Below are 144,179 nucleotides of genomic sequence, written 5' to 3'. Positions count from 1 at the left end.
TGATATGTCTTCCTCTATTATTGATTTCTGTTTGTACCCAATCCTGTTATCTAAACACTTCTAAGCAACAGAACACGTATTCGTCAACTATTTTTTGGTCTTGCAATATTTCAAAATTGTGCAACCTAGACCTTTCACAAACGCTTTTCTTTTTTTCTAGGATGTGTAAAAATCGATAGAAAACGTACAGTGTGCCACAATATTCTACACGTATACACTATAAACATAAAGATACACTACAGTGCACTATGTGCATATACTACAAAATTGCTCAATGCATGACTTTGTATAATGAGATTTTAAAAAATGACATGGCAAAACATGATTTATAAATGAAACCACACTGTGCTATGCACATGTACTACAAAACTGCTGAATGCATCACCTCACACGATGAGATTAAAAAGAAATGACATCGCAGGACACGATTTACCATTGATCTACACTTTACTATGTACAATGAAACAGCACATCAGTGCTTCTGATATGCAGAAAAAGAAAATTAACTGAAAGAAAATTGCAGGGCACCATTGAAGCAAACCAGCGTATCATAGCTCGTGATGTGAACAAAAATAAATCTACATATATGTACAACTAGTCTTTACAAATCACTGTGCAGGTGCCTTCCGCTGCAATGAGGGCCCGGGCGAGGGTACCAACGCCTTGCAATTTGTGGACCGCGTCACCGAGAAGTTGAACCTGGCGCAGCTTTCCAATGATGCCTGGCCCTGCCGCCTGGTGTTTGCGGCTAGTAACTCCAGCGCCTCGGCCTGCCGGTTGCCCCCATCTCGCAGCTGCGGCATGAGCTGGAAACCAAGAAATGTGTTGCCATTATCATCTATAAATTTCCTGCTACCGACTCTTCGCTGGAAGCTTCTGTTCGTGAAGAGTTTCAGTGTGTGCAACAATTTCCTCTGTGTTGAAAATCCACTGACCCAATGGCATCCATGAATGGTGCTTGGTTCACCGCACAACCAACGCACTTCGTTTGGACAGACCAAAGCGGTGCCGGAATTCATTTTCGCTCATCTCATCAAACGCATCTCACACCTCTAACCACCTCTGCATGAGAAGCAACCAAACAGCCCTTTTCAGGGCTACACAATCGTTTGCCCGGCTTTACGCGATGACTGACACAATCTCCTTCCGAAACCCTAGCTGCTGCAGTATGCAAAACATACAGCAAGCAGGTGTAACACAGGTGCAAACATGTGCATTTGTGTATGATGGCTATGTGAAGAAGTTATATAACGAGCTTGCTTTTTGAACAGTATATTTAGCAATAGCACATTTTCAGTTTCACTTTTGAAGCAACTGACAAAATAGGGAAACATTTCAAGATGTTGAACATTTTTGCAATGCTACGTTTTTGCTACATTTCACCATAACTGCAAGGCAGGACACCTGTTTATTCCATCTGACAGTTATGCATACAACTAACTAGCTCCTGCAACCGTTTGCCAAATTTTTTTCGTGCAGCTTTTTGTCTTTATGCCCACAGATGTCATCTCTTCACAAACATATGCCTGCACGCATGAGCATCACCTGTGAGCATGTAACACCATCTACAGTTAATCAAAAACATCAGCGAAACTTACGAGTTGGGGCACGGGGAAGATCCTGGGCCACATCCTCTTCAGCCACACCAGCAGCAGCTGGAGCAGGGCTCACCTGTTATAGTAAGAAGTTTCTTGATTGACACGCTGAGTGCAATAAGAAGTATGGAGTGGAAGTGGACAATAGCAATGTTTTAAGTGCGAATGCACTTTATAAGCGACCCTGTGTCCGCCGTCCCATAGCAACGGCGCGAGCAGCGGAGAGGAGCGTCTGTAGCAACGGCGCAGCGACGTCACGCCCCACGTGACTGCGCGCGCTCCGCCCTCCGCTCCGTGGCTGCGCGCGCCCCGCGCATTGCCTGTGGTGATGAAGGCCGGCGGGGAGACGCCGAACGAAAGCGTGCGAAGCGGGCCGAGCACAGCCGAGCACCCCGAAGCCGATCTGGCGCGGGGACGCGCGATGCCTGAGCGAGCGCGGGCCCTCGAATTCGATCGGCCGGGCGCGCGCTTCAAGCGAGACTTCCTGGACCGCAGCTTCGGATATAGCTGCGCGGTGTGCGATCGACTGTGGTTCGACAACAACCTGAGCCCCATGTCGGGCGTGCGCAACGCCGCCAACAAGTTGAACGCGTTGCGGCAGTTGCGGGTTCTTTGGAACGAGTTCGGAAGACAGATCATCATCATCAGTAAAATTGCTTTGCACTTAAAAACGGCCAGACCTCCGTGGGTCGGCTGGCGCGTGCTCTCTCGCTGCCGTCTCCTTCGCTCGGCTCTGCAGTTTAGTCGCGCGCGCCCCCTCATAGCATCACCCCGTGCTTCGCACTTCCTCATACTCCCCTTCGGGGAAATGCGGGTTTTTTTTTTAGAATGTTTCAACAGCGGCATGCTATGACACACAGACTTCGGAGAGAGGGGTGGAGGGGGGGGGCAAGCCTACTGGCTACGCACCTTACTCGACTCGAGGGTCTGAGAAATGGGTTGTAACACGTAGGGTGCTCTAATGAGCTTCGAAATATAGTTCGCGGCTGTTCTTTCGTCATCACCGCAAATGTGGCTGTGTCGCATTCTGTTCTGGGCGGTGCAACGTGTTCGCACCTCAGCTAACGCGGCGGTCGGGTGATCCACTCGATATTGTTTGAAAAAGTAAAACTAACAGCGCGTAATGGCTCGAAGCAAATGAGCCCACTTGTTCGCAGCATACAAGTAACAATGATATTCTAAGCCAGTGCTTACCGATTCAGACCACCCGAACTCTGGGCCTTGCACACTCGTCTCTGTCGAGCACGACACGGCCGCGGTAATCCGAAATCTGGCCGCCTCGGGTGCCGCTGTAAAGCACAAGCGGGACGTGTAAGATGACCGACCACAAAACAATTGTGCTCGCACTCACCTCTGCTGCCCTCGGAGTTTGGCAAGACCCTGCTGCGAATAGTAGCGCTCATTCCTCCATCGGGCCTGCCACTGCGCTCTGGTGTTACGCGCAGGGAATTCTTCGTTCAAAAGCGCTACTAGCTCCTGCCACATGTCGTCCCGGTCCTCCCTTGTGAACGACGGCTCCAGCGGGCACGACAGCGTCGCGATCTTTCACAAAAGCCAGCAGAAGCTCCTTTTGACGATCCGACACCCGAGAACCAACGCAGACGTTGCGATCGGACGACATTTTGAAACTACGTCAGCCGCTACTTTTCTCTTTTTTTTTTTTTCGCGTGCGCGACACCATCTAGCGACGACGTCAAAAAAAAACTAGCATTATTAAATATCATCACTCAAAGCTATTGATGTTTGAAAGAGTGTTTGAGCTTGAGAAGCAAAAACAATAATTTTCTGTGCGGCTGCACGCTACAGCTGAACTCTCCGAGCACGCCGTGTTAAACTCTCAACGAAAATACGTTTCACGCAAAGTTGCATTCTTTAACTATTATACTGTGCATTAAATAATCGAACAAAAAAACGTTGAAAGCACTTTCAACACGTCTTACACTTCAAGTAGCCACAGCCAAGCCGGCCAAGCCTGGCCACTGCGTAGAAGCAGCAGCACACGCTCGAAAACGCCGTACTAGGGTTGCTCTGCGCTCGTACAGTGCGCTCACTCCCGTGTTGTGAGACATTCGTACTACCAACGGCCAGTTGCAACAATGACGTCACAGGCAAGTCTTTTTTTTACTTATTGAACGCATCAAATTCTACGTCACCAAACGCGATACTATCGCCTTTTGCGATCGTTTGAGAATACGGGCCCTGGGAAACTCGTTGATTGTTCCGTTCTGTTTCTCATGACACGTTAGCGAATTTTTTAAAGTGCGAATGCACTTTATAAGCGACCCTGAATCCGCCGTCCCATAGCAACGGCGCGAGGAGCGGAGAGGAGCGTCTGTAGCAACGGCGCAGCGACGTCACGCCCCACGTGACTGCGCGCGCTCCGCCCTCCGCTCCGTGGCTGCGCGCGCCCCGCGCATTGCCTGTGGTGATGAAGGCCGGCGGCGAGACGCCGAACGAAAGCGTGCGAAGCGAGCCGAGCACCCCGAAGCCGATCTGGCGCGGGGACGCGCGATGCGTGAGCGAGCGCGGGTCCTCGAATTCGATCGGCCGGACGCGCGCTTCAAGCGAGACTTCCTGGACCGCAGCTTCGGATATAGCTGCGCGGTGTGCGATCGACTGTGGTTCGACAACAACCTGAGCCCCATCTCGGGCGTGCGCAACGCCGCCAACAAGTTGAACGCGTTGCGGGTTCTTTGGAACGAGTTCGGAAGACAGATCATCATCATCAGTAAAAGTGCTTTGCACTTAAAAACGGCCAGACTATAGTGCATAGAGTTTCCTACAATACTTACTAGAGGGAACTCTGGCGCTAGTGTCTATGGGAGCTGCAACGCATGACGCTTCAGCCAGCATGGGAATGATGGGTAGTACTACGGTTAGGGTGGCTAGAAGGGGAGGTGTGCTGAGCGCGGCGGCCAGCCATAGGAGAGGGTGGTCCTCTTTCGCGTGATCGCCGCTAGGGCACAACATAGCGCTGCCGTCTGGGGCGCCGTCAGCGTTTCCGCGGAGAGAGGCTAATCCGGCTGTCAGCGCCTGGCCGGCGGTTTGTAGTTGTCTAGTTTGCTGCGAACTGTTGGCGTGTGCTGTTGATTCATGAGTGCTGTGTGCTGGCAAAGATGCCGTCTACCTCAAAGAAAAAAACTGAGCGTTGGTGCTTCGTGCCAGGGTGTGATTCCGGCTACAGGTCTTGTTCGGAAAAAGTGCCCTTTTCCGTGCACCGACTTGCCAAGAACTGTTCTTGAAGTGGGCATGCGCCATTCCGAGGGCTGACAAACCGCTTCTAGAGAATTCCGCTGCTTGCGCAAAGCATTTGCGCAAACAGCGGAATGAACTCAAAGAAATGAATGACAAAAAAAGTCAAAAGAAGAAAGCCTTGTGTGATGTGAGGCAAGCCGCGGAAACTATCAAGTGCATTCTGTTCTACATAATAAACTTTCTTTACCTAGTAACATGTTGCATTTATTTATTTGGCCTGAAAAGCCTGAAGAGGCAATTGAGCCTGAAAAGACTACCGAACGCTGTATTACCATGTATGCCATGGTTTAATCCTGATTTGGTTGGCGTAAATCAAGTTATCTGCTTTCGCACGTAATGAGGCGCACGAATAAAATGATCAGAGCGCATTGGAGCATAACTAAGGGGGGGGGGGGGTTGAGGGGGTTCTGACACCCCCAAATTTTTTTTCATGCTTTATTTATTTATTCATTTATTTATCATAGTACCCACAGCGCCCAAGGGCATATTACAGGGGGGGGGGGGAGGAAGAATACAATATTTCCATACAGAATACAGATTCCAACATTTCAACATCGCAATAAATGCAATTCACTGTCAACTTACGTAGTGATACATGGGATATACACAATATTAGTCGGATTCATAGTACAGTTTTGTCATTACAGAACCGCGCGACTACACTACTGGAGACCCAGCAGTGAACTTACTTCATGAAGTGATTTCTGCTACTTAAGGAGGCAACCTATTCCACTGGCTTATCGTCCTGGGAAAAAATGACATTCTAAATGCGTCAGTCCGGCAGCTTATTTCCTTGATCTTATTGGCATGATGTAATCGCTGCGAAACGTAATCCCGTTTGTGAAAGTATCGTGAGGGGTCCAGACCTGTTCGGTTATGAAATACGTTGCGAAAAAGTTTCAACTTCAGATATTCCCTTCGTTTGTATAGAAGTTCCCAACCAAGCCTTTCTTTTGCTTTTGATACACTGAAATTCCTGGTATAGTCAGAGCAGACAAACCGAACAGCCATGTTCTGAATTCTTTTTAAATTGGACACGTCACTTGCCTTCCACGGATCAGCAAAATCTCAGATCGAACGTTAGACATGTAGAGTTGAGTCTTGGCCTCAAATGGTAACTTTCTTGCATTTCTGCACAGGAAACCTAGCACACGCCCGTCTTTAATTGTGATGTGACAGCTCCAGGAAAGGTCTGGTGTGAAATATACACGACGATGCCTTGCCGAAAATGGAGAACGGCCACGTTCGCTGACGGATGGATGGATGGATGGATGCTATGAGCGTCCCCTTTGTAACGGGGCGGTGACATGTCTGCCACCAGGCTCGGAGGGAAAAAAAAAAAAAAAAAAAAAAAAAACCTTCCTTGTTTTATGTTGGCCTAATACCTTATTTACATTGATTAAATCTATGTTATTATACCAAAAAAATTATAAATTCACGGTCCATCTCTCTGCCTCTTAAGGCAGAATGACCTTATTTTTCCCCCCATTATTTATTTTTGTTCTTTATCTCTACTTTTCTGCCACCAATACTCTAACCGTCTCTTACTTATTTCTATCGCGGACGTGTTCAGCTTTCCATTGTTGTCCCTAAAACCCAAGGCTTCATGTAGACTCGTGCCCACACGTATACCTGGGTGAATATCGCCACATTCAATCAGTACATGTTCCATCGTTTCCTTAGTTCCCCCGCAGCATGTACATTGTTCTTCTTCGTTACTAAATCTCGCTTTATAACTACGCGTTCTAAGGCAGCCCGACCTTGCTTCAAACAGTAAAGCGCTTCCCCTTGAATTATCATAAAACCTTTCCCTCCTTATTTCGTTTTTTCCTTTTCGGTAGTTACTCAGAGCCGGCTTCTTTTCCATCGCTGTCATCCAATAAGTCCTCTCCGCCTCTCTGACCTTCCGCTTAATGCTCCTTGTTGCCATATCGCCCGCACTGCCAGCCGTATATTTACTGGTGAGCCTCCTAGTTCTTTTTCTCCACTGCGTGTCAACGCTTTTTCTATACAAATACCTGAATACCTTCTCTGCCCATCTACTCTCCTTCATTTTCCTCAGCCTCTCTTCGAATCTCATTTTGCTCTGCGCTTCCCTCACTTCAAAGCCTGTCCATCCCATATCACCCTTTACCGCCTCATTTGTCGTCTTCCCGTGAGCGCCCAACGCGAGGCGGCCCACCGTCCTTTGATTTACATCCATTCCTGATTGCACCTCTGACTTCATGCACACCACTGAGTTCCCAAATGTAAGCCCCGGAACCATCACACCCTTCCACAGCCCTCGAAGCACCTCGTACCTATTGTATCCCCATAAAGCTCTGTGCTTCATAATTGCAGCATTCCTCTTTCCCTTTGCTACCGATGCTTTCTCTTGTACCTCCATATATCTATCCCCCTCATTTACCCATACTCCGAGGTACTTGTACTCGCTTACCCTCGGTATTTTTTGGCCCTGTATTAATACCGTATGGTCTCCGTGATCATTGAATACCATCAATCCACATTTTGTTGCACTGAATCCTAGTCCTAGAGCCTCACACTCCCTTCCGCATATATCTGCCAGTCGCTGTATATCATCTTGACTGTCCGCAAATAAGACAATATCATCAGCATAAAATAGACCTGGAAGCTTCTGCTCAACCATCGCTCCGACCTGTTTGTGTGACAAATTAAATCCAATGTTGCTACCTTCTAGCGCTTTTTCCATCCTCGCCATGTACAGCATGAATAACAGCGGGGACAAAGGGCATCCCTGTCTCAGCCCCTTGCTAATTTCAACGCTGTCCTTGCTACTTATTCCTTCCCATTCTATACAAACTGTATTTCCTCGGTATATTTCCCTCAAAAGCTGTACACAGTCGTCACCTATGCCCACTTCCTTCAATATATCCCACAAAATTTCCTGATTAACGTTGTCATACGCCCCGGTGATATCTAGATAAGCTACGTATAAGGGCCTGTTTTCTATTTTAGATATTTCTATACACTTGGTAAGAACAAACAGATTATCGTCTAACCGCCTGTCGATTCGAAATCCATTCTGAAGTTCTCCCAAAATATCATTTTGTTCTACCCACGCTTCTATTTTTAATTTTACTGCCTGCATCGCCAACCTGTATAGCACCGATGTAATTGTTAGCGGTCTATACGAGCGAATGTTATCCTTTTCTCCCTTGCCTTTATAGATTAAGTTCATTCTACTTTTTCTCCAACTGTCTGGTATTTCCCTCTCCTGTAAGCACTTTTCTACGGCTTTCAGCAGTGCTTCTTTAGTGTTATGTCCGAGTTCGTTAATGAGGCTGACGGGAACCCCATCTAAGCCCGGAGTAGTGCGCTTAGGAATTTTTCCTTCGGCCTTCTTCCAATTGAAATTCTCTAGTACTACATCTTCTTCGGTTGCACTCCTTTGCGTACTTTTACTCACCGGGGGAATCCCCTGGGGGACCTTTTTAAACGAATCGGCTGTTATCTTCCGGATGTAACCTAGCGCTTCATATCCTTCCAATTTATTTCCTCCTTCATCTACCATATGTTGTTGCATTGTGACAGACTTCCTACCCAGCGCTTTTAGGTGGCTCCAAAAAATCCTAGGCGCGGCCTTCTTCTTTTCGCGAATCTCTGTCATCCAGCGTTCACTTTCACCTTTAATTTTTGCCTCGACTAATTTCTGCACAATGGATTTTTGCTCTAAATATATTTCCCATATTTGGTTGACTTCGTCCTGTGGCCGCTTCTCCTTTTTTGCCTGTCTGTGCTCCCGTGATGCCTGACGTCGCATCTCGATCGCTTCCCGGATTTCTTTGTTCCACCAACTTTTTGGCTTTTTCTTTCCTTTCCAACAAATGGTTTTCTTCTCTATTTCCATTTCTTTCGTGATTACATGTAGCAGCTCACTATACTTCCAGTCTTTGCCTGGTAGTTCGTCTACTTTTTCCTCGACTCTTGCGGCTATATTTGTTATTTGTTTGTCATTTAGATACGAGCTGCCAAACTTTGATTCTATGTTCTTATTTTCAGTTTTATATCCCATTTGTAATATTATGCGTTTATGATCACTACCCAAGCTGTTAATGCCTTCTTCGTCTATTCTCATCTCTCTAAGTTTGTCATATATTCCTTCTGTCATGAGACAGTAATCAATGCTCGATTGCCTGTTTCTGACTTCCCACGTGATCTGCCCCTCACACTTAGGCCCCACGTTAACTATCTCAAGACTATGTTGCTCGCAGAGATCTAGCAATAACTTGCCGTTGGTGTCTGAATATCCGTCAAGGTCATGAATGTGAGCGTTCATGTCCCCTAGAAGGATTATCTCGGCATCATGACCAAATTCTTTAATATCGGTGCTTATGCATTTCACTGTCTCCAGATTCTTTTCTCTGCAGTTATTGCCTGTCCACAAGTAAGCTACACCTAGCCACGTTTTCTTTCCACCTACTGTGCCCGAAACCCACATATGCTCTGAACACGTTTGTTTCACTCTCTCCCATTTTGTTCTGCTATGAATTAGCATTCCAACCCCCCCACCTCTCCTTTCTGATGTGATCCTGTTACATCCTTCCCAAACATAATTTTCAATATGTGGTGGCTCTTCCAAGTCTCTAAGGTGTGTTTCTGTAACCGCATAAACACCTATCTGTTCCTTGTTTACCTGTCCCTCAATCTCTAACCATTTTGCCTTTTTTCTGCCACCCTGCATGTTAATGTAACTAATTGCAACACGCGCCTTCTCCCTTCTTTTACCTTTTCTCTGTTTTTTCGCTATACTACCTGTCAAAGAGTCCCCCTGGTTGTTTTCCTCATTACAAGCTACCATGGGCACCGAAGGGCCCGCGTGCCCCCCAAAAAAGCTACTGCGCGTCCTGCAAGACGCCAACCCACCTCATGGCCAAGCCTCCTATCGAAGTGTATTCCGTCTCTTCGAAAACCACCCCACCTGTGCACCTCTCTGTTTATTTCCACTACCTCAATGCCTTTCTCTCTACTCATCTGCCATATCTCTCTGTTTGCGTCGACAACCGCTCTTTGCAGGTTGCCGTCACGCACCGGTACCTCCGGTATTGTGCATACCACTATCTGCACCTGAGGGGAAATGGCGCGCATGTCATCGACCCCTTTCGCCAATGTGGTCCCTAGTTCGGCTGATTCGTTACTCAAGACGTCGTTAAGACCTCCCGCGATTATCACGAGGTTACGTCCATTAGACTTAGCTGCGAGTTTTGCGTTAGCTTGTCTCATCACTGATCCCAGCCTATGGCCCGGGAACTTTCCTATTAAAACTCGTTTGTCGCCTCTCACCCTTTCCTTGACTGCTTCTGCGCATGTAGCTAAATTCGAGTCCCCGGCGATTATCACGTGATCCGACTTTTCTGGTGGACTCTCCCGCACCTGGCCACTGCACCTGTTACTAGCGCGTGCTACTGCTTTTGTTTTGTCCCCTCCCGTTCCCAAGACTACTTCGCGGAAGGTGGGTCCTGTGTCCCTTGCACCTGTCTTTTCCAAACCTGTTTCCCCCTTCGCGCCTACCACTGTGGGGGTCGATGCCCCATTTTTCCCGCTGTCGCCTGCTTCCCTGTTCCCCGTGGCTACATTTGCTGGCATGGCTACCTTTGCTGGCATGGCTACCTTTGCCAATCCCTCCTCGGCTGTCTTAAGCCTTTCCGCCATAGCCATCGTTTTTTCCCGCTCTGTCGCTACCGCTTTCTCCAGCTCGGAGATTCTCGCCTTGAGCTCATTCTGGGCGGCCATCATTATTTCCATCTTCGCCTCTAACTCGCATTGCTTACACTTGGCGTCAGCTCTCTCTGTCGTCTCATCCTCACAAACCTCTATTTTCCGCCCCATTCCGCATCCTGAACACTTTACGGTCTTTTTGACCATGGCTATAGAGCATTCACGCGGCAGATTAGATACACTTAAAGCTAAATGATGCCGTGGGGCGCCCCCGACGACAGCGCCGCCCCACGGCATTCACGCGAATGGCGGCCAACTTTTGCCGCCCGGTCAACACACCTTAGCTATGGTGGCTACACCATACCTTAGCCACGGCCGCTGGATAAAAAGCGCACGGTACGGCCTGCCGCGTCGGGCGGTTTTCTATGGGAGAGCGCGTGTTGGCCCTAGTTGCAGTTGCGGCCGCTGCGGCGCGACGGGGCGGGGAAGGGGAAACGGGTGCCGGCGGCTCCGTTGGGGCAGCAGCCGCAGCAAAATAGTTGGTGGTGGTCACAACAGCGATCTCACTCAGCTGTTCTAAGCGGTTTTTTTTTTCTATCTCATCTATCGCAGTCATGACATATCATGCATTCAGTTGAGTCCGTTCGCGTAATCTGGTTAAATAGCCACTTAAGTTTCCGTGTATGTGCCGAGCTCCTGGCATTTTTTTCCAGGACTAACTTTTTGCTTTGTGTCTGAAAGAATATTCCACAATGCGCGTAGTAACATTATATGGCGCTGAATGTGTGAAAAAGTGGTTGTTATATTTGTGTGCGTGTAATGAATGCATCGTTTGTGATTTTAACATATTAATTTCCGTGACATTTCTTCAGCACCTTTCTGAAAATGCTTGACAAGTATTTATTTGAAACATCTGACAATACGCGTTCATGTTCTTTATACACAGGAAGTGCATGTAAAAACTTACGTTGAATCTTTTTCGTGATGTCTGATACATGATACTGTGCCGAAAACTAGTTCAGCTTCGGATGCTTGATACTAGCGGATTCTACAAATATAGTGACGCACTCGTCGTAACTTTGTTGAAAAGGCTGCGGAATTATATATTCATTAGAAGTGGCTTGCAAATATTCTTGACAGTTCTTAGCAGGGCAATGTCATCAAATTGATGTATATATAGGGCCGATCACTGGAGTGACTAATATCTCGAAGAATCAAGCTACAACCCCTGGTGGTTTAACCCGCCGAGAGGAGGTTACGTTGCGGAGGCTTCGTGTTGGGGTTGCACTTACCCCATCCGTGACCACCCTTTGGGCGCAAAAGTACCGCGGCCCGTATGGTACATCGTGCCCATTTTGCGACGCTCCAATCAGCGATGTAACTGTCACACACCTATTGTGGACATGCACGGGTCTACAATTAAGCCGTCGTCGTCACCTACGTGCAACAGGCCTCAGGCCTGGCCGACCACCCGACCTTGACCGCTGGATTAGTGGACCTCACCACCGCTCGTTACTGGACTTCATACACGAAGCAAATTTATATGTGTATTTCTGAATAAATATTATGCCTAAGGGCAGACTTTCGAAAAAAAAAACTGAAATTTTCTTTAACTCAAGATACAAAACCACGATATGGTTTTGTATCTTGAGTTATGTCTTGGTCTGGAACATCCCCCCCCACCCCACACACACACTTTTTTGTTGTTGTTTACCGTATAGCTGTCAAAAGCGACCCACCTTAACTTTGTCCCTGTGAGTCGCTCGCAATGTGTGTGTTGGCTGCCACGTATATTTGTTTCAAATGAAGTCTTGTCGTCGACCAGCCGCTTTTCTGCACTTTTTTTGACTCCGCATGTTTTGCTGAGGTAAGTTTGAGTCTGTGCCCCGTACCGCTAATGACCACAGACAACCCAACTCTCTGAATAAAAGGGATACACGTGCTTTTCACGGCAACTAACATCAGTACCACATGGCATTGCGGGGCAACGCACGCTACCGCAACGCGACAGCGTTCATAAACAACCGGAACCGATCACAAAGGTGCCGCGGGCTGAAAGGTGGGAACTAAAAAAAACGAGAGATAAGAGAAAACGGGAAGGTGGTACGTGTCACGGCTGCTGGATTTCAACAACGTTTGCAACAAGCCGCCGTTTGCAGCTAGCAGGGATGAGCCCTGAATTCATAATAAATAAAATAACTTCTCACATTTTGTCCAGATTTTATGTTCACTGTTGAATTCGTTGCACGATCATGAAAACGGCGTAACGGAAAGAGACAGAAATACTGAAAAGCGTAGGAATGCAAGCAGTTGTGTTCGTGTGTTTTTCAGGCTCTTAACCACTCTTTCCGTCTGACCGTTTCCATATTAATAATCCGTAACAGCTCCCCCAATTGTCAGTATTGAAGATGTAGTCACTGAAATTTCAAAGTGACTCGAATCTCCTTCTATGAGATGGTCGCACATATGATAAACATTATTTCATGGCAGTTGCATGCGATACCGTACCGTATGTGTACTATAAACATGCTTGGAGGAAGGAAGAAGTTTTTCTTATTTCGTGTCAAATAAACAGTGGCCGCTGCAGTTTCTGAGATCACGTTTTTGAAATGAAATGATTAAATCTGAAGCAACATACTCAGAGCCAAAATAAAGAATTTCGATGCATCAGGAAAGGTGCAGCGCCTCCAGGTTGGTTAGTTGTGGTCTTCTAGGATATCAGAAAAATATATGCCCACGTGATTACTTCCGCAAAAAGCGATCGGTGCGCGAAGTTGCATCTTTTGCAAGGCAAGAACAAAAATTCCCAAGCGCTGCAAGAATGTACAATAAATATCGGTAATTAACTGATGTGTACACGCTAGATAAATTTTAGAGGAAGATTTCGGGCGTCACATGAAGACGCACGCGCTCAAGCATAACCGCCGCAAGCGCGCCGCGCATGTGATCCCGCGGACGCTCGCGAAACCCGTCCCCGCCCGGTGGCGCCGCGGCGGTGGTCCGGGAAACTAGGCCCGTCACGCTGGTTTCGGAGCACGCGGCAGGCCGCACCCGTGCGCTTTTAATCCAGCGGCCGTGCCTTAGGTAAAGTGAGCTAGAATAGGGTAGTGGGCTCACTCGCCGGCCGGCGCTATGCATTGCGGTGACGCCGCCAATGTCACAAAAACGTGCTTCGGCGCGCCTCCGCGGCGCGGCGCCACCGTCGCATCAAATGTAGTGACCGTTGGCGCTGGGGCAGTTGCTGGCTGTTTGGAGTGGCGGTCGGTGTGTGCGCGTTTTGTTTTTTTGAGAACTCTTCGCGCTTTGCATCCACAATCTGCTAGGTTCTTCTGCAAACAGTGATGTGGCCTGACAAGCAGTGACCGTCTCACGAGGTTAAAATGCTTCCGCGGCGGCAAAACCACTGTTTTGCGCCAGGCTGTCGGACAGGTTACGTCCACGTGAAGGGCAGCACGAAGCCGTCTTTGTTAGGCGTTCCGAAGGATACAGCCCTGAGGAAGCAATGAGGAAGCCCTGGGAAAGGAATTTGCATCGAGCGGACAAAGCACTGGACGACACATCTGCCGTGTGTCAACTTCATTTTGAGCCGAAGTATGTGCTACGGTACTACGTACATATATAATCGAAGGGAACGAAGTACGCGCACCACGTGGGAAACCTTGCCTACGAGAGGACGCTGTGCGTACAATCCTGCCTAACTTGGCGTCGTATTTGACAAAGAAGACACCACGAGAAAGACCGACCCGAAAGAGAAAGTGATCGGGAAGCGTTCAAGGTGAGAAGAAGGTACGTTCTCGTACCATTGGTGATACTGTTGAAGCAACTGTGCCCAATATATGATGAATAAATGTTCATGTACTTGTGCCCAGTACTTGAGGAGAGTGGCTTCCTGTTTTTATTATCTGTGTATTTTTACAATCTTTGCATAGGAATATTCAGTGCAGAAATAGCCAAATTACAGAGCCAGGGTACTGGAGATCTGCAGAAAGAATGAGCAGCTCCATGTTTTTAAATGCTGTGGAATGTATAACATTAAGAGCTCGTGGTAAACTCCCGAGTGTGTGTCAAGGTCAGCATCGACAATAATTTAACACGCTCGTAAAAGGCGTGCTTGACGAAAGTAGTGCCCGAGAAATGCAAAGAATCCAGTTTACAATTGATAGCCGCAAAACGCGTAAGCTTTGAAAAGTTCGCCGTCGCCGTTTATCACTCGTAAGAGAAATTTATATGCATCTCAAATTTGCGCAGCATCCCTTGCATGCATCGAGTTCTGCATGCGCGTTCGCGTGAGTTACGGCGACAGAGTTTCAGAAAAGAATGTTTTCTGCAGCTTTACTGGCACGAGTACTGACGGTCTTCGGTGTGTTTCATTTAACATCAGATAAATAGCTTACAGCAGAGGTGCATACACCATGCTACAGTGTTCTATGGTTACCATGCCTTACGCGCGCATGTAGGCCAACGCACCTAGCTCGCGCTAGTTTTCTTTATTTTTTATTGTCTCAGCGACATCAGCATCACCGTTTACACTGCCGAAATTCGCGTACATTTCCGTCCAGTGCATATGATAACAGCGCACGAAAAAGCATGACATCAGTTGCGCACAAACGCCTCCGTCAGGCAGTCCCCTACATTTAAGTCGCTGCTGGCGCCACCACACATGTGACATACCCGGCGTCAAGCAGGAGACCCCAGCAAGCCCACTACCCTCTTCTAGCTCACTTTACCTACAGTGTTCTAGAAGTTTATAGTGCGCTCACTGAGCGGCGGAGCGTGACGCACTTCATGTCGCCGCCGACAGGCGGCGCGGCTCACAGCGTCACCTGAAACTTTCCGGCGGGTTGCAGGGCGCGGCTAGCGCGCGTTGCTGTTTTGCGCGCAAGAAAAGCCAATCTTACGGTGCGCAACTCACGGAAGTTCTTTTGATGCAAGTTTTCTGTGTATTGTGAAATAAGTTACTGTCGCTGTGACTGAATTACGGAGGGCGAGCGATGTTTTAAGCGGCTATTGCATAAACGAATGCTCCTCCACGCAGCCGCTGCAATAACAGGGTGTCCCAGGGGCGTAGCCAAGGGGGGGGGTTGGGGGGGTTCAAACCCCCCCCCCCCGAAATTTTTCAGTTTTGCTTGCGTATACATACATGCGCACATACAAACGCACGCACGAACATACATAAAGTAATGTTGAACCCCCCACCCCCCCCAAAAAAAATTTCTGGCTACGCCCCTGGGGTGTCCAGTTGGCGGCGTTCGTTTTTTTTTTTTTGTCCTGCTGATTGATACGATTTTCAATGCACTTTAGCCACTGTAGCAATCATAGCGACTTCGCTCCCGCCTTTCGAGCCCCACTATGCCGAATATAAACAACGCCTCATTTTTAAATTGTTTTAGAATATATATGAGCTGGTCTGTGTAACTAACCCACTTATAATGTTCTTTTTTTTTTTTCGGGAATCAATAATCGGCGGAATCACTCGGCTTCGTAATAAATGTATCCGCACCGTACGCTTAAAAATTTTTTATTTGCAGACGTAGATCGTACAAGGTCACCAAAACTGCAGTTGGACTCGTATGCCCAATTAAAAAAAAATATTTATACATAGTTAATATGAGTACATAACAAGTAACATGTATCACGTGCGTACACATTTTTATTGCACCTTGGAATTGCACCAGTTCTTCAGCAGCGCGGATAAAACAGGACACGAAGAAACACTCGACAGCGTCACGCACTGACATACTGATTTTATTTACACAAAACCCTGCCTATGTATGCGCATATGTTTGCCATATCACAATATGAATTATCAATGCAGAAAATGTCACTCGTGGTCGAACAATAAACGGATGCAACAAACGTGTATGAACATCTGCTAATCGACTACGAAAATGAAAAATAAAGGACAGCAAGAAGCGCCGGCGATGTTTGCAGTCGACAGCCGACGACAACGTCGATCTATCAGGCACTGGGGCATCCCAAAGAGAGCCCAATCCCTTTGGACCTCCCCCGCTTCCTAATGAGAGCTACTTCAGCCCCCCTCTAAATCTCCTTTTTCTGTACGTCTCTATCCAGCCCGTTTCATCCGTCAGTATAGTTCTGTGCTTAGGACTTCGATAGCGAAACAAGCAGCCGTACCAGCGTTCTTTATTATTTTTTTAGAAGTACCCCTAGCCCCCCCCCCCCTTTTTTTAAACCAAAGCACGAGTATGGTTTTGTTGTCACCACCCTCACGCGTTTTCTTGCTTTTATTGCTGTCACACTTGACTCTGCGGTCACTCCTAGCTTCGTTGGGTCCAACTGTTTTTTGTTGTCAAACGCAGCCCCAGAAATTTCTCTGCACGTACGCTGCATGCTCTATGTGCACGACCGCCTGAGGCTGTAAAAAAGCGCGTCCCTCCCGTCCAGATGCAGCGGCGGGCCGTCTTTGAGACAGTTGCGATTTGCGGATAGACACAGATGCCGATCCTTCAGAAAAACAAGCATATATAAGTGCAGTAAAGCGGCACGCGGGGTGCCTACAAAGGTCCTTCAAACGAATGAACGGCGTGAACATGCGCTGCAGGGCACACACAAATGGAAACAGCTTCAACTACTTGGGTCAGATTAAAAAAAAAAAGAAAATGCTCGACCCCCTTCCCTCCTCTTTTTTGTGATCTCTTCTTGTGTCATTGTGGTGGCCCTCTCCCCACCACCAACCCCGCGTTTGTTGATACCCCCGCAACTACAGCGTAACCAGCCTAACCCACACCGACCAAGGGGACGCGCTCCACACCCCGCAAGAGTTTTCAGGAGAAACTGGCGGCAGCGCCCCTGGCGGGCGCTCAAGCTGTCGACGCGGAGAGGGCCGCGGCGGCGCGGCGCAGGGATACGGCAGTGAGCCCACTGCCCCATTCTAGTACACTGTACTTTACCTTAGGACCGTAGTAGTACAGTGTACTAGAAAGGGCAGTGAAGCGGGCGGAGGCACCGACACATAGGGGCAGCTGACGCCGCCGCTGGCGAACGGAGCGGCGGCGCTGCAGTCGCTCAATCTTGAAGGCGGGTGCCTCCTGTTGCCGGTTCCTTGGCTGGAACGCGCTTGTCTGGAAGTGATTCTCCCGCTTTTCTCTCAATGTGTGATGCTATAACGTGCGAATGGCTCCTAAAAAACAACGCTTGAGCCATTGCTTCGCTCCTGGATGCAGCACAGGGTACTCTCGAAGCAAACAAACGGCGAAGCTTTCGTTATTTAAAGCGCCCGTAGACCCAGAGCGAAGAAGCGTTTGGGAACGTTATTTGCTATTGAACGTTATTCAGCGGACGCAAACTTCATAGCGAGAGTGTTATGGATGTGTTGCACATGATTCATCATGCTTCCCCATTGCAGGTCGGCTGCGAAATTCACGCGAAGAGCACGCAGTTTTGGGTTTTACGTTACTATATGCGACTGCACTTTTTTGTGAAAGGAGAGAGTAAGTCCAATCTGCTGAGGAAACGTAATTCTGCCAAGTACCTCAAGCTAAGCAGGCAAACTAGGTGCATGGCAACTCTCTCAACATGCATTATGTCTTTGCCTTCCTCACCTGCTGTTATTTATTTTCGCTTTACCTTGCCAGCTGTGAGGATTTGCTGAATCAAAGCAAGCGGCTTCCCTTTTGTACAGTAATTCAGTTGTTTTTCTACCCATTACTAGGGTAATGCTCTCATTGCATTAGTTTGAAAAACAATGTCATATATCAATGTTCTGTGCCCTACTGCCTCATGTGTGTGTTCTCATATTCTGTGACGCATTGTCACATATTAATTCACAGATTACAGAGACCGTGACATTGTGTCCTTTTTTTTGTGAAATGCTGTAGCTCGTTTAATTGCTCGCCGAAGCCTGCACGGTCACTATAAATAAAATCGGCTGCTTTGCCAGTTCCCACTTGGCTTTCTGCATCTGTGCTGTGCTATCCTCTTTTTCAGCTTGCTTGCCTTGCGTTTGGGGCATGATTTCTATAGGTGAATTTCAGTGTCCTTTTTAAAATAAATTGTTGCTGTGGGCGTATATGACTGTTCAAATTCGTGCACGAATGTTTTATTATAGCTGTTTCAGCAACGAGTCCAACTGATTCTGCGTGACGTTGTTCATTTGCGCGATCTTTAAAATTTTTTTTTTCTGGCCTTGCATGTTATGCTGTTGACAGGGATTTCAAAGAGAACGAGCGCACCATGTAAATGTTTAGTTTAATTTTACTTTCATAGTTGTGGCGACTAGCTACGTTTAATTAACCTCTCACACGGCTTCCCTATTGCGGTTACCCAAGATCCGAATGTACTCGCTCTCTATCAGAGATTCGTCGGCGCTTTCAAGTTCTGTAAGCTAAACAAACTCGATCCTGATTGCTGAAACGGTTGAAAATGTTCTAATGGGACTCAACTGCGATGGAAAGTGTCCGTGTTTTCAAGAGCGTGGCTCTATTGAAGCGGCGAGTACTTTCCCAAAATGCGTTTGCATCTGTGGGAAAACCAATCTGCCTTGCAGTTTCTTGTCATTAGCAGATGATACAGACTAAATAAGCGAAGTGCTTACGCGCAAACATCGGAACCACAGACACACCGCGCGCCAAGCACATGCGAGCGTCGCAGTGGATGCTACGTTTCGCGTGCTCCTCTTCAAGATTGGTCGATCGCAGCGCCGCCGCTGCTGGCAACGCTGCCGGAGTCACGCGGAGGCTGCCGCCCGCTTCACTGCCCCGTCTAGTACACTGTAGTAGTAGTACACAAATTTGTCTAAACTTCGTTCTTTCGGCTCCGTTTGGCTCCGCGTCGGCTGCATACGCTATGTCGCAAAACGAAGTTGAGCAAAAGTCAGCAGTTCCACTTCACCACTTTAACTTTTTTAGGCTCACCAAATCAAACCTGGTCACGAAGTTCACAACGGTCTATTCTTTTATCCGAAACAAACGCCAAAACACAGCAATAAACAAAGCCACAAGTACGTTTGAAGCCGCAAGCACGAAGACTAGGCAAATTTGTGTACTACCCATCATTCCCATGGTAGCTGAACTATGGTGGCTAGAGCTGAACGATCGCAGCGCCAGAGTCCCCTCTAGTTAATTTTAGGAAACTCTATGCGCTCTATGCTATAGTGTACTATAATAATTTCCTAGTGACGCGTCTGAGAAGGAACGCGCGTGCCCGTTTGTGTAGACGCCACCAGGCGCCGCCACTGCGCCTTTTTCTAGTAGAGCGGTCGCTCTCTCCCCCGCTGCGTTTAACGCTCTCCTTCTCCGCGTTTATAGGCGTTCCTTAAGCACCGGACTCTTTGATTGCTGCGCAAAAAGACTGCATTTACTATAGTATAGTGTAAAGAAATTTTGTGAAAAACCACAGCAACATACTGGTATCGACAACGTCGTCTGCTAGCGTAAATGCCGCAGACCGGCGGATTCATTGCAGTTCGGGACATCGCCTGCAGCAGTATCTATTCGCATTTTTTTATCATCCATTTGCATTTGCACAAACCCATCATATGAGTAACTCTGCATTTTTTGCTTCTATTGCGCAATGTCTAGCGCAACATTTAAATCGCATGCTCATCGCAAACTACACAAAAGTGCTCAGCAACGTCTACGCTGCGTTGCTATGCCAGAAGGCGTACGATGAAATAACGGCCTCGACGGACGCATATTGATGGTGGTAGACTTTTCGTGATTTATTCTCGGTTACAGAAACGCAGCTAAACAAGATTATTCCGGCGTTTCCTTACCTCATTTTACGGCAAGCAATGAGACGTACTACATGGAAGCATCCCACATGTAAGCGTCCGGAGAAAAAAAAAGTCATCCACCATTTTTTTTTTTTTCACAAGAACTACGACGTTGAACGTAGCGTCGCAGGGGACGCGCACGAGGCAAGCAGCTGCAAAGCGCGTCTGAACCGGCCCAAACCGGCGCGAACTGGCTCCGCGACTAGAAAAAAAGCGCAGCAACGCCACCAGTGGCGTCTACTGGCGTTTGCTTCAATCAGCCTATGCATACGTCAAGGCTTTCTTAGAAGGACGAACGGCCACAATACATATAGGTGATCTATCTTCACAACCTATCACCATGGGTAACCGCGGCACCCCCCAAGGCGCAGTGATATCCCCACTCTTATTTAATATTGCCCTTCTTAAACTGCCGCATGCCTTACAACAAATTCCGGGAATCCACCACGCACTGTACGCAGATGATGTCACCATATGGTCTAAGGGCCCACTACAACTCATAGAGACCAACCTCCAAAAAGCAGCCTCGACAGTCCAGTTAATCGGTAACGCAGCGGGCCTTGAATGCTCCCCGTCTAAGTCAGAACTGCTTGTCTTCCGGCACAGATATTCGAAAACCACACATCTCAAAATCAAGATAGAGGACACCTACGTTCAGGAAGTCAGAAACATCAGAATCCTAGGAGCATACTTTAGCAACAAGGGAAACAACGGGATCCCAATACAGAAACTTAGGAACAGGTGCCTCCAAATTTCCCGCATGATTAGCCGGATTGCCAATAAGCACAGAGGGCTGAAGGAACACGACCTCCTACGCCTCTTTCAAGCTTTTGTAGTCAGCCTTGTAACATACAGCTATCCCTACCTACAAATATCCAGGACATATGAACAAAAGATCGACACCATATTGCGCGATACCCTCAAAAAGGCACTGAACCTCCCTAGATGGACGTCTACAGAACGACTCCAACAACTGGGAATTCACAACACCGCAGCAGAGCTATTCAAAGCCCATCTCGACAATCAAATAATCAGACTAGCCCTCTCCAGAACTGGCATGGCGGTGCTTTCTAAACTGAACATCACACCACCAACGCATGTTAGAAACAAACATAGGCTGCCGGAGGCATGGCGGACAGGCATCATCATCAAGCCTCTTCCTCGGAATATGCACCCCACATTCCATGCAGATAGGCGCAAAGCCAGAGCCAAAGCCCATGATAAATACTCAGATGACGAGAGCGCCTTTTTCGTGGACGCCGCCCGGTCACACACAGGACAGTGCACGGTGGCAGTAGTCAACCAGGGGCAATGTGTCGACTGCGTATCTACCATACAGGATGATGTTACAAGCATGGAGGAGGTCGCTATCGCCCTCGCGCTCAGAAACCCAGCGTCCACCTTCGTCCTTACGGACTCAATGACGGCTTATCGCAACTACCTTAAAGGCAAAATCAGTCCTCTAGCACGCAGAATACTTTCACAAGCAGCAGAAGGCCGTACTGAGGGAGACTGGAAACAAGTCATATGGATACCTGGCCACTGTGGAGTCAGAGGCAACGAGCTAGCTCATGCCTCCGCCCGAGCTCTCTTACCCCGGGACTCTAACTTCAGTGTAGGGACTCCAGCCCTTCCAGATCAGACGGCCCACCTGACCACATACGCTGAAATATTACAAAACCAAAGGCTTGCGCGGAGGAAATATCTTCCACCACATCCTCAACTCAGTAAAGCCGCACAGGTAGCCTGGCGCCGCTTACAAACGTTATCGTATCCCAACCCACACATACTTTCCAAAATCGACCCTGACAAGTACCCCTCACCAACATGCAAGCTATGCAACACTAATCTAGCTACACTTTATCACATGGCATGGGAGTGCCAGTGCAACACATCCAAAACAGATTTCTTTAAGGATTTCAGTAGAGATGGATGGGAGGCGGCACTGTCCAGCCCGGACCGGGGGGTCCAAGAGGCCCTGGTGGCCCGCGCAAGGACCGGGGCGCAAGCCAATGGGATCCCGGACTAGGGACTCCACCCATTCAGCAATATGTATAATAAAGTTTTTCATCATCATCATTGTCCCTGCCTCCTGGACGCGTCACTAGGAAATTATTCTAGTACACTATAGGCCAGACCTCCGTGGGTCGGCTGGCGCGTGCTCTCTCGCTGCCGTCTCCTTCGCTCGGCTCTGCAGTTTAGTCGCGCGCGCCCCCTCATAGCATCACCCCGTGCTTCGCACTTCCTCATACTCCCCTTCAGGGAAATGCGGGTTTTTTCGTGTGCATGGCAGACTCATGCGTTCTAGTTTTTGCAGACTGATTGGAATTCAGGGCTTTTTTTTTTTTTTTTCACAGAATGAATCCAACACCCCGAATACATCGCGGTTCATTTTGCTGCATTCCTGCGCTTTGGCGCCTATTTGAGGTGTAAGATATCTAAAGAAATGAAGCAGCATTCGTCATTGAGCGTTATAATTTTCCTATCGAAAACCTTGCGACTACTCTGTTGGCTCATGTAAGTGAGGGGTGGTCGTGGAACTCATACCCGATGACATTCTTCCTGACATCCTCGTTTGTTTCGTCGCGTAACTTCAAGTTAGTGTGATGACTAGGCAGGCGTATATATGCATGGAATGAACAGCGATGTGCTTTTTTTACGCCTTCTACAATCAAAACAGTAAGCATGCAGACGATCCGGGTCGCTGTTCTGCGATATTAATTGTGCAAGCTCAGGCAACGCAGAAGCAGCTTTATTTATTGCAATAATGCATCCAGTTATGTTGAAGTGTTTAAATATTGCCAATATCTTTTGTCTCAATCTTGTTATGTCACCATTTTACTCAAAAACTGCAGTAAGTATCGCACTGCAGATTTAAATTTTGCGCGCCGGGCACACCGTTCGATTGTGGCGCCTACTGGTGGCGTCATCGCAAAAGTGACCACCATAGAGCTTCATACAATAATTGTAAGAAACTCTGTGGTGACCCAACGTTTATAAACGTTGTGGTGGTGACCACCGTTCTCCCATTGGATTGCCGCGAAGACGGCACACTACCACACTACCCAATTCTAGTACACCATAATAAGGATAATAAGGCTGTACTTCTAGAACGCTGTACGCAGTGACTATTCTGTGGTCCAGACCACAGAATAGAGTGCAGCTTTATTCTGTGGACCAGACCACAGAATAGAGTGCAGCTTTATTCTGTGGTCCACACAATAAACTTGCGCGCTGTGGGCTGTGCGGAAATGTTCTGTAGCCCAAGCAGCCCACCTCTCTTGACGACGGTTTTCTGTCACAAATTGCAAGGGTTCATTCTGTGGTCTGGTCCACAGAACAGGCGCTGTTAATGCCCTCAGAAGGAACTGAGCCCACCCCATGAAGACTTCGATTTGCCAACGCTCGAGCTCCCTTGACGACAGCTTCTCTCGCGAATCTCAATATGTGCTCGCCGTTTTGTGAATCGCTATTGAAGACGCGTATGCGTGAAAGATTCCAATGTTTTGACATATGCCAGTATTGATATCAGCCGCAGATAAACTTGTTATTGTGAACGGAAGCAGCAAAACGAATGCCTATAATGATAACAAATGACAACGGTTCTAAAATTTCGTGAACCTGATCTATCGCGTGCGGAACACTAAAGTCACTTTCACCACAGTACATTTGTGTCATGTGAAAAAGTGCACAAACATTTGCACGGGATACTCGAACTTTGAGCAATCCTTCTGAATGGGCGCGGCCATAAATCACCCGTAAAAGAACGCTAATGCCACCGCGACAAGAAAACAATAATAACAAATGACAGCGTGTATAAAATTTTCTGGCCTTGATCCATCGAGTACGCAACGCTTAAGCCACTTTCGCCGCAGTACACCTGTGTCAAGCAAAAAAAAAAGCGCAGTAAGATTGGCGAGAATTAACCTACTAGTTGTCACGGGACACAGCACACTTTGTCACTTAATTAGATACACTTGCATGCGCCGTATAATTACGAGTACTTGTATGATCGTCAACGTCTGAAAACTTTACAGAAACAGCTAAAATAGCCCCTTGCCAATCTCAGTGCACTTTTTTTGCACGACATTAGTGCACTGCGGTGAAAGTGACTAAAGTGTGTCCTGACGCGAGAGATCAGGGCCAGACTATTTTAGTAGTGTCGCCCTCTGTCGTTATGATTCCCTTCTCGCGGTGGCGTTGACGCTGTTCTTAAGGAGATCTGTGGCTGTGTTCGCACAATCGGGGGGATCGCTCAAAATTTGAGACTCCCGTGCAGATCTTAGTGCACATTTTCTTTTTGCATGACACAGATGTACTGTGGTGAAAGTGACTTAAGTGTTCCGCTTTCGATAGATCAGGTCCAGAAATTTTTAGAACCGCTGTCATTTGTTATTATACGCCTTCTTTTTGCTGCTTCAATTCACGACAAGTTTACCTGCTTTGGCATGTCAGACCAGCAAGCATGCCAAAGGTGGGCTTCGCCTTCGTATTTCGAACCTTTCACGCATAAGCGTCTTCCATCTCGCGTACTATGCCCGGAAATGGCCTCCTTGGTCCGGACTTATTCACAAAGCTGTGAGCGAATATTGCGATTCGCGAGGGAAGCTGTCGTCAAGAGAGGAGGGCGCAGTGCTTATTCTGTGAATTAGACCACAGAATAAACCCTACCAATTTGTGAAAGAAACCCGTCATCAAGAGAGGTGGGCTGTTTGGGCTACAGCGATGTCTGGTGCGCACGGTCCACAGCACAAGTCTAGGGTGGCTCTAACAAGTCTCTTTGGTGTGGTCCACAAAATAAAGCTGCACTTTATTTTGTGGTCTAGTTCACAGAACAAAGCTGCAGTTTACCCTGTGGTCTGGTCCACAGAATAGATTGGGACTCTATTCTGTGGTCTGGTGCGCAGAAACCGTCGTCAAGAGAGGTGGGCTGCTTGGGCTACAGAACATTTCAGCACAGCCCACAGCGCGCAAGTTTATTGTGTGGTCCACAGAATAAAGCTGCACTCTATTCTGTGGTCTGGACCACAGAATAGTCACTGCGAACACCGCAGGCTGTACCGTTAGAGAGGCTAGAAGGGTTTGACTAGTGTTGTGAACGAGTCGGCGCAGTTGAAATCATTTGCTATGACGGCGCACAGGTGGCGCTCCGGCCCGCTGGCGCGGGGCGCGCGCTCTTTGGCCCGCTTACAAGCGGCACCCAGCAGTTTTCTGTGCGCATTTTTGAATAATTTATCTGCGTGCTCGCAATCGTTCGTTGGCTCATGCAGACAGGACAATACGAGCGTCGTGATGTTCTGTGTAGCATTCTTGGGCAGCTGTATTTTCGGTCGGTCACCCCTGAAACTTGACTTAGAAGCAGATGCTGGCAGTTCTTGCAACCTACCGTTGGAGTTGTATAGGCCCGCTTTTATTATATATTAAACGGCGTATTACTGATTTTTGTTATTTCTATCATTATCATTACTCTGTTTTAATGGAAGCTACTTCAGGCTTCCAGAAAAAAAAAGGTCTTGTAAGTGGGAAACAGCATAGCTGAATAAGTACCAAAGTTCGGCCCTCAGGTTAGAAACGTATGATCGTTCCGCTCCGGAGACACAATGACGAAACGGTATAATGAAGGGTGCAGAGCACAAAAGTGACACGTTTTTTGAATTCAATATTTCGCTGTTGCAGTTCGGAGATCACTGACAGCTAGCGCCTCAGTTTGAGCAGCTTTTGCTTCTCGCGTTGTGTAGACTTACTTCTCTTTGTTGATGGCTTTAGTGAAGAAGTGCAGCCTAGTTAAACTATAAAACTTAACCATTTCTATAGTGAGTGCTTGACCATGCTCGCTGCAGCCAACGTTTTGGTGGTCATGCCCGTGCAAAAACTCTAAAAATGATAGCATATACTTTCAGCATGCAGCTCATTTCTGCTTAAAAACACAGCAAACGCGTTCTCTAGCTTTGCAATCAAGTCTTCAAGGTGTTTTGAGGGGTACAGTAAGCCCCCATGGTCAAATTTCCTCGTCAATGAGGCATTCTCATTTGTCTCTGCCTGCAGAGGCAAAATGGCTAAGGCAGACGCACATGTGGGGCGTGGGAACCTTTTAAGTGCTTTCCTGACGACATAGCCAACAGCATAGAAAATTAAATGGCTGTCACTTTTCTTTTCAACACAGCCTTTGTGGTCAAAAATACTGCTGTCTTCAAGCACAGCTGAAGCATTTGCGAGGTTTCTCTCATCCAAGAGTTCATCAATTAAGCGGGCTGCCTTTTGTTTTCCAATGTCTGATGGCCCCAAGAGTGCACTTATGATCTCTGCTGGCGAGTTACCACTTCTAGGTGGTTTCGCTAAGTTGTAGAGCGCTAGATTGTTTACTATGAGCAAAAACTGCTCTGGGATCGGGGTGATCATTACACAAAAACGATTGTCTAACAATTCCAAAAAATATTCTCTAATTTGTCTTGGCTCAAATTCGCTGTCAGCAAGTATCTGTAATTTATTTATTTATTTATTTATGTATTTATTTATTTATTTATTTATTTATTTATTCAAAATGCCTTACAGGCCCATTGAAAGGCATTGAGTAAGGGGGGCATCAGTAATTACATTTGAGCGATGACGTTAGATACCTCTACAAGCTCTCCATTAAAGATGTGCTTGAAGATCCTCACAATAAACCGATCGTCAAAATGACGAGAACACACAACGCATGATCGTCCAGCACTCTGTCTTCTCGTTTTATGTTCCTTTCCCATTCTTCTCGACGAAGAGCGTCCGCCGGAGCACGGACCAGGGAACTTTTTCGGCAGACGTTTTGTACCCGCCTTTGCACAGAGGCACGAAGCATGTCCTGCCTTTCTTAGCAGGCATACTCCAAAATACGAAGAAATGACGGTAATGTCACAGTTGATGTTCGGCGGAAACATATCAGGTAAGCCACAATAAAGCAGCACAGGGGCGTACGTTGACTCACCACGTGCAGAGACGAACAAAACTCGCGCTTCCACACAACCAAGCACAAACACAAGCAAACAAACAATGATCGGCAGCGGCAGCGGGGCCAGCTCGTCAGCTCGCCTCTAACCCGTCTCCGGAGCGCAGCGCCCCTAGCGGCGTCATAAAAACACGTTTCACCGCGGCGGCCGACAGAAGCGTCTGCTCACGACACTAGCCAAACCCTTCTAGCCTCTCTAGTACCGTTCAGATCGGGCGGCGGCTCACGCCACCTAGCCGTAATATTTAATTTTCACTCCTGCCTTGATTGTAGCCACCAATCAGATAACCTCCTCCTGGTTATTACTACCCGTTTAAAGTCTAATTTGCCTTCACTGTCCCTAAACCCCAATGCTTTGAAAATTTCTGCGCCCTTTGCAGAACAGCTGTTTTATCCTCCTCTCCACACGCACTACATAACATGTCTATCCCTGGGATAGGTACGTCTTGGTCCGCAGTACTCCCGTCCTCGCCTCAAACGGCAGAGAACTACCCCAATAATTATCGTAGATCATTTCCTTGGCAATTTCCTGAATCCAAGTGCCGCACTCCATGCAGCTAGCGCCATCTGCACAGCTAAGCTATATATGTATACCTTACGAGCCGATCGAGGCGTTCGGTTCGGGCACGTTCGGGTGTGAAAGCGTTGTCGCGGTGGTTTCAGCCGGTTTCAGCGGTTTCACTGGGTTTCAGCGACTTGGCGACATTCAACGCATACAGCGTTGTGTGTACAGAAAGGTGTGCGGAAGCCGTCATCGTTACCAAGGCACGTATATTCTGTGTCGCCGCTCTACAAGCGACGCGTTCATCAGCACCTAGGGAAATTTCGGCACAACGCCAGGGAAATACGTTTGCTCTCCGACACTGTGCTGCTGCTGTGCCGCCATTCTGACCTCCAACGTTGTCCCGACGTCTCTCTTGCAGGTTTGGCGCAATTAAGCCTAACCAGCAGTCGGCCAGATTGTTAGATCGCCGCTTCAGGAATACGGTTTGGGGCGTACGAACCGAAGGCTGCATTCCATCGTGTGCGTCCAGGTTTCGCATCCGGCAGATCGACCATCAGGAAGCACAGCAGTGGTAGTGTGTATCGTGCTGTTTTGTTTCTACTTTGTTAAGTGAGCTGCTTTTTACACTTGTTCCGAGTGCGTTCAGTGGGCACTGCAGTTTGTTCTCGTTAGAATGTTTTTGTGTGTGTGTGTGTGTGTGTGCGCGCGTGTATTCTCGGAAAAACGTGCCTTGGGAAAAATTTCAGGCCGCTTCCGGCATTGTGTGCGCGCGCCTCAAGTGCTTGCGCGACAGATGACGCACTGCGTGGCAGCAGCAGCATTTAATCGTTGCACAGATGTCGTAATTGGTGATCGCATCGCGCATCCGACAGCCCACGTTCGTTCAATGCAGCGGTGGTCGTCGCGTTTCAACTGTACTGCTAGGCCTACGCCCTTAAGGTCGCTTCTTCCTGGCATGTGCACGTTACTTGGAATGTGCTGCAGTACTAACAGTGCTTCGTGTCCTAGGGCCCGGTGTACTCGGTCAGTGGTCATTGAAGTTTGGGTGCCGCCGCCATTGTTGAGTCGGTCAACCAAGATGGCGGTGTCTTGTTGTGTGTTGATTTTGTGCAGTGTCCTGCTGAGACACGGGGTGAAGTGATCGCAGCGGCCGTGGTGTGTGCGCGTGAGGGATGAAAACGCAGGAGAGCTCACCCAGCAGAAGCAGCAAGCGGTCCATGGCGCGCTACGACGACAGCCCTCGTGGCAACCAAGACCGACGCGACCGGCGCAACAAGTCGCCCGCCGAGCACCGGCGCCGAGTGCGCGACACATCGGCCGACCGGGTGCCGCCGTACGACGAGTACCGCCGTACGATGCAGTACAAGGTGCTGCTAGCCACCAACTTCAGCAACAAATACAGCGACACCGAGGTCCGCGACGAACTGGCCGTCGCGTTCCGGCGCTACGGCAACGTCACAATCAAGGTGTCCCAAGAGGGCGGCGAGCGCGTCGCCTACCTGCACTTCGCCACGTACGAGGATGCCAAGTCTGCGCTGCACACCAAGCATCGCATGCCGGTCTGCGACCGGCCCCTCCAACTGGAACCAATGCCTCGGCACCGGCAGCGCAGCCAGAGCCCGCAGCCCGACTACCACCACCTGTCGCCCCCGGTGCCTCGGCGCATGCGACTCGAGCACCACCGGTTGCAGCCGCCACCGCCACCGCCACCGCCACTGCCGCCGCCGCCGCCCGTGCAGCCGCCGCTGGACATGCGGCCCATCGACCGGCCCTTCCCGCCCCGCTTCCGCCGGGACGAGACGAAGAAGGAAAAGTTCCCGAACTACCTGCACCACGTGCCCCCCGAAGACGACGACAAAGCGACGCGCACCCTGTTTGTGGGCAACCTCGAGGTGCCCATCACGGAGCCCGACCTGCGCCGCATATTCGCGCGCTACGGGGTGGTCGAGGACATCGACATCAAGCGGCCGCCGCCCGGGCAGGGCAATGCGTACGCCTTCATCAAGTTCGTCAACCTAGACATGGCTCACCGTGCCAAGGTGGAGATGTCGGGCCAATACATCGGCAAGTTCCAGTGCAAGATTGGCTATGGTAAAGCCACACCGTCGACGCGCATTTGGGTGGGCGGTCTGGGCTCCTGGACCTCCATGTCGGTGCTCGAGCGTGAGTTTGACCGATTTGGCCTTATCCGCAAGATTGAGTACGTAAAGGGCGACTCGCACGCCTACATCCAGTTCGACAGCATAGACGCTGCAACGTCCGCCTGTCAGCAGATGCGTGGTGCGCCCCTGGGAGGAGCCGACAAAAGGCTGCGGGTGGACTTTGCCCACCCGGACCCCACGGCATATGCGGCCTACCCCGGTGCTGCGGAGCCATTCCGGGCACCGGCGGACTATGCAGACCCCAGTTGGCCAGGTAGGTACGATGACCGGCGCTGGGAGGCATCGTACGTGTCTGTGCCCCCACCTCCAGGCAGCTGGCGGCCCCGAAGCCCTCCGAGCCCCTCCTCAGCGTCAGTGAAGCAGCGCGAGAATGGCACGGCCCAGAGTGCCACCACCTTGCAGGAACTGGCATGTGGGCGCACAGTGTGGCAGGGGCTGCTGGTACTCAAGAGCAATGCCTTTCCCGCACGCATGGTGCTCTGCACTGCGGAGCCAGCCATAACCATGCTGGGCAGTGACCAGACACTGCGAATCACTCAGCGGCTGCGACTGGATGCCGGCAAGCTGGCCGAGGTAGACCGGCGGTTATCGCAAGGCCTGTGCTCCATCCTGGTAGCTCTGGGTCGCGAAAGCCAAGAGGCCAGTCACCCAGTGCTCCAGAATCTGGTCAGCTACCTCAAGCAGAAGAATGCGGCAGGTGTCATTACCGTACCTAAGGGCATCGTGTACGCCTTTCCACCGTGTGACTTTGCCCTCAAGGTGCTGCACAGGGCCTGCCCAAACATAAAGGGCTTGGATGAGGACCACATCTTGGTGGTTGCAGCACCGAACCCTGACAAATAGCCCCCCTCCCCCCATCCCATTTTTCTCTCCTAAGCATATAAAATAAACTCCGCCATTTGTGGTGAAAGTGTTGTGTTCTCTGTGCCACTGCACTTGGCCCCGCAGAGTGTGGTGCCATGCAACAGTGGTGAAGCATGTAAGTAGTGACACGGTGGTGGTCTTTATTTATTTACAAGAACCGCATCACCGACTCGACGCAAGCACTTGCTGCAAGTCTTCAGGAAGTCCAGAGACAATGGCTTGTACGTGCCGCCGAAGCTTGGCCATGGTTTGTGGCGTCACGGGCAGACTTCCCTTCTCACCAGACACCTGTTGCATAAAGGACAATTTAAGATTTTTATGAAAAAAAGCAGCATGCCAGGTTGAAGGCCCCCTTCGCGTGTTCCAGTTGTTTGGATGATATTTACTTTTTTACTGCTTGTGTATGTTTTACATCACAGCCTTGCCGTCTTGTTTTCTTATATGCACGTCTTGTGTGCACTTTCCAGGTTGAACTTGCAACGCTTGGTATCGTTCCGTGTCAACATTTGTGCATAGTGCCACCGAGACTTGCATTGTTTGCAATTTACAGTTTCCCTTCTGACAGGCAAGCTCATTCCATTAATTGGCATGAGAGTTTAGCACTAGTGCTTAAGCAGAATCTGGCTCTTGCTGCAATTCCTGTCAACTGAGACATAAGTGTAAATACTTCGTGGCTTAAGAGGAATGCTTTGTACATACATGTCAACAAGCAAACACTGCACCGATGATTTTTATACAGTTTGTCAGAGTGAAAGAACTGAGAGCATTTGAAATGTAAATATCATGTGCAGATGCAATTGAGGTAAATGTAGGACATTGTTTGCACCACCAGTGGGACATTCTGAAACAAGCCTGATGATGCAGGAGGCCCGTAGTACAATTAATCGCAAGTACTCAAACTATCCATGATGAAAAACATTTCAGTGCATTACAAGACAGAATAAAATGCTACTTGTGCATTTGAGTTTGATCCACAGAAAAAAGAACATCTTGACGTTACCCTTGAACACACTGCTAGTCCAAAAGTTTCGTTTTCACTGGCCTGTGCACCGCAGTGCCGGCTGTCAAGCGTGGCAAAAGTCCGTTCTCGAAGGCGGGTGGTTTGAATTGTGCTAACAGTATGTGGACCACTAAAATATTATTATCATTCAAACTAAGCATTTTCTTGGCACAAAACAAGCACAATGACGTTTCTGGAATGCTAGTTCAATCCATGTGGATGCAAGATTGTCTCAATTGCACCTAATGTAGAATAAGTTTCTTGAGCACAGTTTGATCTCATGGGCACTTGTCTTACCAGTGAATGACATGAGCGATTGCAGACTTCTGCAGCAGATTACTCTTCTAAGAATGAGTTGGGCTTACAAAAGTTGTTCCTCACATGTCATGGATGAGCCAGGCAAGAATGTATGCTATGTGTGCATTGAGGAATATAAGGATGGAAAAAACACCGCTAGAGAGTGACTCAATCACGTTTGAGGGGAGAATCTCTCTCGTATGGCTGTGTAGCCTGTATCCTGCGTTTTAAAGTGCAGTACTCTACACTAAAACTGATGGCCAAGCATCAAAGGAGTACTCACACAAAATCTTAAAGGCAAAATAACTTGGATCTGTGTGGACAACACACATGCACATCATCTGTAATATATCAACAGCCTAGAGCACATCTAAGACTAATCTTAATGAGCATGCCACATAACTGAGCAGAAACAAAGCATCTAGTGACATCGACATTAACTTGGTTTAATATAAACAATTACATAATCACGAGTTTGTGTTGGCTGCCATGCTCCCTGCGTGCACTCTGCCATGCACTCGGTGGCCAGTGTGTTTACACATGCACACACAAAAAAAGCATCATATCCCCACCTCTTACTGAAACCAAAGCTATGACTGAATGCTATAAAAATGTCTGCAAATAATTTTTGCGCACATGAGCGAAAGTTTCCAGCCATTGTAGGTAGGTCAGTAGCTACTTATTGCAACAGAAAGAACAAGGTACAAGATTTTTGTGCCGGTGCTCTTTTAAAGCACTTAGCTTTTGAACCATGATTTTCTTGCAACATTGTTTTCATGGGCCCATCATGATGCTATTGTGCAGTGGTACCTGCGATACCGGCACAACAGTGGCAAAGATACCACAGTGTAGCACAAGTGGCGGTACCAGGAACTACGCATGAACTCTCACATTCTTCGCATTTGAAGAGCTAGAGTTCCAAAAATGCTGTGCCTCTGGTCAATGCTACACTGGGTTCTGAAATGGTCTTTGAGGAATTGGTACCCGTGGTAAGGATAAGGTGCATAAATAGCCTAGCATTTAGGCTTCCTAGTATCATGGTGCGAGGAATGGTAACACACTGCAACTGATGACTACGTACCAAGTGATGCATTCTTTTGAGTGTTTGGCTCTCCATAAAATTTTTGTCGCATAAGCTGCAATAGCTTAGCTTAGCTTGTTGCTGGTCAACACATCTTGTCTGATGAAAAGAACAGGCATTATATGCTCACCATCTTAACAAAATTTGCTCGCCTGCAGTTCAAAGCACAAAGGCAGCATTTTAAACTACAGGCAAGTACTCTTCCCGTATTTATAAAATAAGCTGGAACAGATTATTTTATCTCTGAGTACATCAACTAACATTTGGCACAATGCTACAGCCTATTATCTAATAAAATGAGTTGGCCTTTACCTTTCATAATAAAAAACTAAAAAAAGTGCAAGAAGAAAATGCATATTGTAACATTCTGTCAAGCTGGCTGCCATATTCTGATTGGTGTGCACCACCGGAACTAATTCATGAGGCACAGGACACAGGTATAGGTGTCATTTGACTTATGGACGTTTACTGTCTCTGTGTAACATGAAGTGTATTTACGCCTCATAGGCATACACACAGTTCGTGATTTGCAACTTACTTATGGTTCGGGTGTGTTGGTATGCAATTGCGAAAAACTGCAGTGCAAGAAATGACACAGACACAACAAGACGAGCGCTGCTGCAAAAGAAAAAAATGTCGGCACTTGTGTGTCATTTTTTTGCACTGCACCTTTTCTCAGACTTGCATGCGCATTATGCACTGTTTTGGAAGCTCGTCACTGGTGTCTCGTGCCTCGACCACTGAACTTGATGTGCACACTATGTGCAGTCTTGAAGAAAGTGCCTAGGGAAATTGCAAAAGCAGAGAAGATGGGGCAGGACATGTCCAATGTTTGTAGAAATGGAAATGCACTGCTGCTTTTAGAAGAGGCGGTGTGGTGGTAAGGAAGCCAAATGAAGGAAACGGCACCAGTATTACTGGAACTTGATTAAACGGAACCTCGATGAACCAGGAAAACATATTTCAAAAGACCAGGGTAATGTGATGTCAAGCGCGCCGTTTTAACAACGTACATTTATCACATTTACTCGGTGAATTCTATAGCTGTCTGATAGTGCAAGCAAGAATGATCGGAGAAGTGCTACTTGTGTTGTCTGTTGCGCTACCAGACAGTTATGAAATTTTAAACTGTTTTTGTTAAATTCCAACAGCTGCTTCAGTGCTCACCAAAAGGGAAATTATTTAGACGTTCAACATTGAATTATATAAATCCTTGCCTGATGATTCAGCTGTACAAACATGTACAGGACAGTAAGGGCTGAAGTGAGATCTAATCACTCACCAGTTTATCCTTTAGCCTCAGGACCAGATCAACAACTTCCACTTCCTCCTTGTCTCTCGTCCAGAGAAGCAAATCCTGTGGAGGAATAGCTTGTGTTTTATTCCACAAGCCACTGATTCTTCAGGCACAGCAACGAACCAAATAAGTTCTCCCTTTTCTTTCGCAGGGGTTGTCAACAAGGTCTCGAACAGCAAGTGTGCTGCATGGAAATGCTCTAAAACAGCAATACACGATAGAGATGATTCTTAAAGGTCAATGGATGCCATTGCTCTTTACTTAGTACTGTTCTAAAATGGTGTCACAAAGAGCCAGAAAACAAAGTGAAATGATGCAACTAACAGTGGCGTCATCACTGGCTTAGCCTGCACGATTCAACCAACCCAATAATAGTTCTGCACACTACACTGGCCTCGGGCTGCTTGACTAGATACCTTTGTTGTGTGATGGCAGCCACATCAAAACACTATGATATGCACAATTAAATCTAGAATACTTGCATGACTATAACAATACTAAGGAGATAATGCGAGTAAAAAAAAAAAGGATTGAGATTATAATGCAAGCTCCGTTTTTACGGACAGCCATAGACAAAAGAAAAGATGCAAGACGACGCTCGTATCCGAACTTCAACAGCTTCTCTTACAACCAGTAGTGGCTACAAAAGAGCGTTCGAGCTTCTTGAGTCACTCGCCCTTTTGAATGTCTTACCAACCACTAGTTGCACGACGTGAAATGTCCTCATGCATCGGGAGACACTGCATAGTGGGGGTAGGGATAAAATCAATGTCCTATCTAGGGATTGCTTCCACAACATGCCGTTATAGCTTGGTTCTAAATATAAACCAACATTCATTCTCAAAATTAGTCTAAAGCGTAATTCTGTATAAATACAGTATGTGTTGATGCGGAAGTACCGCAAGTGTTCCTTCTACTCATTGTGGTGCAGAAATGGGGCCCGTGGGAAGGATGTCCTTCAAGAGATTGCCAACATCCCGAAATTTAAATTGATGATCCTCCATGCACAGCACCCCCATCACAACCATTTTCTCCAAATGGCATGATTGTTGCCTGGGAGACATGCAAAGCTTCACAGTGTGCCAGAGGACTGGTGGCAGAGCACATGCCCGAACCTCTGTGCCGCTGGGAACTAACCAGATTTTCTCAGGGATAAAGTGGGAGTGAAAACTAATGGGTCATACTTCTTTGATGCTTTACAACACGTACTGTCACCCACTGCATGCAGCGATGTGAGGCAGCAGACATACTGAACCGCTTAATTTTGGACTGTCCCTCTGACAGAATGCAGTGAGCTGCATTTTACAGAAACTACCACTGGGTGCATCCAGATAAGTACGAACACGAGGTGCCTGTCACCATTATCGATTTTGATGAAATTTATTGTAGGCGCAGGTTTTAGACCCAGAACAATGATTTCAAAGTTAAGTCTTGCGAAAAAATTTTGTTTGCCGGAAAAATGATATGCAAATGTTGGCCACAAAAAACACCTTTTCTGCCAATTTCACAATTTTTCAACTTTGAGCACAGCTAGCAACAAAACCGAGCACTTCTTGGTCACAGTATTTATTCCCACCAAAGAACAAGTGAAATGCAATCTTCTGAATGTTTTATTTCTCATTGTCACAAGAACCTCTCACGAAAAAAGTCACAAACATGGCAAGCAGCATAAAATACCTGTATTTGAGGAATTTATTGCTGCAGACAAGTTAAACTGATAATAATAAAACTCGGTAGTCATTAATTTTCATATATGAGCTTTCTTTAAAATAATTTCCGTGGTCATGATGCATCCAGTTATACTTTAGAATTGTGCTGAAATGTATGTGGTTTACCAAAAACACCGAAGTTTGGAAATAGTTTTCTCAAAAGGGCCATTTCTAATTTTTATTAAATCTCTCTGATTGAAGTCAAGGACAATGTATACCATTCTGTGTAAAAAAAATGTTGCATTATTTGACTTGCTAACAGGTTAAATGCATCAAGTGTGACCAACTCGGGATAGTGGCTGCACCATTAATTATTTATGTTTTTTTATTTCACAATACTGCAGGCCCTTCTCAGGCCCATGCAGGAGTGGGTTGAACTTAATACAGTTCACAAAAGTTGAAAAAAAAAAAAATGAGACCATATATACAGAGCAAAGAGTATGGACACATACAAATGAACAAGGAATACGAACATTATGCAGTAAACATTATATAGTGCGATATAGGATACAAGTTGTTGAAAAGTAATCGTACCCAACATAGTCACAGCGAAGCTGTTAAAAAAGAACATGTGCACTGGTGCGGCAAGCTTTATCTTGGTTTCCATCTTGAATTAACACAGCAAACAAAACACTAGGACTGAAGAAAGTTGTCATCAGCCACATGCTAGCGATACTGTACAGCTGTTTGGGCTTCTCTGTTCAGTCACAAGTGGAACTGAACACAGCCCAAAGCTAAGCACATAAGTCCTGGTTGTGCAGTGTCGCACAATTGGGATATTTTAACTCCGAGTTGAGAGCACTGTGAATGGAAAGGACATTAGGGGTGCCTGGAGTGTGATCACACGTATACATCACATCTGCCCAGAGCCCTCCATTGCTTTGCCTATAGAGGGAGGCAACACCAGTGCTGGCTGAATTAACCATGGAGAAAGGAATACTAAGGAGAGCATGGAGGAAGGAAAAATAAGGAGAGGCCCTGACGTCACATTCGTGAAGCCTCCACATCGCAAACACCCGCATCGCCTCCTAGCGCGAAGGAGCAGCGAAACATTTCGCGATTTCCGATGCGTCATTTGCAAGCGCATGCGCGCATCGCGAAACTTTGCACCCTTCGTTTTCTTGTTTTTCGCCGTGCAAGCAGTGTAGTCGATTCACGCATGCTGCTCTCTCTGTGTGTTCTTTAGGAAAGCTACGCAATGCCCAGCTGTTGCGTATACCCGGTGCAAATCTATGCACTGCGGACAGTACCGGGTGTCACTTTTCATGTGTACGTATACGTTCGCTTCACTGCTGATCACTAGGGCATGGTATTTGCGTGCGAAGCTCTCGGATGTGCGCTCTGTTGCTTGTTACTCATTCTGTCAACTCAGAACTCGTGGCGTCTGACGCGCCGTACATAACATGCGCTGAAGGCATCGTACGTTTTAGAGGCTGTGTCGTTCAACGAAAGGGCAATAAACTTTTGTTGTTATTATCGGACTGATGTATGTATTGTTCGGTGTGCGCTCGCTGCGTGCTTGTGTTGTGTGCACACTGGAATTACAAACTTTACGTGCACGATCGCGTATACAATACAGCGGTGTCTTCTTTTCGACGTGAAGTTACGTCAACTATAGGTTGCACTCACCCCATATACACGAGCAAAGAACCGCTAATCGGGAAATCGGGCTACGAGAAAGGAAAAGAAAGATCTAACGCCCAGCAGAACGCGCAAGTCACTGCTAGGTGAGTTCACATACGGTGATGGAGGGGCTGAATGTTTTTGATTACGGCACGTACCGGTACTTTCTGTACGGTTGCACAAAAACGCTCCACGAAGAATTTCAGCACGCAGTGCTCGAGCCTGCCATGCACGAACAGCCTGGTAAACGTCTGCTTGCAACGTTTTACTACGTGCGAACCGCACAATACGCGCTAAGTTTACGCTGGGTCTACAAATCTGAGCAGAAGCGAACCACCGTGGAGAGCACGCCGCAGGGCGTCTGCTGTTTTGTTTGCCCTATAAATCTGACGTCACTTCCGCTACACTTTTCGCAATGCATTGGGATACGATAGGGCCTCTCCTGAGTTTTCCTTCCTCCATGGAATTAACCCTTTGTGGTCCAAAAGCTTTTGCCACCTTCTGTCCTTTCTGGTCTGAAACTGAGACTCATTGCTCAAGTAAAAGAAGTTTACTTGCTCTTTTACAGATGGCGCATAATGTAGTAAGAAAATATGCACGCGAGCCAACTGTGAGAGAACTTGTCCAGCAGTGCCCGACCACGGACCGCTGCTGCCGTGTTGCATTGTGAGGCAGGTCCCGACGACGGACCACAAAGGGTTAAGATGAGGCTTGTTCGAATATTCAAGCACTTTGAATATTCGAACGAATATTGCAGTATTCGAATTCGCTTCGACATGAATGTAAGTTATCCGAAATTATATATACTCAAACCACCAAATATACACTCAAACCTCATTATAACGAAGTTACATCGTACACGAAAATAACTTCGTTATATCCGAAAATTCGTTATAAACTGTGCTGGACAGTATCGAAGATACATGTATCTTAGATGCTATCTTAGATACTCTTTTGGGTATCTTGTATCTGTATCGCGATAAGTCTCGCAAAACGAGTATCTGTATTTCCGATATATTGAAGAATGTATCGTGTATCTTAAGATACAAGATACTGCGATCGCACCACCGTGCGAAATAATAAACCTTGGCTAAACTTCGCTTCTCATGCTGATACTGCTTCTACTTAGCACCAGAATAAAACTAAGGGCAGTGACATTATTTTACCTTTCCGCCAAAGTTTTACAGCGAGGGCAGGTGATGATGAGCTCTGAGCGTCCGTATTGATGGTGCAGAGTCAGGTGGAGGCGCTCGCGCCGTATTGAAAGACAAGCGCGCTACGCTCAGCCGACCTTTCGTTTTTTCGGTGTTCTTTTTTTCTTTTTAGCTATGTCATTGCCCTGACACTGGTTCTTAGCCACTATCCTGTGCCGCGTGTTCAAATGCGTGCGGCGTCTTTCGCACAAATTCTGATGACGATGTAGTGTCGTTATCGAAGTTTCTCTTGCGTTGTGTTTCGTCACAAAGTCTTGTAGTGTGCACGTATCTCACAGGAGTACGGCCACTAGCGTGGGTTCGGACTTAGCGAGCCACAGGGCCGCGTCTGCCGTCGCCTCGCGTGAACTAGCGCGCCGCTGCACACGTACAGGTGCTCCCAAAGTAAAACGGAGCACGCGAGCTGTGTCCAAACGCGGCGAAACGGCATGCCAGCGCGCTCTATCAGAAGGTGCGCTGCAGATACCGAGAGTGCGTCGGCATATCCGGCTGACCCATCCCGATATTCTGATGTTCGTCTTATCGCCGGCTCGAGCGAAGCGGCGTTGCTACAATCACTGCTCGTCAGGGGACGCTTCCAACACTTTATGCATTTCTTTGCCCGCGTCGTGACGGAATCTTCGGAGGCATGCGCTATCTGCGTCACCGAGTATGTCACCACATTCACCCCTGACGAGCAGTGATGGTAGCAGCGCGGCTTCGCTCGATTCGGCGATAAGGCGAGCATCAAAATATCGGGATGGGACAGCCGGTTATGCCAACGCACTCTCGCTCTCTGCAGCGCACCTTCTGATAGAGCGCGCTGACATGCAGTTTCGCCACTTTTGGCCACAGCTCGCGTGCTCCGTTTTACTTTGGGAGCACCTGTACGTTCGAGCACAAACAAGGCGCCGAGCGTAGCGCGGCAAGTACACAGTACTGCTCTCGAAATCCGGAACACTTTATTGCCTGCGGCAACACCACAAAACGCAGTACAACGCCCGCTCCCAAAGGCGGCGGGAGAAGCAAAAACAGGCTTAACCACGCCACGGGCGAAAGTACAACACAAAGGGTGCCGCGAGCACGTCTACGCGGGCAAAAGGGCTCACGGCGACACGCCGCTGAGGGAAACGGACCCTCGCGACTATGCTGCGTACTCTTACGATCTGCGACCACAGGGCCCGATCGCTCGAGCAAGGGCAAACTCCGCTCGCGTTGGCTTCGATAGGTACGGTTTCGGCGTAGTATGACCACGCGCGAAGGCACCGCACCGCTCTTCAGCCTAGCGTTCGGAAAAGGACAACGTAAGGTAAGCGCTCGCCGCGGGCGCAAGGCACCGTTAGCGAACTTCGTCCGAGCGAGCCCAAACAAAGGAGCCGACGGACGGGAAAGAAAATGCGTGCTTACCCTACGAGGTCCAGAGAGAGTCTGCTCCCCCGCCGCGCAAAACGTCTCGCGAGACGCGAGCACGCGAGACTCGCACGCGGCGCCACCGTCGAGATCCGGCGCCGGGGTGAGGGGGTTTAACGTCACCCCCGCTCGCCCAGCGCCGTAGGACGGCGGAGGAGAGGAGCGACATGATCGGACATGAGGATGGCAGAAATAGGCGAAAAGCCCGCGCAATGGCGACGGGCAAGCCTCAATCCCCACAGTCTGAAGAATACAAGAATGGGGTTTCTTTGCGTCTCGAGGCTTTCACACATCGGCGATTAGAAGGACCTCGTGGATGTAAGTTTGACTAACATGCAATAAAACTGACTAATATGCAAATAAGATTCTAACATCTATAGAACCACTGGTACCGATGCTGCACCTAACAGAACAAACATTCAGCTAACAGAAGCTATCTTGGCATACCTCTCTTTTTCTTTTATTCAATGAGTTATTACAATCACAATTTGATTGTTAGCACAAGCTCTTTCTAAGCTATCCTTCTTTTCCATCCCATACATTACATATGTGTCTGTGTTGTTTTTTCGCGTCTGCTTACTGCAATATGTCTTTAACGTGCTTGCAAGGTAAGCTCTCTGATTTATTCTTACTTTTAACTGTCTGCGTCATTTCTGCTGTTGTTTACATACTTATATTCCACTTGAGTTTACTGTTATGTCAAGGCGATGTTGAGAACCAATATATAATGATTTGCTCGTGCCTGGAGTATACAGTAACAAAAATGCTGCTTACTACTTAATGAAATAGCGAAATTGAGTTTGCATTATAATAATGTAAACTATTAGAAGCCATCTTAAAGATATTACAAAGGAATTCAGGAAAGATCGTTATACCAAATGCTCCGTTTTCCTCACGAGCATCCCAACGAGCCGTTTTACGCTATTTTCCATAGGCACTGAACTTTCTGTGGTCTTACCTCTTAAATGGTTAATTGTTACAGCTATTGGGGTTACCCGCGACGGTGGACTAGTGGTTACAGTGCTTGACTGCTGACCCAAAGGTCACGGCAGGCGCATCTCGATGGAGGCAAAATACTAAAGGCCCGTATGTTTCCGAAACCCAGGTGGTCGAAATTGCTAGAGCCCCCCACCACGGCGTCTCTCATAATCATATCGCAGTTTTCGGACGTAAGACGTAGCAATTATTGTTAACTCTTGGGGGTACCGCCTGCACCTTGTTTCTATACTTATTCCCTGTGCTTGATACGGAACCACTTTTTAACTTTACTTAGATATACTGTATTTCCCTTTTTAGGCTTCCTTAAAGGCTTTTACTCTTACTAATCACCAGGTATTCGCAGATATAAGCGGCAATATTGTGTGAATAGTGGTGGTGTCCTATGGCACTTTGTGCAACTATACAATATGTCTAAGACGTTTGTGGGCTGCACATATTCTCTCGTAGAAGAAAAATTGTTAAAAGATTGTGCATTACTAAGTAAGTCGCTAACGAATGCTTTACGCCAGCAGATAAGTGAATAAAAATGTCACTTCAGTTTTATGTACTCTACGTAAACACGATGCGTCGCAATGAATGTCGCTACCAGCGTTCTTGCTTATGTACACCTGTCCGGTGATCCGGTACTGCAAAAACCGTAATACATTTGTGGCCAATGTAGAACTCCACAAGGGCATTTGCACCATCGTGCGGAGGCTTATAAAGCTCTTGTGAAAGGATCAGCGAAGCGTATACAGAGCTGTCATGTTAAGTAGCTAAAGCAACGCCAATAACTCGTTTCGAAATGAAACTAATATGCCTCGAGCAAGAAATATAAAACTTTTGAGATACTGACAGACATTTAATTCGAATGAAACAAAACTGGTCAGAGTTAATAAATTCTCAACCGAACATTTTTGTGCACAGGCGCTTAGTGCTACATTATATAGATATATAATAACAAATTTGGTAATGTATCGAAGTATCTTAAGATACAATTGCAATGTATCGTATCGAATACAATCAGTGTTGTGGTATCTTGTATCGTACCGCGATACAATTTCAATGTATCTTTGCCCAGCCCTGGTTATAAAGGTATATTCTTAACACTATGTATTGCAAGACTATTCCTAACTTACTTCGTTATAACCGATATTTCATTATACCCGTGTTCGTTATATCGAGGTTTCAGTGTACAAACCACATGAAACCCCTTGTAAAGGCAGTTTCACTGCAGTGCAGGGGTACTATACCGTGAATGCACTATCCAGGGGAAATCCGCACTGCCACGAAACCCCACTTCAAGGTTAAATGGACATTACCCTCACATCAATTCATCATTTTTTAAGTTTAAAAGATGGCCATACTGGCTTATATGCTATATAAATTTGCAGTATAGTAAATTTTAGAACTTAACGTACTTTACAGGTTACCAAAAGTCAAATCCTGCAGCTGTTGAAAGTTGTTTCCACTTCCCTTTGCACCAGAAAGAATGACATTTGCAAATGCCTTGTTTCAATTTTAAAACATATTGTGCAGGTTTGTTGGGTCATGACAAATATGCTCATTTTTCTTTATAATATGTGACATACACTATTCAAATTCGATTAGAAATTATTCGATGAAATCACTATTCGCTTCGAATTCGCTTTGGACCTAAAATTTACTATTCACGCAAGCCTAGTTAAGATACTTTGAGGGCGCAAGCAAATTGGCTGAACAAACAGTTGCAGATAGTTTAATGGGAATGCTGGCCTCAATAGTGAAATGTTCTCATTTACGCTGATCAGTGTCATTTCATGCAATCACTCGCCAATTTAGTTCACGATATTTTATGCTTGTCACTTACTGCTCAAGCTCAAAGCGTGACAGCGAGTCACATAAATGAAATAGCCAGAAGCAAGAGGTACAAATATGTTGAGAGCGCAGATCGTGAAAGGCTTCTTGTCAAAGCAAACAGTGCCAGGTAAGACTTCAGAAGTAGAGGATTGCACAGAAAATATTGTTACTGCCGAAGTATCCATGGACAAAACATTGAAATATGCAGCTGTGGTCAATGTGCTATTAGTCAAGGTAGCACCAAAAAAAGGGCTGCCTTTGACAACTCACAGACCTTCCAATACATGTACACTTGTAAGAATAAAAGAACTCTCCAGCCATGTTTTGTCTTTTTTTATATATAATTTCTACCAGCCAGACAGATTGCTGTCGAATATGTTTAGTTTTAAATGTATACTTGTGAGTGAAAGTTACTGTTACGCAACTCTCATAGGCTGCAGCTGAAAAATAACGCCACACAACATGAATGTACAGTGAGGTGTAACAGTAAAGGCCCACTGCAATTAAATTATGCATATCAGCAAAAGTACAGCTCTGAATACGTGTCAACAGAAAGGGCACACGGCAAGACACAATTCAGATGAGAGGCACAATCCTTAACCCCTTAAGTGCTTTATTTTTTTTTTGAAAATTTTCCAACCAAAAGTGCCTATTTTTTTTATTGCTGATTTCGAATCTGATTGTATTAAAAAGTAGCTAGTCAATGTTGAAAAATATTTGTACCACATACTTAGTCAAATCAATACAATAAAGTTTATTTCTGGACAATACATAGGAAGCCAGCTGCCTGCTGCTAATAAAAATAAAAACCTTCTAAAGAAAACAGTTGCAGACGCCACATCTTTGTTCACTTGTGTAGGCTAAGTACCCTTCGGCTATTTCAGATGGGAAGCTTCGGGACTGTGTGGAAAATTTCAAAACGCGGAATAATGCAAAGCAGCTTGTTGCAGCTCCAGCACCAAAAGTGAGTTTCCTTTCTCAACTTTTTCCCGTTTTCTCCTCGCTTCCGAGAGCAAATGAAGTACTTTCTTGTTGGTGCTGCTTCGGCTTCGCTTGGCAGGATGTAAGAAGGAAAGTGCCATTCCTTGAGACGCACAGGGCCAAGGACATCAGATGGTTGGCCGCACTTTATCTTTCTTGAAGGATCAAGGTACCTATTGAGGATTGATTCAATTAGGGCGAGGCGGTAGTCAAGGTGGCTCACCTTCCCTCCGTCTTTTTGGTACAAGACAAAATAGTTATACGTAGCTTCGTCAATCAAGTGGTGAAAAATCTTCTTGTAATATATCTTCTGTCGTTTTCGAGGGACAGGATAGTTGAACAGCATCTGATCGGACTTGTCCACACCCCCCATTGTGTGATTATAATCACGAACAATGCTGGGCTTTGTGACGTCTCGCCCTTTCGAATCCTTGAGTGTCTCCATGCTTGCAGTGTGCACTGTGCTCATGACAGAGACTACTTTTTGTCTCGCCATTGTAGAGCAACACATTTACCGCGCTGGTAGGCTTGCACCTCTCCCTTCTTCAGCTTCTTCTTACCCACACATATCCCGAAGATGCTTCACAAAACAAGAAAAATTTCAAGCCAAATCTTGCTCCTTTGAGTGGTATGTATTGCACCCATCCTAGTCTTCCTTTGAAGAGCATTAGACTTTCGTCTATCGATATGTCTCTTTCCGGCATATATGCCGAGTGGTAGTTCTTCAACAATCACTCCAAAAATGGCCATATCTTGCACAGCTTTGGCTGTGGATGGCCACTCAGGTCGGTGATGCTGGCATTGTCCACAAAGTGCAACATTTGCATAATTAGCAGAAACCGGTGGCAGGACATCACCTCTCCGAAAACAGGTGTAGACAACAACTTGTTCTTGGACCAGTACCACTGCTGTCGAGGCTTGTGAACTATTCCCTGCAATAGCAGGAGTGCAAGGAACCTCACATCTCTTCTTTTGTAACTGGAACCCATTTTTTTAGGCGGGAGTGTTCACTCAGAGGAGAGCGTTTAAACTGTTCAGCCGCTTTCGATTGGTTTCGTCTACCACTAGTGATATGAGTGCATCGTCCCGAAACTGAATATATTCCATAAGGTCATCTGGCGATGACAAGTTGAAAGTCTTGCCTGGAATGGCCAAGAATGGAAAGCGACGAGGCTTCACAGGAGGATTGTCCGCATCAAGCAGAATCCACTGGCTTGCTGCACTCGCGATGTTCGCTTCCGAGCTGTCTTCATCATCACTGTAGGAGCTGCTCAATTCATCGCCATCGCTGTCTTGACTTCCAGACACAAGATAAACATCTGTATCCGAATCATCATCACTCGAAGATGACAAAAATGAAAAGCTTCTTTTTCGTGTTGACCAGCCAGCTATGCATGGGTCGCCGTCACAGCAAGCCATCTTTTCATACAAAAACCGTGCTCTTTTCGCCGGAGAAAAATAAATTGTCAACTAAATGCTGCCATCTGGTGGACTACATGAAATCTAAGCCGTAGACGAGCACTTCTCGTCCTGAACGCTAGAGGAGAGTACCTATTCCGCTAGGACGAGCTCTGCTCGTCCAAAGCACTTAAGGGGTTAAAGGAGTCATGAACCACCCATCGAGCTCAATGAAAAAACACATCCTGCAGAAAGCAGACAGTGCCATGGACAGCTCAGCCATATCTTGCAGTCGTGCATGGCAAGGAGAGTTTGGAAGTCGAGTGCAAAGTTGCCATTTCCTCAGGTGCCCCCTTCTTATACAGAGGTCTGTGCTCACTCTCTTTGGAGCTGCCGGCACCTGCTGTTTGACATCAAAGAAGAGCATGGTATTGGCCGATAGCCGACATAAATCAAGGGCGCCGTTTAGATCAGATATGCTTCTTGCCACGAGATGCCAACATGTGCCAACGCCGAGCTCCATAGTCTGCTAGCATTACACTGTAGCCACACTCACACGCTTAGGATTCAGAACGGGAGAGAGCGATTGTGTTTCATCATGTGCGCTCAACGTCATGATGCCTGTGACGTAACTTCTTTCCATGCCATCCCTCTGCGGGTAGCTTCCAGCGCACTCGTCGGCACAAGAGAGAAAGCGCTAAAGGTATGAAACAAGTCCCTTTAACTTCACTCGTTCTTGAGGGATTAGAGAAATTTTTGCGGCAATCAATTCGTGAGGCAATAAACTCCCATACTGAGGTCAAAAAGTGGTTTAGAACCCCTTTAACCTAGACGGATATGGTGGTACCATCTAGCTGAAGAACCTTGTCATCCGCAGTAAATTTCATAAATAGCCACCACATATTATCTAAAACCATTCAAAATAAACTTGAGAAAGACTGTCCATGCATTTGCAATATGGGCGAATGCTTATTATTGTTAACTATACTGCACTTTCAGGAAATAATGGACTGGCAACAATGATGTGTTGTAACAAGGCCCTTGCAATCTTTTTTCCCCCAGCTTTTCAAGAGTTGGTGGACTCACTCTGTGATTATTACAGCTGAAACTTCCATGCATAAACAACAGTGTGTTGCCAAGCACAGTTTCAACGTGGTTCCTCCTTACCTGTGCCCAAAGGGAAATAATATCATTTGTTTTGTAGTATACAAATCACGCAGTGTAGCGATTATATTGCACATTACGCGCCGGGCTCCACAGCTGCTATCGTCAAGCAACGGCCGTTATGTCACCTGCACATGTTAGGGCCGACTGAGATAAGCTTTTAACTTCCGACTGGCCCATCACATCAGGCAGGCAATACCTGATGAGATGTATGTGCATGTTTTGAGTTATTTCGCAGCGCTTAAATACTGGCAGCACATAAGCCGTAGGTTCTTTTCTTCTGCAGCACCCATGCCAGTACATGCCACGCTAGTTCAACTAGTTTCTTTTGTGTTTATTATGCGAGGCACAAATTCGCCTCACTAACAACAAAACTTGTCTGCCACACCCTCTTGTGTGGATTCTGGTGACGAAGACGCTGCGTGACATCTGGTGGAGGTGCTGAGTACGTCCAGTACATCCTCATGCAGCCATGACACCAGTCCTCACCAAGCATAGGAAGACAATGGCTAGGACCCAGAACACGGCCTTCTTCCAGAAAAAACCCACGCCATAAAAGGGGGCCACATCTGTCAAGATGAGTGAACCCTAGATGCCTATAGCCATCGTACTACAGCAACCAGGTGAACCAACCACATTCCGGGGAACGCCGTGCAACGACCCAGAGGACTGGCTGGAACAATTCAAGCGTGTGGCGACCTACAACAAATGGAACGATGATGCGAAGTTGCAGTACGTCTACTTCACACTGGAAAAGTCTGTGCGCACGTGGTTCATCAACCGAGAATTCTTGCTTAGGACACGGGAAATTTTTAAGTGCAGCCTTCTTTGGACGTTCTCAAGCACTGCTTGCAAGGAACGGGCAGAGAAGCAATTGCATTCATGCTTCCAGCTCCCTAACGAGAGTGTCGTATCTGTTTGGTCAGGCAGGTCCAGAAATGCCAGAGGAAAAGAAACTCGGATTTCTTATCACAGGAGAGAAGGAAGAACTTTTTGCTGGCTTAATGAGCAATCCACCGCGAACTGTCGCTGAATTTTTAATGGAAGCTGCTGCCATAGAAAAGACTAAACGTACCAAGGAGACAGCGTGGACGCCCTGTCTGGTATGCAATATGTAAACTGCTGAGCGAGGCGCCGTAACCATCAGCAGCCTTCGGGACACCACCAAGACTGTTGTGCAAGAGGAACTGCAGAAGATGTTCCAGAGTTCTTGTCCTCAAGTCACGATGCTAAGCGATGTTATCAGACAAGAAGTTCAGCAGGCGCTGCGAACGAGGCAACCAGTTCAGCCAAGCCAGGAACCTGAACGTGCTCCTCGAGGACCGCAGGTTATGTTGCATGCCGCTGCTGTGCGCCCAACCCCTCTGACGTTTACACCGCTGCAACACCCACAACCAAACGACTGCCCGCCTCTTGTCGAAAGGGCTGTTCCGAGTAAGTGTGGAGAACTGCTGACTAGCATCCACTGTGTTTCCACTGTGGCCAACCTGGCCACTTATACCACTTTTGTAGGAGCCTCAGAATATGTGAATTCCCCATCGACGCTTTTCGCTCGCGTGATATACACCAAAACGCTTTTCGAACCGTTTTGCTCGCGTGATATACACCAAAAGTGATACAGCACGACAAGACTGTATGATCAACGTAAATCAGAGGTGGTAACGAGAAAATCGTGACATGCGTCATGTACGCCATGATATACATGCCACGCTCATGGTGCCCTCGTGGCCACTTCGCTCGCTTGATACACACCGAAATTGGTATTGCATGACGCGACTATATGACGAACATAAATGACAGGTGGTAACATGAAAACCATGACACGCATGTCATATACGACATGATTTACATTACACACTCATGGTGCACTCGCGGCCGTTTGGCTAGCTTGATATATACAAATACTAGTATTGTGCGACGCGACTGTATGGCCAACATAAATGAGAGGTGGCAACATGAATATCATGACATGCATGTCATGTACGACATGATATACATGACACTGTCATGGTGTGCATCTGGCCGTTTTGTTAACTTCATATATACCAAAATTGGTATGGTATGACACTAGTGCGTCATGAACATAAATGATAGGTCATGCATTGTATATTCCAGAATATGCGTTTCATTAGCATGGCATATACCGGAGTGTACATGCATGAATGCATGTCAAACATGCGATATATAGTGAACTAGATGCCATGGCATGAATGACTTCACTTGTCTCAAAGACAAAGAAGGGGATGTAGCAGCTCTCTGCCGGCTGCTTCGCATTACATCGATTCCCACAGTGCGTGGGATCTGCCGAATTTTTGTTCTTTCTTTCAATTTTCAATAAAATCTTTTGTATTCAATATTCCATTTGATATTTGATATTTTTGGCCACGATATGGCACAATTCGATTCGAATTCAATTCAAGGTGAAATTTCACTATTTGCACACCCCTACTTTTTTAAAAAGCACTATGGACTTAATAAAATCACCAGAAAGTACGTTTACCATCTCACTTGAATTGATGACTCCCTCGATCATCTCTGCAATGCCAAATACTTTTCATCTCTGTAACTGAAGGGGTACTGACACAATATTTCGCGGCCGAGATAGCCTGCGGGATTGATTCCGGTGCGTATATCATCTGCAAAATACCAACAGCGAATATAGCTTGGAAGTTATTTTTAATGAATTTTGAAGTTTGCGTGAGCAATCAACATCCTCACGCTACTGACACCCTCCAAGGAGACCCTCAAAGGAGACCCCCTGCTTCCTTCACGTGACCACGCCGCAACAAGTTATGATGAGGTCATAGCCGCCATTTTTTTTTCGCTGCGTTTGCTTCAGCAGCCTACTTCTCGGCGGCTGCTCGCGAACCGTGCGGAAGTGCGTCACAGTCCTGTGTGCTGACGTGATCGAGCGCTGCAGCCGCTAGGTGGTGATAGTGGCACCCGGAGGCTTGTCGTTTTTGAAACCGAAACTGACACTGGTTGATAATGAGGAGCCTGTAATTAATTATCTGTCGCGCGCTGCAGCAAACGATGTGCCGTATTATGACTAACAGGCCCCCAGCAACACATTGCAGCAAAAAAAACGTGAGGCCAAAATTTTTGTGTCAGTACCCCTGTAACTAAGAAGTGGCTACTGGCAGGTAAAAGATGACGAAAGGGATCGCGAGAACACTGCGCTTATTACATCAGACGGGTTATACCAGCTTAAAGTCGTGCCGTTTGGACTTTGCACTACCCCTGCAACATTCCGAAGAGTAATAGACGTGTGCAGACGTGTTGGCTGGTATGAAATGGCAAACTTGTTTGGTGTATCTTGGCGATGTCATAGTCTTTGCTCCATCTTCGAGGAACACCTCAGCAGGTTAGAAGTGGTACTTTGTGCTATTGCAGCTTCCAGACTTACGTTAAAGCATGAAAAATGCCATTTTGCTTACGAGCAGCTCAAGTTCCTCAGCCATGTTGTCGGTTCTGCAGGCGTTTTACCAGACCCAGAGAAAACAGCAGCTTCAGTTTGAGACTTTCCGCAGCCTTGCAAAAAGAAGAGCCTCCAAAGCTTCCTGAAACTTTGCGTGTACTACAGACACTTCGTCAAAGACTTTTCGCAGATCTCCGAGCCCCTGACACGCCTAGCAAAAGAAGACACCTCGTTTGTGTGGCAAGCCCCTCAAGAGGAAGCATTTCAGGAGCTCAAGAGACGTCTTCAAGCGCCGCCTATTTTGGCACTTTGACGACAACGCGGCAATGAAAATCCACGCCGACGCCAGGTGTGTCGACATCGGCGCTGTTCTTGTTCAAAGGCAGGACGGACGAGAACACGGCAGACCTTTTACCGTCATTACCGATCACCATGCACTATGCTAGCTTGCAAATCTGAAGGACCCATCCGGACGTCTCGCAAGGTGGAGCTTGCAGCTCCGGGAGTTCGATATGTCTCTAGTGCACAAGAATGAAAGAAAGCATTCCGACGCAGACTGTTTGTCTCAAGCCCCCATTGAGCAACCGCTGCCATGTGCAGACAACCACACGAGTTTCCTGGGCGTTATCAGTGCTTCCAACTTCGTCACGCAGCAATGGGCCAATGCTGAACTGAGTTGCCTCATTAAATATGTTGAAGGAAAACATAACAAGATCCCCCAAACCTTTAGGTGAGGCCTCCCCGCATTCTGCTCAAGAGACGGTGTCCTTATAAAAAAAGAGCTTTGACTCTACAAAGAGCACATACCTTCTCGTCATACCATCGTCATTACGGCAGGAAATTTTGCAGGCGTCTCATGATGAACCAACCCCCGGGCACTTCAGCTCTACAGTACTCATGGATTGAAATAGGACAATTTAGGGCGAAGTAACAAACACTTTCGTTTCCACTGTCTTCAGTTCGGGTCATATCGGCATAATTTCAGCTCGAACATGTAGATTAGAGCCAACATTATCTTAGAGACCAAATCTGTCATGACATGATGTAGTTATCTTGAGCGCATACCGGTTGTTATCCGAAAAAATTTTATGTCTCGTTTCAATCCATGAGTACTGTACATGAACGCTTGCGTGGATCCGTGAGTGTTACTACTGGCCACGCATTTTAGAACAAGTCAAGCACTATGTACAGACGTGCCAAGAGTGTCAGCGCCAACAAAACCTGCCAAACTGCTGCAGGCACTCCGACCCTCAACAAGGCTCTTCGAGAAGACTGGAGTGGACTTTCCGGGACCCTCCCCAATGTCTACTGCAGGGAACAAGTGGACCATTGCGGCAACCGATTACCTGACTCGCTATGCGGAAACCCTCGCCCTTTCACAAGCCACTGCTAAAGAAGCTGCCAGATTCTTCACTGATCAGATTTTCCTGCACCACGGTGCACCTGAGGCTGTTAACACTGACAGAGGGACAGCATTCTGCAGTGAACTGACGCAAGCTATCTTGCGGTACAGCCACACCACTCATTGCTGAACTACAGCATACCATCCGCAAACTAACAGCCTCGTGGAACAGCTGAACAAGACACCAGCAGACATGATGTCCATGTACTCAGTTGATGTTGAAAACAAAACATGGGATGAAGTGCTCCCATATGTCACCTTCAGGGGCGTAGCCGGGGGGGGGGGGGGGGGGGAGGCTTATAGGGCTTCAGACCCCCCCTCCCGAAACTTTTCGTGCTCTCATACACCACCGACCAGGGGCGTCACCCGGGGGGTGGGATTTATTAGACTTATATTTTATCTATTTATCTTTTTCAGACCCTCAAAATGTTAGCAAAAGCAAGTTTGATATCGGGCTCTACACAGATGACTCAAAAGTGGATGATCAGACAAAACATCAACTGCTAACTTCTCCTTGGATTCCTCCGCCAGGCTACATGCTTAAGTATATGAACCATCTGAAGCAGAAACGAAGGTTTCAGGTGGCTTGGCTGGACAGAGGTACCGATGGCTTAGCTACTCAGCGCTTCAAGAGGGTGCGTTTTGTCGAGTGTGTGTCCTTTTTAGCAGAAGTGAGGTTGGCAAGGGCCAACATGCGTGCACTGGGATCCTCGTATCCAAGCCATTGCAAAAGTGGAAGCATGCCCTCGAAGTCTTCGGTGCACATGAAGCCACTAAATATCACACTGACACTCAGCTGGTAGCCGATAATGTTCTTCAAACCTTCTCAGGATGTGTGCCCAGTGTTGTTGATCAACTGGACCATGGCATGCAAATTCAAATAAAAGAGAAGTGAAGGAAGTTACAGCCTATTGTTGAGACAGTTCTCTACTGCGGGCAGCAAGGTCTGGCTCTCCGTGGCCATAGAGACAGTGGTCCCATGGATTCAAGCACAGCCTCCTCTACAAATACAGGCAACTCTAGAGCGCTGCTTCGCATGCAAGTGGATTATGGCGTCACAGATCTAAAAAAGCATTTGGAAAGTTGCCCAAATAATGCCTCGTATATAAGTCCAGATGTACAAAACCAGATTATAGAAATCTCTGCTGCAATCATCAAGAAAAGCCTAGTCGCAAAAGTAAATGCTGCAGGCTGCTTCTCCGTACTTGCTGATGAAACGACGAATATTGCTGGTATCGAGCAGCTTACTGTTTGTGCAAGGTACCTAAATAAGGATGTGAACGAAATCGAAGAAGTGTTTTTAGGCTTTGTGCCAATTCACGACCAACGTGGCCAGTCCCTCGCCGACACCATCATAAGGTTCCTTATAATCATGGGAATTAACATGCAGCATCTTCGTGGTCAAGGCTACGATGGCACAAGCTCGATGGCCGGCAAGACGAATGGTGTTCAAGCTGCTGTTCATAAGAAATATCCAGCCGCACTCTACACTCACTGCGTCAGTCACTCCCTTAATCTAGTTCTGTGTGCGGCATGCTCCATCACAGACATCCGAAACTGTTTTGGGACTCTAAAGGCGACATCAGTCTTTTTCCGTAAATCTTCTAGCCGCTCACACGTTTTGCGAAAAATGATAAGTTTGAGCTGTCCTGAGTCTACAAGGCAGCGCCTTTTGGGACTATGCGAAACACGCTGGGTCGAGAAGCAGTGCTTTCAGTTGTGAGCCTCTTTGAGCCATTGATCGCAGCACTAGAGGAGATTAGGTAAGTTTAACGGAAATGGTGAAAGTCCAGTGCAGGCAAACAGTCTAATGTTGGCATTCTTGTCACCAGCGTTCCTTGTAAGCCTGCATGTGGTGGAGCACGTGTTAGCACTGACTTTGCCACTGTCAAAGAAGCTGCAGACTAGGAGTATCAACACGAGCGCTGCCATTGACGACAGAGAAGCGGTACAGCAGACAACTGAAAATGACCGCAAGAATGCGAATGCTTCTTTCTGAAAAATATTTGCACAAGTGCAGGCATTCACAGAAAAACTGAATGTGGAGATCACCAGCCGTCGAGCCGGTGTCCGGAAGCAAAACCTTGGGAGCAATGCATTCGAAAGCGCGGAAGAATATTTTCGCAGAACCCTGTTCATTCTGTTCATGGACCACGTACTAGCCCAGTTAAACCAACGGTTCGAGAAGTATAAAGGACTTTTCAGTAATTGTACCATCCGCAGTACCACCAATGCAAGATGATCGGGAGAAAGGAGCAGAAAATCTCCTGACCGTTTTTGCGCATGACGTCGAAACGAGGGCTGCTTTGGGAGAACTGCGACTATGGTGGACAAAGTGGGCGAACAAAGCAGCAAACCAGCGCCCCAGTACAGGAACCAATGCCCTCTCTCAATGCGACAGCAGGTTCTATCTGAATGTGTACAAGCTACTCCAGATTCTAGTCACCCTTCCAGCGACCACTGCCAGAGCAGAGAGAACGTTTTCAAGCAAGAGATAACTTAAGAATTACTTACGCTCTACGATGTCTGAGGAACGCATGGTTGGCCTGGCACTTCTGTACGCCCACAGAAATATCAACATCAGCGTGTCGGAAGTCATCGACCGCTTCGCTAAGCTTCCTCGCTGGGTCAACTTTGTCCTTTGATACCGAGCAGGACAAAAATCAGTGCAAACGAAAGGAAAAGACACGGCTGTTCCAGAGTTCAGGTCAATGAGCCTCGAATTCTGATGCAATATTATTGTTCACCACCTTTTAAAGCCGTGAGGATTTTGTACCTTTTAGCAGTTAACACTGTGACCTCATATAAACATACGAATACGGGCATCATATGGACATTAACAGTCAATCGACAGCTTCACCTTGTTCACTGAGAGGTTGGCATATGCGGCGTTACCAAACAAATTCAGCTATTGGGAAGCTGTACTAGCAGCATTGTTTGTTACTTTCATGTGTCGTTTTTGTTCTTCATTGCTTTTTGAACTTGAAGCGACAACCCTCCTTTTATATTGAGTGCACAATAGTGGTTCGCACTTTTAAAACAGTTCTGAAATAGTTTGTCGTTATTTCTGCGCTCTTCCTTTATAGTTCTGTGGACATGGTGCATCCGGTGGTGGTGCAGCGATGGTGCAGCTTGGCCCAAGGACATATCAGTTTCTGTGACTGTGCAGCATGTTCTTTTGCCTTATTTTGGGCATTATGTATAGTGATCATTGCTTAGTTCTGTATATTGATTGCATATTTAAATGTACATTTCTGATGTTTCGTGTAAGCATATTGCGCATTGTTTCCGGTGACTTATGTTTTGCCCGTATTTGAGGTGTACTTTCCCATTATTGTTTTTCCCTGGCCGCATAATTTGTGCAAAAAGATGAACATTTTGCGTAAACAATCTGCATTAAAATATTTGATCTCGTCCTGGTTATTTTGTGGACTACATTTTTTTTTTGTTATCAGGCGCTTCTTCAGTTTAAAACTGATGCAGTTCCAAAGTTTACGTGATACTTGCCGTACCTCTTACACAAAAAAAAGATAATAATAATAAATTTGAAAAGATTGAAGACAGTTATTCCTGGAAAGGTTTTGCGGGCATGCCAACATAATATTTTTATGAAGAAACACATTTCTTACTCGTTCTTGACAGTGCGCAGCATTCAAGAAGTGATCTGTAGCATCTAATACAAATTGTCACTGGTAACACATGTTATTCATATAATGAGAAGGTCGCGCTGCAACTGGAGCCCCCCCCCCCCCAATCAAAATTCCTGGCTACGCCACTGGTCACCTTAGCCTATAATACTGGTGACGAAGATGCTCCATAACAATATCAGAAAGCTGGGCTAGTTGTATTTCTGATGAGCAGGCTCGTAGCCGGGGCGGGGGGACGAAATTTTGATGACACATGGTGTTTTACCAAAAATAAATAATGAAAATAGGGATTTTTCTCAAATAGTCAAGGCTTTCAGCAACTGGGCCCCCTCCCCACAAAAAATTCCTGGCTACGGGCCTGCTGATGAGTAATGCATTTCCAGCACTTTGGAAGAAAAAGTAGGGTATGGGATATGCCAGCCTTCATCAATTTTCACTCCCCAAAAGTGCACCCGTCACATGCTAAATGTGACCCCAATGGCTTCGCACATTCCTCACGATTCCAGGTATCTTTCTTGCTACTGTGTGACGTGTAGGCATATTTTTCAGAAGCAAAAATCACTTCAAGGCTAGAATCCTCCCTGCCCTGTTGTCTTTTTCTTTTTCTGTCTGAATATTTACTATTTCTCCCAAAGTGCATCACTTTGCAGTGTAGCAGCCTTCACAGATGGCATGAAGGCATACTTCAATAATGTACTCACAGCATCTGAAATGGCTTCAGCATGCAGGGCCTGCAGTTTCTGAGAGGCTTCTTTTCGACGTCCCTGATACCAGCCTATAAAGTTGCAGCTCTTGAAAAATCTCCTGCACAAAACATTTATAGATGGCAGCGATCAAAACCTCACTTAGTCACAGGTTTAGTTAAGGAGCTTTCAATCACAACAGACAAAAAGCTAAGGAAAAGCTGCACAGAGCTCACAACATGTGTAAGTACCCAAGACACATTAAAATACACAGCAAGCACAGATCTTGTTTCCTTCGGACTGTGGGGAACCCTCGATGATTACCAGATCACCACCCTCACCCATGTCAGCAGTGGCAGTGACAAGGCACAGCAGCGAGGGCCACTGCGCCCGGATGCAGACAAGCTTTATAAGCGGGCACGGCGAACTGTCGTGAGGTGTGCGTGTGTGCGCGGCGTGTGGTCCGCCAGGGCCAAGGTTAACAGGACCGGTGCGGAAGTTGTGCATGGAAACTGATCGCAAGTTTGTTATGATGTTTTACCCTTTCGCCGAAATGTTTTGAAGTTGTCTTTTTACTAATAAATTGTAGGGGTGTGCGAATATTCGAACTTTCGAATATTTTTCGAATAGTGTTTGCTATTCGATTCGATTCGCACCGGAATTTTACTATTCGAACTATTCGAACCTCCGGAAAATAAATATAACAGTTTATAATAACGGAAAATAAATATAACGACGATAAATCGGCGTGCAGCATGCTTGGTCTTGCGTTTTGAGGTGCCGACGTGCGGAGCTGCTAGCCGATTCCAACAGTGGTCCGAGCGGTCACTGTGCGACGAGCTTGGCCGGGGGGTCCGCTACCTATGCGTCAAGTGCCCATCCACGATTCCAAGCGGCCAGCAGGTGATGCAATTCGTTGCTTGCGATGAAGCACATTGCCGCTTCTTCGCTTCCGCGAAAAAGCCACAACTAGCGCGAGTTAGGCCTAGCCATGACTTCGAGCAGTAAGCTCGGTCGCGGTGTGCGTGGCCGCGGTGCCCGATGGTTCAAAGTACGTCACGCTCAATCCTGAGTACAAAGTCATCCAGCGATGGTCTTCGATCGTCACGAGGTTCGAAGTGCTGACAAGCAGAACCTCTAGCTGTGGGTTCCACGAGTTGGTCCGAGAAGCGCGTCTGTGATGTTTGCGATGAGCGCGACTCACTATCGTAATCTGATGATTGAGGTTCCGCCTGCAGCTGCGAAACTAAAGCGTAATTATATTCTAAGTGATCGTTGACCCGTGAACAGGGAACGAACGAACGCGTCACTAAGTAGCGTGATTGTCGACAGCCGTGACCTCGCGACGCACAAGCAGCAGACGACACTCTTCCGAAGCGAGCATCGGACCGATGGTGAGGCATGCTGGAGCAACATCGCGGATGCAGCCAATGGGAGACCTCGAAATGAACTTTAAACATTTGCTTTTTGTATGCTTGTTTCTTAATGGAGGACCTAGCTGAAGCGGGAAATTTGAAGATGGAGAAATGCTCTTTCCGACGAGCCCAAAATGGCGGTGACCGATTGCGCCATTGCGGAGCTATAATTTTTTAGAATATAATTTAGAATATGCTTAGGGACCCTTTGCAATTTTTTGTCTCTAATTTCGCTTCGAAGTATTCGAAAAATATTAGAGAAATATTCGAAAATTAATCGATTCAATTCGCATTCAAACTTTATTATTCAAATTCGCTTCGCACTCAAAATTTTGCTATTCACACAGCTCTAATAAATTGTTTTCTTGAGTTATCCCGACGTCAATGAAAGGCCCACTTCTTGAAGTAGACACCAAACCACAGGGGACCAAATGAAGTGTGGCATAACTAACAAGTGCCTGGCTGCTTGAGAAGATGCCTCCCATGTGGCCAACCATTCACTGCATTGCGTTACAAAACTACAATGCATCACAATTTTATTTCATTGAATTTACAATAAATTTTGTGTATCTGGGAAGCAAGAAAAAACAATGCATCATTTTATTTCACGTTGGCTCCAAAATATTTCAGTGCCGGCCAATAAAGATGCCATTATACGCTCGGTGTCAAATGGTGCTATAATACTGCAAACTCCCATTATAACTCAGTGTTTGCATAAGAAATTAACTTTACCCTGCAAGACAGCAGCAGCCTTTTTACAAGTAAAAATGCACAAGTCTGCACAAAAGGATGACAGATGAATGTTGATGCACTTGCCTGTACAGCGCTGCCCAGTCACCCTTAATGCCAGTTGTCAGCTGAGGACCAGCCGTGTCAAGACTCCGAAGGAAATCGTCTTGGTTGAAAGGTTTCAACGACGGTGTGCCCTGAAACATAATGTAGAACATTTGGAACCTATGCAAGCACACGAAGCTCTGCATGTCTTTCAGATATTTTCTCAGCCATTCAGCACATTGTTCACCTAAACTAAAAACAGAGGACAGACCTTTGCAACACACACGTGCAAGGAACTTGATATGAGAAGTACAAGAAAAAAAAAAGAACTGCACATGGAAGCCACAGTGAAATAATGCTCAGTGACTGGAGGACCTTGAAGGAGTTAAAATGCAAGAAAGCTTTGCAGATTTTACAATAGCTCTTTGCAGGCTTCATGTGTTAAGATCCCCACGCTAAAATCCCCCTTAAAAAAGCCGCCAGGCCTGCGCCGAAAGCGCAGCACAGTCACAGTACCCACTACGCCACAAATCATAATTTTTGTGAAGTTGGGAAGCACCCACCACGGCCTTACTCGTCATTCTGCGGAGAAGCGAGGTACCATCTGTAAGGCATTATGTGCAGTTTCTTGATGCGACGGCTGATGACGATGAAGAATTACGACTGAGCCTTTTGTAATAGGTTGGAAACTTTAAATGACCCACTAGTTACGTAATTCACATTGTGTGACATCCGATCGTTATTTCACTCTCCCACCACGCTTTATAACATACGCTAACATGAGAAAGAGACAGGGAGAGAGGAATTAACTTTATTGAGACCCTGAGGAAATGGATCATGGGAGCCTTATGGGCTTCCTTGGCAACCAATAGAGGTGCACTTGCGAGGAACCCACTACGCTATAAATCATAATTTTTGTGAAGCAAGGAAGCAGCCACTACGCAATTTTTCGTCATTCTGCGCAGAACCGTGGTACCTGCTAAACACCTGTAAGGTATTATGTGCACTTTGTCGATGCTGTGGCTAATGACGATGAAGAATTATGGCAGAGCCCTTTGTAATGGGTTGGAAGTAGGGGTGTGCGAATATTCGAAATTTCGAATATTTTTCGAATAGTGTTTGCTATTCGATTCGATTCGCACTGAAATTTTACTATTCGAACTTCCCAAAGACAAATGCAGTCAACGTCCGGTTGAAAGTGGCCCCTTCAGATTTTCAATATGCTTCACCTCATTACACTCTCGTATTGCGGCAAAGCTGCCTTTCAAGCTCCGTTACGGTCGAACATAGCCAAGAGACAAAGTCCGGTTGGAAGTGGTCCCTAGATTTTCAATATGCTTCACCTCATCACACCCACGTATTGCGGCAAAGCTGCCTTTCAAGCTCCGTTATGGTCGAACTTAGGCAAGAGACAGTCAACGTCTGATTGGAAGTGGTCCCTAGATTTTCAATATGCTTCACCTCCTCACACCCCCGTATTGCGGCAAAGCTGCCTTTCAAGGTCCGTTACGGTCGAACTTAGGGCCAAGAGACAGTCAACGTCTGTTTGAAAGTGGTCCCTAGATTTTCAATATGCTTCACCTCATTACACCCCCGTATTGCGGCAAAGCTGCCTTTCAAGCTCCGCTACGGTCGCAAATGTATTAACTCAAGAAAACGCTGGTTCCAATATGGAGATGAAAGATGTGGCAGAGTTGGGGGCTCAATTAATGTTATTTTGGACCTGAAATTTGGGCAGGAAGTCCGAAAAATCGGACGCCGAAGCTTTTTAGCATCCAAAATTTCAGATGTTCTTATATATCGACGTCTACAAGGCAGATTTGGAACTCCGGACTTGAAGGGAGCAGACTTTTGTCCGCCACATCAGTTGGCCTTCCACAGCAGTTGAAAGAGGAGAGGCTGAGGAAATGGCATCCCTGCCTATCACGTGTAAAGTGTTGTAGGCAACACTTTGGTTGCACCAAATCATGTACATAAATACAATTCGGCCTCTACATTGCCTCACTCTTGATAAGAAAGACAACTATGAAATATGACCCCACCAGTGCTTCATCAACCTAGCGAAAAGAAACACTTTCATGTTGCTATCTCACAAGAACATACTTAGGGATTCTCTGCAACTTTTTCTGTAATTTCACTTCGAATTATTCGAAAAATGTTTGAGAAATATTCGAAAATTATTCGAAAATATTCGATTCGATTCGCACTCAATCTTTATTATTCGAATTCGCTTCGCACCCAAAATTTTGCTATTCGCACAGCTCTAGTTGGAAGCATTCAACAACTCACTCGTTGCGCAATTCGCATTGTGTGACGCTCCGTTACAGAATTCGCGTTGTGTGACACTTGGCTGTTATTTTACTCTTCTACCACGCTACTTACATATGTTAATGTGGTTCCTTCCCGACATGAAGCCTGTATAGGGTCTTTTTGCAAAGCAGTTTCAAGCACCGGCATGGCTCTGAGGTAGGATACTGGGCTCCCACGCAGAGGGCCCAGGTTCGAACCTCGTTCCATCCTGGAAATATTTTCTGATTTCGTTTTTTTTTCTTATTTCGAGCGATAGTGGTTACGGACACCGGCGGCGGCGGTGGACAACTACGCCACCAAAAACGGCCCTTGTTGTGATCTCATAACAGCTTTCGCTGTAAAAGTGCAAACTGGACGTGGATGAAAAGGCACACAACACGCACACTGTTTTGCCCGTGCCAGTTCACATTTTTGGGTTACCAAAATACACAAACATCCACTCTGTTTAACTTTACCCTACTCTAAATCATGCCTCTTTCAGTTCAGCTGTACAGAAAAGTTTTTGACATGCCATGTGCAATCAAGTACCTTGTATGGAGAGATGTTCCTCTGGAGAGGCATGAGACTGGCCATGTAACGTTCCTGCAAAAAGTAATGCAGCTCAATAAAATTTTCATGTGCAGCGTATGCGTATGCACAGAATGCAAGCACAGCAAAACTTTCCAGGAAAGGGTCAAGTGAGTTAAATTAAAAAAAAAACTCTAAATCCAGCACATAATGTAGCACTAGTTGTGCTCTAATCCAGCGCTAATTCTGAGGTTAACGTAGCGCTAATATAGTTCTTGTGTAGGTCTTGGTGTACTTCTAAATCCTGCGCTTAATGCAGCTCCACTAGCGTGAAACCTGAGGAAGTGTGTAGCATGGGCAACCGAGCGATTCCCTTGGCAGTCTACAGCCGGTCTGGAGGCACGCGCTCGACTGGCCATGGGAAATCGCACGCTTGCTGAGGAGGTGGTGCCTTCTCTTGCGATTAATTTTAGGTTATTTTTGTAGTTTATATTATTTTAGACCTTGTTAGTTTATTTTGCACAGGTTTTGAGCATTGTTAGCCTTGTTTAGGCCTGTATTGACCAATGCGTGACCATGCATAATGAGACAGTGGATGGACAACAAGCCAGGCCCCTATAGGCGCGTTTACACTAGAGCGACACGACACCGATTTTGGTCTGCCGACTGTCGCCGGGAGTGTCTTTCATCGTGTCGTCGTCCTATTTACACTGCAACGACGCCAACAGTCGGCCGATCATCTGTGAAAGACGCCGTCTGCGTCTTGTCGTGCTCCCAGCCTCTCACTGGCCGATTCTCTTGTCACACAGAAGGCACGCGCAGCCACACCGACTAAACTAGCACGCAAAAATTAAAAACAGGGGACCACCTGCTCCTCATTTAAGCCGTCCTCCCTTTGCCATTGTCCTTCTCGACTCAGCCCCCGCCACCCTTTCCGGCGTCGATGGGGGACGGGGGTGGGGACAGACAAAGGGAAGCGAAGAAAAGACGTCGAAGGGGTGCGCAAGATGCCCATTGTAAATCCCCGAGGATCTCGAGGGGGGCCTCTGTTATCTCCCCCAAGATCTCCCCCTTCGATGTTCGAAGCAATGACACGGGCAAATTTTCGCTCAGCCACAGATCTCCCGACGACCTGCCGACGACAGGTCTGCCAATGTGTTTTGCTGGTGTCTTTGGTATGCCATCATGTTACACTACTACGGCATGCTGTCTTTGGAGGCGTCGGCGTCGGCCTAGTGTGGCCAGACGGTCCAGCGACATCGTCGGCGGGCGACTCGTCAGCCGACCGTCTGCGTCTGCCTCGTGCCTGCATCGGTGTCGTGTCGCTCTAGTGTAAATGCGCCTTAAAGTGCTACACACTTAAAAAAAAAGCACTTTTTTCTAGACTGGAGCACACCCTCACGGTGAACTTTTTCTCAGAATGTAACAGTAAAGTCTAGCATAAGCACATCTGCAAGAGAGGCTAACATGTTTGTAGGATCCCAGTTTCATCAAAGGGATTTTGTGGAATTTATGTTCTGAATCTTTGGTGAGGTACTGTCACATTTGTGTAGAGAGCACATCTGACATAGTCAACCATTTCCACGTAAATCCAATCATTGCACAGTTAAATATCAAGGTATTGAACTTCAATATAATGAAATTCTCTACATAACAACGTACTCAACCTTTTATAACTTCTTGTCTATAGAACACAATGTATTTTTTAACTTCAGTATAATAAAGCTTTTTTACCCATGATTTAAGTATAACCAACAAGTTATTACTAGAGTCACATACAAAAACTGAGGCAATATTTGAGAGAGAGAGAGAGAGAATTTATTTGAAGGCAGAGAGGTCGGCCTGAGCTAGTGCACTCTAGCCTGCTACTCTGCACAGGGGAAAAGGGAAAGGGGAAAAAAGGAGTGATGAGGGGCGATGATGGGGAGAGGAAAGAGATATGCGTATATACAATAACCACGTGACATGGTGGTTTCGCTAGAGTCCGGTGTCCTGTCCTGTGCTCTCAAGAAAATCATCACAGCCCCGATAGCAGTTGGTGACTTTGTCTGGTCGCACATAGCTGATAAAATACCAGTTTCACTTAGTGTTGCCACACCGATTCCTGCCAACGCTGAAGCAAGCGTATTACCTTGAGACACATAAAATGGGCAATCACAAAATAGATGTGCTGTGTGCTGTGATAGGTGTACTGTGTTGTCACATATAAGAGGGGACTGGAGAAATGTGATAAAAGAAGAGGAAGAAGTGTAGCATGACCTATAACCGCACGACTAGAAGAAGAGAAAAATGAAGCGAGAGATATAAGAAGAGAAGACGACGTGGACATAGGGCCCTCGCTGTTCGATCGTGAGCGCGTGAGGCGGGTATGAGCGTCGCTGGACACGGTACGTGGGATCTGCCGAATTTTCCCTTCACTTGTTCGTTGTGTGATAGCTTTTTTTAGAGCCAGTTTTATTTAGTACATTCCTTTTACGTGTATTCCTTTAGTGTGCAATTAAAATCGATATGCATAACGCTCTTGCCTTGTCTATTCTTTCTGGCCAGCTGCGTTGCCCCGCCGCGGTGGTCTAGTGGTTATGGCACTCGACTGCTGACCCGAAGGTCGCGGGATCGAATCCCGGGCGCGGCGGCTGCATTTTCGATGGAGGCGAAAATGTTTGAGGCTCGTGTACTTATATTTAGGTTTATTTTGTGCAAATGGCGGACTTTGGAGAGAAGTGGTGAGAGGAGCACAGATGATAGAGGATCCATAGCAGAGACAGAACCTCCAAGATCGACGCGAGTCTGTCCCAGAAAATTGATGACTCCATTTGACAACAGACAAGACAACCTGGATGTGTACTTGCATCGGTGTGAGCAGACAGCCTTAGGTCAAGGTTGGGAGTGCGAACTGAGTTTGGCAAAAGCCACAGACGTTAGACCGGACAAAGGAATTCCAAGGGTGGAGTTACTGTGGGAATTTGGAGAGCCTGAGGCCCACAGCTATGATCCAGTAGAACAGATGACTAGCAACCGTCGAGACTGTAAAAAGGGAAAGGGTCTCGTAATTACCAATAACAAAGAAGTCTATTCAGTTACAGCAGGTAGTCACCGCAATGAAGTTGTTAGTGAGAGGAACGCCGTTAGTGTTGATGAGCGACCTGAGCAAACTATCGCAGTTTTGCCAGGCGTCGCAGCAATGTAGAGGTGCACATCGCTGAAAAGGACGTGGCGTGAAGGAAGAAGCACACGGCATACGCAACGGATCGTGATACCGGAGAGTGTGAGATTCATTGACTGGGCTGAAACTCACGGTGTTGCTCGGGTAAAGCAAAGTACAAAGAAAACCGCCCCGAAAATTGATCAGATACCCGAAGAGAGTTGTGGTGAACGTGAACTCTGGTGAAACACTAGAGGGTTTCAGAATTGGGGACCCAAGATACAGTATACTAGAAGAGGGCAGTGGGCTTACTCCGCAGTTGGTGTCGCATAGGAGAGGTGGCGCCACAGGCATCTTCGATGGAAGCTTCGCCTGCAGAAGCTGTTCGCCGCTGGCCGCTCGGACGAGTTGCGACGCGTGTTTCTTCGATATTTATAATAAACTTGCTTGTATTGACTTCTCTCTGACTGTATTGAGAACGTATGTTGCTCTCGGTTCGCCATTATTCCCCTTTCTTTTGCGATAGAGTTTACCGAAAGTCATTCCGATGGCAGCTTATGCAGCCTCTGCTTTCTCCTTTCTAGTGTGAGGCAGTTAACGCTTTCTTTCCTTTCTTTTTTTTGAGGTGGGGGGGGGGGGAGGGGGGCTTGAGTTCTTTGCACATTTTGACAAGGACTACGTTTGTTCAGGCCACATCATATTTTCCCCAATATAGCACCTCGCCGAGCCCAAAAGGACGGTGTACCCCTCAGATTAGAATATACGGTTTCATACAGTGACCACATACACGGTTACATGCCGCGTAGACCTAACTTAAAACTATTTTGTAGCAAGATTATGCCCTGCCTTACACCAGATAATTAGGAAACAGTGCACGCTCCTTCCTAGCCGAGCTTCAACATGCAGGCGTGCTGGCTGGGTTTGTGCCTTTGATATGCTGAAATGAAATTGTAGCTGAAATATTTTTTGTTCTACTTCGGTTGTTGCACATGGCACAGTAGTTTTCTCGGGGTTATTAATGACTATAATTATGCAGTTACACGTCTGTTGGGCATACGTACAAGGTTCTGTTCCTGACATGAAGCTCATTATTTTCAAGAACTGAAGTACAACATCCAACCATTGACTTACACACTTTATTCACTTCATGTGCAACGGCTCAGCTTCATCAGCTTGGCCCTCTGCCGCTTTCCTCCTTTGTCACTGTTCAGTCCTTTCACATAAATAGAGACCGGAGGTTCAGGCACGAAAAAACAAGGTTTTAGGTGCCTATAATAGGCCCTAAATACTGTCATTTAGGCATACATAGGCGTTAAAAACTATCGTTTAGGCATATATAGGCAAAATTCGTAATTACTTCAGCAGCGTCTTTCAGGACAAATCTTCCTTCTAACAAACAGAGCAGGCAAATCCTGTGCTTTGGGAAAGTTAATTTTATTTGTTTCGTGAGAAGAATTAAGAGAATAACCATTTGAACAGATTTAGGTAAAAAGTACGGTGACTGGACACTGTGAGAAAGGCTATGAAAGCAGTGACAAACCAGCACCATCTCAAAGTTTTCGGGCTTGAAGTTGTGCCTTCTTTCAGTCAGTATTTGTTTGTATGCGGGAAAAGAACGCTCGACGTCCACTGAAGTTAGTGGAGCGTACTTGTAGTCCGGCACTTTCGATGCTCTAATTTCATCTGGAATCTTCGAATCGGCACCGCTCAGAACATTAGACACTTGTTTTAGCACATAAAATCCGGGATTCTTGTCCAAGACAGATTTAAGCTTTGAGGTGACCCTGTCAGCGACAGGTCCATTGGGGACGGTGGCGAACCTTTCCTGCACTTCCAAAATTAGCTCAACACTCTTGAGTCAGAGCGGCGCCCGAACTTTCAAGTTTCTGTATGCTTTCTGCAAGGAAAGTAAAATGAGCACACAAATAGGCCAAGTCAGATTCAAGTGTATCGTGGTGTAGAACAGTCTGGGCTCTTCTCACGGCAATGCTCTCGTCCGCTGCAAAGCTGTTAATAACAGCCTTAACACCAGCGAAGTGTTTGTTGTAGTAGTCCACTGCCTTCAGCCAAGTTCCCCAGCAGGTAACAACGGGCTCCGGTGGAAGAGGCACATCCGGCAACTGCTCTTTAAAGGCACGAACGCGTGAAGGTGCCTTAAGGAAAACTGCCTTGCCTGCGGCTATTAGTTCGTTAACAGAACTGAACGACTTTCTCAGCTCTTCACAGGCCCGATGAAGCCCATGGGCAAGACAAGTGACATGCAATAATTCTGGATAAAAGACCTTGAGAAGTGCAGCAGCCTTGTGCATATAAGCTGCTGCATCTGTGTAGAGCAGCAGTACTCTGTCGTCGTGGGATCGGGAGGGGTACAGTACCCTCAAGGACGAGTTCACAAAGTAGGCGATGGTATCACCGCTCGTTTTTTCCAGTTGTTTCGAGCATACCAAGAAAGGTGTTGTTTTCTCTTTTGCATCCAGCTTTCCAACTACAAAATGTCCAAGTAATCGCCCGGTCGCATCTGTTGTCTCGTCCACTGAAATCCATATGTATGATTCTCGTCTGATTTTTGCTAACGTGTCCTCGTACATTGGCCTCAGGTACTGCTTTCGAAGAGTGGACTCTGATGGTATATTCTGGTTGCAGTACTTTTGCAAAAAATTCTTGAACGTCTTGTTTTCGATCTTCGCCCAAGGGATGTTAGCAGCGACCAATGCTTCGCATAAGTCTGCACTGAATTCACTTCTCTTTCCTTCAGCGAAAGCTTCAGACAAGAACGACTGCCTCGACGTTGATGGTTGGTTGCGCAGAGCGTTGGCTTGATGCAACGTTGTTTTCTCGTGCTGCTCCAGATGACACTTTTTTTCACATGATACCTGCGAGAATAAAAGAGCGAATTGCACTAGGAAGGTGCGTTGGATACGTGGAACTTCTTTAGTGCACTTGCGCTTGTACATTTCCTTACGGCTGTCGAAAAACTCTGTGGAAATGGCGAAGTTAGATAACACGAGCCCGAGCGTGCATTTTAAAATCGAAATGCTTATACCCGTATCCGACCGAGAATGCTCCGCACATTTCCTATTGCATGCGAGTTGACAGATGCGGATATAAAAATAACAAAACAATGAATCTGAGTGCACGTGAAGTCACCAAAAAATGCAACTCATTTGCGCAGGTTCAGGGGTTATTCGAATTGGCAGTTGCGTAAGCAATGTTGGGAGCTTTATGCCAGTGCGTGTTTCAGAGTGGACGTCAAACGCAACATATTGATCTTTGCAATGTCTTCTCACCTGCTTTCCACATGGATGGCAAAATACCGTTTCTCCATCGACGGAGTAGCACTGCGATCCACTGGTCCATTGCCTGGCAAGGACACTTTTCGGCATCTTTTTCTTCGGCATTGCTCGGCAGACTACCGACAGTTGCAGTTATGAACACAAATGCCAACGAAACTGACGCGTAGGCTGTAGGCTGCAGCACAAGCATAGCTTAGCTTTGGCTTGCTAGAGCAGACTCTAGCCTCCCTCACGCAACCGCCGAGGTGCACTACTCTCGAACCAAGCGACGGAGATCTTCAAGGGGGAGAGGGAGGAAACACTAGCGCTAGCCTAGCCTCGCTTCCCCTCGCTAGAGTACACTCTAGCCTCGCTCACGCAACCGCCGTGTTTCTCGAACCAAGTGACGGAGATCTTTTAAGGGGGCCCACTAGCGCTAGGCTAGCCTCGCTTTACCTCGCTGGGATACACTCTAGCCCCGCTCACGTAAAGGCGCGTTGATAGACCGACGTTATCGGCGCGTTGGCGAGCGTCACATGCGTCGGAACACATCGGCCGAGTCCAGTTATACATTGGCTGTGGCAGTTTTCGCCGACGTGACGAAGCGCATGCGCGCGTCTACCCTAAGCCGCACTATAATCGCGCCTTAACAGGAGCTAAAAACGTAAATGAAAAAAAACATAACTAGCGCGCTATGCGACTGTTGAAGTTAATATCGCCACACTAAATGCTTCTTGTTTTCCTCCGTATGAATAGCTCATTTAAGCAAAACGTGTACACGAACGCGAAAAGGCATTTTTAGGTGCTGAAAAGCTGATATAGGCACGAAGCTCGAAATAGGCACTTATAGGCACAATAAATGTTTGATTAAAACGTTTCCCTTCTCTTAGTTCGTGCTTATATGTTAAATAGGCTCGAAACGGACTCCAGGAAAAAATAGGCATTTTGCCTGAAGTTCCGGTCTCTACACATAAAAATGAAGACGTGTAACAATGTAAAAACTAATTACTTTAACTGTGAGAGTAGCTGCGGCACACTCACACTCACTCGGACTCAGACTCACTGAAATTTTTCTCAACCGGACTCACTTGGATTCAGAATGCCGAAAATATTACTCAGCCTGACTCAGTCAGACTCAGACTCACAGTTCGATCTGAGTCTGAGTGAGCCTGAGTGAGTCAGCTCATGAGTGAGTTTGCCGACCTATGCACGACCGTGCAGTATACGACACCGGCGTGGTGTCAGTGGTTGATGCGCACGATGACACGACTGATTGAATGGAAAACAACAGGTTTAATAAGGATTCAAACAGATTACATGACTGGTTCTTCATGAGCGCGGCCTCCCGCCTCGAACTCTCGACGGTTCTCCGTAGCCTCCTTCGGCCGCTGTCACAAACCGCTAATAGTTCCACAACATCGCGATAGGTGGCGCTAGCTGTCCGTAGTGGATGTAATTGCCTAACACACCCGGACTCCTAAATAATGCGTCCTCGCATTACTAATCTGTGACGAAATCTTCAAGCCAACGTGGTGATTTTCTCAGTCTGCGCCGGTCATCAGTAGCTAACAGTGCTTGAGAGGCTTGCGCAGGGTCATCTTGCAGCTGTGGAGTTGTGTCTTGTGTTTTCTCGTGGAAGCACTTTAACTGCGCTGTGCTGGCCAACCTTGTCTCTATACGATTGTTCTTCGTTCTGGTGATCGTGAAAGTTTCCATGTCACAGTCAGTAATCGTGTATGGTCCGTCGTACCAAGGATCAAACTTCCCGGTTTTGGATGATGTCTCGTACCAGACTTGATCACCTACTTCATAGGGTGCTGGCAGATGCTTTCAGTCGTGTTTGGTTTTCATACCATTTAGGTAGGCTGTTATGTTGTCAAACGCTTCTTGCCGGACCATGTCGATGTCTTGTTGGGGCTCGTGGATGTCTACCTGTAGCTGGTTGTCAATTATTCTTCGAGGTGTATAATTAAACAACAGTTCGAATGGTGAAATCTTGAGTCCAGTGTGGAACTGTGTGTTGACTTCGAAGGTGGTTTTGGCAAGGTATTCACTCCAGTGGTTGACGTCTCCATCAACATTCTTGCGTAGAGGTGGGAGAATTCGACCGTTGGCTCTCTCAACAAGTCCGTTCGTCCATGGTGCGTACGGCACTGTGAACGTGTGTTCGATGTGACGATGTTGTAGATATTCATTCGTTGTCTTCGACATGAACGCACTGTCGTTGTCACTGATTATGGTTCTTGGAACTCCAAATTTTGTGACAATCTCTTCTTCAATGAATTGAATCACATGTGATGCACACATGCTCGGCACTGCCTGGGTGACAATGAACCTTGTTGCTGCGTCTACAGCTGTTATGACATACTTGTTCTCGTCAACTGTGTTGAATGGCCCCACATGGTCGATGGCCACTGTGTGGAAGGGTGTTTGAGGCACCTCCCTTGGGTTGAGAGTTCCTGGTTGTACACCAGTTGCGTGGTTGTGCTGCTGACACACGCGGCACTCTCTCACATACTGTGCAATGTCCTGGTCCGTATTCTGCCAGTAGTGATGTTTGGATAGCTTGGACTTCGTTCGCAGGGCGTCTCCGTGACCTGCATGATCGTGGCGACTTTGTATTAGAGCAGATTGTAGCGATTTGGGCACAACAACACGTTGTATTGTCTTGCCATGTTGGGTTATACTGTGCATAAGCATGCCATTAACGATTTGCTAGCTTTTGCCAGCTTTGCTTTGGTTTCCCGTTTCAGTGGCAGCTTCGATGTCTTTGATAATCGTGACCAGTTTTGCATCTTTGCGCTGGGCTTCACACAGACGTGAATCACTTGCCTTCAGCACAAACACTGCGTTCACCATTCTTGATAGCGCGTCTGCCATGGTATTTGTCTTGCCAGATGTGTGACGCACAGTGAAATGGTATGTGGACAGGTCTAAGACCATGCGTGCAAATCGCCTGTTGGGATTCTTTTTTGACATAATGTGCATAACAGCCCAGTTGTCCGTGATGAGCTTGAAATGTTCTAGTCCTTGCAGGTAACAGTGGATACGTTCCGTTATGGCCCAGTGAGCTGCGATTGCCTCAAGTTCCATCGAATGCTCGTGGCTATCACTGTCGGAGACCTTTTTGCTTGCATATTCCAATACCCGTGTGGTGTCACCGTTTGTCAGTAAGGACTGCTCCGAGTGCTGTGTGGGAGGCGTCGACATGTACTTGTGTCGGCAGGTTTGGGTTGAACGCCGCCAAGATAGGTGGCTTTGTCAGTCGTTCCTTCAGCGTGTCCATGGCATCTTGACATTCAGGTGTCCACTGAACGATGGCATCTTTTTTCGTGAGAAGTGTCAGTGGTCGGGCAATTTTTGCGAAGTCCTTTATATACTTGCGGTAATGTGATGCAAGTCCAAGGAATGATCTCACTTCGCTTTTTGTTTTCGGCACGGTGTAGTTCTTTATCGCTGCAATGCATTGTGGATCGATCGTCACTCCTTCTTGTGATATCAGAAATCCAAGGAATGGCATCTGCTTTTCTGCAAACATACACTTGCTGTATACGACACGCAGTCCCAAGTCGTGAAGAGCCTTCAGTACCTTGTCAAGCACTTCAATGTGTTCCTCAATGATGTCAGTGAAGATGCACACATCATCGATGTAGACGATCACATGACCACTGTCGATGAGTTCTCGAAGACCTTCATTCATGACACTCTGCATTGTTGCGGGTGCTGTGCATAGACCAAAAAGCATTCGTAGTGGTTCGATGTGTCCATGTTCCGTCACGAAAGCAGCTTTAGAAATGTCTTCTTCACGTAGTGGTATGTTTAAGAAGGCTTTCTTGACATCCAGCTTTGACAGATATCGTGATCCGGCCACTTTCCGAATGAGTGTGTCGACTTTTGGCATCGGGTAGGCTCGCTTGACCGTGTTTGCGTTCAAAAATCGATAGTCCACACACAATCGTTTCGGTGTAGTCTCGTGGTGCGGTTGGTCAACAACAATTACTGGGGAGGCATAGGCGGACTTTGAAGGGCGGATGATACCTCTTCTGATCCACTCTTGCATTTCTTCCCGAATGAATCTCCCGTTGGCATCACTTGTGCTGTAGGGTTGCATCCTGACTGGCTTTTGGTCGGTGAGCTCGATTGCATGTTCGACGTGTGTGCACAGACCCAAGTCATCGTTAGGGTGGGTGAAGACATTAATGTTGTTCAGCTGAGATGCTTTCAACATTTTCGTTTGACTCTCCCTGAAGTCTTCGGGAAGAGGTTTATGTTGAATCAACTGGGTGATTTCTTCCGCTGATGGTAGTGGGGGTACTTCACGTGTCACTGTTGTCTTCGCATCAATGGCTCCACACACTTCGATGATGTCCGTTGAGTGGACTTCTGGTTGGCTGGACATTTCTTTCGAGTACTTGATGTTTTCATTCTTTGCGAGGTTGTCCGTGCGCAGTTCTGTCACGAAGTTTGACAGAGACGGTTGCGTGTCCGAGTCAGTGCTTGTTGATATAAGCACGTTCTTGTTCCGTTTCAGTATGTACTCGATAGTGTGAATGCTGTTATCATAGCGTTCAATATAGTCAAACGGAATGGCTTGTCTCCAGTCAAGGCCTACCATGACTTCGTATGGAAGGTTCTTGATCACTTTAGCTTCTACTGTAGCACAAGCATCACCAATAGTGATCCTCGCTTGAGTCACACTGGTTGGTTTGCACGAGTTGCCAAATGGACCACCCAATACACAGTCCACGTCTGTAGCAACCTCGAAATTGTGCTTTCGTGAAAACTGCTCGTCAATGAGCATTACTGCAGAGCCTGTGGTCCAAAGTGCCTGTGACATGATGTTGTTTACACTGGCTTGTAGTAGTATTATCCTTCGCCCACTTGTCTCTGCGATGGCGACCCTACTGATGCCTTGTGGTGAGCTTTTCGCTTGGCGATGTCGCGCTGCTGCTTTTTCATCTTCTGTGCATGTGTCAGGATCAGGGCAGTCTATCGCTCTGTGTCCTTTCCTTTTGCAACGCGCACATGTGTCGGCCGGTAAGCGTGCGTACTTTGGTGCCTTTGTGGTCGTTGATTCGGCTGCATTTCTCTCGCTCGGCTTTGAAGTTTTGTTGACTGCCGGAGGCTTTTTTTCGTCATCGATTCCAACATCTCGTCGATCCAATTGTTGCGCGTAATGCAGGAACTCGCTTATCGTTCCGCGTCGCAGGTCGTGAAAAGCTGCTAACATTGGTTTTACGCTTGCTGACCGTACTCCCTGTATGAGCCAGTCGACCACATCGTCGTCAGACAGTTTATACGAGGCACGTCTAATGCGTTGAAGGCGTGCGTACATATAGTCTGTCATTGTTTCGTTCTCTCGTTGAGCTCTTGTGTCGACGTAAGCGACCCATTGGCAGAACAGGAGAGGTTTGTCAAATTCAGTTTTTAATGCCGTCACCCATGATGTCCAGTCGGCGTGCTGGTGGCCAGTAGTTTGGTGCCAAGCGGCTGCGCAGCCCCGAAGTCTCGAGATTCCTGCGTTCATTGTTGCTGCTTCAGTCCATGCGCAACGCTCGCGCATTGATTCTACGGCAGTTTTCCACTGAGCGAAGTTGTCTGATTCATTCCTGGAATAGGTCGGCAGCGTTCCCGTTAGATCCTGGTGTTGTAGTGATCTGTAGCGGAGCACTGGTGACGTTGTCGTTCGGTGTACCTGGCGGTGTTCCCAACTGCCTTTCGAGAAGTCGCGCCATCATCTGCAACGTAGTGTTGAGCATTGCGAGCTCCGGTGTTCCGTTTGCGTTTTCGTTCGGCGTAGTTCGGTTTTCGATGGCGTCCGTGCGTGTCAAGCGAGTTGGAGAGACGCTGTCTTTGAAAATACCTTGAGGCGTTCTAAGCTTCAGCTCATTCGTGCCGAAAGCCGCTTCATCCGCGATCAGCGTGGAGTTTTTCACTTCGGTGTGGTCGGTTGCCATGCTGGTCATTGTTGCTGGCTGCACTTGCTGCTGCTAAGCCTCGGCACAGACAGCGTTACGTTCTCGCTTCGCCTTGTGTTCTACTTCGGTCGGAGGTTCGTTGTTAAGTCCTCGTCACCATGTCAGGGGTTGATGCGCATGATGACACGACTGACTGAATGGAAAACAACAGGTTTAATAAGGATTCAAACAGATTACATGACTGGTTCTTCGTGAGCGTGGCTTCCCGCCTCGAACTCTCGACTAAAGCCCCTTGATCTTGGGAAAGTACTGCCATTCATTGTACTCGCCGCCGCGCGGGCGTCCTCCTCTCTCCCTCCTCGCCCCTTTCGTGTCCTCCCGTTCTCCACCGCTTTTCCGCGCCGACGATTGGTCTCCTTCACCGTTGCCCTTGGAGACTCGTGGATCTTGCGTTTTGCTGGTATTTTTCTTTTTCACTCGCGCCATTTTACGCCAGGGATCCGCATAGCGAACGTTGCGCGCGCTTTGTTTTCTGTGCTTTGTGTGGGCGCTATGCTGTGCTGTTGCGCCTATAACTGCAACAACGAGAGTGCAAATGGTTATGCACTTTTTACGATTCCCCAAGGTAAGCATGATGGCTTGCGCAAGAAGCAGTGGCTGCGAAACATCGGCCAAAGAAACTTTGTTCCGACAAAGAACAGTGTTCTTTGCGAGGTAAGGCGCCTGTCCTATTGCTCGTATGAAAGCATCGCCGAATGCTACATTTTAAATATTGTTCCGGCCTGCTCATCAACGTCTTTTTTTCCTAGGCTATTTGCACGTTGCTTAAAAATGGGGTTGTCCTCAATATGCTGAATATTCAGCTGAGAGTCCATCACCTCGCACGTCGGCAACCGTTATTCAGTCTAAAGTGCAAAACTATAGGATCTGCTTTCCGCTGCGAACAATTACGCGCGATGATACAGCTTCTCGATCGCGCTTGTCGTGATTGTTAGATTCTGTTTATTGTGAATGTTTGGTGTAAAAAACAAACGAATGGAGGAATAGAGATGACACTTTACTGGCGCTGGTTCCCAAATGAGGGTAGTTTTTTTTTTTGGGGGGGGGGGGGAGGAGAATTCACACATAAAAATTGTTACGCAAATGCGATCAGTCGCAAGAACAAAAGAAACACACAAGCACAACGCACAAAAAAATAACATTCTGATAGCGATATTGTAGATGACCAGCGCCAGCTAGCTAACATTGCTTTTCTTTTCAGTTCGTCAGTTTGCTTTTGAATTTGGATGCCACGCACGCATAACTGGGAGATGATTATAATTTGGTTTTCTCGTGGAGACGACGTGCAGGGGGTGTTCTACTGATCGCACTCGTTTGCTGTTGTTATCGGCTTCGAGGCAGAAGCCGAAAATTCTCGCTCTGATAGCGAATGCTTTAAAATCACCATTCTGAGGTTTTTTGGAGAGCTTCTTTCTGTTCATGTAACACGAGCCGAAATCATCGCATCGATGTGTTGTGACATTCGTATGGAATGTCTCCTCTCACAGGTAAACCGAGTGCTAGTTTTTTTGACACGAACACCAAAATACTATTCTGAAAAATCTTTCTCCGGCGCTTAATTCTGTTATTGAGGTACTTGAGTTGCTGTTGGCGCCGCCTGATCATACTGACACTGCGCAAGCGTCTTGTTCAGTTTGGAGACCACCGCGCAAGTCTACTTTCACGTCAGATAACACATGGATGGACAATGTATTATCCACGAAGTCATTTCAAAATGCGACGCTGTAAGTACTGAGTTGCACATGCGCGCACAGGAAAGAGACAAAAAATCCAGACACAGGCGGCCGTGACGCAAGCTAAACTATATCAGATGTAAATGTAAAGCATGTTATCATGTGGCAGAAAAAAAGTCTGCATGATGGAACGCTGCATAAAGCTCCTTTTAAATTAGCATGCCCCATTTACACGGCTTTCAAAAGAAACTAATATTTTAATAAACGTTCATTTGAGTGTTCTCGAACTTGTTATCACCATTTTTCAAAGTTTTCTACAGCACCGGGGTGCGAAAGTGGCCCGACATCACGCGCCTCCATTAATTTCTACGGCGCGCCCGTGGGAGCGCCGGCAAAAAATGGTGCCGTGCGCAACGCGCGCCGGCGGCGGGCGAGGAGAATCGAGGAGGAAACGCGCGCACGGAGGAGAGTGTCGTTACTTTCCTAGATCAAGGGGCTTTACTCTCGACGGTTCTCCGTAGCCTCCTTGTGGCCGCTGTCACAAACCGCTAATAGTTCCACAACATCGCGATAGGTGGCGCTAGCCGTCCATAGTGGATGTAATTGCCTAACAGTGGCCAGGAAATCTGTGCTTGCTCCAGTACTGTGAAGGCACTTCTAGATAACACTGATTCACATCATCAGATGGTGGAGATGTAGATGCTTGTGGACTTTCTTCACAGCCTGCATCGACAGCGTGTGTCAGTGTGTGCAAACGGGCCAGACACCGCATTGTCGGTAGGACAGAATGCGGGCTTTGTCCATCTGAAGATTCCGATCGTTTCCTCTTACGAGCGGTCCTTTCTTGTGTCGGATTTTTATTAATGTAAGCTGGCGGATTTGCTAGAAGCGTCGGCATAGCATCAGCGCAGAGAATGGGTCTCCCGCGAGGCATTCACACTTTTCCCTCGATAATATGCACATAGTCTCTGAGCACATAATGCGACTCGAAGTGGAGCTCGCACACTGCGCTGGTGTCTTCCAGGGGCTTGTCCGCTCTGCGCAGGTTCTTCTCCCATTCTTTACACCTGTTCTTATCCTTCGAGACGCCAAACAACGACAGCTTCGGCCCACCCTTCACGAACACGTAGCCTATTTGGCACCCAGGCACGTAGCAGTGGTTTTGCCGATATCGCGGCATGGCTAAGGCACTAAAGAACATACCGATTTCTTGTGTGGTGCGTACGGCTCACAGCTGACGGCAAAAACTCGGCGCTACAACGTCCACAGCAATAACACGTCACTCGACAACTGCTGCTGTGCAAGAGCTGGCCAGCACTTTCAGCCGCCACGCTCCCCCAAAGTTCTATTGATGGCGATGCCAGCACCGCCACCCAGGCGAAGAGAGAAGCACACACTGGCGACGTTTGTGGAGCCACCCCACCGTATACCTTCCGCCGGGGAGTAAGCCCACTGCCCTCTTCTAGTACACTGTACCCAAGGTATTTGCGAGCCGCCAGGGCGCATGTGCAGAACGCAAGCCACTCTGGGACTCTTGCACTCGCGTTGTCCCAAGACCCTGTAGCGCCTTCCTTTGGGCGGCGGACAAAACCAGAGAACCCGCAAGCTCAAGAGAAAAAAATAAAGACGGCACTTGGCAGTGGCACGTGAAGCCACGGTTCGCATTCTCTGCGGGCGTTGATTCTGGTCACTTCATCTGGGTCTAACTGGTACATATTCCTGAGGCTAAAATTACAGCACAAACACACTTGTCCTTCTTACTTCGTCTTTACTTCTTTGTCCCTGCACCCATCTGAATATGATTTCATGTATTTGCGTATCTAATACGCCATCATCTTTGTTACACGTTTTGGTTTAGAGCTATTGTTGTGTGCGCATGTGCGGTAAGTTTGCCTTGGGCTTATATATGCATTGGCCTAGGAAAGAATAAAGCAGTTCATTCTAAAATGCATGAATAAATGCATGAATAAATGCATGAATAAAGCAGTTGTTAGTCATCACTTGTGTCGTACTTTTGTTTTCTTCGTAGGTGTCTTGTGCGTTTGCTCTGCAATTTTAGCCTAAGGATTCTGGTCACAGTGTAAGATATATACCGTAATTCTGGTTCAGCCATCTTGTTTCCTATCATTCTGGTTCAGCCATCTCATTTCTTCCCTCCTGTGGCATAAGCCTACAAGAGCCAAAGCGTTCCCACTAGCTCGTGCCACCACGAGCCACAGGACGCTCTTCTTTTTCCCTGGCCGACTGGCCACGAGTGGCACGGCACCAGAACCCCAAAATCGAAAACTAGCGTGGGTCGCAAGCGATATGACGCAAACGCAGCGCGGGCAACGATGCAGCATGGCCCACGTCTCGCATAATTTTAATTTCGCCACGTGCGGTGTCTCGTGCGTTTCACCCAAAGCCACATGTGTTTGTATTCTGCTGTTAGTATCGTGGCAAGCAAATGGCGCATGGCGTAACTGTCTAAGGCAGCCCGCTGCGGAGTGAGGGGTCGCAGGTTCAAATCCCCGGTCGTGGGCTTCGGAATTTTTTTCTTCTGAATTATCTTTATTTAGGGCTTTTATGTATATATACATACATATACTCATACGGGACATGACCGTGACTGCAGAAGTCCGCCGAGAGTGTCCGTATAATTGCTATCGCAATAAAATTCTTTAACTTTGGGTGCCGCTGGAGCCAAAATTTTGACAAGCTGTCTTGTCTTCTTCAAGGCGTACACGCCACATGAGGCTATGACTGCACTGCCCCTTTCAGCCCCTTGTGTGATGCAAAGATTCATAGTGCCTTTGCGTGATGTGCTCGCGCGAGGAGAAAGATCACGACGACAGCGGAGCTTGTGCGAAAATGCGCAAGCGCGGCGAGGGTCGAAGAAGAGCAGAAGAAATAATTTGGCAGATCCCACGCGTTGTGGGAATCGGTTTCATGCGAAGCAGTCAGTGAGTACTTCTATGCTGTATTTTATGGCTTTGAGCCAAGCGTTACGAGGTGGATTGACATACTACTTATGTAAGTGTAGTAACCAGGAATGTCGACAACACTGGCGTTTAAAAGGTAACTTATGGTGCAATCATCTCAATATTTTATGTAACTTTCGTTAATGTATTTCTTCGGAGTTAAGCAATGCTTCAATATAGCTTGCTGAATCATAGGAATACAAATGTAATGTAATGTAATATATATATATATATATATATATACATAGAGAGAGAGAACTACATCTGCTTTTCAAAAGTGTTGTCTGAAATCAAGAAAGAATCTGCACAAACAGATAGTGCAAGCTGGACTGCCCTATACAGCAACAACAAAGCAGTATTTAATAGCACTGTGGAAAAATTACCGTCAAGTTCAAAAGTACAGCCACGTTTAGCCTATTCTTCATCTGGGCATTCCATCTGCAAACCTCAAAGCCTCGTTTGGCATTGTAAATACGATGAGTATGAAGAACCTGCTATGAGTCTAGTACTCTAAATCCTCACTTATTAAACAAAACATGTAGCTGACAAAGCAAGGTACTTCACACAAGTCTTCAGAATAAGCCGAGCTGGCAATTTCTTTACTGTTAGAGTCCTCTAACATTTATCGGAAGAAGACCAAGTTCAGTCGATTAAATATTTATGGAAACCACATTGAGCTGGTTGTGTATATATAAGATTATAAATGACTGTGAATTTATGTACTAGGTGTCGTTCTTTGCCCTCTTACATCCTCATAGTGCAATAGCGCAAGAAACACAGGGACACAGGCAAGAGAGACGATACAGGCGCTACATTAACACTACATAATAAACACTACATACAGTACGTATGTAGTGTTTATTGCTTTCTTGTAAAATTAGATAGCTAGCACCACAACCACAATTGACGTTGCACTGACATTACGCCTGCATAGGCTTTTTCTCCAAACCAGTTTATACACCTGGCGTGGCTCTGTGGTGGAATACCTGATTTCCACGAGAATGCTTGGGTTCGATTCCTGCTCGGATCCTAATATTTATTATTTCCATTCGTCGGGTCAACGCTGCCGATGTCAGTTTTTCTTAATGCTCTCGCATTCAAATTACCAATGTCTGTTCTTGCCGTTCCTGGGTAGATATAAACTGTCAATCACCTGTGGTGCATACCCGTTCATCACGGCCCGCAGTAAACAGGTATGTGCCAGATGTGTCTGGAGGAAAGGGTTTGACAAAGTACGCGACAGGATTTTCACTTATTCGTGTCATGACCAGAGTCATATTCGTCAAATCCTCTTACCCTCCCATGCCAATTTTGGTCTACACCAAGTTAAGGAGGCAATCACGAGAGCACCCAGACTTACGTAGGTAGGTAGGTAAGTTAAGGTAAGCAGGGTGTCTACCGAGTTGACATTTCTAAATTCCCCGAGTTTTACAGGTTTTCCCTGAGTGTTTTTGCTAAAATTCCCTAAGTGAAACAGAACTTAGTTTTATGTCAAGATGGGTAGACCCTATGTCACTCGATGATGTCACTCTCTAGTACACACGTTAAAAAAATAAAAATGACTTAATCGCATTTGAAAAGTACAGAGAACAGATAAACCTCAATATAGCCAAGTTCGTAAAAGCAGCAATTTACTTCGTTACATTGAAACTTCGTTAAACTGTATTTCAACCTTTCATGCAAGACGTAGTTACCGAAGGATTAATTTTAAACTGAAAATGCCACAAGAATGCTCAACTAATACTCAGGGTTCGTACAGGTTTCAAAGGAGAAAATTTAAGGATTTTCAAGGCCCTCTTCGAGAGGTAGCTTTTTTCCCCCATGTTGAAGATCTTCAAGCAGTGCTCTCAAAAGGTCTGACATTTATTGCACAAAAAAAAGCGTCATTTAAGCTTGGCTACTGCAAGGGAGAAGTGGACTGCTCTGTCGCAACAGGCGTCAGGTAGCTTTTCAATGCACTACCTTGCCCCATCTTGATTGCGCCAATACGCTTGGCACTTTTCAGGTGACTTTTTAAAACAGATTCACCCATGGCAGTCACATCAAAAGTTTTGCCGCAAAGCTTCCACTTAGCCCGATACGGATTCGTCGTGTCAGGTGCAATCCAGTGCTTGCAGTCATCATGATGGAGCCACATAGTCTGAAATTTGCTTTTTCCGGGCATTGTTTCACATATCGACACATCACTTGCACCCCTTGTACAAACACGTAGAAGGCACGCTCATTCCAAAAAGCGCTGGTAGCACAAGGACACGACTAGGTTAAAGCCCGCGAACAAATGCGGACGCCGCGTGGGACTAGTTGGACGGAGACAATGGACATGCGATAGCGATGGGACGACTGCGCTCGAAGCCAATACTACTTCCGCCAGCACCGGTGGTGACGTTTTAAGTCGCTGACAGAACGTCTACAGTGAACGCTGCCTCCGAAACTCGCACCAAGTCCAATGTTGCCAGCTGTCTAATGAGAGTCGGCTAAATAGGTATAAAAATTGGTACAGTTTCTTGGCCGCATTTCAGAACTCAAACAAAAGACAAAAGTTGAGCAACGAAAACCGTTTTCATGATGACAAATACCCAATTGAAATTGAGCATTCAACAAATTCAAGGTTTTTCAAGGACTGGTCCGAAATTCAAGGTTTTTAAAGGGAGATGCTACTCGAAAAATGCAAATTTTTTTCAAAACTACGTATTTTTTGTTTTTACTTGTTTTGTCAAGTTTAGTTTCTCTACTTTTATGTAAAAAAATATCCCGATTGTATTTAAACTGGAAATAGGTTGAAATCACTTTTAAAGAGCACAAGGCAGCTATTAAAAACTAAAAAGAGCTCATTGTCTAGAGTCCCCTGGAAAACACCACCTGGCTGCTTGACATTGCATTTCACACGAGGAGTTCATCAAAGCCACATGTTGAAAATAACCATGATTCGCAAGTTCTCATGATGGAAGAAATATTTTAAAAAGCATATCTTTGCCAAATAGATGAGCTTTCATTTCTACCTTTCAAATGCATTTTTCTCAAGATGCAATTTTGGGCAACTTCTTGAGTTTGCACATCACGTTTTTAGTACTTCTGATGGCCAGGTCGGAACGAAATTTTTCGCACACATTCCTTAACATGTGAAGAGTGCAAGTATCTCCTTCAAAACCTGATACCACTTATATAATTATTATGAACTTAGGGTAAGCAATTAGTATTGGCTGAGCATCTTAAGACTTCTCGTATTATAATTTTTCTTGTTCATTAATATGCCTTATACACACTTTCTACTTAGTTATTTGCATTCTACAGTTAATGTGGAGAAATATGAGCCATTAATGGCTCTTACCCATAAAAGTTTAGTGACAGAAAAAGTGTGCACAAAAAGAGCTATACTTTACACATTGTCATGGTGCAAAATGAAAACTATGCAACTTACTATAAAACTGATTACATATTTAATATCAGCACAAAAAACTATGTAAACAGCTAAAATTTGATTGCCCTAGGCTACAGATTAAAGAAACATTTTTTTTCTTAATACACTGTTGAATTGCGCTTATTCTGCTGCTGCGGCTTCTTGTGAAATCCTTGCACGTTGCACAGAGCAGTGCGACGCCTTTGCTATCACGTTGCTCAGCCGAACTATTTGCTCTCCACGAACGCGCAACATCGAAAACCATCGCACGCTAGAAAAAAAGAGTCACTGTTTCACCGCGAGAGCGAAATAGTGAATCTGATAGCAACAAATAGGAATTTTATACAAGTATAGGCTAGCAGCTCACTCCTTCAGGAAACGCAGCCACTGCAGTAAGAGAAGTGACCTATCTATGGCTCAGGGGCGGATCCAGGTGTCTACATTGGAAGGGGGGGGAGTGTCATGAGTAAAGGGGGCACGGGGCGCGTGCCGGACGGCGTAATGTGTCGATGGTGTGCGGGGAATGGAAAAGTACCCGATGGTGTGCACTCCCACCACGTCCACGCACGCCATTGGCCGGAGAAAGGCGCGTGCCACGCGACCCGAGCTTAGGTGAGAGACCCCAGAAGAAGAGATGGTCATTGTTCGGTGGAGTTGGCGAAAAGGAAGTTGGTGCAAGCCAGCATCGCGTCCGCGACGGGAACAGCAGGGCCGACTTCTGGAGGCAGCGTTGCGTGAGTCCCAAGAGGGTGGCCGTCGACCTTGGTGTCCGCCGAGCGAGGCTTCCCGGGCTTGCGGCCTCATCACGCAGTTCTCATGGCACCTGCGGCACTACCCCAGCTCGACGAGACGGCAACCCACCGACAATCACCGGAGAGCCACATCGACAGTTTGAGTCAGTGGCACTGAGGATAGGCCGAGGGTTAGGTCTATCCGGGAAACACCGACGTTCTCCACGACAAAAGAAGCATTGGCGAGGAAGACGATCAGCGAGGCATCTGATCGACAACGACGACTATGAGATGTCGGCAAGAGCTTCGACGACGGGACAGCGCGTCGACTTGGGCACTGGATCGAGCCATCGGACACCACGATCCGTCAGAACGTTCCATTAGTATCGCGACTGACTGAGAGGCCATAGTGGCCAGACTTTCGAGTCAGGAAGAGCTAAGCATAGCTTGTATGTTAGTTTGTGAGTGCGCACTAACTTTGCATTTCTGCACTTGTTGAATTTTTGTTGTAAATTTTGAGTGTGTTAACGTTGTTTGCCGTGGTGGGTGATATAAAGGGTGTTTGCTGTGCCACCACGGTGTCTCCCAACTCTCTCTCTCTCTCCCAACTCCACTCCGCAATGCAAGCGCTCCCGAGATACGTGACAGGGAGGGGTTCCATCCGATCGGGTGAGGGGGGGGAGTACGAAGGCTGAAGCCACCGCCTCAGCAGGCATTTTGGTGGGTCACACATATTTACAACAGCCCAGAGGGGATTATGGTGGCGCCTAAGAAGCCTTTGTTGGAAATGTGCGTAGGGAAGCAGGAAAGGGTAGAGCGATGAGGAGAGAGGTTAGAGAGCAGGGACAAGATTCTCCTTACCCCTTTCAGGCAGTGGTAGGCAAAGCAACCTGACAAAGGGGGCAAGCTCGACAAGCAGCCTGACAAAGGAGGTGGACGACAGGCACCGAAGGGAGGGTCCTAAATAGCATCTTTGAAGCTTGGGATCAGAGTGAGTGAGCTCTCCGATAACCGCCAACAAGCGTCGTCGTCTTTTATCTCGCCGATCAGGATGGCTTGCAAGATACTAGCCTTGTCGACGACATCCGCTTCCTGAACGATCGCGATCACTTGCAAGATAACTCAAGCTCGTTACATCTACTGCTACCGCTTCTACAACTAATCATGCTTGTTACTTGACATGCGGCGATAACAACGCCATCTCGGGCGCTAACGCACAGTACGCGCGACAAAGAATACAGAACTACACAGCGTAGTCACAGAACACGCTGACAACATCGCACGATAGGATGTGCCGTGGTTCATGGTTCCTGCATGCCACCAATGCCATGCATTAGCCGGATTCTCTCCCATTCCACCGCTCCGAAGGCGAGGACAGCATCGAAGTGTGCCCCTCCCCGTAGCCACAGCGGCCGTTCGATTTGAAAAATGTGTTCACAAAATCTCAAGCCAGGGTTATCGCAACTTTAGTTCCCTTTCCATAAAGTTACTGTGAATTTTCCCTGATGGGAGCAGAATTTGTGGGTAGGTGGGTAAGTAGGTAGGTAGATAGAAACGCTCAAACTTCCAAAGGTTCGCTAAGAAATGCTTCGCATTTAAAACAAGAGTCGGTGCGTGGGAAAAGAAAGAGTGTGTGGCAGGCAGTGTTGGGCATTTGATGCAGTCGGGTGACCGGGCCCCGAGTGTCGATGCTCTGGAACGCGGTCCATGAGTTGGAGCTAAAGGCTCCACGTGGCCACCGAAGTCCTCTGCCTCCAACGTTTCCCTTCAGCAAGGCTCCACGCTCGTTGTCAGCCTCCGCAAGCCGTCACTGGCCTCTTTGAAGCCATCTTGCACCTCTCGTCTCTTTCTCACGTCACCTCAAATCGCCCTGCGGGCTCCACTTTTCCGACGGGTGAGCCTGTTGTTGTGTCGTGCGACCTCTGGTGACATGCTGAGACACCAGTGCTGTTGTGCTCTCTATTCATGCTACTGGGGGGAGCTGGGTCTCTGCCATGCCTCTTTGCTACCACCAATCCGGCGTGGTCATGCCGGTCATGTGACCCGTGCCTCGATGACCAATAGCCTTTCTTCTCCCTCCTTAAAACCGCCTGCAATAAACGCGGGAGAGCAGTCTCCCGTCAGTCTCGCCGAAGCTTGGTCTCTGCGTCGTCACTCCGCGCGCCCTCCCGTCGTTCGGCCTCTCTGTCGGCCCGCCGCGGGTTACACCGCGCTCCTGCCCTACACAACACATGGCGACGAGTTACTGAACCCGGTTCAACAGGCGACGCCAGGAAGAGCACGACGTAAGTGACACTACGCTACGGGTCACATTTTTCTGCTGCGCGTCGGTGCTGCTTCCTGCACGCTACAAGCGCGTCGACCTGACTTCGCTTTGTTCCCGCTCCGGCGCCCTCTACGACGCCACCTTCCTGCTTGAGCCTACGGCCTACCTCCTGCACACATGGCGGCTCCTTTTGCAAACCTTCCCCCGTTCCTCAACGCTCCCGGCAAGCCTCCCATTACTTGGCATATATGGCACAAGATTTTCCAGGTTCACCTGAAGGCGGCCGGCGGAAGCGGCTGGGAGGACGAAAGACGTGCGTCAGCGCTCCTCTGTGCGCTCGGCATCGAGGGCCAACGCAAATACTTCGCCGCGCAAGAGCAGCTTGAAGCGGAAGGCGCAGTTACGGCGTCTGGTTCGGGCACGGTGCCGAAGACAGAAGCGGCGACGGCAACGACGTACGACACGGTGCTCCAGTTTTTAGACGGGCTTTTCGCCGAGACAACGAACGTGCTAGCCGAGCGGCACCTGTTCACGAGCCGCAAACAACTGCCCGGCGAAATGTTTCTCGACTTCGTCACCTCGCTGAAAGAAAAGGCCCTGTCATGCAAGTTCGGCGCCACTTACGACGACAGAGTACGGGACCAAGTAATTCACGGGGTCGCCAACGCACATGTACGGGCCAAACTACTGTCGTACGGGGAAGCCCTTACGCTGCAGAAAGCCGAAGAAGTTGGACGCGACTTGGAGGCGCTCAACAAAGCCAACGCGGCATTCGGAGAGAATGAACGGCTACTCGGTTCGCACTCCGGTTATTGCGGCAGCATTCAGTGCGTCGCAGCGGCTCAAAATTGCGGGTCGGCTGCTTCGCTGGTCCCGCATGTCACTCAACATGGCGCCGGCTTCCCCCCCGGCGCGGGTGGCCGGGTCCAAGATGGCTCCGCGGGCTCGACGGCGCTGGCACAATGCTGCGTTCGCTGCCAGCAAGTACAACAGCTTGCGCCCAAGCCTCAAGTCGGCCCCTGTTTTCGTTGCGGCAAGTTAGGGCATTTGGCGAATTCCAGAAATTGTGAGGCCAAAAAGAAAATTTGCCAATTTTGCCGCATCAAAGGGCATTTCGCGGCAGTCTGCCGTAAACGGCAAGCGTCGGTGCAGGAAGTTGCCCCCGTCCGAGACGCTGACTCCGGCATTGCCACAGTCCTGTCCGTGCAAGCTTCGCCGTCTAGCCCAAGGGACTTGCGCATCCCTGTTGTCGTCGGAGGACATAGCCACATGTCATTGCTAGTGGACACCGGAGCGACGGCATCATTGATAACGAAGAGGGACTTCAACGCGCTTTTCGCTTCGAAGCATCGCCTGCTGCCAGCGTCAGCTCGCTTGAAAAATTTTTCGAAGCATCGCATACCGGTCCTGGGCTATTTCCGCACAGACTTGCAGCATCATGGCAAGCGGGCCTTTGTCACCTTCTACGTGACAGCACACGGCACTTCACTGTTGGGGCTCGACGCCGTCCAGCAGTTGGGACTCCTGATCGACGGCGCAACGTTGACGTGTCGTCCGGCTACACCAGTTTCATCGCAGCTTCCTGCAGGTGTACCTCCGGCGTTCGAGCACCTGCATAGTGGAGCCCTGGGACGTGTCAAGGACTACGTCCACCGGGCCAAGAGGCGGCAGCACATTGTGCCACTGTCTGCCAAGCTGTGTCGGCTGCCTCTGGCGCTACGGCAGCAGGACGCCATCGAGCTGCGACGGCTCCAGGACGACGACGGCCGCGGTCGGCGGCCGCATTCAAGATTGCGCATCAGCAACCAGGTGTTCCCTGCGCAGGCCATTCGCGGTGGCCCTGCTGTCCAGTGCGACTCTACATCTGCGGAAGCGCAGCTTCAATTGCCTGCGACCCAGTATCACCCGTTGGGACTTCAGGAGGAAAGTCCTGGATATTCCTCCTCACCTGCAGTAAATGCACCGAATTCCAACACGGGGGAGGGAAGTAATGCGACTGGGTCTTCAGAATCTGCTCACGGCAGCCGCAATCCACCAAGTTCTTGGAGAGATTGGGACAGGTCTTTGAAGTTGGCTCTCGACAGCCACCACACGCAAAGTCTTCCTGGAGGGCCTGGGTCACGTCGCCCACAGCGGACGCGTAAGCCCCAGCCTACTGCTCTAGCGCGCGTGTGAATGTTCATTGAACAGTGCAAGCTGGCACTTGTGTTAGGTGTCGGTGAGATGAATTTTCTGTAACCTAGGTTGTGTGTGTGTTCTCCTAGACTGAACTTCTGCGTATTGCAGGTACCTCAGTTAGAATTGTATAAGGATACAATTCTTCCCAGGGCGGGACGATGTTGTGTCGTGCGACCTCTGGTGACATGCTGAGACACCAGTGCTGTTGTGCTCTCTATTCATGCTACTGGGGGGAGCTGGGTCTCTGCCATGCCTCTTTGCTACCACCAATCCGGCGTGGTCATGCCGGTCATGTGACCCGTGCCTCGATGACCAATAGCCTTTCTTCTCCCTCCTTAAAACCGCCTGCAATAAACGCGGGAGAGCAGTCTCCCGTCAGTCTCGCCGAAGCTTGGTCTCTGCGTCGTCACTCCGCGCGCCCTCCCGTCGTTCGGCCTCTCTGTCGGCCCGCCGCGGGTTACACCGCGCTCCTGCCCTACACAACACCTGTGTCAACCAGTGTTGCGCAGTTGCCACTCCGGAATCGGAATGACTCCGGAATCATTCCACATTTTCGCGACCCCGGAATGGAATGGGGACAACGCTTGGAGGAATGGAATGGAAATGGAATTAAGTGCCTTTTGCACGGAATGGGATGGGAATGGAATTAGTTCTTTTTCCGAAAACAGAGCACATTCTCATCCCCCCCCCCCCCTATGCACTGTTTTTCAAGCTTCAAACATTAGTAAGTCAGGGCCTCGAATTTAACAATAAAGCAGTATTTTCAAAATGGCTTGGCTGATTACAAGCACCGTACATTTATAAGCAACGCGGAAGTTTGTCTCTGTTCTTTGCATAACCGCGGCTCTGTGCCCTTGGTATCCGTTGTGCGGAACTACAGCGGCAGTATACGCCTCCCCTCTTACGTGTTTTCATTTTTTTTTCCCCTTGTGGACCCAATAAAGTTGTTTCACTCACTCACACGGCGGCGCCTCAAGTACCTGCTGACTCCCCACCCTCCCTTTCATTGTTTTTGCTTCTGTCGCCGTTGGTGACTCGGATGCATATACGAAAAAGCGCTTCTTTAAGTTGTGATGCGTATTGATGCTGGCGCAATGCTTGTGTTCACTGCAAGCTTTTGTATACCAGCTTGCCCGCCGTCTCACCTCATACTACCCCCACCCTTTTACAATACTGTGCCCCTGTCTAGGCGCTTCAGACGCACGGCAAAACTGCTTAGCCTTCTTGAACACTACTTTTGTCAGCATGAAAATGCGCTATGTCGTCATTTTAGCATTCACACAATTAAGCTTAAATAATGTTAATATTACCATTCGTTCAAACTGGCTGACCATGCAAATGCTATGGGTAGCGAGAGAACTGCCCCTATGGTAATTAGTAGAGTGGTTGTACTGCAGGAGATATGTCACCAAGCTACTATCACTTGATCTTGGTAATGTGTTTTGCATACTTTTCCAGTTTTTTTTTTTTTTACGTTCATTTTAAGGTGCCTTTCCTACGTTGAGGAATTACAGAAATGGAATTTAGCTGTCCGGCCATTCCCGGAGTGGGAATGGGCGAAGTTTTTTCATTCCGAAGAATTGAAAGGAATTGCGGCAAGTTCTAATTCCCCGGAATGGAATTGGAATGGAATGGAGGCGCCCATTGCGCAACACTGGTGTCGACTGACGTGTCATTAAGAGGCTTTGCTCACAAGGAACTTTTGTTAGTTGATTCTTTCTCTTCCTTTGTGCATGCTTTGCTTGCTCTTGTCTCTCTTCCATGGTTTCATAAAGTGTCGTTCGCACTAAACCTGCAAGCAACCTCAATGGTTTGCTGGGAACGTCCGCACTCCCATTCATACCTTAAGAACCCACAGCTTGGCAATCAACGGCTGCGGAGCACAACACAGCCCCACAGTCAAGAATGACATCACGGGTCACAAAAGCTAAGAGTAAGCACTGGATGCTTTTTTCTTCACTGCAGATAAGTGGGCCCCTTAGTCACACTGGAAGCAGACAATGAGAAGAAGGCTAATGTACGTAAAAAAGGGCTGGAGGCAATTAAAGGGGATGACTGATGTTCTGAAATGACGGGGAAAATTTTTAACTTCATTTGACAAATGACAGAGGCATAAGGCGATTATCCGAGTTTTTCCTACAGCTTGCCATAACCGGTACACTTTGAGTGCTCACACCAACAGTGGATATATTCAAGGTCTTACCAAAGGAATCATGAAGCTTTGTGTGAGCTCAAGAAGGTAGCGCTTGAGTAGGGCACTCTGAACTTCACTCGGACGCCTGGTCTGCACCCCCTGTGGCAGAGAGGAAGTCAGTGTACACTGTTTCTGCACCAGTGTAAGGGACAGCAACAATATGAAGTAACAATGTATCGGCTTTTACAGGAACTGCCTAACCTCCCTGTCTTGCCGCTTGTTCCTTTTACACTTTTTTTACTTGAAATGATAGTCACTGAATTCACTCTTAACATTGTTGACAATTCGTGCCAGCGCACACTCGCTGTGCAGAAACTGCATCCTTGGTAAACAAAACTGCGCCTTGCCAGGGCAGTTTGTTTGTTGTCAGATGCAGTCAATGGAGTGGTGTGCGGAACACAATCCTGCAACACCTGCAAACGACAGAAGGAAAACATTTCTTGCTCACTATACCGGCATGTTGAGTCAACTTCCTCGATATTACAACAAGTTACATCACGATGTTAATTTTCTGAGCAATTCGGCTGGCTGGCTTACTGCAGAGAAGGTGCGATAACTACCTTTCTGTGCTCCCATGTCCTTTGTTCCTTGAATAGGAGAACCCACAAGTTCGTTTGCAAAAACTTATTATGGTTAATGCATGCATGCCATAATGTACGAGGAAAATTTTAAAACTACATTTTGGTAGATTATTTATGCATGTGCAGTCACTCTTGCTTCTCTTCCGAGCACCTTCGGTCGAGCACTTACCTCAAGGCACACGTGGCATGAACTACATCGGTTGCAAAGCTTCTACAAGACGAAAGAAGCTCTAATGCAGGCAAATTAAAAGGAACTAATTACAGAATCTCTGTTAGAAACGCTTGTAAGCATTTGCTTGCTTCTACCAAAACCAAATCTGCTCGCTTACAAGACCCACAGCTCAAAAAGGTATATCTATGACCAAGACACGCAAACTGTCGAAGAATTCCAGTAGCAACCAGCACACTGTAAGGGAAAAGTTCTCCAGGCTAACGTTACATTCTCTGTAATCTTTACTAATATTCGCAGCTTCTTGCCAAAGCGTCAGCTCGGGTCAAACGTTTTCTTATCATCTACCAGCAATGTCCTTATACTAACTGAAACATGGATACATAGCAATATCAGTGATGCTCGAGTTCTAGCCGATCTGCCTAACTTTAATCTTTATCACAAGGATCGCCAAGGTGGACGTGGGGTACTTGTGGCGGTGAATCAGCAACTATCACCTTACAAAAAAACAATTTACAAGAAAACAATTCGACTTTATGATAAGGCCAATTACGAAGCTATTAACAATAAGCTAACTCGTTTTTTTTCCCCTGTTTTTGAGATGGAATTTTGTAATCATTCAGTGCAAGAAAACTGGTTGCTTTTCAAGAACAAAGTACTAGAACTAATTGATAAGTATACACCTGTATGTAGTTTCCACGCTAATAAAAACAAACCATGGTTCAGAAAATAGGAAAAAAGATACTTGTGGGCTGCTCAAGAGAGAAACAACCCACTTGTGTGGGATAAGTACTGCTCAGTGGAAACCAAATACCTCACGGCAATACAGAACGCTGAGCACAAGTTTTTTCATAATGACCTTCCTAGTATGCTAACACGAAATCTAAAACAATTTTGGTGTGTGATTAACCCAGAACACAAACACATGATAACACTAGCTAATGAAAGCAATGATGTTATAAGTAATGCAGAATGTGCACAAGTATTTAACACTGCCTTCGCAAGTTATTAAGATCTACGCGTATTACCAGTGAATTACCGATGCCTGACGTACTTTCCATTGATGGCATAATATCTCGAATAAAGCATCTGAAGATGACATCATCAGCTGGTTTTGACGAAATTAATTCAAAGTTTTTACTAAATACTAAGGACATTTCTGCTGCCTACTTGTGTCTTTTGCATTCCCGGTCTCTTTCAACAGGTCGCTTACCCGATGACTGGAAAGTGGAAAAGGTCGTTTTCATCCATAAATCTGACAGTAAGCAGTCACCATTAAATTATCGTCCAATTTTGTTAACAAGTAAACCGCGTAAAATCATTGAGCGTGCCATGTATTGATAAATCACGACTAAAATGATTTTTTTTCCTTCTTCACAGCATCGTTTCCGCAAAGGTCTCTGCCGTGAAACTCAGCTCACTACCTTCCTACATCATTTACATTTAAACCGAGACTGCAATCAACAAAGTGATAGCATTTTTTAGATTTTGGAAAAGCGTTTGTCTCGTCGGCTTCTTCTTTTTAAACTTGTGTTCTTAATTGAATTGCAGCCTTTCTGAGGGACTGCTCGCAATCAGTTTTTGTTAATGAGTATGTTTGTAACACTCTTCCAGTAACGTCCAGTGTTCCCCAGGGTTCAGTATGAGGCCCTCTGTTGTTCCTCAAATGCATTAACGACTTACCTTTACACGTTTCATGTCACATTCATATGTTCGCCGACGATTGTGTCATTTATTGTACTATTACTAACCCATCTGAGCAGCAAGCACTTCAACATTATCTTAACTCTATTCAAGCATCGTGTGACCGGTGGCTCATGACTAGAGGCTGGATTTTTTAGTCATCAAAAGAAGCGCGTTTTAGGTGCCAAAAATAGGCAGGCAAAACAACGTCTTGGCCTCTAATATCGTAAATATAGGCACAATAAAATTTTACATAAATGCAAATAAGTTCAAAGGAAGACGTGCGCCACGTATATTTACAACAGGAAAACAAGAAATGTTATTGTTCAAGGTGGCACACAGTCAGCAACAGTTGAACGTAGCCGTGCAATTGTCCCTCACGCTTTGCAGAACACGGTCTCTCCGCTTATTCTGTAGCCCGGCGAGTCCACTGTCGAGTCAACACACACCTCAGTGCCTTTCTCTTCGGCATGAGGGCAGAGCAGGAGGAAGGGATTCTTCCCATTGGCCGGGTTGGATTGCGTAGAACCAGTTTCTCCCTGGCGAACACCTTAACCCTTTCCCTACAGAGCCTATTTTTACCAAAAAACGATACACAAGTACGGATTTTTTTTCTTCACCGGTTTTATCCTACGTGTCTTGAAAACACTAAAAAACTATTTAAAGGCGCTTTATTCGCAAGATACATGCAAAATAATTTTTTTGTTAAATATGCAGAGGTTTGGCTTCACTGCACTGCACCACCTCTCCTGTCTTTGGTGCCAAAAATGTCTCTGAAATTTAAAAAATAAGCGCAGGTATGAGGGAGCCTGTGAAAAAAAGCTTTGGATGCATCAGTGGGGGTTCTACTGCCGAAATGTTGGGGCGCGGTCTTCGTCCGAATCCAATTATTTAGAAAAATTACGCTGCTCTGTGCAGTCACTGCTTCACTTGCAGGAGAACTTAAATGATTAATTCCACTGAACCTCGGCGAACAAGCGTTTTCTTCTTTTTTTTCTGAAAACAGCTGCTGCCGGCACAAGCGACCCATAGGAGGACGCCATTTTCTAATTCTGTTCACCAGAATCCAGTGCTCTCTCAACCAAAATGCAAGCGTCGAGCGCGTTTTTTAAAATTTTTTTACTGCACCATCTGTTCAAGCCGAAGAGAACTTGGCAAAATGAACCAGAGTAGCTTAATTTCTCTGCCTGCAAATGCTTCTTTGAGCGTGCACAAGCTCCACTCATCTTCGCCAGGGAAAAGGCTGAAAAGTAAGCTACAAGCTAAACAAAAGCCACACCACATTTTGCTGTCTTTTTTGCTCTTCACTCCCCCCCGATAGATCTCTGCAATTTCGCATTCGTCAACCACCATTCAGCACAGCAGCAGCGCATGCTCGCCGATGCATCCCATTTCACTGCTGCTAGCGGTTGTTTCCAGGAGTTGGTTCAACTATAGGACTAGGTTGAACCCCATAGAGTTCCTAACAATCAATGTTGCGCAGTGAAATGAATAACGGGCTCAGTCTGCCCCCGGAAGGAAAACTTGAGGCTAAACAGTGTTCATATAGGTGCCAATTTTGAAAATAGGCATTTAAAGGCACTTATAGGCATATAGGCACTATAGAAACGCTATAAAAGGCCTCCTTAGGCCCATATTCTGAAATGCTCCTTACCTCAGGCCATTTCCTTACCTTACGTGCGGAGCCCTTCATTCCTCCTTATCTTAAGGAGCTCCTTGAGGGTGCCAGCATATTCTGAAAGCTTCCTTCAACTTTCCTTTCCTAAGGGCCACCTCAGTAAGGTAAGGCGCGTGTTTTACAAGTCTGAGTTCGAGAGTACATGTGAAATACTGACTAAACATCCATTTTCAAGCAAGAATAAATAAGATGGATAGACCTGTTTTTTTTTTTTTTTTTGCAAAACGAGAAAGTCTTAGAGCAGTGGTTCCCAGGGACCCAAGTCCTGAAAGTACTCAGATATATGTGGACGATTTCTTAGTAGCCTTACAGTGTGGTGCCTCGGGGTTGCATTCTGAGTTGTCACAATAAATGTAGTAATATCTGAAGAATGTTAGGAATGGGTGAATAGTAAATTTGAGGTTCGAAGCGAATCCAAAGCGAATAGTGATTTGGTCGAATAATTTCGAATCGAATAGTTCGAATACTATTTACCACATATTATTAAGAAAAATGAGCATTTTCGTCATGATCCTTGAACAATGTTTTAATGAATTGGAACTAGGTATGAGTGAATGCCACTTTTTTGGTTTGAAATGAGGTGGAAGAAACCTTGAATGTACTCTAGAAGAACTTGTTTTTGGACGAGTTGGTGCCTTAGTTTGCTGAACACTTCGTAACTGGCGCGAAGCTAGGCACATGAAAAAGGGCCCGAGGAAAGAGTTCTGTCTCTTTCCTCCGGCCCTTTTTCATGTTCCTAGCTTCGCGCCAGTTACGAAATGTTCAGCAAACCTTGAATGGTATCAAAACTTGAATAGCAGTAGGGTGCGAGTTATAAGTGGTACAATACGTTAAAAGTTAAAAATTACTATACTTAGCGCATATAAGGCCATATAACACGCTTTAAAATTTTTAAAAATATGTACACTTAAAGGGGTACTGACACCTTTTTTCGAAGGAGAGTTTACTCTGCCATAGAAATCTTCAGTATGCAGAGACGGCTCTGAGCAAGTGTGAAGCTCAGCAAATGCTGACAAGATATTTTAATTTGATATTAAAGTCAATTTTTCCTTGGTACACCTACTGATATCGACACTGGCTTGACGTCAGGCTACAGTACAAATTCTGGTGATCACGCAGCAGTCTGGCTAGTTGTGATGACGTTAGTACCAAAACTTCCAAGATGGCCGCTTGTGCGTCATCAAAACTTTCAAAATGGCCGCTTGTGCGTCACCAACAGAGCCACGGTCCGAGGCAGCCGTGTAAACGTCACTATATATTGTGCGAGCACGTGACGAGAAGCTCATACCGTGTTGTGACATCAGAGTACAGTAGGAACCGAAACTAGCTTTTAAAAACATACTGTAATTACTTTTTCAGGGCGCACTCGTGCTTAGCACTGCCTTTTCTAGGCTCCTGAGGGCTTGACCTTTCATTTGACGCAAAAAAACGACAACTGAAAATATTCGTCTCAGTACCCCTTTAACCTTGAAGTGTGGCTTCGCGGCAGTGCAGATTTTCCCTGGCAGGGTGGTTTCACGGTACAGCAACCCAACACTGCAGTGAAACCACCTTTACAGGGGCTTATGTGCGGTCAAACATACATATATTCGTTCATTTCGAATACTTCGAAATTTCGAATGACATAAATACGCATCGAAGCGAATTCGAATACTGTAATATTCATTTGAATATTCGAAACTCCCGAATATTCGCCCATCCCTAAAGAATGTGTATCTCATAACATGTGATACTCCCTTCTAGGATTCCGTCGGGTTCCTTGACCTTAAGCTCGATTTCACCCGTGATCATGTTTGCTGGAAATATGAAGCAGGCTCATGCAAGCAATCCCACTGTTCTCACCTTCGCACAATAAACTTGTCAAAAGGGTTATTGTCTGGGCTTGCTTCTCCAACGCATTAAAATAGTCATGCGGCCACAAAGTAGGCGCCAGCTTTCAGGCACAGGTCACTCGCCTGTATCACGACAGGTTACTAATCTCAGTGGCTGAGATAATCCGCAGAAAAAGAAAGGAGGGTTTCCTGGGCATACATCGTAGCGCATGCAGCTGCACCCCTGTGTGATTTTCTCTTACCCGGATGACCGGTGCACCTGCTTCATTGTGGAAGCAGCCCGCATGGCATGTGAAGAATAAGTAGCCATCGTTAACCTCATCCAAACAAGAACTGTAATTCCTGGAGGACGCCAGCACAAACGGTGGACGATGAGGGAGCCTACCATTTCACATTCCTTAAATCTCTTCTTCTTTCTCTATTCCTGTAAAATGCCTTGTCCTCTTCGCGCTGCACAATTTTAACGAAAAATTTTGTTCAGCCGCACGTTAGAAAACACACCCGGCAAGCTATTTTCCAACAACGACGAGGATACAGTTATAGCAGGCTTGGGCAGAAGTGCAAGGCATCGATCGAAAATAGGAAATGTGACACACTGTCGCTGACAAAGTACTGCAGGAAAGCGCCCTTTCAGTGCAAGTAGCAAGGTAAGGAGGCCTGAAGGTAGCCCTAGAGCTACCTTAACTTGAGGGAGCACCAAGGAGGGCCTCAGTGAAGGAACCTTAGTAAGGAGCGTTCCAGAATATGTGATAAGGCATCCTCAAGCAGTTAAGGGCCCCTCACTGAGGTAAAGAGCATTTCAGAATACGGGCCTTAGCCTCTAATTGATGCTCATATATCAAAATGGTGCGTAAGGAACAGAATAGGCATTTGCCTAAAATTCCGTCTCTACTCATGACACTTAACCAAACTAAATGCAAATCATTATCTTTCTTGCGTCGTCAAAACACTTTAACCTTTCCTTACACAGTCCGTAACGTTTACTTAGAGTCGAATTCTATAAGTACCCAGGTGTAACATTGTCACATGATCTAACTTGGGGTGTGCATTTCACTAACATGACAGCGGGTGCTAAGAAATCACTTGGATTTCTAAAACGACATTTACATCACACTCCCAAACATTTGAAACTGCTAGCCTACAAATCCATTATCAGACCAAAGCTTGAGTACACCGCTGCCATTTGGAGCCTGCCTCAGGCTTATCTAACAAAGTCACTTGAGGCTCTACAGAACTGCGTGGTACGATTTATTCACTCATCGTATTCGTACCATGTCAGTTTGTCATCTCCAATAACTCTTGCACTTAATTGCTCCCCTAGCTCCGTTTCATAAGTTCCATTACAGCTCCAGTGAGCACCCAAACTTCCCCTCCAGCTCGCATATCCATCGCACCAGTCATGCCTTGCAGCCGCACTTTCTCTGCACGTGCATCCTCTGAGTGGAACGACCTTTCCCACAGCACTGCCGCCATTATCTGCCCGACTTTATTTCTGCAAAGTTTAACACATTATCTGTCGAGCAATTAACATAGGTAGTTACCGTTTGTATAATTTAATGTTAAAATTAAATACCATACACCAGGGTACCTGCGTGCACACTCTCTTTCTTGCACTGTTGTGAGAAGGAGAGTATTCCGGTTAACCCTTGAGTGCCTCAAAAGCTGCTCTGTCACGTGACAGCTTATTCGAAAGCTCTTTGAAAATGTGTTCGCAAAAACTGCATGTTCTGACCACTGGCCCCAGCAGAAGTTTCAATTTATTGCCTTAGTTTTTCTTTGTCGCAGCAGTGAAAGTTTGTTATGTCAACATCACATACAAATATGCTTCATTCTATTGAGGTTACAAACACAAGGTGTTCTACGGACAAGGGTATGAAGAGCTAAATATTTCATTATATCGAGAAGTTCGTCATATTGAGGTTTAAAGGGCACAGAGTAGTGCAAAATTCTGAAAAAGAATGAAATTTGTTTGCTTTGCAATTGGGGAAGTTTATCCCCTGGTGCATATCTTCAATATTCGCACTTTTTTTAGAAAGTCTTTCTTGTGTCTGAAAAAGAGCTTATCCAAAAGCAAGTAGTGATTGAACAAGCCCCCTGAGCACGTTTCCTCAAATGTGCTCTGTGCTTTCCGTCCATCTTTCTAAAAAACTTCCTCTACGAAAACCTAAATGCTTGTCTGGAGTCGGCTGCATATAAGAAATTGTCGGGTAACTTTGGCACACCTGATTTTTCAGCTAAGGTATAGCTAAGGCAATCCGAAAACGCTGTGCGCATTTTTATTCACGTTTATTCGAACTCCTTCAGTTCCTAGCTCCATTACACCTTGTGTTTGCTGCGTCTGTCTATAAGATGAGATGCCGAGAGTAAAGGTCTTCAGCAAGCGTAAATTTCGTAGCAACCACTAAAATTCTCTTACAAATGCTCATGGATGCTGGCGACGTACAGAGGCGCCGAATGCTGAATCAGCAAGCTCTTCAACGTCAAAGCTCTCAGCCTTTTCAGCGTCCTTCGAGGAGAATCGCTTGCAGGCTGACAACAGGCATGCTTTAATGGACATGGATATTATTTGTGATGTAATTAAGACATAATTATGCGTGCAAGCTGTGCGGTGGAAGTGTTGAGCTCCTTGAAACTTTGTCGCAGCATCTTTCCTGTCTTTATTTAGGCTTCAGAATCTGAAGGATTGAGACAATGGGTGCTGTTCTTTTGTTTAATGATGGCAGATGGCAGTATTGCACGTGCCAAAAGTTTGAAGTCATTAGGATTGAAGCCCGGTCGCAACACAGTCAATCTGCTGAAAGAAGCTCACCACAACTGATGATGCATTGTGGATAGAGCCTCGCAAAAGAAGCAAGGCAAGCAGCACGACAGGCTCAAAAGTGAATACTAAATGACTTTGGCAATGATTACCAAGCTCTTAGCTACTAAATAAAATAGTTAAATGGTGTTCCTGGCAAAAAATGTTCGCCTTTCAGCTATTTTCTTACTTTAAACTCAATTATCTCAAAACCATGTCTTATTGCTTAGGTACCATTATTTCCTATGTATTCCAAGACACCCAAGTGGTTATTTTTCCTTGTATTCTGCATTAGTGTAGAGAACTACTGTGCCAGAATTTAAATTATTCACCTCACAGTTTCTGTTTTACAAATTTTCAAATATTTTTTTTTTAATTTACAGCACACTGCAGTTGAAAGACCAAGCAGGGGGGCATAACAAGAACTAATTGACAAAATAATTTCAATCATAAAATTGAAACAATAAAAACATGATGAGGCAGTAGAACACAGTATAACAAATAAATACAGTAAAATGACAGCAAGATAATGCAAATCATAATGAGACATGCAATGTGAGACAGTCTCAATAGCTTGTCTTGTATGGTTATGAACAGAGAGTAATCAAAGTCGTTATCACATAATGCTTCAAGGGGTAATGTCCGAGGAAAGAACGAGTTCATGGAAGGATCAGTACTACTGCGAAGTAAGGTTCAAGAGTATAAGCATGTGCATGTAGGCTAGTTTGTCTTGAAATCTACGAAAATAAAGCGAGTGCAGAAATTTCAGCCTAGCAACTGCTCTTTGCTATCGTAAAGTAGGGACGTTATAATAATGGGCATGTGTGTTGTTTCTCTGGTAAGCATGCCGATTAACTCAAAATTTAGGTCCTAGAGGTAAAAAATTTGCCAAATTAATATTGTTAGCCAGATTCGCATGAATCTGGTACAGTTAAAGGAGCACAAAATTTGGAAGAAAATGATGTAGGTATGCATTATATGGATACCTCTTTCAGTTACGGAGAAAACAGTTCCCCAACGCAGTCAAAATTGCATGGTGTCTATAGGGCTTACCCTGTGCCCTTAACTGCATTAATACTCAATTGCATTCCGAAATTTCACTATTCGCATGACCGTAGTGTTCATGAAACGGATTTCTGGTGATTTGAATATTTTTCACGACCTTGTCAGATTCATATCCCTAAGGTTTTACAGTAGTGGTTCAAATCACATGTATAGTGGTGGTCCAGCCAACTTATGATTTGGAGCAACTTTTGGTACAGAAAAAATGCTGCTTAGGATCAGATCTGGAGCAGAAATAATAGCGCTTTGGTGCAGTTTCTCAGCAAGAATAATAGTATTTTGGAACAGAAATGATGTTTGGGGTCATTTACAGCGGTAGGTTTCATGCAGATTATCATCCCTGGGCAAACAGCAAATGCCGGAGAGAAACCTTCTTGCACACAATCTCGGAGGCCACGCTCCACGCACCGCAGGCAAATAACAATTTATGGCAGAGTGAAAGCTCCATGTATGTATTATCAACAGCAGTGCCCTACTTACCGAGAAATTAAGCTAAATGTGTCACACGATGAGCGCCACGAGCGGCACATTTTGGAAATGATCCCGATGACGTGGGAGAGTTCAACTACAATTAATCACTAGTAATCAAACTAGCTGCAATAAAAAAAGAACCTTCCGTGCATCAAGAGACGTAATAAAATGCTGCTTGTTCGTTTCTGTTTAATTCATGAAAAAAAGAACCTCTGTGGCGTTGCCATGGGAAACGGCGTGCGTGGTTCAAAAGTTCCGTTTTCGCCGAACTGCGCTTCGCTTGCCACCCTGCTTCGCTCACGCGGTCGCGTCTCAGTGGTAGTTTCGGTATCGCGTACTGCCGCGTATGTTTTGCGCGCTCGTGAAAGTCGCTCTGACAGAAAGTTCGACAAAATGTCGCTTGCATGTGATGTTGCCGGATGCCCGAATGGTGCACACCGCCAGTGCACGCCGCCGCGCAGTAAAGGCAGAAAGACCGCTTTCAGACGGGTGATTTGAAGTATGCTAACGCGATGCGGACCACTAAAACATGATTTTATTTCAAAATAAGCACTTCCTTGGCACAAAAGTCGCACTACGAGGGTTCTGGACTGCTATTTCAACAATCAACGTCTACTTATATTTGCCTTTAGTGTCCCTTTAAAGGAAAAAATATCTAAGAGCGTTGGGTTGTGCACAGTCGACACTTGCAGAACGCTGCTCAAACACATAGAAGTAACAACTCTGACAGATGTCACACTCATCCTGTGTATACCTGGGTGTTTTTTTCGTGCGTCCTTTGTGCTTGAGCAGCGCGCTGCAAGTATTGAGCTGCTTGCCGTTCTTCGTGTGACGTTCTAACTTCTTGCTATCGTATTCATTACTTCGCTGTCACTGCAAAACTGGTGACTTTTTTTTTTCTGGTGCAGCTCTGCAAAATGGCACCATGTACGCTCGCGCCGCAATAGTGCTTCTGAAATGGAGGGGGAGCTTGTCAGGCCGACACAGCGATCTACCACATTAAGGAGGTCACAATGTCAATGTGAGAGTGCACTGCTCAGGAAATTCAAGGATTTTCAAGGATCTGTATGCACCCAGGCAGAAAATGTCTACCAAGCTCAGTCTTCTGTTCTTTCACTTAGTGTTCACTTATCTGAAAGTCTCAATGATGCCTGTGGCTGCTGCTCTTCTTTTTAGAAACAACGATTTCATATAAATCTTTCTTTTTTTACAGCCACATGCAAGGGTTCAATCAAGGAAATTAAGATATTAACTAGAGCTGTGCGAATAGCAAAATTTTGGGTGCGAAGCGAATTCGAATATTGAAGTGTGAGTGCGAATCGAATCGAATATTTTTCGAATATTTCTAGAATATTTTTCAAATACTTCGAAGCGAAATTGCAGAAAAAAAAGTTAGAGAGGATTCCTAAACATATTCTTACGAGATAGCAACATGAAAGTGTTTCTTTCCCTAGGTTGATGAAGCGCTGGTGGGGTCATATTTCATAGTTGTCTTTCTTATCAAGAGTGAGGCAATGTAGAGGCCGAATTGTATTTATGTACATGATTTGGTGCAACCAAAGTGTTGCCGACAACACTTTACACGTGATAGGCAGAGATGCCATTTCCTCAGCCTCTCCTCCTCTTTCAACTTCTGTGGAAGCCCAACTGATGTGGCGGACAAGGGTGTGCTCCCTTCAAGTCCGGAGTTCCACATCTGCCTTGTAGACGTCAATATATAAGAACATCTGAAATATTGGATGCTAAAAAGCTTCGGCTTCCGATTTTTCGGACTTCCTTCCCAAATTTCAGGTCCAAAACAGGATTAATTGAGCCCCCACCTCTGCCACATCTTTCATCTCCATGTTGGAACAAGCGTTTTTTTTTTTTTGTTAATACATTTGCGACCGTAGCAGAGCTTGAAAGGCAGATTTGCCGCAATACGAGAGTGTAATGAGGTGAAGCATATTGAAAATCTAGGGACCACTTCCGATCGGACGTTGACTGTCTCTTGGCTAAATTCGACCGTAACGGAGCTTGAAAGAAAGCTTTGCCTCAATACTAGAGTGTAAGGAGGTGAAGCATATTGAAAATCTGAAGGGGTCATTTTCAATCGGACGTTGACTGTATTTGTTTTTGGGAAGTTCGAATAGTTCAAATAGTAAAATTCCAGTGCGAATCGAATCGAATAGCAAACACTATTCGAAAAATATTCGAAATTTCGAATATTCGCACACCCCTAATATTAACCAATGCCAAATGCTGGCCACATGAGTGAGTTTTCACCTAAAATAATGCTGACAATATCATAAAAAAGTAAAAAGTATTGGCATGTAGGAGCCAGGGCAGAAAACCACCACTGTGGTGTGTCGGCTGGACTACAGTCACCCACCTTTGAGAGCTTCTTGAGAAGAACTTTGTCTTTCTGCAGGAATGCTTTGTGCTGGGTGTACAGGCCTGCATTGACCAAATGTAACAGGGTCTCTGCAATACTACGACAGCAGCAATAAAACATTTGACACACTCCGTGAGAAAAGCTGGGTACACTGGTACTTGTCAAAGCGCATGCAAGAGACCCAAGCAGCACTTGTGTCTTGCGTCTGGCACTCCACTTCTTGAATTCAGTGGGAGTCCCAAGGCCCTGCTAAATTCAAAAACTTGGAGGACGCTTGAGCTTCCCCTTCAAGAGTAGAACGTGATGGGGCCCCGTTTGCATCGCCTTCAACAGTGCCGCAAGGAAAGGAACGCCTGTCAATTGGCACTATCCTGCAAGTACAGTGTGCCCACTACGGCATAATGCTTCCTTTTGCAAAATGGCCAAGTCACACTTTGTAATGGGTGGGCAGCTTTAGACAACCCACTCCATTCTAAGGAGACTCCTTCCACTACGTGAAGTTCTTGTAGCTGTTCTTAGTCGAGGTTTCTGCCTCCGATGATGCACTGGGGTGAGGCTCGGCGGGCACGAGCTTTTCTGTTCCAATGGTGGAGCTGGCCGTATTTTTGACGAAGCAGTTTCAGGCGTGGCTCCATGGTGGAACACGTGCTTGCCACGCAAAAGGCCTGGCTTCGATTCTCACTTGGACTGAACATTTTTATTATTTATTTATTTGCATCTATCTCGAATTTTCACTCACGGACAACGCCGATTTTTTCGCTCACAACCAACAACACCGCCGCCAACACCGACACCAGAATTTCTGCAAAATGACCTCTTTAACGCTATCGTGTTAAAATGCTTAAAGCTAAGGAGCTTAAAGCATGAGCGACAGCTTTCAGCCAAGACCAAACTGACCCCATTTCTAAACGACTGATGACCTTACGAATAAATAAATGCAAGTATAAGCTATCACATTCCCCCATCTCACATATACAACAAAGACTGGCCAAAAAATGGCCCGTGATTTTAAGATCGGTTGTGGACTTGAGAGCTCGAAAGTTTAACGCAGCCGGTGACTCAAAGTAGGATTGCCTTGGCTAATGACAGCAAGTAATGTGAACTTACATAATCGATGGTGATTACAAACAAATTCATCACCTCTACACCTTTCAAACAAAAATTTTAGGATATACGTGTGCCAAAAGCAAATTCCTGTACCAGCTTTTAATTATTACTTTATTATAGTTTTCTTTTCTGGCCACCGTGGCTCAAGGCCTATTCGAAAACTCGCACATGACCCAAAGCCACTTGGGGACCCCCAACTATTGGGGCTCAAAAACTCCCTAGTATTCTTATGAAAGCCTTGTCTAATTTAGTGCTAAACTGAGGTGCGAGGTTGGCCTCATGTTGACCACCAAACAATGTAGGTGTGTGTTCAATAGCAGTTTAAAACAAGAGCTGGTAAAATAAAAGACTATGATTTACATTTGGCAGATCGGAAATAGTTGCCACTGCAGTCCATTTTGGCAGATGGCCACTATGTCTCTGGTAATTACTAATAATCGTCTTACAATAGAAACAGTGTTATGAATATACCTTTATAACAAATTTTTGGATACAACGAGGTTTGAATGCAGTTGCAACGTCCAGAAAAGCACATTCAACATGAGCTGCAATGCAGGGGGATAAAAATGTGAGCATTTCACCATTCATACTGTCAGATTTTCCACCATTTGAATTTCTCATGGAGCAATAATAATGGTCCACCAAGCAGCTGTCATTCAATCACAAAACTTAAGTAAACTTGAATAGTTACAAAGCTGGGGTATGCCATGTTGAAGCATGCATTGCTGGAATGGAAAGAAGGCCCGACTGGCTGCACCTTATGCGCTGAAGCTCATGATCTTACATCACTGACTTGTTCTTGCAGACACCGATCAAGTGACAAACCTGGCTTGCTGTCCAGTGTCCGCAACTGGCCGGCTTTCTTGAGCTTCTGAGGGGAATCTGTAGAAAATTTTGGTGTTTTCTGAGATGACACCACAAGATCCTAGCAATGTACTTAGATATCAGTGTGCACAACTACACCATCACAGCTGAAGTGCCTGAATTCAAGAATGCCACTCAAAATAATTCCACTCTACTCAAAACCCACAGTTACACTTTGCCAACGGTGTCAATATTTACAGAATGAATCTTCAAATTGTAAGAGGATTCTTCTGAAAAGCATACGTAAATCTTGTGTGAAATGTTAGCATCAGTTATCATCACTGTTCCTTGAAACTGCCTAGGTATTATTGTGTCAATCCTTTCATAGTTTGTGCCCCTGAAAGCATTTGTGTCACTGTGGGACATTGAAAGTACACTGATCAGACACTTTTAGCTGCAGCCCAGCAGCAAGGAGGGAGCACATTATGTAGGCCAAGCTAATTAAAAAAGAAATCTAACTAGTGGCTTCTCTTTAGTGCATACCGCTAATTCTTTGTTAATACTTAGTAGTTAGTGAAAATCAGTTGCCTAAATAATTTAAGACTGAATATTTGGGTTCACATATGGCACTTCTAAAGGGTAACCCACATGCATTAGTCTCAGAATGTGGGCACGAAAGTTTTCAGAAAGAGCATGAAAACAAGTCTCGTTCAAGGCTGAGCTCAGGCAGTTTATGTAATACTGCCCTTGGGAACAAGCACTGCTGTAAGGCAATAGAGCTTTCTTTCACAACCTGACTTCCGAGAACTGAAGTTGACTCTTTATAACGTGTAAAGTTGCATGTGAATCCCTTTTGCAAAATATTACAGATGAAAAAGCAAGGAAGGTGCAGGTCCCACAGAGAATTGTGCATCGCACAACACCAGAACAGCCTTCCCTTAAGCTGTGCTTCCCAGTACATCAGTCAGTCCTTCTCAAGAAGGCAACAAGTGCCTTCTATTTCCCTGTCTTGATTATGTCAAAGACTTCATCTAATGGCTTCATTCATATACACCACACATTTTGATCATTTTTATTATTTGTATGTCTTTTTCTGCAAGGTGTCTATCAGTTTTATTAAGTTTTCATTGGCCTGCTCCCTTGTTCCTGCAGGCATGCTCCAAATGAAGCATCTGCTGTACGAAAACTCTGAAAGACTGTTATTCTTAGCAGAAGTTGTTTGAGTAATTGTGGCACATATATTTGCACCTGTGATGGCAATACAGTTCAAGTGTAAGTCAGCACCTGACGTGGTGTCGACTATGCGTCTCTGGATGTGTTTCTTAGCAATGCTTTCCCAAACGTTTTAAAGTAAGCCATGCCAAATATGCATGCAGCCCATACTAATGCTCATTGGTTGAAATACAACTGCAAGAAAGCCCACACACCACATTTTCTTCTCAAGTGATTAACTATACTGCATCTCAGAAGTTCCCTTCAGCACTGTGAAGGCTACAGGGCCCCTTAGCCAATAGGAAGGGCGATCAGCCCCTCCACATGTACTCACCCGTGTCCCATCGTCTGCTCAGCATCTCCCTGGCGTCTGCTCGCACGCATAGGGCGAACAGACAGCATTGCCGGGAAAAAAAAAATGGCTGCACCCATCACAGCTGGTACCCACCACTTGGAAATTACCAAGTCGTCATCATGCACTGTATGACCCGTAAGTGACAAACTGACGCTTGTATTTGCTTTAGATTAATGTGCTGATGCTTCAACAGCAATGTATTCGTGACTATATTGCTCTAATTCCAAGAACCACTATCAAATTCCTGGCACTTTAGGCTTAGTAGGCATCGCTAAACAAACAGCTGATTTCGCAAATAATGACAAAATATACCTGATGCTTTGTCCTCAGCGTGAGATGGCACAAAGTGATGGCTCACTTCACTATTTATTTGTTGCTACCAGCATAGAAGGCAAATAGCAAGTGCAAGTTCGGATCGAAGCGGGCGGTCGCGCCTGCATGAGCGCTGCCATCGATTTGTAACCACAGTTACTGGCGGTTACTGATACAACAATTAAAAAGATACAACGTAAATGCGATGAAGAAATAAACATGTCACACAGTGATACGAAGTAACACATGCTAAGCAGGTGCAAATGTCTCAACCCTGCCAATTGTAAGGTAATTATATCTGGGACTATGTTTTGCTGCGCAAGCGGGTGGCTTGCTTACACCCCGTAGTCTTGGTAGTGCTGAACGGTAGTGCTGAGATTGAGTATAGTAAACAATACAGTTACGGTGAACGCATCTTCATGACTAGCTGTGCAACACACACACAGATAAAGAAACAAAAGGACACTACGGGTGCAAATTCACAACTGCTTTATTAGAAATGATCAAATGCTCTTTTATCGTCATTAAAGGGGCCCTGCGACACTTTTCCAAGTAGCCATGGCATGGCTTCACTACAGGAGCTCATTGCCTCACAAATCGACTGCCGCAAAAATTTTTAGAATCCGTCCAGTACGAGCGGAGTTGCAAAGATTTGTTGCATGCGGTAATTGCTTTCTCTCTTCTCTCGTCCTGACGAGCGCTGGCGGCACGAGGGAAGAAGGCATGTCACGCGCGCCTCGTGACCTTGAGCACTTTTTCTTTCTTTTTTTTTTCCTTCAAACGCACGGCTTACTCTCAGTGCGATTGCGTGCGCGCATGTGAGGGCACGTGGCTGTTGGAGTAACTATGAAGCCCACCATGCGCAAATCAGCCAATGGCGCAGAACTTGAGTCAATGAGGCAGTGATTTTGAGTAAATAGCATTATTTGTCGAGAGAAGAGGAAGCGACTTTTAGCTGACTTTGAGAATTTATTGCAAATTCCAGGCCATGTGCTGTGCTATAATGTTTGGCTCGCGTGTTCTCGGAGCCTCGACTACCGATTGGCACATTTTCTGACCATGCTGAAAAAGTGTTGCAGGGCCCCTTTAACACAGATGAACCCTAGCAGTGGACTCAAATAACTATGAAAAAAGATAAAAAGCGATTAAACAAACCTACGTCACGTAAACTCAAACAGATAGAAAACTGGTATCAATCTTGAGGCTGACGTCCCACATCTGTAACTGGAGTGTTACACGTGCTCCGCAAGAAAGCGAATTCCTCGTCTGGCATCGCGATGGACGTTTGTTTGACTCACACAATTCTCTCCCATATTTCTAATATGGAAGGTTTCAATGAATTCCCAGTTTAATTTTTGCCTGTCTGTCGAAAGAATCTTTGTGTCTGTGAAGACTAGGGTGCAGCCGCAAATTGTGCCCGCGAATTCGAAAGACGGCGTAATCCTCCAGTACGCAGAGTACACAGAGGTGCCACATAAAGCACAATCAATGCCGCCGGTCATGCAAAACAGGAGTGGTGTACCAGACTCCTTTCAGCTGCAGCAGATCTTGTGTAGGGCAATCTGGACAATGCATCAACACTAGGCTGAGAGAGCACGACTCCATATCCCCAAGTTCAGCGCACACACATCTGGCTACAGCCTATTCTTCGCAGACACAAAGATTCTTTCGACAGACAGGCAAAAATTCAACCGGGATTTCATTGAAGCTTTTCCTATTAGAAATATGGGAGAGAATTGTGTGAGTCTATCGTGATGTCAGACAAGGAATTTGCTTTCTTGCGGAGCCCGTGTAAAGCTCCCGCTACAGATGCATGATGTCATCCTCAAGATGAATGCCACTTTTTGATCTGTTTGCGTTTACATGACGTAGGTTTGTTTAATTGGCCTTTATCTATCTTTTTTCATAGCTATTAGAGTCCATTGCCAAGGTTCATCTGTGTTAATGAAGAAAAAAAAGAGCATTTCGTCGTTTCTAACAAAGCAGTTGTGAGTCTGCACCCATAGTGTCCTTTCTTTGTCCGCGTGTGCGTTGCACAACCAGTCATGAATCAGTACCAACTGTCAGTACTGTTTCTCCGAAGAGAAATGTGGACCAATCGGTATGGAAGCATTGCCAATAAAGGCACAAACTGAAAGAACAAAAGTAAAGGCAGAAACAAAGAACGATCTTCTTGCTTGTTTGTGCCTTTATTCACAATGCATATTATTCATTGTGGATGCGGAGTGTATAGGCTGTTACACAAAGCAGAGGCACACACCGGGCACAGGATCGTCACCGAGTCGCAGCACGTGAGGCCAGTGCTGGAGCGTCTTGGCAAAGAATGGGTTGGTAACACCCAGTATCACAGAGGGCCTGCGGAATCCAGTGAAATCAACACCCGTTGTTAAAGGCCTTGTGTGATGGTGAATTCCAATGGCAGATTCGGAGTGGCCAACAAACTCTGCCCCAGAGTACTCTACTCCGGCAGAGGGCAACCAAAGGAAATTTGCCAATGGAACATTGGCACTCCCACCAGAGCAAATGGCAGGGGGCGCTAGCATACATTCGCGTCCACAAGCACCCAGCATTCCTCATGTTTCACGCCGTTTTCCCATTCACAGGCGCACGCGGCGTGCTTGGGCAGCGCGCTGCGTCGGCCACGTGGTATGTACGCCATGCTCTGCACACGTGTGGGGCGCTTCCCGGCGAATCTGCCACTTTTTGCGGAGAAGAGCGAGCTACTCTGTGAAGTGGATCTGGTGGTGAAGCTGCTCCAGATCTGCCAATGGAACAGGCTTGCTCCGCATGGAGCAGAAAGACTGCTACCAGAAGTGCTCCAAATCTGCCATTGGAATTCACCATTACATACACAGTGGTGGTCCAGCCAGTTTAGGATTTACAGTAATAATTGGAGCAGGAAAGAAAGCTCTTTTGGGGCAGATTTGGAGCAGAAGGAAATCTGTTTACGAGTAGGTTTGGAGCTGAAAAAATTGTGCTTCGGAGCATGTCTGGAGCAAACAAAATGGCGTTTGGGATCACTTGGAGAAGTAAAACAGTAAGTCTGCAACTCTTTAGTGCTTATTCTTATTAATGTGCAAACAGGAAATGCTGCTCTAATGTAAACAAGAAGGCAACAATGATCAGAGAATAGCCATCAATGAATCACTGTTTGCACAGAATAATGTTGCATGCAGGCTTCCTTGCAACACACAAGATGTGAGTTGTGGTGAAGAACTAGTGACAAGGTGAGCATGCCGCATACAGTTTCTGTGAGTGACAGGCATCGAAACGTCATTACCTCCTAGTTTTCGAGAGGGGATTACGGCCCCTTCTCCTCCAGCGTTATCACCCACTGGGTCCGCTGCTGGCAGGGGGTTCTCAAACGGGCTCCCATGAAGGGGGTATTACAGTTCTGTGAGGGCACCGTTTACAGCGTACGGCGCCTAAAACGGTATAGCCGCATGGCCAATGCGTGCTACATTACGAAAAGCATAGCGGTTCGGCAAGAAGCTGTGTGTATTTGGTGCCACACCAAAAATATTTTGGGCCAGAAACGCTCCACTGTTGTTTAAGCAGGCAAAATATGAACTTTGGCACTGGATGCACTTGAATTGGCCAAGTGGAGAGGTACAATTGCAGCACAATGGACCAGCACTGCATCAAGAGGATAGCACAGAGCAAATCAAGATTACACAGGTCACTGGAATACGTTCAGCACTGCATGCACCCACTCCTTAAAAGAGAAAAACCCACTCGTCTTTTTGAAGAAAGCTTCATGGCCGAAGGAAAATGTGCCCTAGGGATAGAGGGCTTGAATTAAGTGCTCTTTGGTTGTCTTCCATGCATTTATCTGTAACTGGCTAATATGGCACCGTTGCAACACGTTATTAAGGTCAGATATTGGTTATTGGGGGTTACTCACAGGCAATGTGAACCCGCTGTATACTCCTTGAACTCGCTGTCATGAATTGTGAAGAAAGGCCTGTAGTCGGCACAGTACCGCAAAGGCCACACTAGCCCCACCAATGCAAGCACGGTATCCGAGCACACAGCAGGCGACGAAGCCATCACAACTATGGGCTGCAAGAAGCAACAACACAAGTGTGCGGCTTCCCCAGGCAAACCTCTGTCACAAACATTGAAACTGTGTTTCATTGCTATGTACCTGAAGCACCTACCGTAAACCTGATTCGCAGAAATAAGGACTGCATTTTAATGAAACGACAACAGTGTATCGAACCAAAAATGCATTTCAGAGGCTGCAAAAGTTAGGACTCGACATGCGCTGCATAAGTAATGATGGAGGTGGTGATGTTTGTTTATTTTATTTATTTTCAATACTGCCAGTCCCTTTCTGAGACCACAGCAGGTGGGTGCACAGATTGTACACGCAGGACAAAACAAAAACAGGAATCTGGTGCAGTCATCACAAAGGTGTACAAGGTACGTTTCCCAATGACAAGTGTGAGTGAATACCGAGCTGAAAACGTACGAACTTGTAATGCTGGTAAGTTATACACAACTATATCAGAAGTAATACACAAAGCATACATTTTTAACCTCAGATAACACAAAGTATACATGAAATGGAGTGGTACACAGGCAAGCAACAGCAAACATGAAAACACTCTGTACTGAGCACTGATATGTTTCCAATGGTGACGAAATGCCTCTGGGGCTCGGAGCGTTACTACATGAACATATCATACTTTCTATTTTTGAAGCAGAGCCCGACAACGAATTCGCGTTACTAACCGAGGGATCTAAACAGTTCCACTCCCTGCCATCCCCAAGAAAATGGCCTCAACGAGCGCCTAAACCACCGTGACTGGGACCTAGCGCTACATCACGTGACCTCCACCTATATTTCATCACGTCACGACACTGCCAGTTGTCCACCCTTGATACGTAGGCCTCCGTCATTTTAGATAAATACAAAAAAATCCAATAAACACTCTCCGATAGATTTATCCGATAAACTCCGATTTCAACGGCCAATATGACCCTGTTCCCTTGTTCATCGAAAGGACATGTTCTAAGCAGTAATTGATACATCGGCCAGTTTGACCGATATAAACTTTACCTGACGTCAACGGTATTTGTAGACAGCACCCACTGTGCATTTAACAACGGGCTTATGGAGCACGGAGCAAGAGACAGCATCCTTCTTGATATATGGTTCCCTGGCGGCACTGGGGTGCGGCAGACGACATCGAATATACGGACCTCGTAAAGTGTGCTTGCGTCTATTGCAACAAGCTTTAAGGTTCTAATACACACAAACATAGGTGCTTTGTATTCAAGTATTTGTGCTTGTGTGTATATGTGTTTGTGCATTCAAACGTTCCAGACAACTAAAATACACTTTGTGTGTTCTTATGTTTTCGTGTTCAGATATAATTTCATCTAAGATATTGGAGTATTGAGAATAATTAAAAATTAAACTCCAAATGCTTCCATAATACCAGCGAACAAGCACAAAGACTAGACAGAAGGACGCAGGACAACCACAAGGCACAGGACAGCTAGCAGTTCTCCTGTGTCTTTCTGTGTAGTCTTAGCACGTGTTCGCTAGTATTGTGCTAGTATTATGGAAGCATTCACTCAGTACCAAGTAGGCCAGCTAAATGCATCAAACTCTGAGTTTTGAAGAATTGTGGATTTGAGAAAAGTAAACTCCAATAAATGCCAAATTTCCACACAAAAAAAAAATTTTTAAATTCTGAAAAATACAGTCCGAATTTCAAGAAAGATTAAACTCCTAAAAGATGGAGCCCTAGCTATATGGCCATGACGCAACGTTACCTCTGGACAGCCTACTTCCGGCTACTACATCTAGCGAATATGCACACGATGCCATCACTTGTGCCGACCACATGCATCAGGTCGCTCGCTCTAGGCTGTCGGCTTTGCCAGCAGCCCAGAAGAGCCTCTATGACAGCCGGCATCAAGACGTTCTTTGCTCAACCAGTTCCTTAGGCTTATAAGGGAAGTGCACAGTGCCGTCATCCAGTGAGATAGTTCACGCTCCCTCTAATGACCCTGTTCAACCAAGACTGCCAGAGGCAATGCTGCCAAGCCAGCAGAGGCGTCTGCCTCACAGAAGACGACACAGAGGATGGTGTGCATGCTGCACTCCATCTTGGTTGATGCTGTGCACATACTCGTAAATAGTCACGCCATTTTATGCAATAACGTCATGGCTTACCAACTGGCTTATCAGTATATATGAGTATGTTGCAATACAATGGTCATGAACTCACCTCTGACACAAGCACCAGTTCCCACAGAAGCTGTATGTGAGACAGCAATGGCATCAGGCACCTGCACTGACACGTGGTTTCTAGTCAACACTTGCCACACACGGGAGCCTCAAACGGTCTCGATATTTGACAAACCAACTGAGCTGCTAGTGCGAGTCCTTCGAGTCATTAACAGATCAATTTAGGCGGTCTGCGGAAAGTCCGTAATTTATTATAAGGTTTTAAAGACATGCATCATTACAGTTCACAGCCTAGTGACAGCATCCGGTGCCACAGAGATCCACCAGTACGGAGCGTGGGGTTCACGATCTACTGCGCCCTGGCACAAGGCAGGGCTTAGCCTTGACCACTCAGTGGAAAAACTGAGGAGAGAAAAGGCCTTGAGAGGGGGGTAATTTTTCGTCTCGATAAAAGGTGCTTCACTTAAATTATGATGCAAATGATTTACACTCTAGCTGTAGCCTAAGCACTTACCATAACCCCAAGCAAGTTGAAACTACACTGCCAAAGTGAGGGAGAGGCGGTATCCCAGAAAAATTCCAGATAGTGGCGACCAAGTTATCCCACCAGAAAAAAAAACTTCCTCAAGAGTCTTCTGGCTCATGGTGCAGCAGGTAGAAACGCCAAACAAGCCAAACAAGTGGCGACGAAGTTATCCCACCAGAAAAAAAAACTTCCTCAAGAGTCTTCTGGCTCATGGTGCAGCAGGTAGAAACGCCAAACAAGCCAAACAAGTGGCGACCAAGTTATCCCACCAGAAAAAAAAACTTCCTCAAGAGTCTTCTGGCTCATGGTGCAGCAGGTAGAAACGCCAAACAGCTGCTCTCACAAACACAAGAAACTCAACAGGCACAGGTCTTGTATTTGACCAGGACAAGCCTGTGCACAGAAGGTTTGAGGAAAGGAAAAGATGCACAACCACGGTTGTTATACACTCAGGTGGCAGTACGTACAATGGGGTGGGAGAAGTGAGGGAGCGCCCAGAGGCAAAATGGCTGTTGTGCATGTGTGAGACACTGTGCACGTAAGGTATTGTCTTCCTCCTCGGTTGTTGCATGTTGTGCACTCCTTCCCTGCTTCAAATCATTAAAAAGCGACCCAGCTATGCTCGAGAGCAAATGGCCAGGAAATCCTGCTGCCTTAAGTCTGTTCATCTGGTTATTAAAGCTGTTCTCAATCTGTTGATGGCGGGACCTTGACAGCTACGCCATCACACACGCTTTTGTTATTCCCCGCTTAACAAGCTTTGAGTGTGCAACACTAAAAGGAAGCAGGCTTATCTGAGAATGAGGGGCATATTGCTAGCATACATGTTTCGGAAAGAAAAAAGCCTGCTTCTTTTTAGACGGTCTCGTACCGCATAAAAAGAATCGTTGAAAAGACGAGGTTAAGATTGTATTTACAGCAAGAAATGAGCCCTTTGTAAATGTGTGAATTTTAAAGGCACTTCAAGTGTGTGTTGTAAGAAGGATGCCAAACCATTTGTAGAATGCACTCAAGTAGTTGTGTACTGCATTTCTTTATCGTGTGGTCAATGCTACATCGGCCAGACAGGGTGCTTACTAAACGACTGCCTCAGACAGCATGCTAACCTCATGCACGGGTCTGTGGGTAGTCACACGGCAAGTCAATGTTCAAAGTGTAAGTGTACCCCTATGTTTGATGATTTCCAAGTGACGACAAGATACGGGGAAAGAAAGGCCCAAGAAATACACAAAGCCTTTTTGATTCACGTGGCAGGAAAAAAAGAGTGCACGAGTGCACCGTCTGTTAAACACTTAAATAATGAGTATCAAGATAACGAATATCAGTATCTTTTGAGTTGAAGCATGCTTTTCAACGTGTTTGTAAGCAGGGTTGCCAGGTTTGCCTTTTGCACCAATTTGGCTAGTTTTTTATGCAAGTGGCGGCAGAAAAAAGGCGGCGGCTACTTGGCTCCTTTTTGGCCAGTAGTTTCTGGTTTCCTCGATTTGAACCAAATCATTAATATCTTGTAATGTCGCAGCCACTGGCATTCGAGTATGCGGTGCCAAAACATCGGGACCGAGGCGGCATGCTTCCAGCTCCCACAATGGAATTTGGCGCTGGCATTACACAAAAGAACAGACCTTTGTGCACGTCGCTGGGTTTTGTGAAAAAACTGTTGCATGGGGCCCCATTTTGCAGACCACCTATTGCTGAATGCGACTTAAAAGTGCAAGTGGAAGTGAACAGGACAACTGAAAGCTCTCTGCATCCAGGACGCTCTGCACTCATCGACATTAGAAATCAAATATCCGATGATCTCTTGTAACATATCTTAGAATTAGGTATGGACTATGATTTGGGAATATTAACGTCTCGGACTTGGTCATCACATGAAAAACTATTGTGAAAGTGACTGCAATTTATGCTTCAATTCCATCAACCGTGGTTTTGAGCACACTCATGGAGCACACATTTTTGTTCTCGCCACAAGGCTGCTAGTACTTCTATTCGTTAATAAAAGTCGTGCAAGACACGGAGTGTCTTTTCTGCAACAGCACAAGAAACTTTGTCACCCTGCACCAAAAGATTCCCACAGCTTTTTCTTTAATCTCAGAAATTATAATTTTGAGGTGTTCATTTCCACCAAAAAGGCTCTTGCATTTAGTCATATAAATAAAAACATCGCTTGGTCAAAGGTGGTTTTATCATGGAGGAGGTGCAGAAAGCTTGCAATGCCTCCAATCCTGGAGGCAGTGCAAAACCACGTTAGGTGCAGAAAGATTTCAGAAGGGGACTGACTGAAGAGAAAAAGAACAAGACGTTGGCTTTCGCCTTCGAGTCGTCTAAGGTGATGCTTAAAGGGGCCCAATTTTTTGCTCGTAGGTTGCGTACACTGAAGTACGACAGGTTAGTGCCGCAAGAACGGCAGCAATAGCTGCATGCAATCCCAAGTTATTCGATCTAGAAAATTCAAAATAAAAGAAAAGAATGCCTACCCTCAACTCGATTTTCGCGGGGTCACATGACCGCATTTCACTCACCCTATGACGTTTCAGAGAGCCCCAATGAAATGAGCTGAAAGCCCCTACGTAGGGGAAGCTTGCACACCATTGTTGCTTGTCCTTTCCAACGTATTGTTGACGTCATTGCCATAGTAACAAATGTGGTGCCCGACTTGTCAGAACTTGAGCGGGCGCTACTACTTCGAAGTGAGGCTGGCGAGGCTTTGTCTGCTGTTCCTTATGACATTCCATGTCATTCCCTCCTCTCATTCTGAGAAGGGAATTTGTGGAGCGGCAAGGGCGGTGAAACATGGTCGCCCCTACGCAGGTTGTTTGGTGAGCAGCTCGACGAACTACAAGGTCATTAATGAAGAGGATTACTTGCACCGCTTCAACAACAATCAAGAGCTTACCGCATGTGCGGAAAGAGGCAGCTCGCAAATGTACAGACGCAAAAAGAGGAAAGAGGGAGAAGCGTTTCGTATGGGTCAGGCAAAAAAACCATAGGCAAAGTGGCAGCCAGAGCCTCTGTCATGCTTTGTGGTTGTAGTGATCTTTTTTTGTTGTGACGGCGTCTATTTGGAGTTCATTGAAAAAGTACAGAAGAGAAAAACGCAACCCAATAGTAATCTCAACTTTGATGCCACGCCACGATCACTTCTAATGTTACATTTATCCAATCATAGGCCGGCACACATCTTCGTCATTTCCGCCCGCAATGCTACATGCTGATGCGGTCGCCGCTACATGCTGATGCGGTCAGCAGCAATGTAGCGACTTTATTTCGTGATTAAAATACTAAATCATTTGATAGCGGTGCTTAGACCTATGCTAAAATTATTCCCAGCCATCAGCCTAAACAACCCCCAAGTAAAAAAACGGAGGGTTGAATAGTGTTGGAGGGTGGGCCCCTTTAAAGGGCCCCTAAACTACCTAGAGGTCAAAATTTAGTTGTGGTGTGACAGTTGTGCACAAGTCTGAAACGAACACATAGCCGCGAGAATTTTTCGAAACGGTGCCGTAATGGCGGAGTTACACGCGTTTGATCATCGAAACGCTGCCATCGCTCGTTTCACTCTTTGCTTCGCTACCCTCCACTCGTCTGCTAAGCCACCTTGCCCTCCTCGCCTAGTACCCCTCCCAAGCTCACGTGACATACCATCATCGCTGACGTGCTCTTCGAAACAGCGGGTACTTCCGGTTGTTGCGACTCCGTGAACTCCGTGCTCCTCGGCTAACCGCTGTTGTTGCCATGCCGGCCCGGGCTCCTACGAATTGTGCCAGTATGGCCCCTGTGTTGCGTGCACACCTTCAAAGCATCGCCAACATGATGGACCCGTACGGTGACACGTGCCGTGCCTTTTTGTTTTTCCAGTCGGTGCTTTTGCAGCCAAGCACTTATGCATGAAAGCCATCACAAAACATTGTCGGATTCAGTCCACGCAGCTGATCAGACCACTAGGCGTGACTGTGCCGGTATGCCAGCAATTTGGCAGTTGCGTTACGGTCCGCAGTTGCCGATTCGCAAGCGCACACGCAGGGCAACATGATGAAGAACAGCAAGGAGCGCAGGCAGCTGCTTGCAGACTAACCGGAAGTCATAGGTTCTTGTTCGACTAATCGCAGCATTACCTGCATACTGCATAAAGGATTTAACACGTAACACACGTCACTAGACAGACCGGAAGGGCCCGGAGAGGAGAAGAAATTGTTTCTTGGAATTTGTGGCGCGCCCGCGGCTTGCAGTGCTGCCATGTGTGGCATCGTTGATCGTGACGGCATTCTGCACACGATGCGGGTTTCTTGAAATGTTTGAAAAAATATCGGAGGTGGTTGGGGCCCTTTAAGGGACCCTATGAATTCTTTTATCACACACGTGGCTACTATTGGCTACTCTTACTGCCCTTGGCTCTAGTTGGCTACTTTTTGGCTAGTTTTGCCAATTCCTTGGCTATTTTTGTCTTTTTGACCTAGCAACCCTGCTTGTAAGCAGTTTTGCACATGTGTGTCTTGCCTTTCTCTTTGTGCTTCCCCCACCCGATTGTACATATATTCCAGCCATCTGAGCAATAAACTTGGTTGCAAGTGTGCGCTTTGTGCTGTCTTGTCCTTTCCCTTTCCTCAAACACTCTGTGCACAGAAAAGGTTTTAGATGCGAAGTATCTTAAGGCGGAGCTCAATCCGGTGGTGGTGGTGTGCGGCATGACCACCCTTACTGCGCATGCGCACACCCTCTCCACTCCCCCTCACCATTCCCCCTGTCCTCTACCCCTCTCCACTCACCCTCTCCCCTTTCCACTCTTCCTCTGAAACGCGGGCTAGACATGCCGAAATTCTCTCCTGCGCAACGCCGCGATGAGCTCGAGCGCATGCGCGTCCCCTCCCCTTCTCTCTCCTCTCCCACGCTGCCCCCTCTCGCCCGCCTGTCGGCCAGCGTTCCCCGCTCACCCTGTGAGAATTAACGGCCAGACTAGATGGAAGATACGACGCGCGTAGCGTCCCCCTTCGCGTTCCACGACGCGAGGTCGGTGGCATGCCCAACGAACGCCAACAGAACGCGATCGTGCAAGTGCTCCGGCTTCGCATCGCCTCATGGTCCCCTTTAGCGGGAGATGGTGTAATTTTTTCCTTGTCAAATACGTATTACCAACCAGCCCAAGCAGCCACCTCCTTACTTTCGCTAACTGCATGTGTTGTAGGTAGGTCATAGACACCATATCCGAGTTGCAAATACAGATCTTGAAGGTCATGCTTTTTCTCGTGGGAACATGGAAAACGTCATGGGTGACATCATTGTGTGCCAAGTTCGTGGTGTATCTATAGTAGAAAAAAAAATAAATCAAATTTTGATGACAAATTGCCGCTGCAGGCACTAAGAAATCGGACTGCTAAACAGGATTGGATTGGATTCTGGCAATCTAGCGTTGCCTAGACGTGGTGCATGATCAGGTTGCAGAAAGGGAAGGAGGGTGGGGGGGGTCTTTCCTGGAACACTAAAAGAATTTGAAATTAGCAGCGAAATTGGGGGTAGGGGCACTCGCTTGGGTAGGGGCGCTCGCTCGGAATTTCATTGTACTTAATTTTGAAAAAGCATCTCGAGAGACGTCTAGGAAAACCAAGCCCACACACTCCTTATCCAATTTATGGGCAGCACCTTAAAGTACAAGGTAATGGCAGCCATGAAGTCTCTGAATGTGTTCCACAGACACAACAAATTCCAACCTAACAGCCTCTCAACATCCAGCAGAACTCACAAGTAAAAAGATTACCATGCTTTCACTTAATGGGCAGTTTCTGTGCTGTGAGTGAGTCAAGTGGATAGATTCGGGCTACTGCCCAAATGCCAAAGTGATGAGAAATCAAAAACCAGATCAAATTTGGAATCCGACCAAGGAGCAACTTCGCAGAAGCATGCACAGCGTGATGATTTTAACTGGCACAAAGGTGACAGTAATCTGGAGTGCACATATTGAAGCCTGTAAGACATATGTACTCCAATGCACATACTGCTTTATTATCAATACTCGCCGTGGTAGCTTAGCAGGTGAGGTGTCGCACTGCCAAGCGTAAGGGCACACGTCCAATTCCTGGCCACCGAGCCACATTTCAATGGTGGCAAAACGCAAGGAAACTCGTGTGCTTGGATTTAGGTTGTGCGGATCGAGCATCCCTTGTGCCTCAACAAAAGAAGGGGAACCGATTGAGTGGCTCGTTATACACAGTCTCACTTAGACAAGGAAGGCATAGGCAACATTGTTGTTCGTAGTTTCTTTGTGCAGCAAGGACAGAAACGGACATGAATTCAATTAGTCATAATTGCTGCTGTTCAATTAAAAGCTACAACTAATGTCTTCCTTGGCTTCGTCATCTGTTCGCTTCGACAGCTTTCAAGCAGCACTCTTGTGAACTGCCTGCCAATGCAAACAGGACTGTCATTCAGAACGTGCAGTGATTTATCAAGACTAGCGGCATTGCCCAAGTAAGGCGCACCGAAACGGGTCCACCTCATGCACAGATGGCACCGGATCCAGGCCGGGCTGCACCGAAGGCAGACCTAGGGTACGGCCGAGGCCCTGCAGGGGTGGGATTCGAGCCTCCAGGGACACTCCGTGCAGGGGCAGGCTCAGGGCAATCCCTGGCATCGGGGCAGGCCAGCTCTCCACGTTCCGCAGTGCTGCGATGTGCAGGTGGCGTCAGAAAGGAAGCTCTCGTCTCAAAAACACCCGTACGCACCGGCCTCCAGGCTAGGCAGACTTGTGCAAAAGTACTCCCGAGCTATGAGGCAGAGCACACGGCTGAACAGACCAACCAGCGGCAGCCGGGTGAGCACCACGAGGGACTGCAATTAAATACATCATCTCTTATGGCCTGTCGTGCTCCTAAAGTGGCCTTTCCATACTGCCAGCCTGCTGTTACAGGGGCACTGACACCATTTGTCGAAAGCGAGTTTACTCTGCCATACAAATCTCCTCTGAGCAAGTGTGAAGCTCAGCAAATGCCGATATTTTATTTTGATATTAAAGTCAATTTTCCCATGGCGTACCTACCGACATCGACACTAGCTTGATGTCAGGCTACAGCAATAATTCTGGTGACTTCACGCAGCAGTCTGGCTAGTTGTGATGACGTCACGTACCAAAACTTCCAAAATGGCCGCTTGTGAGTCACCAAAACACTCAAAATGGCCGCTTGTGTGTCACCAACAGAGCCACGGTGCAGCGTGGCCATAGAAACGTCACGATATCTTGCACAAGCCTGTGACGAAAAGCTCATACAGTGTTGTGAAGTCAGGGTACAGTAGGAACCGAAACTGGCTTTAAAAACATACTGTAATTACCTTTTCATGGTGCATGCGCGCTTAGCAGTACATTTTCTAGGCTCTTGAGGACCTTGTCTTTCATTTGACACAAGAAAACGACAAATGATAATTTTCGTGTCAGTACCCCTTTAAAGGGGCCCTGCAACACTTATTGAGCACGGTCACAACACGCCCGTAGTCGAGGCACCTGAGAGCATGTGAGCCAAACCTTATAGCACAGCATGCGGCCTGGAATTTACAATTAATTCTAAAAAAAAAAATTCATCTAGAAATAGGTCGCTCTTCTCTCAACAAATGATGCCATAATCCAAAATGACCACATCATAAACACAAAGTCCATGGCCATTGGCTTGATTTGACCATCGTGAGCTGCATAGTTACCGGGGCCGCCGCGAGATGTCGCCACGTGCCCGCGCTGCACTCTATAGTGCTAGAATTACATGCAGTATAGAATTACACCAGCACGCTCATGATCACAATTAAAGAAAGCCGTGCGTTTTAAGAAAAAAAAAGGAAAGTGCTCAAGGTCATGATGCACGCTGACGAACAGACGTAGCTTTTTGCTCCCTTGTCATCATCACCCCCCCTGCATAGGTTTCAGCGCGCTTGCTAGAACGGAAATCTGGGCGAGTTTGTAAGAATGGATCATAGAGCAGGTAGCGCAAAAAAATACGTAGACACAAGCCAGGAACGTAAACACTAGACGAGTGCTTGCTGGTACGAAAGGAGAAAAAAAAAACGCTTAAAGCACGCGACAGCTCCCAAGTCCACTTGTACCTGACGGATCCTAAAACTTTTTGCGGCGGTCGACTCGTGAGGCAAGAAACTTCTTTAATGAAATCATTTGATGATTACTTGGAAAAGTGTTGCAGGACCCCTTTAAACAGCCATGCAAAATTTTTGGCAAAGAAAGGAAAGAATTGTTTGCAGTTTCAGATTCCTCAATTGTTCAAGAATATACCAGTAATATTTCAGCCATACGTGAGAGGCAGAAAAGCAACATTTTTGTTAATATTTGTGACATCTAGACAAAAAAACTCGCAGGTCCCTTATTCATTCGCCTAAGACAACTCAAAGGCGCCACTTTTGCGGCAAGAGTAAGCCAGGAAACACGCAACAGGTGGTGGTGATGTTTTCGCGCCAACTCGCCACAGATTTTGAGGACCTACATAATTCTTTATTAGTGAGAATGTGTTCTAAGGAAACTAGACACATAACATGGAAAGATTAATAAACTGTGGCCAAAATATGAAAGGACATTTTGAAATCTGTGACATCTCATTGAGCTGCTGAGGTTTCAGGCGAACATTAAAAGAATGAAATTTTCGCCTTTATTTTTTCTACTAGTGATAAAAATGTGATGGCAAAATGAATGACCCTAGGGTTCTTGAACAACTTATCTGTCTAAACTAATCTAGTGTTGAACGTTTTAAGAATGTTCCTGTCCTTGCTTATACACAGTGTGTGCCATGCACCCATAGCTGGTGAGACAGACATAGCTTGCCTTCTGAAAATATCCCCTACGCACATTGGAGTCCTTGACCTGTCGAAAATACACAAAGCCGTGGAAATAGGCTGGATCAGCCTGCAGGGCTGGTGCCACTGCTGCATTGTATGCCACCAGGGCAGGGCAGAGCGGCCGCTGGGGTAGTGCGCACTGCCGGATGCGGAACTGGAACTGCGTGTCCCCCATGCAACCCGAGTTGGAGTCCGGGAAGGCCAGGTAGCAAATGCTGCTCTTCTGCAAAAGTATAAATGGAGGTTTTTTGCATACGGTGCACAAGAATGACTATCGATTTGAAGAGCAGCGCCAAGTCAGCCCCACGTCTTTCCTCACCATCATTGTTTTAAGGCGCAGAGTGATGGCCATGAAAGACTGCAACGGCGGACCCCTGATGTTGCCTTCTAAGAACTGCTGTGCTTCTTTCCTTTCCCCCAAGAAAGTCTGGCACCTTCGTTTTCCCTTTTTGCATTCCTTGCAAAGCCTGTTTTCTTTCAGACCAATTAACAGGGGTTGTGATGAAACTTGGCTTCGCCTAATGCAGTTCCCTGCACACGCCTAAGGATACAACACCAGTGGTTGAGCATAAGAGCAATGCGATTTATTTCAACATGGCTCAATAAATAAATTAATTAAAGGCCACAATTTCTTAGCTTGAGAGGTTTGATATTGCTGGTCACCATAAGATATGCATGGGAAACAGGTAGAAGACATGACGGCTGTTGAAAAGACATACACAACACAAGAAAGAAACACAAACACGACGAAACAGGTGCCACTTCCATTTAGTCATTTGTTTTCAAGCACAAATTAGAGAAGAGATACACATCAAGCTGCATGCACAGAGAAATACCACTCGTATCCAATGGGGGACTCATCTCAAGCTAGCTGGTTTATCATCATAAGGCAGAAACAGCGTACAATTCACAAGAGCACCAAAAGGTGCCTTGTCTTCGCTTTCTGTATCCTTGTGAAGTGCGTGCTGTTTTAATAGGATAGCGGTAAACAGCTTGCTTTGTAGAAATTCCGGCGTCGGTGTTGCTGGTTGTGAGCGAAAAATCAGTGTTGTCTGTGAGCAAAATTTCAAGGTAGATGCAAACAAAAAAATAATGAGAAATCTTCGGTTCGAGTGGGAATCGAACCCTGGACTTCTGTGTGACAAGCAGGTGTTCTACCCACAAAGCCGTGCCCGTGCTCGAAATTGCTTTGGAAAAAAACACTATATGAATGTTAAGTAGTGTGTCACTAACATGTGTAATATAGCATGGCAGAAGCATAGAATCACACCAGGCATCAAAACATGCGACATGCGCAATGAGTGGTTGGTTTAAAGGCCCACCAATTACAAAGTACACAGGCACAATTAATTATCAATAGCAGCTGCACAGCAAAAGGAAGACATCATGTAGTAGTGGGCACTTGGCAACTGCATTCCAGGACAGTTTGACAGGGCCAGTTTACAGGCGACAGCATGTCCACCAAGAGGCGAAGCCAGGCTCCGATTATGCTGCCGTGTTCTACTTTTGAAGCTCAAGTGTCCTCCAATTTTTTTGCCTTGTCAGACCTTATGGAACAATCAGCTCTCAAAGAATCTAATGTCAGAGTTGTGATGTCGAAAACAAGTGTTGCAGACATTACCAAAGAAAGGTAGATAAATACATTACTCGTTGCACTAAAAAAAAAATTCACAGCATATCCACGGGTGAATGATGAAGAGCTTGGGTGAAGCTCCTGAAGCCAATGATGGTTACACCGTGAAATCTTCAGTGGTTTTGCCCAGCAGTAATCAAAGCGATAGCGCAGTACATCATCAAAGACGTGACAAACACTGTATTTATACAAGAAATTTTATTATTTGTAAGTGGTAGCTAGACGTGGCTTCCGTTCCCCCTTCATTATAACGGCTTTATGGTCGGTGAAGTGATGGATTGGTGATGGGTCGTAGTGGGATGTTTGCAAAGACGAAGTAGTGGGCAGTTTGCAAAGGTGGCTTCCGTTCCCCCTTCATTATAACGGCTTTATGGTCGGTGAAGTAATGGATCGGTGATGGATCATAGTGGGATGTTTGCAAAGACGAAGTAGTGGGCAGTTTGAAAAGGATCGGTGATAAGAGATACTGTTCGAGAGATACTGCCGGTTACGCCTTACGCCGGACGCGTGACAAGGTTAGACTAAGAGGAGCTTCGCCCCTAAAAGGAACGCATTACCGCCCTACATTACCAACAAAAAGAAGGTAACGTGTTACCATTACCCCCAAAAAAAGTAACGCGCATTACTTCTGCTGCTGCTCCATGGTCAGAAATTTTGATCAGTACACCTTAACTGCCGGAACCCGCAATAGCAATTTTATTAAGCTCACATTATATTTCACATAAAATTTCTAGCCCATACACCGACTTTACCCGAAATACTGATTTAGTGAGAATACTTTGCACAAGTTTGCACATGTGTAGAGTTACATGTGATGTCTTCTAACTGTGTAGTACATGGCAAAGCCATTTTTCTCAATGTGACATTAAACACAAAATGAGATTTCATCATCAATGCTGTCTGAAAACACCACTGCACTCCTACCAAATTTACAGTTATTCGGACCTCTACTGACAAAATAGATGCACGAATATTGTAACAGTAAAGACTGGCTGCAGCAGCCATCTTTCCAAATGATCGTTTTCTGGCATGCATGTGAGCCACAACAACGGTCATCGAGAGCACCTGTACATTTTTTTTATTCGCGAAATCACTTCAGATGCTCTATGCTTTTCTTTTCCAGAAAACGGGGAAGTGGAGATAATTGGAATAAAATGGTAACTAGTAACACGACACCTAATGTTACTAAAAAATTTTAATCTAAGTATGTTACCCATTTGACTTCTCAAATGCTAACGTTACTAAGTTACTGAAAAAAATGCCGGGCCTACGCGCTACACGCAGCAGTCACAGCGAAAGCTGGAAGAGCGGCCTTTCTAGAGCCCGTTGTAAACTCTGTTGGGGCAACCAATACAAGTACACTTGCAAGGTATGCCATAAATCATCATAATTTTTGTCCCTTAGGGAAGCACCCACTATGCCATTATTCGTCATTCTGTGGAGAACCATGGCACCCGCTACACATCTGTAAGGCATTATATGCACTTTATGTTGTGGCAGATGGTGATGAAGAGTTATGGCTGAGCCCTTTCGTAATGAGCGGGAAGCTTTAAACCACTCACTCACTACGCAATTCACATTGTGTGACACCTGGTGGTTATTTTACTCTTCTACCACGCTATATTACACATAGACTCAAACCTCGATATAACGAACATGGATATAACGAATTATCGGTTATAACGAAGTAAGTGAATAATAGTCTTGTCATAGATATAGTGTTACAAATAAACGTTTATACCGAATTTTCAAATATAACAAAGTTATTTTTATGGCAGATGTGACTTTGTTATAAGGAGGTTTGAGTGTATTAATGCGATTCCTTGCCCAACAATGCGCCTGTATAGGGTCTTTTTGCGAAGGAGTTTCAAGCAGTGCCGTGGCTCTGTGGTAGAATACTCGACTGCCGTGCAGACGCCTCGGGTTCAAATCCCGTCTGATCCTGGATATTTTTTTCTCATTTCATTTTTTCTTATTTCATGTGATAGCGGTTACAGGCAGCGGCAGCGGTGGATAACAACGGCACCACAATTTGCTGTTGTTGTGATCTCATAACAGCTTTTGCTGTAAAAATTAACACGTTACCAGTAACGCCATTACTTGCAACACATTACCACCAACATTGCGTGGCACTAATGCAAGCCATCCGACCTTCAGAGCGCAGCTCTTAGGCGCCCGTTCCTGCGTTGAGCGGTGTCGCCGTCGGCGTAACCGACAGAGCAAACGAGGATGAAAGAGAGCAAACATTTCTTTCTCTGTACCCTCAGTCAGAGCTCGTGCGCATGCACGGCTGGCACGTGCCCTGCGGCGGGCTTTGCTTGACATAATGGGGATTTTGGTGTTTAGCTTCGTTCGCGACGCCTGCAATGCACAGAGTAGCACTGTAGCGCTGGCAGTTTCTGCGGCAATATGCAACGAATGTTACACTGCTATAATTGCAGATAGCCAAAACTTCAAACACAGCTGGCGTTGCCCCAACACGAAGCTGCACTCAGAATTCGCATTATGCAGTATCGTAATCATCGGTGAAAATTTTTATGTAAAAGACTTATATTAATTCTGATAGTTGCTCCTGCCAAAAGCCTTAAAGGGGTGGTGCCATCAAATTTCGAGGCTATAACAAGCCTGTTGTGGGTTTCCTCTGTATGCAAGGACATTCCACACGAAGGGTCGGACACAGCAAACGTTTAGAATATATTTTAATTCACTTCCAAAGTGTACCTAAATGCTCATTCTCCCGATCGAAACCCATCGCTAGCGCGCCAACAGTGACATAGATCTGTAGGATGGGCAACGAAAGTTGTAGTGACGTCACACCAAATCTGCTGTAGTAATGTGAGTGACCTCCGGACCTCCGCCACTTCCGCAACGTACGTACCGGCTGTAATGAACTAGAATACATTCTAGTTCACTGTAGTACCGGCAAAGCATCGGTTGCTACATCACTCCCCGAGTTTCGATCGCTTCCTGGCTATGTGCGTCACAGCCTTGTGTGGTCACGTGACCACGCCTCCTACACTTTTACGTCACTGCCCAACCTCGGCGCCCAGAAACCGAAACCGAAAGTTGTCCAAATCAAAAGGCGATATTAAGTTATTTAGCGAGAATACATGAATCTTGGCTCGTGCATCATGCTTCCTGGAGCTATAGGAAACGCTTACAGCAAAGAATGCGCAAGCCACAAATTTGGTGGCACCACCCCTTTAATCTCATGAAACTACAGTTCACATTTGAAGACCTAGCAGAGCACATGCAGGTGTAAAAGTTTATGTTCCCTGGTTCATTTGTTAAGACCATAGGTCGGCGAAAAAAGTGCTCACTCAGACTCAGTCAAGGGATATTATATGTTATGTACTTAAGGCTCACTCATACTCAGACTCACCAAAATCCTCCTCAACCAGACTCACTCGGACCCAAAATCACCAGAATATTACTCACCCGGACTCACGACCTGATCTGAGCCTGGGTTAGCCGACTCAAGAGTGAGTTTGCTGACCTATGGTTAAGACAGTGGTCAACACAGAAATTGATTCACGCAAGGGAGAAATTGATGCACGACTTGTGTCCAACGATTGGCATAAACAGTGGCATGCTTTTTACTGCTGCATCTTTCACACTAAACATTTACCAGCACAAGGATGGTCTGGCTCCCTTTCCACTGTGACAGGGCTGGTCCCTACGTGCGGCAAGTGGATTTTTCATCCACTCCATGTTGTTTGTGTCTTCCTCTTTCTTGTGCTCTGTCTTTTGCGCTGTTTTCTTTTCGCTACGTTGTACATCCACCTGAGCTCTATTTCCTTCCCATTTATGTCATAGTCACTTGACTACAACATATATGTCCCTGATACCTTCCTTGCTTCAGTTTCATTTGGTGGTGTCTAACAAAATAAACGAGCCCTCGATCAATCTTTTGTTCAGGAGCGTAGGCAATTATTTTTTTTTTTTCGCCAGAAAAGACGGGAGGATTCAACTTCCCTTAGTGTATGTTTGTGAGTGTGTTTGTGTGTGTGTCTATATATATATATATATATATATATATATATATATGTTTTAACTCATCCCCCGAGGAAGGGAGGTCCCCTCCCGAAACTGTTGGGAAATAAATATTTATATCACTCTTGACAACGCCTCCGTTGTATTATACCCATTACTCGAGAAGAACTGGCCCATTGAACCATATATACACTTATATATATATATCAGTAGTAGAGCATCGGACGAGTTTATTCGAAGGTTGCAGGTTCGGTCCCTGCAAGTTATCTTTTTGTCCTCTTTACTTTCTTCACATTTACATCATAATTACTACGAATAACGTTCCTTGGCATTATTGTGTGTTAGTTCTCATTAATAATGTGTCTAACAAAGAAAAATCGATCCCTTAAAAAGTTATACACACACACACGCGCAAGTGGTGCTGTATGTGACAATATTTACATGTGCAAAATTGAAAAATACCCCCCCCCCCCCCCGGCTACGCCGGCGCACTGTGGTATGACGATACAATAAATTATTTTTTCTCAGTCGGCTGCCACATTGCGTTTTAAAAAGAAATTGAAGCGAGTTTTTCAGCATCTCAGATTTTCTCTTGGAGCACCTTGTAGTACGCTTGCTACGGCAGTTTTAAACGACTTTTACATTTGCGGTACTAAATCTTTTCTTCTTTTTTTGCCTATCTGGGGTATTTCTTTCGGAACTTTCTATTTAAAACTAAATGGCGCCTTCCATCCATGACTTATCCCCACTTGACACCCGGCTTTCGCTAGGCACCGGTTCTTTAGAACTTATTAGCAGAACAGAGCAACCTGATGCGTCGTCTGTAAACTAGAAAAAAAAAATACACACACACACACGTACTATTACTGCCACACAAAAAATGACACTTCAAATTGTGACACGGGGCCAGAGGAGATGCTTCAGCAAGATTTCTCATCTTGGCGGGGAAAAAAAATACTTAGAAGGCGAAGACGAAAGTTGTCGCGCAGTAGGTGCATCGACACAAACAAACATTTCAACACGCTGACCGCAGTCATCACTTGACAACTTAAGTCTTTCATCGCATTACAGGCACTTTTTGGAGGTTTAATTAGACTCCAACTTGCTCACCTCTTTTTCGGAAAGTTGCGCATCACTCGGCAGCACCATCTGAAATCAAGTGCACATCATCGCCACCGTCACACGCACGGAGTACGACTTGGGGACTCTTCTGACGGCCAAAAAATAGAGGAAACATGCGAAAGTGTTGTGAGCAAGCCGCGAACTACCTCCATCGCCTGGCCCAACTCCAGGTCGAAGGCGACAACACATATGCAGTGCATCCAGTTCGAGAGATTCTCGCACGCAGCAAGTCGCGATGAACTGTCATCTCGTCTCGACGAACTGCTTGCTTCCTTGACGTCCATCTTCCCCACCATGGCAACTGAATCAGCGTTGACCGATGCGTCCCTAGTTTCCGCCAAACACAGCAGGCGCTGTCATGCCAGCCCTTCGCCATGCCCAGCAGTGAAGTTCCGTGCAGGAAATTTTCCCTTTTTCGTGAAATTCCCAGCCGTCATTTCGGGCGAAAGAAAAAAAGGGAATCTTTGTGATATTTCAGGGAATTTCAAGAATGGTGAGTTCCCCTAAAAAAAATTACACCATCTCCCGCTAAAGGGGACCATGAGGCGATGTGAAGCCGGTTGCACGATCGCGTTCCGTTGGCGTTCGTTGGACATGCTACCAACCTCGGATAGTTATTAACGGTGTTATTCGCGTGCCCTTCGCTTCGCAGCTTTGTCTTGAGTGGACGCAATTGGACTGATGCTGACGCGTGCTTGCGTCAGCCCACTCACTGACCGGACTGTTGCTTCCATCACGCTTCATCGGAAGCCAATGGAATCAGGCGGAGTCAACCAAAGCAAACGCTGCACTGAACGCGCTCTGCGCTCTAACCACTCTAACCGTTTAGAGGAGGAGAGTAGCGCAGAGAGTAGCGCATGCGCCGCGAAAGCAAAAGCGAGAACGCAGGAGAAGCGCAAGTCGAGAAGTGGAGAGTAACGCGCAGCTGTCGGAGAGAGGGAAGGAGGAGAGGCGCGCATGCGTAGTGTGAGTGCGGACTACCATGGCGCGTGCGGATTACCACGCCGCCTTACATACACCCGAGCACGGTATTAGAATCTAAAACATATATAGCGGCCACAGCTAGTGGCTTTCGGCCTTTTCGAGATGGTTAGATGGTTTTGCGGCATTTATTCTGGCGCACGCAGCACGCAAAGGCATGGCCCGTGAAATTTGTTTTCGATAATTATATGGAGCAATTTGTTGTTCACTCCGGTAACGTTCTCCGGGTCACGGCTTCGCGGCGTGTTCGCTAGATGGCGCTACAAATGGAGAAAAGCTAAGAAAAGCCAAGAAAAGCGGCGTGGGAGAGATGCCGTCCTCGAGCAGAGCCACGGGCGGTACAGTGTTGGGCGGGGACTCCGTCTGTCGTTGCTATAGCAACGGCGCGGACGCGTGCTTGGCCGCGTTCGCGGGTCTACATGCCTATCCGTGTTGTCGTCTGCTCCGCGCATGCTGCACGCCTGCTACCAATTCTTTTCTGTAGAGCGCATAGCCACGACCGCTACATAAAAAAAAAAAAGTTTTTTTTTTTTTTATGCAGCGGCCGTGGCATAGCTTTCGTCACAGATGGGGCCGCGAAGAGCAGAATCTTCTCTCGCCCTTTGCCGTAACCAGATTTACAGCCAGGAGCAAAACACTTTATTTATTGCCTCCTGTCCGGTTGCTCCATGTCTTTACACACAAGTACCAAGACACCTTGTCCCTTCGAGTATGAAGAAGCACACTGCAGACATGCTAAACAAAGGGTGTAACACGAAAATGTCGAACCAACACTACCCCGCAGACGTGGAAAACAAGTGTACTTCTGCTCTGCCGTTTTTGTTCAGCATAATTTTTCGTCTGCTTTCACTGAAGATATATGTGACAATGTTTCGCATATGTGTATAAAAAGCGGTACGATGTTTTTGTTTCACATTTTAGTATCAGCTATACGCGTGTTTTTTTTTTTTTTTTTTTTTTTGTCATATTGAGAATGCCGTGCGAACGGGTTTCTAGCAGACGACACGCTAGCTCCGCGGACGTCGTGCGTTCCCTGCCGCCGCCGCCGTCCTCCTCCAATTGGCGCATGCGCTCATGAGAGCAGGTGCATGGCCTCCGAGATGGCGGGCGCGCGGCGGAGCCATGGCAGGTGTTGAATGATTTCTGTGCGCCTCGACAGATGGCGCTACACGTTGCGATAAGCGCTGGGAGAGGAGAAAGCATGTTCAAAAGCGAGAAGAGGAGCGGAGGGGGAGAGCGAAGGAATGAGTTAGACCGCCGCGTCCGCGTTGCACGATTTGTCCCGAGTGAATACCTGGGGCGGCGGCGTAGTCGGCGATCCTCTGTTATCTTACTCCGTGCTCCGAGTGTTAGACACAAAACCCACGTATCTATTACTCCGTGCTCCGGGTGTTAGACACAAAACCCACGTATTGGCACTGAGCCGTGTCCCCAACTGGGAGACAGAAATAAGTGCCTTATTCTTCCTCCAACAATCACTATATATATAACCCACGTATGTGTAGTGTACTTACAGCACATATAGGTTACGAAGGCGACGCTTATTTATGCACGCAAGGGTACGTGTACGCGCTTGGGCAGCTAGCTTGGGGGCCCCGTCACTAAAACTCACTATCTGCTAGACATCAGTGATTTTCCGTACTAATTCCCATTTCGAGACATGAAATTCCTTATTTCGGGCATTTCCCCCTGCGTATACTTCGAAAAAAATCCCAGCATGCGCGCGAGCACACACACGCGCACACATAGATGTGCCGTGTATGGGAGAGCACACAATAATTATTGTTTTGATCAAAATTTCAAGTGCATTCCAGCAGTCCGCGCTTCATGTCTCGAATCGATTTCGCCGGAATTTCTGTAAAAAGCGCACGGGTACGGCCTGCCGCGTGCTCCGAAACCGGCGTGACGGGCCCAGTTTCCCGGACCACCGCCGCGGCGCCACGATTCAGAGCCTGAATGTCCAACGAGACGGAATGTACAACGAGACTGAATGTCCAATGGGTCACGTGACCGGCGAGACTGAATGTCCAACGAGACGGAATGTCCAACCGAGACGGAATGTCCATCGAGACTGAATGTCCAACGAGACTGAATGTCCAACCGAGACGGAATGTACAACGAGACGGAATGTCCAACGAGACGGAATGTACAACCGAGACGGAATGTCCAACGAGACTGAATGTCCAACGAGACGGAATGTCCAATTTAGAAGAGATAAACGTGTCCTCGTTTGAAATTTCTCAGACAACTGATTCATTGGGTTAAGATAGCCTAACGAAAGATCGCATTTTTTTGTGTGTGTTTTCCAAATATTGACTGTCTGTGGCGTCGGGCGTCGTATTTTTGTTTCCGTATTCGCTTTCCTGCATTTACCATAATTTCAAATTTTGTTAGTTTTATTTCTATTTTGTATTTTTAGTTTTCATATGTATATTGAATATGTTACTTTAATGCTTTATTTTGGTTGTTTGCATACTTTGCTGTTCCTGTTTATCTTTGTCATAAATCGGACATCACAGCCCCTTAAAAGATTACGAGAGAGGGCGCTCCCTCGTCCACTCTGTGCGGTATCTATCTGCGTTTAATCCCTGAGAGCGTTACCAGCGCCACTCGTAGCTAAGGCGGCGAGTGTGAAACACTATTTTTGCCAGAAAGCGTCACGAGGCAGGACGAATCCCTTGCTATGTAAGTGCGAAAGAAGAATAGTTCGAGAGACTCAGTTATTTGTTAGAAAACCAACAGCCAATTAAGCCAAATAAAACATTGGGGACATTATTTGTTGCTTTTTTTTAACTTCAATGTAATAATTATAACCCATATGCAAAGGAATCCAAGCAGACGAAAAAACACCCTTTCCATCGGTGGGATCCGAACCCGCAACCTTATAATTACGGCGGCGATTTGCGCTTGCTAACACTCCCAGGGATCAAGGTCACGTAAATACCCAACAAAGTGGACGAGGGAGCGCCCTCCATCGTAGCTTAATTGTTAGAGCATCAGACGCGTAATGCGAAAGTTGTGGGTTTGAAACCCACCGAAAGAAAGTGTGCTTTTTCGTCCCATTTAAGTCCTTTCAATTTAGGTCATATTCATTACACCACAGTTAAAAAGATCCACAAATAACGTACCTATGCTTTCCTTGGCTTGATTGTTGGCTTTCTGCGAGCCCCTAGAACAATTCTTCTTTCCTCTTAAAGAATGCGGGTCGAAGAAGCTAGGGAGGAACTTTTCCTTTAAAATTAAATTCTTTGGTTTTACGCGCCAGAACCACGAAATGATTATGAATCATGCTGAGTGTGGGATGTTAGTTTTAGTTTTGACTACCTTGATGAAAACATGTCATGGCATTTCGGCGAGAGAACCGCGGGCCGGTATAGGAAAGACTAGGCCGTTAAAGAGGTGGTGTCACCAAATTTTGAGGCTATAAAAAGCCTGCTGTAGGCTTTCTCTGTAAACAAGGACGCTCAGCACGAAGTATTGCACGCAGCAAACGTTTAGAATATATTTTAATTCACTTCCAAAGTCTGTATAAATACTCATTCTCGCGATCGAGACCCATCGCTAGCGCGTCTGACACCGACGTCACTGTGTAGGAAGCGTAACGAAAGTTTTGGTGACGTCACACCACATTAGAGTGACGTGCAATGAGCGGTGACCTACACCTCCGCTGCACCGGGCCAGTCAAGAGAGCATCAGGCCATCCGCTGCGAAGTGCTCATTTTTTCTGAGCTTATGCCGAAGTAGCCAATCTTGCTCGCGTTTTGCAGTGCTTCGCGTGAATAATTTTTCATTACAACACATAGCATACAGGTAATCGTTGGCGACAATAAAACCGTTTTTATGATGTTTAAAATAATTTGAGGACTTTTCAGAACCGGCCTGAACACGAGCTTTTCTATTACTCTTCCAATGATGTCGATATTAGTGCTGTGAAGCTCAAGTGAAAAAAAAAACTGGGTCGGGAACAGACTTGTACGCATTACAGTGAAAGAGCGTCAGCGATTACAATTACCTTTTTAAAAAAACTAACGGATTACCGAGAAAAAACTGAAAGCTAATCGATTACTCAACAAGGTGAGGTACCGGGCTTTCTGGTTTTGCATAATTGTTAAAGTGTGGTAAAGTTACAGGTACATATTTTTAGGGAGGACGCACATAAAAAAAGCATGAAAAGCGCAAACTTTCAACTCGATTTGTTGAAAAGGCATCAAGTTATATGAACACGAGCAAACGGGTGCAAAAGGGAGCTCTTTAAATATTTTAAATGCAAAGCATTTCTTAGCGAACCTCTGGCACTTTGAGCGTTTCTATCTACGTATCTATCTATCTATCTATCTATCTATCTATCTATCTAGCCGCCTACGTGGTGCTCTCATGATCGCCTCCTTAACTTGGTCTAGACCAAAATTTGCATGGTAGGGTAAGAGGATTTGACGAATATGACTGTCGGGTCATGACATGAATAACGTTAAAATCCTGTCGCGTACGTCGTCAAACCCTTTCCACTAGACACGTGTGGCACATACCCGTTTACCACGGGCCGCGGTGTACGGGTATGCGCCACAGGTGATTGACAGTTTATATCTTCCCTGGAACGGCGACAACAGACATTGGTAACTTAAATGCTAGAACGTTAAGGAAAACCAATATCGGCAGCGTTGACTCAAAGAATGGAAAGAATGAAAATTAGGATCCCAGCAGGAATCGAACCCAAGCATTCTGCGTGGCAATCAGCTATTCTACCACTGAGCCACGCCAGGTCTATAAACTGGTTTGGGAAAACAGCCTACGCAGGCGTAGTGTCGGTGCAACGTCAATTGTGGTTGTGGTGCTGGCTATCTAATTTTACAAGAAAGCAATAGACACTACAAGATACTCCTACGATGTGTACTTCTACGATACAGGCGTCATATCAGATTAACGTCTGTAGCTCCAGTGTTGGCTCCGCTTTTATAGCAGTATAATAAACATTACGTTTGTATTCCTATGATTCAGGAAGCTATATTGAAGTATTGCTTGACCCCGGAGGTATACATTAACGAAAGTTACATATGATATCCACATCACCGTACGGTAAAGTGCACTTCGTCCACCAGAACGACGCAGTGTCCTCTTCATTTCTTACGAGGCTGGGCGATGGCCTCATGCTGACCGAGGATGATGCCAGATTGCTTGATAGCCGCCTTGTAGAATAGGCTACGTAGGCCCAGGTAGTCTACGAATACGACAAACACCATCCACTGATGTTGGTCTACGTAGCACTATCCAGGCCTACCAGCCTCCCTCACCAACACGAAGGGTGGCTTCAGGTTCCGACATGTCGCCGGCTCTGTCGACAGACAATTTGTCGACGAAATGACCGAGGCATCCACGAATTCCAACAGCTCTACTATACCACATACTTCACTACACATGGACCATTCGTCACCACGATCACGACCGGATCCTGTAATAGGTCATGACCAGCTGCTGGTGCTCGCTGATCACGGTGATGATGCCCTTGTTCAAGAACTGTCAAGAACTTCTTGCACACATGCACACGGGTTCGTGAAACGCTCGTGCGTTCTCGGGACACGTATAAGCACTACATATCAGCTTACCGCTTCTGGTGTTGGTAATACCCACGTTGCCATATATATATATATATATATATATATATATATATATATATATATATATATATATATGTGTGTGTGTGTGTGTGTGTGTGTGTGTGTGTGTGCGCGCGCACACAATTTATACAAATCTTTAGCGTCATTTTGTACGTGTCGCTAAGTAAAAAAAGTTACGCCACATTCACCTACCCGCCGCATGCTTCGCATAACACCGACTCCCACGGTACGTGGGATCTGTCGAATTTTTTTTTGCGTCTTGTTTCCTATTTTATTCCCTCGTGTCTTTGCGCTTTCTCTCTCTCTCTCTCTCTATATATATATATATATATATATATACAACCGCTTAGTTGTGTCTCTTCTCTTCCCAAGTACGTTTGGCCCATTGGAAAAGCTTATTCAAATATATATATACATATATATATATATATATATATATATATATATATATATATATATATATATATATATATATATATATATATATATATCCTTGCCGTGCGTAATACGCAGTCTCAGCGCACGTCCTATCACGACGAAACGAATTTTCACGCACGTCGCAAATGTTAGGGCACATTCGGAAAATTTTCACAGCAAATATTGGGATGTGTGGAACGAAAACGGAAAAGTGAAATTTGTGACCGGGACGGAATGTCCAACGAGACGGAATGTCCAACCGAGACTGAATGTCCAACGAGACTGTATGTCCAACGAGACTGAATGTCCAACCGAGACGGAATGTTCAACGAGACTGTATGTCCAACGAGACTGAATGTCCAACCGAGACGGAATGTCCAACGAGACGAAATGTCCAACGAGACTGAATGTCCACTATTGGACATTCAGTCTCGTTGTACATTCCGTCTCGTTGGACATTCAGGCCGCAAGCGCGGCGCCACCAGGGGGGGACGGGCAGAGTTTGGCGATTGTTTCATCTCGCCGCTCTCCGAGCTCCGCCCCAGCGCCGCCTTCTTCTCGTGACGGCGGCGGCGGGCGGCAGTGGCGACCAACGTTACTAGAACAAACTCAGTTTAAAAGCTCCGCCGGAGAGGCGGTCCGCGTGGCGGTCGTGAGAACTAGTGGCGCTGCAGTCACGTCTAGCTCCCGCGGCTGGCGCTTGTTGTGATCGGCGCCGCCGATTGCGATGTACGAGCGCACGTGGGTTACAGCGTCGTCTGCACTTTGTTAGTTCGTCATTTTTGCGACTGTTCTTGTCCAGGCTTAGCGTCTTGTACGAAGACACGTGCCTGATGTACGAAGCGTATAGTGGGCGAACAGATTCACGGTATGCCGACTTGCTTTGCGCCGGGCTGCAAGAGCGGCTACCGCAACGACTCCGCTTCGCGACACTTCTTCGGACCTCCAAAAGACCCTACGCCATTCAAGCTTTGCATCGCAAAGATAGAAAGCTTACTGCGAAATGCAAGATCTGTGACGTTCAGTTTGAGAGTGACGACATTGTAAAGCACTATCGTCGTGTCGTTGCGGGACAAGAAGTTTTTATCCCGTGTGGAAAGTGGGAGCTCGCGCCAGGTGCCGTGCCGCGCTTGTTCCCAGCACTTCCACCCCACATTTCAAAGCCAAAATGTTGGGGGTTTAGGCGCAAATCCCCCCCAAAACGCACGGCGTCCCGCGAAAGCCCAGTGCCCAATTTGGAGGAGCCGCCAGAAATAGAACAGCAAAACGAAAGGCAGGCGATTACTTATATACGCTACCGAGACTGAGAGTTTCATCACACTGACATTCGATCAGCTGTCAGCTGTCGCTATGCCTTCAAAGCAGTGGATTTTCGAGAGATTTTACGACGAGGTTTTGAACAAGATGTGCGGAACATTTTACACTCGCCGTCTCGGGAACGGGCTGCTCAGCGCAAAAATTTGACACGGTACACATAGAAAAGACAAGGACCAGCGCTGGTCCTCGTCTTTTCTATGTGTACCGTGTCAAATGTTTTGCGATGAGCAGTTTAATAATGGAATACCAACTAGCCCAATCCCACACTTTGCTTCGGGAACGGAGACTTACTTGTGCAAAAAATAATTGTAGTTGACGAGCAGTTTAACTGCGTAGTGAACGGCTACAGCACGAAACGCAAACGGCTGTCGTACAGTGCAAGAAGTGCTGCGGGCATGGAACATCTGCTCGGTGAAGTTGAAAAACTGAAGTTGAATACTGAAGACTCTTCTAGCGACAGAGTAGGCGCGAATAACTGCTCGGTGCTCACATCACGGCCGATCTGTTCGAATTGTTTAAGGCACCGTAGTAGCTAGGATGCGACGTAGAAAGATGAGACACCGAAAATACAACTGTCCGCTGAAAAAATTGCTCAGAGACGACATCTATTCGATGTAATCGCACACTGAGATTTCATTTACCGAGTTCTCGTAAAATTTTCCGATTTTGGGTCAGTATCCCTTTAACCGTCGCGAAAACGTGTCTTGTAAACATTGTAAAGCATTGGTGATGTTTTTCGAGGAAGTTTTTTTTTTTTCAATAACTTGTAGAAACATGAGTACTGTTTTTCTAGAACGTTTTTGTATCTCGAGTAAGTACGCTTCTTTGTACAGGCTTTTACGAACGTGTTGGGTTTTTCTTGGTCTAGATAAGACGGCAGCGGCTAAAATTGTGGTGGTAGTTATACAAATTACGCTGAAAACCCTCATTCGCTTAGAAACACCTATGCATGGAAGTTAAGCGCAATGTAGACAGCTCAAATATTGTCACAGGGTCGTGACGTCGACGAAGGCAGCAGTCAGCAGGTCCGAGATGAAACTATTTGGCCGAACTTGTGGCCGGGAAACTGAAAGTCAAACTACAGAAAGTCAAACTACAGCAATACACTGATAGCGGCGAACAGAGCGTCGACCGTCGATCAACTGACAAGCGGTCAAGCGCATCGGCTTTTATACAGGCGCTATCGAACTTTCCAGCGATATCGCTGGTGGCGGCGTTATCTCTCGACAAAGCTGGAACATTCGCGTGCAGCACGCAATCTTACCAAAACGATCTACTACAATCGCGAAGCTTCTCGAACACTGCTTCGCGGACAGCCTCGAGCGTTGATAAGCGTCCTTGCTGGTCAAACCCGAATACAGCAAAATAAAACAAGAAGTGGGCGTGGCAATATAGACCGAACATCGATTCTTGGCCAATTAATGAACAACGCACGCGGGCCAATGCATACAGACGACCTAATGCATATCCACCTAAGTAACCACCTAACTAGTACAATAATAAAGTTGCCGCGTAGTTGCCGCGAGCAACTGCGCGGCGGACCGCAGCGTTATGCCGTGGCAGCAGACGACGCGCCGACAGTGGCGCAAGACGGAACTGCAGCGCCGCTAGTTCTCGCGACCGCCGTTCGGACCACCCTCCTCCGCTGGCGGAGATACGGAGCTTTGAAACTGAGTTTGTTCTAGTAACGTTGGTGGCGACAGCGCGGCGCGGAGTCCGGCGCAGCCGCGTCGGAGAGACGCCGGCGCGCCGCACGACCGCTGAGGAGTGCACGTAGGTTACGAAGCTCTGGTGCGAACTGCTACTCGCATTCAAGCGTGAATTTGTTGCGTGCGATGGGCTGCCGTTGCGCGGTCGGCTGTTCAAACAGCAGCGCGCAGGGTTTCCGCCTTTTTAGGCTTCCGAAGGAAAAGAAGCGACGACGCTTTTGGATCAGAAACATCTGACGCTCACTCGTGTTGGCGCCGAAGCATCGGGGACTCCAGTCAATTCGCGCGTTTCATGAGGCATCTAAGGCGTTCGCCCTAAAATCAATGTTTTAATGACCATGACATTCAACAGCGCGAATTCTGCTTGCATGAACACACTGTTGAAAGCGCGAGCATGGGAGATCCGATTTCTCGCTGTAGTGATCTTGCGCACTCGCTGGTAATCCGCTCCCGAAGCAAATAAAGAAATCAATGTTATATATATACATATATATATATATATATATATATATATATATATATATATATATATATATATATATATATATATATATATATATATATATATATATATATATATATATATATATAGTACACTCAACAGTTCAACTCCAACTTTGGAGCGAGCATCATCGCTGGGTCAAAAAATTTCTCACGAGATCACTGTGCAGAGAAGCGCCAGCCGCACCGTACTAAACATCTTCAGCGTCAGAAACATTACCAAGCGTCGTTATTATATTGAACTCAACCTTTAAAAAATTAATCAAGAAAAAGCCGGCAGATCCCACGCAATGTGGGAATCGATGTAATGCGAAGCAGCCAGCAAAGAGCTGCATACATCGTTTTTTTTGTCATCGAGGCAAACGAAGTCATTCATGACGTGACATCTAGTTCACCATATATCGCAAGTTTAAATTGTCATGAATGCCTGCATGTACAATCTGGTATACGCCATGCTAATGAAACGTACATTCTGGTATATATATATATATATATATATATATATATATATATATATATATACGATGCGTGATAATCGACACGCACTCCTGTCATGCCATACTTATATATCCAGTTAACAAAAGGGCCGCGAGCGCACCAGGAGCGTGGCGTCTAAATCATGCCCTACATGACATGCGCGTCATGATATTCACATTAACTCCCGTTATTTACGTTGGTCACACAGTCATGTCGCGCACTACCAGTTTTGGTGTATATCAAGCAAGCGAAACGGCCGCCAGCGCTCCATGAACGTGGCACATAAGTCATGCTGTACATGACACGCGTGTCATGATTTTCACATTAACTCCCTTTATTTATGTTTGTCACACAGTCATGTCGCGCACTACCAATTTTGGTGTATATCAAGCTAGCGCAGCGGCCGCCAGCGCTCCATGAGCGTGGCACGTAAGTCATGCTGTACATGACACGCGTATCATGATATTCACATTAACTCCCGTTATTTATGTTCGTCACACAGTCATGTCCCGCACTACCAATTTTGGTGTATGTAAAGCTAGCGAAACGTCCGCCAGCGCACCATGAGCGTGGCACGTAAGTAGTGCTGTACATGACATGCGTGTCATGATTTTCATAATAACTCCTGTTATTTATGTTCGCCATACTCTTGTCAAGCCATACCAATTTTGGTATATATCAAATTAACAAAACGGCCGCAAGAGCACCAAGACTGTGGCATGTAAGTCATGCTGTACATGACATGCATGTCATGATTTTCGTGTTATGACCAGTCATTTATGTTTGTCATACAGTCACGCTGTGCCACACCAATCTTGGTATACACCCCATGAACGAAACGGCCAGGAGAGCACAAATTCCTAGGCGGCTAGATAGGTAGATAGACAGATAGATACGCTCAAAGTCGCAGAAGTTCGCTAAGAAATGCTTCGCATTTAAGAAACCAACATAGACGCAAACCCACAGGTCTTCATAGCTCAAAAAGTCACCGATGATCACGATACTCCCTCATGCGAATTCTGAGCGCAGCTTTGTGTTGAGGCAACGCGAACTGTGTTTGAATTTCTGGCTATCCGCATTGGAACATTCGTTACATATTGCCACAGAAACTGCCAGTGCTCGAGTGCTACGCACGCCACTCTGTGCATTGCAGGCGTCATCGACATCCCCGTCACGACAAGCGAGACAGTAGCAGCGCACCCACCAGCCCTGCATGCGCACGAGCTCCGACCGAAGGGCGAGCACGCATGACGGAGGAAGAAAGCGAAGGCCAGTGGCTCGTGATATCGACAGAATCCACGTTCACTGTCTTTCGTCCTCGTTCGCTCTATCGGTTACGCCGACGACGCCAACGGCGATGCCGAACAACGCAGGAACAGAGCTGCGCTCTAAAAGCACAGCGTGTATCGTAGAACGTCGTGGACTCGAATCGGCGTGCACAACTCAGTTTCACGATGATTTGGACACGTCTAATTCACTCCATATTCTTCATTAAATTTGTATAACAATGTTCCTGCACAATTTCGCTTTCGCAATTTGTTTAGGAGCGCTAGATTTCACGAATGAACAGCGCGTACAGCCTCAGCCTTGCGCCTGTCGCGCGGGAAGACTATATTTGGCGGACGCTGCCGGAGCGGAGGCGTGGCGGTGACGTGAACAGCGTCATCGCCGCGCCGCGACGTCACTGCCCCGCCCATTCGCCAGACTCTCCCCATCGCTAGAAAACGTCAGTTGCAAAACTCACCATGGCAAAACTGAGCGATGTTGCGCGGCGCCGCCGCCATCAGCGACAGATGTGGCGCTGCTGTCGCAACAGGATTCACTCACTCCGCTCTCTTCAGCCGGCGTTGCGGCGCGTCGCGTCAGTATCCGTGGAGGCTGCTTTCTGCGCGGACAGCTTGGCGTTTTCTGTTGTGCCTCGGATATGCCGCGTGTCTTCACCATGCCGACATGTTCTGTTCCGAGACACCCCGACATTTCTTTTGTGCCTAGGGTTACCAACTCTTCAATGAAGGGAGTCGGGACGGGTGGGGGGAGGGTGTCCATTGTTTCGGCCTCTTCAGCTGGGTACGTGCTGCTCGCAACACTTCCTCTTGCTAGAGAATGTATCCGTAAAAGTTGTCGCGTTTCGCACAGAAGTTCAGACAAAGTAACTGAAGCCCTTCGCAGCCACCGGTAGCCACCGCAACATTGCTTTGTGCGTGCTATTCGTGAGAACTTTGTGTTCTGGAGCGTGACGCGCGTTGTCGGGCGTGCGTTGGATCACATAAAACGTTCTAACTGGACGGTACGGAATAAATCCGGCAACGCTGTATAAAAAGTCGGGACAGTCCCGCGAAATACGAGACGGTTGGTAACCTATTTGTGCCCCGCGTGACCTTGACCAGCGAGCGACGTGGGATCGCGTCATTCCTCGTATGGACAAGAAACTGTCCGACATATCACTTGTATGTGATATGCACATTCATGAGGAAGACATTCTGAAGACTTTCACTCACACGGTCAACGATAAGAATTAAGGTTGAAATTGCCAGCGGAAAGGAGCCTCATCGAAGATTGCGTCCCAAAGATATTCCCGAACTTGCCTTAATTGATTTGAGTGATGCTAAAAATTGTGCTGTAAATAATTTTTTACCGTTAATTAGAGCTGTCTTGATAAGTTTTAATGCCTGAGACTGTAAATAAGTTGTGCCGTTTGTGTGCATCACACCATACAAGCAATATCTGAAAAATTGTTTCTCTGAATTGCGTGCGAAAAATAAATACAATTTTTCTTTCTGTAGCAGGACTGAAATTGTGGCGTGCAGTACACACACGGCAGATTTTACCACTCAATAATTACATGTACCGACAGCCCCGGTACAGAGTGAAAACCCTTCGCTTCAAAAAAGTGAAAGTGAAGAATTATCGAAAAAAAAATTGCGCGAAAAACTACGGAGCACCAGAAAAAGGATTACACAAACAACAGTGCTGACTTACAACAAAGATTTATTCGTTAACACCACGCAATACTTGCACAGTCCAAAACGAAAAGATATAAGTACCAACACGCCCAAGCATCCGCTTTAGCTAACTAATTACGCTACGAGAATGCGCCATATAGTTCATTTCTTATAGGGTAATGGACAGACTCGTATGCTATGCTATCAAGCGTCAGTTATCTTGGACAGTCTTGAAAGCCATAGCTTTGCTGACTTTGCCTTACCGCTGCTATATATTACTCAGTTTTACATTGCAGCGGCAGCGCAACGAAAAATCACTATAATATACAGTCGGCGAGTAAACAACCGAGCCCTTTCTGAACGGCTGCCCCGGCGTTTGCCACGCAGACTACGCGTTTTCGTCTGCTAGCGGAAGCTTGTTGCGCCGGCAGCGCCACCAAACCGGAAGCTGTCCCGGCGCCGCGCGACGGGTTGGCTGACGCGGGGAGTTTTGCAACTCTGCTAGATAACCGCCGCAGCTGACGCGCGGCGGCACTAACCCGCGATATCGAAACAAATCTTCGCCTTACAACATCATGGTATCATCCCAAGTCGCCCGTGCTCAGAACGCGCGATAAATTACCTAAACGCAACACATCAGGCTTGACACTAATAGCGTGATCGCTTCAAAATTTCAATCTGCCCAAGTGTTCGAAACGCGAACCATAAAACTCCTTTCCTCAGTGTGACAAACTGATTTTTAAAGTTTGTGCGCCTGAAAGGGCCCCATCGCACAACGAATAAGTTTGTGTTAATGGTACGCTGTTTAAAATACCAGCAATATTCAAGCGAAATACTCAAGTACGTATCTCGCATAACACGTAGCAGTCGGTCGGGGTCCATTTGCTGCGTCTGATGCTTCTAATCCAAAGGCGTCGTTGCTTCTTTTCCTTGGGAAGACTAAATAGGCGGAAACCCTGTGCGCTGCTGTTTGAGCAGCCAACCGCGCAACAACGGCCCATCGCACGCAACAAATTCAAGCATGAATGCGAGGAGCAGTCGCCATGAATTCGCGCACGAGACGATACGCGGCTTCGCACCTACGCGCGCTCCTCATCAATCGTGTAAATGCGGCGCGCCGGAGCCTCGCAGTCGCGGCTTCGCCAGACTCCGCGCCGCGTGCGCCGCGATACAACCAACAAAGGCTTGCAAGCATTTTTCTCAACAAAGGCTTGAAACGATACCACCACACCGCCACTGCCGCCCGCCGCCGCCGGCGGAGAGAGAGGGTTTACGTCACGAGAAGAGGGCGGCGCCGCGGCGGGGCGCGGAGAGCGGCGAGATGAAAGAATCGCCAAACTCTCGCGAAGGGTATGTATATGGCTCTGTTATCTAGCTGGCATGTGTTGTATGTTATGTGGTCTGCGTTTCTGTGACTGTCAGCCTATGGTGTCATTTACCGCTGTGTTGCCGCTTGTGTACATGCTACCAGTTTCGCGCTTAATTCGCGCATGTAAATTAATCCGCGCATCTGTGCTAAGCGAATGTGCCTTGCGCTTTTTAGTCATGAACGTATAGTGCACGATGTCTGTGCTCGTGCAGGAAGCTCTTCTACTATAGTAAGGGGCCCTCATGTGCTCGATGAAACATCGTGATCAGGACGCGCCTCGATTGCGTGCTAGGCAGGATACCGCCGGCGCGCTCCCCATAGGTTTTGCTGTCGGCGCTCTACAAAAACACCTCGCGGAAGCCTTCCAGGGCATTTCTGTAAGTACTTTCGAAATGAACTGTGTTCTTTAATGTCACAATACTCATTTTCGACGAACTGAAAGCACAAGATAGTCTACAGTCGCTGTCTCTTTGCAGAAAACCGAGCACCCGCTTCACACTGTCACCGCGTTGGAGACCCCTAAACCGGCTTCTTGCGTGAAAGGTGACTCGCTGAGTGCAAACTATGTGAAATATCTCGTTAGAGTAGACTGCCTGTATAAACAAACGGAGCATAACAGAAAGAAGCCTCAAGCCAGCGATTGCACTGGTTCGCGACAACTGACGGTGCCTCTGCATGTATGAGCGTCTGCATGTATGTTCGTACTGATGGTTTCGCTTTTGCTACGAGCGCGTTTTGGCACCGCGCTGTGAACTTTAGGCCGCAAAATATGAGAATTTGTGAATAAACAAACAACTACTGTTGCGCGGACACTATCAGAGCAGTTCAAAAACAATTTCCTTACAACTGCGGCTTCGGTGCGCATGGTAACTTTGTGATCTGTCGTCCCGACGATACAGTGTTTTTTTTTTTCTTTTTCGGTCTAAATTCGGGTACGTTTCAATGTCATTTGACAAGTTGTCTCGCACTGCGTATTGATCGGTCTTCTCAGCGAGCAAATGCCGCTGCTTCTGTTTCTTTATTCAGCGCATTCGTTTCGTTTGGTGCTCACACAAAACGTGAGCAAATGCGATACCTTTTTTTAATGCTCCTTAATTATCGTTCCGTTTGCATTCCAGTGAACTTGCCGCTCTCTGTCATCAACAAATTCATAGACCAAAGCTTCACCACTTCGAGATTGCTGGTGGAAGAACCAGTCTACGAGACCGAGCATGTAGTAGCATGCGACGCCTAGGAAAAGAAAGAAAATACAGTAACGTTTGCCGGACTTGTTCTGCAAACGTCGGCTGTGAACTAGGACCCACATGAACTTGAAATAGCGGTGAATAAAATAGAAGTTATTGCAGCAACCAGCAGCCGCAAAACAGGATAGTAATTATTTGGCGAGTACCCCAGCAATTTTGGCAGCAGTGTCGTGTCTAACGCCAAC

At 46.6% G+C, this 144,179-nt stretch overlaps 3 protein-coding genes across 7 annotated transcripts in view; 1 reads left to right on the top strand and 2 right to left on the bottom strand.

The window, feature by feature from the left end:
* The window catches only part of LOC125759059 (uncharacterized), a 3,460-nt gene extending 271 nt beyond the window's left edge, over positions 1-3,189 (bottom strand). Inside the window, exons 1-4 of the mRNA XM_049417301.1 lie at positions 2,947-3,189; positions 2,790-2,884; positions 1,599-1,671; positions 1-806 (exon numbers count right to left, since the gene is read on the bottom strand). The exon at positions 1-806 is cut by the window's left edge and continues 271 nt beyond it. Of these exons, the coding sequence (XP_049273258.1) occupies positions 595-806; positions 1,599-1,671; positions 2,790-2,884; positions 2,947-2,998 (432 nt within the window). The 5' untranslated portion in view covers positions 2,999-3,189 and the 3' untranslated portion in view covers positions 1-594. The remainder of the gene's footprint in view (positions 807-1,598; positions 1,672-2,789; positions 2,885-2,946) is intronic.
* A 24,678-nt stretch (positions 3,190-27,867) lies between these two features.
* Positions 27,868-30,818, top strand: LOC119397019 (putative RNA-binding protein 15B). Of its 4 annotated transcripts, none has more exons than XM_037664438.2 (2): positions 27,868-28,006; positions 28,860-30,818. In XM_037664438.2, exon 2 carries the CDS (start codon positions 28,919-28,921, stop codon positions 30,749-30,751), a length of 1,833 nt encoding a protein of 610 aa, XP_037520366.1. In that variant the 5' UTR covers positions 27,868-28,006; positions 28,860-28,918; the 3' UTR covers positions 30,752-30,818. The 4 variants fall into 4 exon arrangements, with proteins under 4 accessions (XP_037520366.1, XP_049273257.1, XP_037520365.1 ...); XM_049417300.1 differs by lacking the exon at positions 27,868-28,006 and adding an exon at positions 28,034-28,164; XM_037664437.2 differs by lacking the exon at positions 27,868-28,006 and adding an exon at positions 28,034-28,317.
* Positions 30,819-30,913: 95 nt separating this feature from the next.
* On the bottom strand, positions 30,914-127,761 carry LOC119397020 (protein DENND6B). 2 transcript variants are annotated; one of them, XM_037664439.2, is made up of 16 exons: positions 127,572-127,760; positions 127,414-127,452; positions 120,664-120,900; positions 118,574-118,679; positions 118,331-118,514; positions 111,372-111,432; positions 109,031-109,188; positions 107,387-107,481; positions 103,269-103,325; positions 101,334-101,398; positions 88,699-88,788; positions 60,920-60,973; positions 58,124-58,233; positions 55,911-56,013; positions 34,433-34,507; positions 30,914-31,060 (listed from the first exon to the last, which is right to left on the bottom strand). In XM_037664439.2, exons 1-16 carry the CDS (start codon positions 127,719-127,721, stop codon positions 30,935-30,937), a joined length of 1,710 nt encoding a protein of 569 aa, XP_037520367.1. In that variant the 5' UTR covers positions 127,722-127,760; the 3' UTR covers positions 30,914-30,934. The 2 variants fall into 2 exon arrangements, with proteins under 2 accessions (XP_037520367.1, XP_037520369.1); XM_037664441.2 differs by lacking the exon at positions 88,699-88,788 and having other exon boundaries at positions 127,572-127,761.
* Positions 127,762-144,179: the final 16,418 nt, after the last annotated feature.

Source organism: Rhipicephalus sanguineus, chromosome 6 (assembly GCF_013339695.2).
Source record: "Rhipicephalus sanguineus isolate Rsan-2018 chromosome 6, BIME_Rsan_1.4, whole genome shotgun sequence".
Lineage (NCBI taxonomy): Eukaryota > Metazoa > Arthropoda > Arachnida > Ixodida > Ixodidae > Rhipicephalus > Rhipicephalus sanguineus.
The sequence above is the reverse complement of the archived record's forward strand: the minus strand, read 5'-3'. Positions and strand labels throughout refer to the sequence as shown.

What these genes read in the sequence shown, in the direction of transcription:
- LOC119397019 (XM_037664438.2), top strand. Translation starts at nt 28,919, where the DNA reads ATGAAAACGCAGGAGAGCTCACCCAGCAGAAGCAGCAAGCGGTCCATG.
- LOC119397020 (XM_037664439.2), bottom strand. Translation starts at nt 127,721, where the DNA reads ATGGTGGGGAAGATGGACGTCAAGGAAGCAAGCAGTTCGTCGAGACGA. An exon ending in GTAGGGGATATTTTCAGAAG is followed by an intron (nt 118,680 to 120,663) that starts GCAAGCTATGTC and finishes ATTTAATTGCAG; the next exon opens with TCCCTCGTGGTGCTCACCCG. An exon ending in GACACTGGACAGCAAGCCAG is followed by an intron (nt 101,399 to 103,268) that starts GTTTGTCACTTG and finishes TGGTCAATGCAG; the next exon opens with GCCTGTACACCCAGCACAAA.